Genomic DNA, 144,179 nt, shown 5'->3' on the forward strand with positions numbered 1-144,179 from the left:
TTAGTATTAAGGTGTAAATAGAGACCCAAAATTTTGAGTACATTACTACCTTCTACACGGGACACTACATACTTAAAAGAAAAACGTAATATTTTTAGTTTCCCATATATTGATGAGTTTCGGTACATTTTAATTTTTTTGAGGTAGGTAACATATTTAGTTAATTAGTAATAAGGTGTAAATACAGACCCAAAATCTTGACTACATTACTACTTTCTACACGGTACACTATATACTTTAAAACAAAACGTAATATTTTTGAATTTCTCATATATTGATGAGTTCCGGTACATTTTAAACTTTTTTCAGGTAACGTATTTAGTTAATTAGTATTAAGGTGTAAATAGAGACCCAAAATTTTGGGTACATTAATACTTTCTACACGGGACACTACATACTTAAAAGAAAAACGTAATATTTTTGAGTTTCTCATATATTGATGAGTTTCGGTACATTTTAATTTTTTTTGAGGTAGGTAACATATTTAGTTAATTAGTATTAAGGTGTAAATACAGACCCAAAATCTTAAGTACATTACAATTTTCTACACGGTACACTATATACTTTTACAAAAACGGTAATATTTTTGAGTTTCTCATATATTGATGAGTTCCGGTACATTTAAAATTTTTTCAGGTAACGTATTTAGTAAATTAGTATTAAGGTGTAAATAGAGACCCAAAATTTTGAGTACATTACTACCTTCTACACGGGACACTACATACTTAAAAGAAAAACGTAATATTTTTAGTTTCTCATATATTGATGAGTTTCGGTACATTTTAATTTTTTTTAAATAGGTAACATATTTAGTTAATTAGTAATAAGGTGGAAATAGAGACCCAAAATCTTGAGTACATTACTACTTTCTACACGGTACACTATATACTTTAAAACAAAACATAATATTTTTGAGTTTCTCATATACATATTGATGGGTTCCGGTACATTTTAAACTTTTTTCAGGTACCGTATTTAGGTAATTAGTAATAAGGTGGAAATAGAGACCCAAAATCTTGAGTACATTACTACTTTCTACACGGTACACTATATACTTTAAAACAAAACGTAATATTTTTGAGTTTCTCATATATTGATGAGTTCCGGTACATTTTAAAATTTTTTCAGGTAACGTATTTAGTTAATTAGTATTAAGGTGTAAATAGAGACCCACAATTTTGAGTACATTACTACTTTCTACACGGGACACTACATACTTAAAAGAAAAACGTAATATTTTGGAGTTTCTCATATATTGATGAGTTTCGGTACATTTTAATTTTTTTGAGGTAGGTAACATATTTAGTCAATTAGTATTAAGGTGTAAATACAGACCCAAAATCTTGAGTACATTACTATTTTCTACACGGTACACTATATACTTTTACAAAAACGGTAATATTTTTGAGTTTCTCATATATTGATGAGTTCCGGTACATTTTAAACTTTTTTCAGGTAACGTATTTAGGTAATTAGTATTAAGGTGTAAATAGAGACCCAACATCTTGAGTACATACATTACTATTTTCTATATGGTACGCTACATACTTTTTAAAAACGGTAATATTTTTAAGTTTCTCATATTTTGGTGAGTTCCGGTACATTTGAATTTTTTTCAGGTAACGTATTTAGTTATTTTAGAATTAAGGTGTAAATACAGACCCAAAATCTTGAGTACATTACTAGTTTCTACACGGTACACGATATACTTAAAAAAAAGTAATATTTTTGAGTTTCTCATATATTGATGAGTTCCGGTACATTTTAAACTTTTTTCAGGTAACGTATTTAGTTAATTAGTATTAAGTTGTAAATAGAGCCCAAAATCTTGAGTACATTACTACTTTCTACACGGTACACAATATACTTAAAAAAACGTAATCTTTTGAGTTTCTCATATATTGATGAGTTCCGGTACATTTAAAATTTTTTCAGGTAACGTATTTAGTAAATTAGTATTAAGGTGTAAATAGAGACCCAAAATTTTGAGTACATTACTACCTTCTACACGGGACACTACATACTTAAAAGAAAAACGTAATATTTGTAGTTTCTCATATATTGATGAGTTTCGGTACATTTTAATTTTTTTTAAATAGGTAACATATTTAGTTAATTAGTAATAAGGTGGAAATAGAGACCCAAAATCTTGAGTACATTACTACTTTCTACACGGTACACTATATACTTTAAAACAAAACGTAATATTTTTGAGTTTTTCATATATTGATGAGTTCCGGTACATTTTAAAATTTTTTCAGGTAACGTATTTAGTTAATTAGTATTAAGGTGTAAATAGAGACCCAAAATTTTGAGTACATTACTACTTTCTACACGGGACACTACATACTTAAAAGAAAAACGTAATATTTTTGAGTTTCTCATATATTGATGAGTTTCGGTACATTTTAATTTTTTTGAGGTAGGTAACATATTTAGTCAATTAGTATTAAGGTGTAAATACAGACACAAAATCTTGAGTACATTACTATTTTCTACACGGTACACTATATACTTTTACAAAAACGGTAATATTTTTGAGTTTCTCATATATTGATGAGTTCCGGTACATTTTAAACTTTTTTCAGGTAACGTATTTAGGTAATTAGTATTAAGGTGTAAATAGAGACCCAACATCTTGAGTACATACATTACTATTTTCTATATGGTACGCTACATACTTTTTAAAAACGGTAATATTTTTAAGTTTCTCATATTTTGGTGAGTTCCGGTACATTTTAATTTTTTTCAGGTAACGTATTTAGTTAATTAGAATTAAGGTGTAAATACAGACCCAAAATCTTGAGTACATTACTAGTTTCTACACGGTACACGATATACTTAAAAAAAAGTAATATTTTTGAGTTTCTCATATATTGATGAGTTCCGGTACATTTTAAACTTTTTTCAGGTAACGTATTTAGTTAATTAGTATTAAGTTGTAAATAGAGCCCAAAATCTTGAGTACATTACTACTTTCTACACGGTACACAATATACTTAAAAAAACGTAATCTTTTGAGTTTCTCATATATTGATGAGTTCCGGTACATTTTAAACTTTTTTCAGGTAACGTATTTAGTTAATTAGTATCAAGGTGTAAATAGAGTCCAAAATCTTGAGTATATTACTACTTTCTACGCGGTACACTATATACTTAAGAAAAACGTAATATTTTTGAGTTTCTCAGATATTGATGAGTTCCGGTACATTTTAATTTTTTTCAGGTAGTTAACATATTTAGTCAATTAGTATTAAGGTGTAAATACAGACCCAAAATCTTGAGTACATTACTATTTTCTACACGGTACACTATATACTTAAAAAAACGGTAATATTTTTGAGTTTATCATGTATTGATGAGTTCCGGTACAATTTAAACTTTGTTCAGGTAACTTATTTAGTTAATTAGTATTAAGGTGTAAATAGAGACCCGACACCTTGAGTACATTACTATTTTCTATATGGTACGCTATATACTTTTTAAAAAACGGTATTATTTAGAGCTTCTCATATTTTGGTGAGTTCCGGTACATTTGATTTTTTTTTTCAGGTAACGTATTTAGTTAATTAGTATTAAGGTATAAATACATACTCAAAATCTTGAATACATTACTACTTTCTACACGGTACACTATATACTTAAAAAAAACGTAATAATTTTGAGTTTCTCGTATGTTGATGAGTTCTGGCATATTTTAATTTTTTTCTGGTAACATATTTAGTTAATTAATAGAGAGCGGATTTTCGGTCAATTTGTAAAAATCAGAGTTGTAATCGGGAACTCGTGATATAACTAAAAAGAGGTTACCACTTTTTTCTAAAGAAAAATTAATTGGGGTTTTTTGGAGTGACTAAATTACGATTTTGTCAGATTTAAAATCCAAAATAGTGGATTCGGTATGGTGCGTGGACTGCTTATTAGAAATTTATAGCCACTTTACACGATGCAAGTAATTGCGCAATTAATTGCACAATTTCTTGCGCAAGAATTGAGGGCCATAACCACCCCTTGTGGGGTTAGATAGTTGTTTTACTAATAAAAATTGAGGCCCATAACCACCCCTTATGGGGTTAGATTGTTTAATATTTAGAGACCGGTTACCTGTTTACTTATCTTTATGTCTATGAAAATCGCATTGAAGACTGTCAACTTATCTTTCGTGCAAAGTGCATTCGTATTTAACGAAAGGATAACAGTAAACTCAGACAAAAGGGCGTGTAGAAATTACCGCAAATACTGCAGTACGTTGAAATTGGCCATACCGCATATTCATCGATGAGTCAGTTTTTGACCGCTAGGACGAAAGCGGTTTAGTTGTTGGTGACGTATTCAAGTGTGATATAGGTATTATAAATATGGCTGAATCTAGCACACAACTTAGAGTACCTATTGCAATAACAGTGAAGAAGTAGATAACTAGTAACCCGTAATTTAAATATAATGGTACTCATATATACTATGTTAACAATACATTGCTTATTTAACGAAAAGTAATATTGTGGATTATGGGGTCGCGAGAAACAGAGTTTAATTAAGACTCGATGGAACATTCGGAAGTTAGTGAAAAAATGATCGTCAGATTTGTAGCAGAGTGAGGATAGACAGGTGAAGTTTATATAACCGTGATAAATACAAAGCAGTTCCCATTCCCATCTTTATGTTTCATTCACAGGTTAACCTGAAATAACCGGACGATATCCGTTCTCTATAAACTAATTAACGAGGAATTTGTTTTAAACTTTATAAAGATAAGTATTTATTTTTCTCATCAATCAGTTTCTCGATAACACTACTATTTATCGATTAGAATTTGATGGAAGATTGTATATGGCAAATTTTTTCGAACGAATTTTTGTTATGTAGGTACTTAGTTCTGTTGTGCAAGGTACATACTTATGAAATATGTACAACTTCAATGATGTCATTACTCTTATTCCTTATTACCACCAGTCGTTAACGAAAAAAAAACAAAGTCAGCGATAGACTCTGTCGGTAAATGTTCGCCACCTATAATGTGTAAAACTTCAATGATGTCGTTACTCTCTTACTCCTTATTACCACCAGTTATTAACCTTCCGATGACCAACCTTTTTTTGTTACACGGATGACCAAGAGGGGGAAAAATGACCACAGGTCAAAAATGTCAAAAATGACAATTAACAAAAAATAAAGTTTTTTTTTTAAATTTTTAATTTTGTTTGGCATCCAGTCACAAAATAAGTATTAGTGTCATGTGTAGCGTGTATGTTGAGTAAGTGTCTTGTTACTTTGCAAAGTCGACGCCATTAGCGTAACACTACTTGTAATTACACATAATAGACGCTATTTTATTAAACATCAACTTCAGAATATATTTTTTATTCGTAAAATATAGGGATTTTTTTTTATTTCAAAATATGAGGAAATGTGGATATCTAGAATGATATTAAAGTCAAATAAAAAAATAATGAGTTAAAAATTAAAAATACTTTTGAATTTATTAAACAAAAACATACGCTGGGGTCACAATTTCCCCCGCTTGGTCATCCGAAGGTTAAGGAAAAAAGCAAAGTCAACGATAGACTCTGTAGATAATAAATGTTCGCCAAATGTTTGTGAATCACAGGTCTAAGCTAAGCAAAAAGAACTGACCCTGAACTAATCACCATACATACGTTTATGTTCTATTGATCGCTTCCATGACACAATTTTTAATTTAATGAATGATTCAAAATATTTTCGTTAATTCGAATTTATTTCAGTAATCAACTCGATTCCCGTACTTTCGAATAGGAACCGAAATCTTCAATATGTAGGTGCCAATTTTTAATTTGTACATAATAGACCTTCCTTTACAAATAGTTGAAAATAACTAATCTTATAATATCTACGTAAACCACTAGCGGCAAAATTTTCGGGGCCGAATGTCCCGGTAGTCGTGTATATATCCATATATTTAAAATGTCTTGCAAGTCAAAACACTTTTATATGATTGATAAATAATTAACGGCAATAGCGTTGCCAGGCTCAGTTGAAGGAAAATCAGTATGGGTGTGGTCTGAAGTGCAGGTTGATAGAGAAGTCATTTTTTAGTCACCTAAATAAGTATGTGTTTGCTGAAGCACCACATTTGTTAAAACTCGTATTAATTTGGATGCTAATTATAGAACTGCAGTTCCCGCGGTTTCTAATTACCGTCCATACAGGGTGTAGGTGTACTATTTCATAGGGACAGTATTGGTATCTTGTAAAGTAGGGGAATTTTTTTAGTGGGTAGTTACTTCTTGAGCTAGCTGTACATGCAGGCGATAATTTTTCGTAACTGATAGTGATTTATCAACGATTCAAATATTAACCATTTCTTGGGCGATGCGATTTTATGAATGTCTGAAAGTGTTTTTAGTACCTATTATTGATTAAAAGTTTGGTTCAAGAAACTTTTTAGTAAAAGAGAATGTCAGTAGTTGTTATGTTGAAAAAGTAACTATTCGTTACAAAGTACTCGGTACTTACGAATACTGAAAGTAACGATTACTATACAGAGAGGCAAACCGTTACTTTGATACTTTGATTATTCTGATTACTTCGTTATTTCGTACCAATCGTATAAAAGCGAGCAACGACGACGACTATTGTAGTTTTTATATCGGAATACCTATACAAAATACCTACCTACTGAGAAATACGATTCTCGATATGATTACCGGTACTCAAATACAAAAGTAACAAAAGTAATTATAGTAATCAAAGTGACGAATACTGTACATGATTACTTTATACAAAAGTAACGATTTGTAACGAATACTCGAAAGTAACTATATTCAACATCACTAGTCAGTAGACTATACAAATTGGTGTCATTGGAATCTTTGATTTTATGGTTTGGTTATTAATATTAAAAATACTTGAAAACGTCTCGTAGGACATTTATTTTATTTATTTCTTTTACCTACCTTCCAGGTTCGTATTTAAAAAACGAATGTCGATGGTGGTCCTGAAAGTACGAAACATTGTATTATAAAACTAAACACGTATAAATGTAGTATTTCTCAAGTGTTTTTTTTTTAATATTTTGTGAAATAAAGGAGTTAGGACAAACATTAGAAAACGGGACTTTTTAATTATTTTTAAATATTAAATACGGATCTGGTTTCCTTAATGCTGATTTAGCAAATTTATTTTTCTACGAGCCTGCAAAAATGTCTACTTTCTCGCACGCGTTTTAGTTTAGAAAGTTTCACTTTTTCGCACGCGTTTTACTTTTCCGCACGCGTGTAAATATTTTAATATGGCCTTAAAATAATTATAATACATGCAATAAACTAATATTTAGATATTATTTACTATTTTATTTCAAATGTATCTTATTGTGTTCCTGTTTTAATGAAATTAACGCGACAATTCGATGAAATAAAATTATTTTGACTTAATATTCGAAAGTCAAATCGGTAGACAATAACAGTCGTTTTGGATCATCGTCATGGAAAGCAAGATCGTCGCCATGCTAACTAGTTATATTGAAAGTTTGGTTTTGACAACCTTGTCAAAGAATTCATTTGTGTATGTATTTTCGTAATAATTAAATTAATTGATTAAGATCTGGGTATTTTTTAAAGACTTATAGAAAAAATACTATTCCTAACTCTTGCAGAAAGTCTCTTTTCCGCACTCGACTGCTTGCCGAACTCCCGCTTCGCGTCTTTCGGCAAACTGCAGTCGCGTCCGGAAAAGTATGACTTTCTGCACTTGTTAGGAAAATAACTATTGTTTCATAAATACGCAACTTTTTCCCGATTTCAACATTTCCCTATCTTTTCTACTTTACGAGGTACCAATACTCTCCCTATGAAATAGTATACACTATACACCCTGTATACCTGTGGCTTATATTGCAGTAGTAATAAACAGTATTTATGTTACTAATAAGTACTATTGACCTAGTCGTTTCATGTTTCAGTATATTGATTGTGTTGTACTTTGTATATTATATAATTAATTTTTTTACAAATTTTATTTAAACATCTTACATAGGTTCATTGCAATGAACCTATCCAATATGATATCGTATAGGTTGGGTGCTGCTAGCACCACTAAGGATAGTGGGCCCCACGACGGACGGTCGAGTTATATACGCCCTCCGACAGTTATAATAAACTAAAATGTGTTAACTGTTGTAACATAAATCAAGCAGAGCCTGTGGTTTTGATGATTCGAATTTTTCAAATTTAGTTTTTACATATTTTATGACCATAGTATCAAAAAGGAACATGAGCTGTAAGCCTTCAGTATCAATTAAACTAGCATAGATTATAGGTTAAGTTAGAGTATCGTTATCGTATATGTTCATTAAACCTAATAAGTAAATGGTATTCACAATATAGGCATTATCAAGTTTATTCTCTTCTCCTCTAGCTACAAATAAAGTCGTCAAGATTAGTTAAAACGAAACTTGAAACATGTAACTGTCAAGGATGCTAGAACTCGAAATTATAATTTTAAGTATTGGGTATAAAGGAGAATTTTAAATGTGAACAGAAAATGAATTTTTTTCTTACATTTATAACTTATATGAGCTCATAAAAATAAGTATCCTACTAGATTGATGACTATTTTTGCGAGATCCTTAAAACTGATTTGTACCGGAAGCAGGCATTATACATAAATTGATTTCCGGGACAGTCCTGGAAGTCATCATTAGACGTATAGGAATTCCGGCCAGACCCGGAATTCAGCAAATGTCCCTGAAGTCATCGTTAGGTCGCTTAGAATGTCCCGGGACCCATCGCTTGACATATATATATATATATATATATATATATATATATATATATATATATATATATATATATATATATATATATATATATATATATATATATATATATATATATATATATATATATATATATATATATATATATTTTGAAGTTATTCTTTTTTAGGCGCGATTGAGAGTAAAATTTCATAATACTGCGCGCATGCGCACACAGACAGTATGGCGTTTAGTTGCTAAATCTTTCTAGTTATATATAAATGTATAAATATATCAGTGCAAGAAAAGGTGTGAAAAGAATATATTAGTGTTTTTAGTAAATACACACACCGGCAAAATTAGCCGAACACCTTAAAAATGGGACATCTTTGACCTCTCGAATTTCCTAAACGTATTGTCCGATTTGAGTGATTCTTTCAGTATGTTATAGCCTTATTATTTATGAATACCAATGTAGTAACACTGTTGCTAGATAAGTAAATGTCATTTTATACCGGGTGTAAAAATGATACTGTGTTTTTTCCCTATAGTTTGGAACACTATGTGGAATGTTATAGCATAGATAAAATATTAAATTTAAAACTCAATTATAGCCTTAGATTTTTTTAACATTTTCTTTTTGATTCATTTGCTTATGTTGAAAAATAAAAAAGTTATGTGCTTTAACAACTAGCCATGTTGGGGTAGAATGTAGAATTTTTTACCATACTGATATTGTTTAAAAACATTATTATTATTGATATAAATGTTAATAAATTTTATTTTTTGTTATAAGAATCAAAGGTAAATATGATTATGCGAATGAAGCCTTAGGTTTCGCAGTCAATATCCCAACCACACAGACACAGACACACACAACTAGCCATGTTTTTGATCAATAAATCCTCATAGTAGGGGAGGAAAGTACTTAAGCGTTATTGGGATATATTGGATTGTGAAGAGTGGGTGCCAAAACCAAAAAACTTAAGTTAAGTTTTCCATAAAGTGTGGGGTTCTTCATTTTTTAATTTAATTTTCCATTTCCAGCAATCGGTTTATCCCATTATAGCGCCATCATCTATCCATATAATTGGAAAAAATGTTGCGAATAAAATTTGTTTATTTTTACGTCAAGAATCCAAATCTGCAATAAAAATTGAGGGCTCCTATTTAAGATTTTAAAGTAATCCCCACGCCACCTCCGTGGGAGGGTCGTGTTTGGTGCCATTCGATAGATTTTTGAAAAATATTGAATACGTGTATTGTACCCTGTTAATGTACCTCTACCATAATATTGGTTCTTAATACAGGAGAGTTCGTTAAGGGAGGTCCGAAAAAAAATCTATCAGAAAAATTCGAAATCGTCAGATTAAGATAAGGTAAGTTAAGTACATGCAAGATAGTGTATTTTTACATTTAGTCAGATCGAAAAACTAAAAAATACGTGTTCAATATTTTTCAAAAGTCTATCGAATGATATCAAAAACGAACTCACACGGAAAGGGGTGAGAAGTAAATTAAAAATTTTAAATAAGAACCCTGCGATATATCGCCAAATGAACATCAGATCGAAAACCTGCAAAATACACGTATTCAATATTTTTTAAAAATCTATCGAATGGCACCAAACACGAGCCCCCACGGAGGTTGGGTGGGGGATTAATTTAAAATCTTAAATACGGGTCCCCAATTTTTATTGCAGATTTGAATTCTTTACGTAAAATTAAGCAACTTTTATTCGACACATTTTTTCGAATTATGGATAGATTGCGCTATAATCGGAAAAAAACGATTGTTTTAAATGGACCATTAAATTAAAAAAATGAAAAATCCCCCACTTTATGGAAAACCTATCTTAACCCCTTTCTTGTTTTAGCACATACTCTTCACAACTCAGTAGGTCCCATAACGCTCAAGTAACTGCAAATTTATCATACTTTCCTCCCCTACTATGAGGATTTATTGATGAAAAACATGGATAGTTGTTAACGCACATAACTTTTTTATTATCTCACAAAAGTAAAAGAATCAAAAAGAAAAATGTTAAAAAAGCCTAACTCTACAACTAAGTTTTAATTTAAATATTTTACGTATGCTAGAATATTCCACAGGGTGTTCCAAACTTTAAGAAAAAACACACTATGATTCGTACACCCGGTATAAAATTATATTTACCTGTCTAGCAACAATATTATTACAACAATATTCTTAAATAATAAGGCTATAACATACTAAAAGAATCACTTAAATCGGACCACTGGTTTAGGAAATTCGAGTCCTCAAACATGTCCCATTTTTAACGTGTGCGGCTAATTTTGCCGGTGTGTGTATATTTATTATAATTTTTGTGTCTTTGGTTTTGCCTTCCTCAGGAATAAGATGAGTATTATTAAAACATTTTATTGTATATTTATTTATACTTCACACCTTGTCTGTTTGTTACTGTGAATTGTCATTAGGTACGTCCGAACCGATACAGACACAGCTGTCGTAGCGTGTTTGGGATAGCATTTGGTCAGAGATCGAGAGGTCTTGAGTTCGAATCCAGTGCAATCCTATACTTTTTTTTTATTTTTTTGAAAGCGGTAAGCAAAAAATTAGTTTGGTGTTTAAAAAAAATTAAAACAAACTGTTTAAAGCATATTTGTGTTTAAGAAATCATAAAATAGAAATATAACTTCTTACGTGCGTACAAAGTACACACATATTCTTTTTTATTCATACAATTTATTATGATTTTAACATTCATATAATATTATTAATCAGTTTTTGACCTTTTTCCCCACTATAAAACTTATAACCCTAAGCATATAGAAAAGGCCCAAGAAGTTGTTTGAGGACAAATTCGCCGGTTCAGAAGAAGAATGACGCAACCGCAAAATTCTTAAGAAGAGCAAAAAACGATTTTTGATTTCACAATCATAAAATATATTCAAAATTAGGCATTCACCACACCGTGGTCAGGATCTCGACCTTTAACCCGCCAGTGGTCGCTATATGAGATTTTCTCTCACGGTTTCAGAAAATTGCACAGAATTTTTTTTCTGGGAAATCATACGCTCTGTAGTTCGTTCTAGTCTCCTAACTATCCTCCCTCGACAGTCTAATAGACTCGTCCGCTTAGATAGTCACTCAGTTTACCTAATATCACCCAATTGTTGAGTCAGCCCGCTTCAAGTGAGACATTCTCTCATCAAGCGACCACCCGCGTTACAAACTGTACATAAAAATTAATTTTATTTTGGCACTTAAAACCTGAAATAGTGTAAAAAAAATTGTAATTATTGTCATCAACCAATTTTTCCAGAGCATTCTTGTTATATTTGTGTGCTGTGATGTAAATTATCAAGATACGGAGATTGATTAATATTTGTTTAATTCCGATTATTTCTTTTTATTTTATTATATTATTATCTATATTTTGTTATATTATTTATTTCTTATTATTAGTTAATAAAAAAAGTTTAAAAGCTGTTTTAAAAATTTTATTTTGTAAAAAAAGGCAAAATTTGGATATGTGAGAGAAAATCTCACGCGCGACCACTCGCGTAACAATCTACCTAGCGACCAATGCCGGGTTAAGCGATTTTTGGGGTGTGCCGCTTGTCTATGAAGTTACATAACTTTTTTCTTATTGTATATTTTGACTTAAAGTTTAAAAGAAAACTATTTTATGAATTATATTTTATTTTTGTGTTGGTTAAAATTATAAACCAAAAAGTGTGTCACTTAACTTTTTAAGTACGCATGAAACTAACGAAATATGATGACAAAATGTTTAAAAATTAACAAGTCCTTTTTGAATGTGTTTAAACATTTTGGACAAATTTCATTGTTATCTACGTACTTTAGAGATGACACAGTAAAATTTTCAAAAGGAAATACAGCGACCAAAGATACATAGAGGTAAATTTGAAAAATCATCAAATTGATTTTTGGCATTTTTGTATAAAATTTGATTTTTGAACATGTTCCGCCAACTCTAGATAAAAATAAATTTTATATTCGGATTCAGCGACCTCGAAAACATATAAATAGATCAAAATTGGTCATTTACCTTAAATTTGATTTTCCTGGTCGGCATAACGGTTAATGCCGCTCGCCTAATATATGGATAGAAAAATATTGTTTTTATTGTATTCCTATGAGAATTCGAGAATCTGGTCAAGTTTGGAGCGCTGTAAAACCTAGATAATAAATAAAAGTAAAACAACTTTATAGTGAAAATTGTTCATTGAAAAATCCTCTACCAAATCGCTATGATGTTATTTTATTGTGAAATGAACGGAAAAAAAGTTATAACCTCCAAAAGTAAACTTCTTACAAAATTTTCTCTTATTTTTGTTTATCACTTTTTTGTTGGTCACTTGACGATAAAAAGGAATGATATACAATTGTAGAAAATTTAATTTGCTACATTTTATGTGTAATTAAATTTTCTGTAGGATTGCTAGTTTAGGAGATACAGCGCGAAAGCCCTTTGCACCCCTTTTCCAATATGGCGGCAGGGGGACAAGGGTGACGACCCCAAAAACTTGAACTTAAGCTTCTACTGAACCCACCTACACACTAAAAAAATAAAATTGACTCCTCTAAGAAATGCAACCCCAAATGTAACATTTCAATGGACTATTTTCAATGTTTATATATTTGTTTATTTATATTTAGATATGGATTACGAGAAGGAGAAGCAAAGATTATTAAAATTATTTGAGGAACTATTGACTGACGAGGAAACGTATGAAGAAGATGATGAACAAAGTAACTTTTGATTAAAATAATATAATGTTGACTCAAACGCATATCTACAAAATTATATAACCATATATTCATTAAATAATATAACTGCACACAATTTTGCAAAAAATTTTTTTAAATATTGCTGACCCATATTTTTGGACCCGGTCTTCTGCACCGTGTGCGAGTATTCGATCACAAAAAATTGGCGCGAGTAACGGAAAGTTAAAATAAGAAACTTTACAGCAACGATCTTAAATTTATATCAAAAGAAGTTCAACATAATGCTCTCTAAAGGCACATTCTTTTAACTATATATATTTGCAGATAAAGGCAACGCCAAAAGATAAACTGCTTAGAGCAGTTTTCCCATGGAAATTTCAACTTAAACCGGAAACCTGTTTTCTCTGTATAAAGTATAGTTTACCGAATATCCTTACGCCATTTTCTCTCTGCGCTATATCGCGAAAGTTGTAATTATGCAACTTTCAAAAGCCTTTTAAGACGAAGTCAGGTCATGTCGTTACAGTTATAACTTTTTGACAACAATGTTCGTTTCAGAACGTTTCAAGTTTCGCGTACAATTGTGTGAGAAGTTTTAGGTTGTGCTAGTGTGTAAATTTAGTTGTTATTATGTCACGAAAGTCATTTGGAAACTCCTATGGATTTTAATAGAGTTCATCTCTCTTAAAGTGTATGTATACTTCATTTGTAAAAGGTTGTCGTACACTTGCGAACAACTATAATACTTTACCGTCTTAAGCGACAACTACTATATAATTTACTTACACTCGAAGATTGCAATTATCTACATTTTGAGGTATGAAAACGTTTCATTAAAGATTTTCGAAATAACATTTAAAGTAAAAAACGATTTTTTGGTTTTTTTTAAATATAAAATGAATTTTTCTATGGATGCTATACAATGTGCAACTTCTCTCACTACTTACATACATTCAAAACGAACAATTCCTCATGCAGTGAGACAAGTCGGCCATTGCAGAGAGACATATTTTTCTCACGGGTTCTCCTACGGTTTTCCATATACGATTGCCGTTTCCATGGTAACGTGCACAATACAAACACAATAATTAATGTTGTCAAATAAAATGTGTTGAAGCAAAACTTACCAGGAATTACCTTTCAAAACTGTTCGAAAATAACAACTGTTAATTAGAATTTTAAATATATAACGTAATATGTACATAAATTTTAAGAATATTAAATACCTACATGTGTATATATTTTATTTCAACTTATGCCTATAATATACCTAAAAGCACCTAAATTATTTAATTTTGAAGAACTCTTGACAAAACTGCATCCATAGAAAAAGTACTGTGTACAACACATGAGAAAATGACATAATTCTCCCTCGTTTGATTTGCGGCACTAGCCTCGTGCCTCGGCTCGTGCCAGCAAACTTCGGCGCTCGCGAGAAATATGTCTTTTTCTCACTTGTTGTACAATATACTATTATCTCCATCTACGTGATCGCTATGTAAATTAAGTAGCTTGGCTGTCATGCTACCTGTTCCAAGCCAGGTTAAAGCAAGAGTTGAAGGAGTAACAACCTCATAAAAAAAATTGCTCAGCTGGCGTAGCTGATGGTACCATGTACCTAAAGGCCACTTTTCCGAGATGTAGGTAAGGACCATGACCGCGACGAAGGCTGATAAAAACAGAAATCGAAACGGCGGATTCGGCGGAAGTGGCAGTCCAAAGCTTTTTAGGACCAGACTAAATAGATAAGGGAGATCACCCCGACAGATAAATCCTTCTCCTTATGACCAAGAGTCGCTAAGCCAGAGACCTAATATATATACTTACAAAACACCTAATCGCTATATACCCCAGAATGGAAAAGTCTCGAATGTTGGACTGACTACGCAAAAGACGACTATGGCCACGAGATAATATTGTGAATATTGGTACTTGGCATATAAAACGGTGGCAAAATATAATAGAAGAGATAATTAAGGAATTGGAACAAATTAATTTTCAATTTCTGTTAACTCTCCTTCAACCATTCCTTTTCAAGGGTTGCTGTTCTTTACCCTTCGTTGCCAATCATTCTTGTTCATCATGTCTTCTTCATTTAAATTGTTCTCTCTCTGCTCCGCAGTACTTTTATCTTGTCCTCGGTTATCCATTACTTTTTGTCTCTCAACTTCTCCTATTTTTTGTCTTTCGTACTTCACATTTCTACGTCTACTACGACCAAACAATTGCAGTCTTTATTTTAAAACCTTTTTTGAGACTGTAGTACACCAACGCAGAGCTCACCACACGCTTGCATATTTTTCTTTTTAGACCTTCACCAATTTATCGATTACAGAGTATTAAACTCATTCTCTTCCAATTAACCCAACTAACCGGTGTGTTAGCTAGTACCGGTGTGTTAGTTAATCGGATAGCACAGCTCGGTACGGTATATAGCTCAGTATATGAACGGGAAATTCGGCGATACTGTGTAATTTTCAGGGGCAACTCCGAATTGCATGAAATTTTGGATCTAGGTTCTACTTACCCTCCACTTCAAAGTTGAAATTATGCCGTTGGTTGCTTTTACTTGGGGGGTCACAGTCACCCCTTCTCGGGGGTGAAAAGACATACGTTCAAGATAAGACCGGAAATGGATAAATTGACTGATTTTAAGCAACTTTTGTTCTATAGAGTTTTTTACGTAGGTCAATACTTTTCGAGTTATTTGTCATTGAAAATGTTGATTTTTCGACAAAAAAACTACGTTTTCAGACTGTTTTTCGTAAATAACTCAAAAAGTAAATATTTTATCGAAAAAAATATCCTTGGCAAAAGTGTAGCCTATAAAAAAACCCAAAAAATGGTGTATCAGTAAAGTCTATCAATCAAATAAAAACAAAGTTGTAGCTCGTGAAAAATACGTTCTTATTCGTCTAATTCCAAATCGAATATTTCAAGGTGAAATCACCGAAAAATTAAGCACTTTTCGGGAAAAACCCGTTTAAACTTTTTTAAAGTGTTTATAAAAAGCTTTGTTTTATGTAATTGTTAACAAAAGTTTTAGCATTAAAAATAAGCGAGTTACGCTCAAAATAAAGTTGGCTCTCTTTTTTTTTGTAAAAAATCATGAAAATCTCGCCGTGTTTAGCTCGCCAAATGAAATTAATCGCTACCGATTTACAAACAATTTACTTACCTATCTATTTTTTATATGATCTGTCAGTCTCACCGGTTTAAAAAGTTTATTTTTAAAAGGGTTATAATTGAGAAAGCTTGAATGGGTCACTATCACGAGTGTATGCAAATTTTTGAACAGCCATATCTTAACCAATTTTTGTCTTACGGAGAAACAAAATGAAACCAGCATATTTATAATAGCAAAACCTACATTTTTTTACTCTTTAAGATTTTTCTTATCACTAATACTTTTTAAGTTATTTCAAAAAAATGAAATTTTTCAAAAACTTTTTGAAAATTTTTTTTTACTATAAAACCAAATGTTTTCAAAAATAAGCACTTCAAACCAATCAAACTTACAGATCATGTAAACAATACATATACAGTTAAAATAGATGGTAAATCCAAACGATTAATTTCATTTAGGGTGCTAAATAGAGGGAGGTTTTCACGATTTTTTTTACCAAAAAAAAAAGGAGTCAACTTTTTTTTTCAGTGTAACTCGTTTATTTTTGATGCTGTAAACTTTTGTAAAAAACAAATAATAAGCTTTTTTTCGATACTTTAAAAATGTTAATAAGGTTTTCCCGAAAAACGCTTCTTACTTCGGTGATTTCGCGTTGAATTATTCGATTTGGAATTAGACGAATAAGAACGTATTTTTCATGAGCTACAACTTTGCTTCTACTCAATTTGTGGACTTTACTGGGACACCATTTTTTTCGTTTTTTTATAGGCTACACTTTTGTTAAAAATATTTTTTTCGATAAAATATTTACTTTTTGAGTTATTTGGGGAAAACGGTCTGAAAACGTAGTTTTTTTGTCGAAAAATCAACATTTTAAATCGCGAATAACTCGAAAAGTATTGACTTACGTAAAAAACTTTATAGAACAAAAGGTGCTTAAAATAAGTCAATTTATCCATTTCCGGCCTTATTTTAAACACGCGTTTTTCACCCTTCGAGAAGGGGTAAATGTCACCCCCCAAGTAAAAGCAACCAACGGCACAAATTCAACTTTAAAGTGGAGGGTAAGTAGAACCTAAATCCAGATTTTCATGCAATTCGGAGTTACCCCTGGAAATTACACTCCAAAACGGTCATTTATTGGGCTAATAGGTTATTTGCTTGAGTTGCAAATTGAACGAAAATAAATAAACTAACTTTTGCGCCCAAAAACGAAAAGATGCCTCATGTGGGGTTATAGAACTTACAACGAGGAAAGATTATAATTGGTCTTGTGGAGAAAGTAATGTTCTCAGAGGGACATAGCTCTAGAGCTAGGCTTAATACAGGGCGTTATGTTTAAAACTTTTGCTAGGTAACAGGAACTAGAAAAGCTCAAAAATAAAGCAAGGGAAAGTCGCCAAAAGTAATAGCGGCTCTCCACGATCGTTTAATTGTCCAATCAGCTGGAAGACACCCAACCATTTCTCACCTGTTGCTCCAAAGGCAGCTTTTGGAAGCTACAGCTGTAACTGTTTCAGTTGAAACGATAAGAAGAAGAGTTATAACCAAGAAGTATACAGCAGGAGACAGTTATGGATTCCCGAGTTATCCAGGCAGCACAAGATTGATCACCTAAATTGGTGTCTTCACCACCAAAACTGGAACATTGGGAATTGACAAAATGTGCTATTTTCAAAAAAAGTCAGGACTCATGTAAAATCAGATGACCCACGAAATCGTGTACTTAGAGGTCGAGAAAGACAAGCAAGAACGAAAACTGGCAGATCTGTTCACAGATATAGAAGGGGAAGCGTAATGTTCTGGAGAGGAATTGTGATCCGTAAAAAAACTCCTTTACTTTTCATACAATCAACGTTAACTGCTCACAGATATGTTGATAACCTGTAGTCAGGCTCTGGAGAGGTGCCACAGGAGAAAATTTAATTTTATTGCATGATATTTTTGCATGACAATGAACCTCCACATACCATTAGAGTGACTACAGACATCATTGAAGCAGAAGGTATCCCTTGTTTGGAGTGGCCTGCTTACTCACTCGAGCATAATCCTATATAGTATTTGTGGGATATGCTTGAAAGAAAAATTAGAGCTCGCCGGGATAATCCACAAAACACCCCACGGCTAATACAAGCTGCTTTAAAAGGATAGGCCACCTACCACAACAAAATGTTGATAAATTTGAACATGAGCGTGCCCACGCAAACTGAAGCTTGCATAAGGACTAGAGGTGATAACACTGACTACCACAAAATACAAAAAAACAAATAAAAACAATTTAAACATTATTCGTTTTGCATTGAAATTTTGTATGCTATTGACTTTAAAACAACTACTTCCAATTTGTTCGTTAAATACTTTATTATTTTATTTAATTTTTATCTATTGTTTGACTTCGTGTGTTCGTTTTATAAATTCGCACGAAATAGTAAGGAATATCAGATGATTCCATATAGTCTAGGCGCCAAATAGAGATCACCGTGTCATTTTCAATTCTGATGGACAAACTCAACGGTTTCTTATAGATTTTTGGCTGCTGATTACGAATTTCGAGGGGGGATTTCGATCCGAGTGGTCAAAAAATTGTTATAAACAATATAATTGTTTATAAATTGTTTATAATGCTCTGGCTCAAAAACTAAAAGAAATAGAAAAAAATATTTCAAATAAAATTTGTTCCTTAATAAAAAATGAAGAAATAACCTTTTACTAAACTTAAATCTGATAATCAGAACTCAAGATATTGTCAAATTAGTGCACAATGCAAATTGCAAATTAGAAAAAGAAAATAATCGTTTTCGTTTTGATTCAATTCGAGTCTCTTGCCATCCTCTGACACGGTGTTTCTGGATCTTTATCCTTTATCAAAGAGGCTATTGCAAGTAGACTGAATTGAATCAACTCGAGACGAAGAAGAACTGCATCTATTAAAATATCTGCAGTATATTGTGGTTAGACTGTCCTCTAACGGGGAATGACAAAATAAATAAAATAAATTTCGACCACGAGTCAGGATTCTGTTAACCGAGATACTATAGTATCAAGCGGCGCCGCTAGGAGGAGCTTCTCCAACAATGCGTCTCAGAATACTTTAAGAACACTTGGTCATTTTGTACTCTAAACCGAGTAAAGCATGAAAAAGAAAAAGAAAATAATCGTTTTCGTTTTGATTCAATTCGAGTCTCTTGCCATCCTCTGACACGGTGTTTCTGGATCTTTATCCTTTATCAAAGAGGCTATTGCAAGTAGACTGAATTGAATCAACTCGAGACGAAGAAGAACTGCATCTATTAAAATATCTGCAGTATATTGTGGTTAGACTGTCCTCTAACGGGGAATGACAAAATAAATAAAATAAATTTCGACCACGAGTCAGGATTCTGTTAACCGAGATACTATAGTATCAAGCGGCGCCGCTAGGAGGAGCTTCTCCAACAATGCGTCTCAGAATACTTTAAGAACACTTGGTCATTTTGTACTCTAAACCGAGTAAAGCATGAAAAAGAAAAAGAAAATAATCGTTTTCGTTTTGATTCAAATCGAGTCTCTTGCCATCCTCTGACACGGTGTTTCTGGATCTTTATCCTTTATCAAAGAGGCTATTGCAAGTAGACTGAATTGAATCAACTCGAGACGAAGAAGAACTGCATCTATTAAAATATCTGCAGTATATTGTGGTTAGACTGTCCTCTAACGGGGAATGACAAAATAAATAAAATAAATTTCGACCACGAGTCAGGATTCTGTTAACCGAGATACTATAGTATCAAGCGGCGCCGCTAGGAGGAGCTTCTCCAACAATGCGTCTCAGAATACTTTAAGAACACTTGGTCATTTTGTACTCTAAACCGAGTAAAGCATGAAAAAGAAAAAGAAAATAATCGTTTTCGTTTTGATTCAATTCGAGTCTCTTGCCATCCTCCTAGCTCCTCCTAGCGGCGCCGCTTGATACTATAATATCTCGGTTAACAGAATCCTGACTCGTGGTCGAAATTTATTTTATTTATTTTGTCATTCCCCGTTAGAGGACAGTCTAACCACAATATACTGCAGATATTTTAATAGATGCAGTTCTTCTTCGTCTCGAGTTGATTCAATTCAGTCTACTTGCAATAGCCTCTTTGATAAAGGATAAAGATCCAGAAACACCGTGTCAGAGGATGGCAAGAGACTCGAATTGAATCAAAACGAAAACGATTATTTTCTTTTTCTTTTTCATGCTTTACTCGGTTTAGAGTACAAAATGACCAAGTGTTCTTAAAGTATTCTGAGACGCATTGTTGGAGAAGCTCCTCCTAGCGGCGCCGCTTGATACTATAGTATCTCGGTTAACAGAATCCTGACTCGTGGTCGAAATTTATTTTATTTATTTTGTCATTCCCCGTTAGAGGACAGTCTAACCACAATATACTGCAGATATTTTAATAGATGCAGTTCTTCTTCGTCTCGAGTTGATTCAATTCAGTCTACTTGCAATAGCCTCTTTGATAAAGGATAAAGATCCAGAAACACCGTGTCAGAGGATGGCAAGAGACTCGAATTGAATCAAAACAAAAACGATTATTTTCTTTTTCTTTTTCATGCTTTACTCGGTTTAGAGTACAAAATGACCAAGTGTTTTTAAAGTATTCTGAGACGCATTGTTGGAGAAGCTCCTCCTAGCGGCGCCGCTTGATACTATAGTATCTCGGTTAACGGAATCCTGACTCGTGGTCGAAATTTATTTTATTTATTTTGTCATTCCCCGTTAGAGGACAGTCTAACCACAATATACTGCAGATATTTTAATAGATGCAGTTCTTCTTCGTCTCGAGTTGATTCAATTCAGTCTACTTGCAATAGCCTCTTTGATAAAGGATAAAGATCCAGAAACACCGTGTCAGAGGATGGCAAGAGACTCGAATTGAATCAAAACGAAAACGATTATTTTCTTTTTCTTTTTCATGCTTTACTCGGTTTAGAGTACAAAATGACCAAGTGTTCTTAAAGTATTCTGAGACGCATTGTTGGAGAAGCTCCTTCTAGCGGCGCCGCTTGATACTATAGTATCTCGGTTAACAGAATCCTGACTCGTGGTCGAAATTTATTTTATTTAAATTGCAAATTGCAAAATAAGTATTTTTCGAAGCTTTATCGATCGTAACTCGGCTTCTACGCATACAAATGAGCCTTATAAGGTGTCCTTTTAAAGCTTAATTAAGAGGCTTCCAAACAAAATTTGCTAAATTATTTGATCTTCATTTGTTTTAAAGTTATACCCGTTTGAAGTTATAATTTTCTCAAAAAAATTGTACATTAATTTGTTTATAAAGGTTTCAAGCAAACTTGAGCTATAAACATTTATACTTTAATTAACAATAATGATAAAACAACTCAAAAGGAATAATTTGAGCTTACGAAAATGTTCGTGAGTTTATTTTTGGCTAAGATGTCGATATTTTAATGGCGCGCTATGAGGCGCAAGATTGGCTTACAGTCAAGTAAGTATGTATTCTTCGACGCTTTATCGATCGTAACTCGGCTTCTACGCAAGCAAATGAGCCAATATGTGATATCCATATAAAAATGGAACGAGTTCTTTTGCAGTATCATCATTGCATATAAAACGAGCATTTATGATGTGGCGGCATACACACAATTGACGGGCCTTGATGATGCTGTAAAAGAACTAGATCCACTTTATATGGATATAATATAGACAATTAGACTCTGAAGCCTCAAAAAGTTTTAGTTTTACTGCCTACAAGAACAGACTTGTACCACCATGTAACTGTTAAAATAAGAAAAAGAACTTATGCAGATATAAAAAAACTGATATTCCCTGTATATCTCTATGCAGATTTGCAGATGCATGAAAAAAAATGTTTGTAAAAATAGTATTAATAAATAATATCAACTTACTTTTTAGTTATACTTCTGAACTATTAGTTTTTAATGTTTTTTTCTCATTTAGTGCAAAAAATAGAAGACAAAGTAAATAGAATGAAAGGTGATACGAGGTACATTATGATGATTTAATTATAAGAATTATATGATAAAATTTTATTAGGATCTTCAAAAATGGAAAATGAAGATAACGTATGTATACATAGAAATTATAATTTGCATCGAGAAGTTAGCGCGTGAACCTTTACGCGGTGAGCCGATCTTGCGCCTCATAGCGCGCGCCATTAAAATATCGACATCTTGGCCAAAAATAAACTTATGAACATTTTCGTAACGTCAAATTGTTCCTTTTGAGTTTTTCTATCATTATTGTTCATTAAAGTATAAACGTTTATAGTTCAAATTTGCTTGAAACCCTTATAAACAAATTAATGTACAATATTTTTAAGAAAATTGTAATTTCAAACGAGTATAACTTTAAAACAGATGAAGATTAAGTAATTTAGCAAACTTTGTTTGGAAGCCTGTTAATTAAGCTTTAAAACGACACCTTATAAGACTCATGTGCATGCGCAGAAGCTGAGTTAGATCGATAAAGCTTCGAAAAATACTTATTTTGCAATTTGCAATTTGCATTATGCACTAATTTTACAATATCTTGAGTTCTAATTGTTAGATTTACGTTTAGTAAACGGTGTTTTCTTCATTTTTTATTAAGGAACAAATTTTATTTAAAACATTTTTTTTCAACTCTTTTAGTTTATGAGCCAGAGCCTTAAAAACAATTTATAAACAATTAAATTGTTTATAACAATTTTTTGACCACTCGGATCGAAATCCCCCCTCGAAATTCGTAATCAGCAGCCAAAAATCCATAAGAAACCGTTGAGTTTGTCCATCAGAATTGAATATGACACGGTGACCCCTCTGGCGCCTAGACTAATATAAGTTAGGGTGTGTGTACATAGTCTTGTGGAATCCATTATCTTTAAACGCAAATAACTTAAAAACTACTTACTTTATCGCAATGAGACAACAGGAGATATTTATCTAGAAAGTAACAAGGAATCAAAAAACATGCTGAAATAATTATTACGGCAGTGGCGTAGATTGTGAGGGGGAAAAAGGGGCGAAAATGAAGTATATATCCCTACGGCACGCCTCTAGTAACAGTAAAGTGTGTAAACTGTGTGTCAAGTTTGTGTCAAAAAATATTAAAAGGTGCTTTAACAATGGGCTAAAATCATTATAGAACATTTGTAGTAAAACACTCTGTATCCCGGCAAGGAAGAATAAGTGTTTTGAGTTAAATCTTCGTATTTTGTTCAAAGGTTTCTCCAGTTGCGATATGGACAATTATTATTGTGACACCCTGTATTATTGATATATTTACTAATTCAGTTACTTAACTGAGTATCGAGTGACAAATACCTAAATATTTATCAGCTACATAGTCCAACAATGAAGTTGTGACAGGTAAATAAATTTTTTATTAATTTTACTCAACGATGTTAAATATTACATAATACCCTAAACCAAGCATTTGAGCAATTTATGCACCGCCATTATCACTCACACCTGCCATCCACAACGTTCGTTAAAAGCTAGAAGCCTCTCTTCCTTCCGTACAAATAGCACTATGTAATTAGCATACAACACTATTGCTTTATTACCCTCTATTTACAGTTTATTTAACTGACCTTTTAACTATGTACAGATTTTCACGGCATTTCCATTAGCAAAGTAAAACACCGATACTATGAAACTTGACATCTGAAACAGGATGTTGTTGCGATCCATTATCCTAAAAGCCTAAAATGATAGAATATTACACAAAGCTGCACTTTGCTGTGCGGGATATTGGAGGCATTGCCCCTTCGAAGATGCACATCAAACCAACGGTATACAAATAGGTTAAATATGTATGAGATACAAATCTTTTACTCGTATCGACAGGATTTTTGCTTTTTACACGGTTCCCTTTGAGAAATGTCTGAGGATTTCAGAGAAAACTTGTTTTGTACCTATTGTGGCATTTTCCCTTTTATGAGGACTCAAACCGCTGCGAACCTTGTGAATATAGACTTAATCTTTAGATTTTGTTATAAGTTCTAAGCTGTGAGAGGGAATTTAAATATATTTGTTTGTATAAGAAATGAAATCCTCAATATACGTACTTCCTTTCTAATCTATATAGTCTGGGCTGATTATCGGAGAATAGGCCATTTTTGGGAAAAGTTATTTACCAGCAATTTTATTGCTGGAATCGAATCTTATGATTGTATATATTAATAACATAGTTATGCAAAGTCCGCAGTGTGCTACTGTTTTTATAAAAAAAATGGCGCCCGAAAATAGCGTTTTTTTCAATTTTTGCTCTATAACTCCAAAGATTTTAACTTTACACCAAAAAACACTCAACTAAAAATTCACCGCAATTAAATTTTGCATAGAGACGTGCTTTTTCCGATTTACTTCGACGAAAACTTTCCCCGGAAAAAGCGGGTTTTTCCAACAAAATCTTTAATTTCAACTAAAATTTTAGATAAGTGATTGTTAATCAATAATTAAATAATTTGGTAGTGTAAAATCTCTTTTTGTATAGATTATAATTCCAGAAGCCGATGAAAACTACATGAACAGTTTAGCAACAATCGAATTGTAAATTAAAAATTTACGGTCACTATAATAACGACAATAATTATGATACATAAGAATATCTATGATTTTTTCATAAAAAGACACTATACCTATCTAATGTACTTTACAGAATTGAAATTGGACTATTTAAGCGGCCTCAGGAATATTTTGAAATTATAAAGAATTTTTTGGCTTATAAACAAGTAGAGTATCTCGGGAAATATTAAACTAAATTAAATCGTAAAAACGGTATCCGAAAAACAGCGGCAGGACGCTTCTTTTAAATGAAAAAACGTTTAATTATGATGAGTAGTTCCTGAGATACAACCGGTCAAAGTAGACTGGAATTTACGGCAAAGATATACACAATAGGATCATATTTTCTAAACCATCACCTTTTTATTTTTGTCCTCTTTCTCCACACCAATTTTCATATCATCAAAGTACTCATATCATATATTATTATAATAAAAACTATCGATAATACGTGTGAAAATTGCCAAAAATAGCAAAACTCCAATAAAAATTAGGTTGGAGAAAATGTAACCTTCAAAGTTCAAAATCGGTATACGTTAAAAAAAATGCATTTTCTCTGCTTCCCATGTCGCTGTTAACGCATTATTAAATGTCAGACTTGCTTTTGTTTCGTTATAATAAATTAATTTATTTATTATAACACAAAATTTTAATTTGTTTAAATAAAAATTGGTTAAATAATTATACAGCTTTCAAATGAGAATATTTATGTTTTTAACTTTAAAAGGTACACTAGTAGTAAGTTTATCTAAAAAAAAGCCTACAACTGGAAATAATATGTAGCTTTCTGTTCTTATAAATAAATTAATCTATTATAACAAAACAAAAGCAAGTTTGACATTTAATAATGCGTTAGTTCGATGACTCTACTCGAGCTATTAGGGCACAAAAACAGAATGAAGGAAAGTGCTCCATGGGAAGCCGAGAAAATGCATTTTTTTAACGTATACCGATTTTGAACTTTGAGGATTACATTTTCTCCAACCTAATTTTTGATTGGAATTTTGCTATTTTTGGCAATTTTCACACGTATTAAGGATAGTTTTTATTATAATAATATACGTTATGAGTATTTTAAAGATATACAAATTGGTGTGGAGAAAGAGGACAAAAATAAAAAGGTGATGGTTTGAAAATTATGATCCTATTGTTTATATCTTTGTCGTAAAATTCGTTCAATTTTCACCGATTGTATCTCAGGAACCACTCGTCATAATTAAACGTTTTTTCTTTTACGAGAAGCGTCCTGCCGCTGATTTTCGACTAACGTTTTTACAATTTAATTTAGTGAGGCCGCTTAAATAGTTCAATTTCAATTCTGTAAAGTACATTAGATAGGTATAGTGTCTTTTTATGAAAAATTTATAGTTATTCTTATGCATCATACTTATGGTCGTTATTATAGCGACCGTAAATTTTTAATTAACCATTCAATTGTTGGTAAACTGTTTATTCGATTTCCATCGGCTTCTGGAATTATAATCTATACGAAAAAGGTTTTTACGTTACCAAGTTATTTAATTATTGATTAACAATAACTTATCTAAAATTTTAGTTGAAAATTAAAGATTTTGTTGGAAAAACCGGCTTTTTCCGGGGAAAGTTTTCGTCGAAGTGAATCGGAAAAAACTCGTCTCTATGCAGAATTTAATTCCGGTAAATTTTTTATTTAAGTGTTTTTGGCGTAAATTTAAAATCTTTGGAGTTAAAGAGCAAAAATTGAAAAAAAAAACGATTTTCGGGCGCCATTTTGTTTATAAAAAAAGTAGCGCATTATCTGCGGACTTTGCATACCTATAACCTCGTCCAATTTACTTACCGTTGCACGTCATCCGCGCCATAGCCTGTGACATGATACCAACACGAAATATCTAGGCGGTAGGTGTGTTCCCCTTTAGAATCATGTTGATTCTAAAAAGGAACACACCCACCGCCTAAATATTTCGTGTTGGTATCGTGTCACAGGCTATGGCGCGGATGACGTGCAACGGTAAGTAAATTGGACGAGGTAATATTATTAATACGTACAAAAATAAGATTCGATTCCAGCAATAAAATTGCTGGTAAATAACTTTTCCTTGTACTTTGCTAATTAGCCCAGAGTAATAAAAATTATCCATTATACAGGGTGCCCAGAAACTCTACCGACAAACGAAGACAGGAGATTCCTTAGATAATTTTAAGATAATTCAGCCCAATTCAGCTAGTCCGAAAATGCTTCTTAAGGGAGCTATAACTCTTTGAAGATGGCGTCATGAAATTAGTTTTTCTTAAATACCTCTAGAACGCTTCTATTTAGAAAATTGGTATGCATATTTACTTTTCAGAGATGAATCGATTCCATCCATTGCAAATTTCTCGCGTCATAGGCGTCCGTTTTGGGTAGAGCAACGGGTATTTTATCGCATAACTTTTTTATCCTTAACTTTTATGCATTTCTGACACCGGATTATTAAATTGTGAGGTATTCTAGTAGTTAAAGGTACTCTTGTTTTAAGTCAGTAGGACACACCGTTTTCTAGAAAAATCGATTTGAATGTTTTTCGTTTTTGGAATTTGAAAAAAAATTGAAAGAACTTTTCAACAAAAAACGAAGTATTTTACCAACATAAAGTAAGAGTAACTTTTAGTACTCGAATACCTCATAATTTAATAATCTAATGTCAAAAATGCTCAAAAATTCAAGACAAGAAAGGTATGCTATAAAATAACAGTTGACCTACCCAAAACGGACGCCTATGACCAGTACTAGAAATTCGCAATTAATGAAATCGATTTATCTCTGGAATAGAAATAAATATACCAGTTTTCGTCTTTCTAAACAGTTGTTTTTTTATTTTTTTTTTAATTCATAAAGCGAAAAATTTTCAAATCGATTTTTCTAGAAAACGGTGTGTCCTACCGATTTAAAACAAGAGTACCTTTAAGTACTAGAATACTTCACAATTTAAAAATCCAGTGTCAGAAATGCATAAAAGTTAAAGATAAAAAAGTTATGCGATAAAATAACCGTTGCTCTACCTAAAACGGACGCCTATGATCGGTGCTAGAAATTTACAATAGATGGATTAGATTTATATCTTAAAGATATAAATACTCGCACTAATACTCGAAAAACTAATTACAAGACGCCATCTTCAAAGAGCTCTAGCTCCCTTAGGAAGCATTTTCGGACTAAGTGAATTGGGTTAAATTATCTTAAAATTATCTGAAGAATCTCCTGTCTTCGTTTGTCGGTAGAGTTTCTGGACACCCTGTATACACATAGATAATGTTTATTGACAATTTTTGCATAGAAATACAAATAACACACACAATACAATAGAAATACAACAGTTATTTTTAGATCCACAAAAATGTAGTCGAATATTTATTTTACTAACTAGTGCGGAAAGTGATACTTTCACGCACGAGACTGCCGTTGACTGACTGCGGGGACGACCCTTTCCGCATGAGTTGAAAACAATATTTTTTCTAAGGCCGTACGTTTGGAAAAAAGTCACAAAAAATAGCCATAAAAATATCAATTTTTATTTAGAAGGGAAAATACACAAATTAATTCTTTGACAATGTTGTCAAAACCAAACTTTCAATATAATGGGTTACCACGACGATGATATTGGTTTGCATGACGACCATTCAAAACCATTGTAATTGATGTCTACTGATCTGACTTTTAAATATTATGTCAAAATAATTTTATTTCAACGAATTATCAGTAGTAAGTGCACAAGAGCTCTAAAGTTTATTGAATTTTTCCCGAGTGACACTTTGAGAGTTTTAATTTCACTCGCCTTCGGCTCGTGAAATTATGTCAAAGTGTCACGAGGGCAAAAATTCTATATTAATTTTAGAGATCGAGTGCAATTTGTTGCGATTATTCCATGAATAAAACGGTTCAAAACCAAAATTTTATTGTAATTTATTTATGTAAGTACACAAAGTAAGTAAAACACACAGTTGATATAAAATATTTTACGGTTGAAAGTCATTACTTTTATAACTTTTAAAACATTAATTGTCATTAATGTCACTGAATGTATTTTTTCGTAGCAACGAAGGGCATCTGACGTAATATACTTGACGACGGGATATTATCAAAAATTATCACCTTAATTTTCATTTCTGTAGCTTTCTATTGGTCAGAATCCCCTATGAATGAAATAATCGCGCTAATTTCATTAAAACATGAACACAATAAGATAAATTTGATATAAATTAGTAAATAAAATCTAAATATTGGCTTATTGCATATATTAAAATATGTTATAATGCCATATTACAAGGTATTTTACTTTCCCGCACGCCGTACGAGAAAATTTACTTTCACGCATGCATTCGGAAACGAAACTCGTGCGTGAAAGAGGCTCTTTTAGCACGGCCGCAGAAAAAGAAATATGTATAAACTATTAAATTATTATCTTTTAAGAACACGAAAACATAATTTCTGGATGCGATGCACTTTTCTTAAATTCTTCAAAAATAAGTTGTCCTAACTTAACAAGGGTCCCTATGTTTGTCAAATCCTATTTGACAAGAATAAAGAAACCGCTAAACGCCGTAAACATGAGTGGCGCATACGATATTGTAGATATTATACACGAGGTAGATACACGATCTGAGATTAAGGAGCTCGCCGTAGCCAACTCGGCTGGTTCTCTGGTCGATTCTCACACACAGATTTTGGGAACTTCTTGTTCTTTTTATTTGTTTTATTTGTCTAAAGACCAGCTGGAAATCCAGCATCTGCAAGGAATAATATTTGCTAGGGATAAGGAGAGGATGATAGGTAATTAAAACACTGTTTATAAATAAACAAAAAATAGGTATATTGAAGAGTTGAATTAATCGAAGAATAAATGAGAGATAGCAGATTGATATTATAAGTTTAAATTACCAGTAAATGAGACAGTTTATCACGCATAAAGTTGTTGATAGAACAGCGAACCGTTTCCACGTAATGGCAACACCGCGAACTTAACGAGAGGTAAATGAATAAGATGTACATAGGAATATCTTTGTACTTACAGTTGATACAGCTAATATTGTTTTACTATTTTGCACTATCACTAACTGCCTAGTTGATAATGTCACAGGCATTAATTATGTTGTTATACTTGAGGTGAAAATAGACAAAAACAGTCAATGCGGTGTGTATTCGACGATGGTTGAAAACAGACTCGTGGTTGGTAGTTGGACAACTTTGAGTTTTTCGTTGTTTGGCGGGAAAAGATAGTTGGCGGGTATACGGGTAAAAAACTAGTTTTGAAGGGACAGGTACAAGTTTCTAATATGTTGAAATATTGAAAATATTTGTTCACTGACTAAGTACTTTTCCACTTTCAAAAATGTATGTATACTGTCCTAAAAAACCTTAAAATTATTTTAAAACCTGAAAATTGTTCTAAAACATAATATCTAGAAGGCGTTGTAAACTGTTGATAACAGTGTAATGGCAGTTAGAAGTCAGGACACCAATGAAGTTCTACTTTTATCAAATTGCCACTAACCATATACAGTAGAACTCCGATTATCCGGGTGCGGATTATCCGTGCTGCGGATTATCCGTGCTATGATTTTCTATTAGTCAAGTTGCGGTTTTGAGGTTTTATAAAAATAACGTCATCGTAAATCACTTGATGGAAACTCTATATGACGAAAGAGAGACTCATAATGAAGGATTTATTTTTTTCTGCTATTTTTAATGGTAGGTACATATGTATGTGTATACATACATATTGGTCCTGTCTCCAGTGGGGGTATAACGGCCTCCTTAATTCAGATGGAATTACCCAAGTTTTTTTATGTACTTTGACCCGTAGAACACGAATATTTTGGGTAACAGTCGATCCGGATGTCGACAAGATTTTTATAAACAAAGAGCTTGAGGAATCACATAACAGCAATTTTTCGAAAAACAAAAAATTTTTTTATATTTTTTGGGTCATTTTAAGTAAAAAATGTTTTTAAAAGTTTTTTCGTAGGATGCATAGTTTTCGACATAAACGCGGTTAAACTTTAAAAAAATCGAAAAATTGCAATTTTTGAACACTGAATAACTTTTGATTGAAAAATAAAATAGCAATCCTGCTTACCGCGTTTGAAAGTTTAAGTCAAATTCTATCGGCTTTAATTACTTTCATTGCTAAAAATTAATTGTTTTATTGTTAAACAAAGCTATAAACACATAGTGATTAAATGATGTTTTCAATGCATTTCGCATTTGAAATAGAACGAGTAGGCGCGCATACAGACAATTTCTACGTAGATTACGTACATTAAAATGCATGCATTGGGCACGGGAAACACTATGTGTTTATGGCATTGTTTAACAAATAAAAACTTAATTTTTAGCAATGCAAATAATCAAAATCGATAGAATTTGACATGAACTTTCAAATGCAGTAAGGAGAATTGCTATTTTATTTTTTATTCAAAAGTTATTCCGGTTCAAAATTGCAATATTTTGATTTTTTGAAAGTTCAACCCCGTTTATCTCGAAAACTATACATCCTACGAAAAAACTTAGACCATTTTTTGCTGAGAATCACCCAAGAAAATGTTTTGTTTGCGAAAAATCTCTGTTATGTAATTCCTCAAATTCTTTGTTTATAACAATTTTATCGACATCCGGATCAACTGTTACCCAAAAATTCGTGTTCTACGGGTCAAAATACATAAAAAAAACTTGAATAAGTCCATCTGAATTAAGGAGGCCGTTGTACCCCCCTGGCGACAGGACTATATGTATTATACATAAGAAATACATGTTCGGATTATCCGTGCTTTTCAATTATCCGTGCCAACGTCCGGTCCCGAGGAGCACGGATAATCGGAGTTCTACTGTACATGAAACTTCAAAATAAAACAAAAAACCGGCAACAAAATGTTTTCTTCATTACCCTGAATCTATAGTATTTTACCGCTATACTATTTTCGCAGTAGCTATACTATTTTAATAAGGGAGGGGTTGATTTGGCTGATCAAATACTTAATGAGACTGTCATTATTTTCTCCCATAACTCTGAAAATATCGACCGACCGAAAAAAATTGTAATGGTAAAAATTATATAAAATCACATTTTAAAAAATTTTAGGTCTTATACTTTTTGTCACTAAGTTGAAAATGGCGGAGATATTGAGCAAAATCGGTGCCCGTTTAAAATCAAAATGACGGCTAACGCAACGGCGGAATTCAGTCGAGATTTTAAATTTACACTACTATTGACTCTCCCTAAAAATTATTCTTCTTCTCCTTCAGCTTGTTTGCATCCACTCCTGGACAAAGCCCTCCCCATGAGCTCTCCCCTCTTCTCTGTCTTGTGCTATTTGGTGCCAGTTTCTCCCTACTTTGGCTTTGATTTATTTTATTTAGCGTATGGCTACATCACAGGTTCATATATATATATACATATATATATATAAATTACAAACAACAGTAAATACAAAAATATTCTACAAACAAACATCTAGATTATAAATATATTCGATTGACTCTTTTGTAGCAACCAGGAAATCCGAAGGGTTGCCGTTATAGGATCTAATCGGGCATTCCTCTACCATGTGTTTTACTGTTTGCCTTTCGGCGCCGCAGTCGCAATTTGGTGATACTTTTAGTAATTTTCTTCGGTTTTTTACCAAGACCAAGGATTCATAACAATCGTCCGAAGTACATGAAACCTTGCAGGATCAGTAAGTATTTTTCCCCATCTGAAAAGTGAGTCGGAACATCTGCCACAGTTCGTCCTTATTCTATTGAGTGTGGTCCAAATTCGTCTCGGTTGGTTGAAGCCCTCAGGTTTGCTTGTAATACATGGCATGTTCCAGTTAGCTGGTGCAGAGTTATTCTCCCATTGTTCTCTCCACCGTTCAGTTACATTAAAGTTTTGATCTACTAGCCTTTTTGCTGTTTTTAGAGGCGGGTGTCTTGAACGGAGCCTATTTATGTCTCTGGCGGAAGTTCCGACATGGGAGCGGAGCTCAGGATCAGTATTGATTTTTGTAAATTCTCTGACAAGGGCATGTTCCCGGCGGATGGGTGGTGGAGCTATATGACTCAAAGCTGGTAACCAGTAAGTGGGCGTGGCCTTGATTGTGCCCGATATAGTTCGCATGGCTTGGTTGAGTTGGACATCAACACGGTGAGTATGTGGACTGTTTATCCATACTGGTGCACAGTATTCCGCTACGGGGTATACCAGTCCTAATGCTGTCGATCTAAGTGTGGGTGCTGAGGAGCCCCATGTAGTGCCGCAGAGCTTTTGCAGGATGTTGTTACGAGTTCGGAGTTTTGCAGCAGTCTTAGTAAGATGCTCTTTAAAGTTTAGCGTTCTGTCAAGTGTAACACCTAAGTATTTTGGGTGTTTATTATAGTTAAGGAGTCTGTCCTAAAAATGGATTTGAGGTTGATAGTTGGCCATCTTGTTGTTCAAATGGAAGCAGGACACTTCTGTCTTAGTTGGATTGGGTTGCAATCTCCATTTGCGGAAATAATTCCCTAGGGCATTTAAATCGTTTTTTAGAATGCGTTCAGTGACCTTGAATTCTTTATGACTTGCGGCAAGCGTCCAGTCGTCTGCGTATCCAAACTTTTTTGATGTGGTTTCTGGCATGTCTGCAATGTAGAGGCTGAAAAGCATGGGAGCCAGCACGGATCCTTGTGGTAGTCCATTATTCAGTTTTCTTTGGGTACTAGTCTTGTCTCCCAATATAACTTTAAAACATCTGTTGGATAGCATGGCGTTAATAACCTCAGTGGTCTTTCTGCATCGGATTATTCGCATTAATTTATATATTGCCCCTTGTCGCCACACAGTGTCGTAAGCAGCAGATAGATCGATGAAGACAGCGGTTGTTTTTAATTGCTTTTGAAAGTTTGATTCCACATAATTGGTCAGGGCGAGTACCTGGTCTGTGCAGCTGCGGTTTGGCCGAAATCCTGCCTGTTCCACTGGTAAATGTTGGAATATGGTTTTGCTGATTCTATTATACAACAGTCTTTCGAACAATTTGTACACCATACTTAAGAGTGCGATGGGGCGGTAGTTTTTCGGTGAATTATTACTTTTCCCTGGTTTTAAAATGGCGACGATTTTTGCATTTTTGAGTTGGTGGGGGACGTTTCCCGTTTGAAGGATGTCAGAAAAGAATTTTGCGAGCCATTGCCTAGTGAATCTGCCGCTATGTTTGAGGAACTCAGCGTGAATGGCGTCGAAACCCGGCGCTTTTCCTGTTTTCATTTCATTTAGGGCTTGCGATATTTCTTCACGCGTAAATGGGTTGGAATATTCTGTTGAGTGTGCAAGACTAGATTTTATGGTTTTGAGGCCTTTTTTTACTTTAATTGTATGTAAACGATTTTGAGGTGCCCTAGAGGTTGACACTATGTGCGTAGCTATTTGGTCTGGAGTTACTAGGTTGGTTTGGCGAGCGGGTGGGTTGCTACTTCCGAGTTTCCGCAGTAAGGACCCAGCTTGTCGACTTGACTTCTGAAAGTCTAGGTTTTCTACTGTCTGGGTCCATTTTTCACGCCTGGCAGTATCAATGCTGTGGAGTAGTTCGTCTGCAATCTCCTGCTTTCCATCTTCGCAATATTCTTCATACAGTTTTTCGCTCTGTTCCGTCCAACCAGGGATATATTCTTTGCGGTATCCTCTAGGGATTGTCGCTTTTGCTGAGGTGATTATTGCTCCTGTTAGTTTCCCGTAGTTCTGGCCCTTTGGTGGAATCCATCCTAGGCATTTGTCAAGGTTACTGGTGAAAGCAGACCAGTTAGCTTTCTCGAAGTTCCATCTGGGGCGTGGGAACGATCTTATAATCGGAATGCTGATACCGATCTTGATTAGGACGGGGCGATGTTGACTATGTGGAAAGTCGGGCATAACCCTTCGTGATGCTGCTAGCGGTTGGCCTTTGTTGTCAATGGTAACAAAACAGAGATCAGGGTTATATTCTCTCCTCCAGGCCGCAGATCTGAAAGTGCCTCTATCTTTGGCGTCGAATAGAAGGTGGGCACCATGTTCCTCTGCCCATTCCACAAGGGACGTGCCATTTCTGTCAGTGTCTGAGTATTTCCACATCTCATGGTGGCTGTTGAAATCCCCTACGTATATGGCTGGGTGTTCATAGGGATTAAGAACTTGGACAGGCCAGGTAATAGCAGGAGGTTTGTATATGTTAGCTATTATGACATTGCCTATTTTCACAGTTACCTCGTGGATGTTGTTCTCGGTAGAAGTGGCGATTAATGCTGCATTTTCTATGTTTGAACGGACATATATTGCCACTCCGTAAGCTCTATCGTAGGTAGCGCCCAAAAGATCATAGCCGGGGATTTTTCCTCTTGAGCTTAGTTGACCTTTGTTTTCGTTTGGCTTTGATGTCGTCTAGCCTTCGTTTTTGTGGTCTTCCTCTACTACGACTGTGTTCGCGAGGACTCTAATGTACAATGTTTCTCGTCCACCTTTCGTTGTTTTGCCTTGCCACGTGTCCTACCCTTCTTCTTCTTAAAGTTCTTTCTCCTATCGGAGGTAGGATATCATAATGGCTATGGTCACTTTGTTGGCTGCTGCTCTGAACAGTTGTAATGAACTACAGTTAAATCGTTGTCTAAGGTTCCTCAGCCAGGAGATGCGTCTTCTTCCTATGCTTCTTCTTCCTTGGATCCTTCCTTGCATAATTATTCTCAGCATCTCGTATTTTTCTCCTCTGGTAATGTGGCCCAAATATTCCAGTTTTTTAGTTTTTATACTCTTCATAATTTCTATCTCCTTATTTAAACGTCGCGTAGCACTTCAACATTGGTAATCCTTTGAACCCACTGAATTTTCAATATTCTTCTATAACACCATATTTCGAACGCTTCTATTCTTCTTATGTGTTGTCTTTTCAATGTCCAAGCTTCCATTCCGTATAGCAATATAGAAAATATGTAGCATCTTAGAGCCCTCAATCTGAGAGGCAACTGAAGGTCTTTGTTTGTAAGCAGTGTCTTCATTTTTATAAATGCTTGCCTTGCAGTTTCAAATCATTCTCTCAAATAGTATTTATTATTAACAAAATATTGTCATTTTCATTTTAAACCGTTTAATTATTTCCAGTAATCGTTATTTCTAAATATTTTCTTCCGAAGCAAAGTTATTTATCAAGCCATTAATTTTTTTGTAATTTTAAAACGTTTAACTTTGCCAGTTTCAATAAGAGTGTCTTTTTCGTTATCGGCTAACACTTACCCTCAATTAATTTCTTTTACTTTCATAAATACCATGCTGGTGAATTTCTGGTTGATTTCTATAATATCCGCCAAGTAGGTAGAAGTAACTACAGGCCTAATTGGCACCCAGGAGGGCGTGGCCCTAGCCTAAACACGTCCGTTTTGGCTCAGAATTTAGTATGTCCCCCAGGTAAGTAAACACGTGAATATCAGAATGATACCAGATACGTGAACCACTTCCTCGAGACAGTCACCCCTGGGTTCGACGAACTGTTAATTGGTTCCGGAGGCAACCACCATACATCAAGTTTCCACCTGATGCCTCCCGAAGAAGATCTGGAGCTGTAGATAACCTACAAGAGCACCAGCAGAATCCTTCACACTACAAGCTAAGTCTTTAATTGAATCTTATATTTCCCTGTCAGCAGAGACAGTTTTTTTATATAAAGTAACTTCACGATGATTATAATGTAGATCGTGAATTATAACCAATGAAATGAGAGAATAAAGCATTTATACCGAAATACTTTCCTTTTTACTGATAGTGTACCATATGCCTGGAGAATTGGAGAATGCAGAGGAGTAGAATACAAGAACCCACATAAAGTTTCATGCTCGCAGTGTTGTTGTTGGTGATGTTTTGTCGAATTTGTTTCTTGGTCCAATGTTGGCATTTGGAGAGGAGTTCGATATATCATTGTCAATATGAACACGACAATCTGGAATCAATCCTTGCGTTATTCATTCCGTCTAATACGGCCCAGAGTTCTATGGAATCGAATGCCTTATCGAGAGGTTCATTGTATTCGTTACACTTTTCGATAAGTATCCTTATTGTCTGTATAGGTGTTCTATGGTACTATAACCTTTGCCGAATCCTGCTTGTTTAATAGGTTGGTAACTATCGAATTTATTTGATAGTCTGTTGGTAACTATCCTGGTAAGCAATTTGTATGGATGTGGTAACAGGCTTATTAGTCTGTAATTTTCGAGTTTGTGTTTAAAGATTAGAAAAATTAAAAGATTTTTCCCTAAAGATTAGAAAAATAAAATTTGGGGCAGCTCGGCATGCAAGGTATGCTTATTATTCGTCTAACTCGACTGAAACGTTTTCTACGTCTAACCCGTTGTCTACGGAAATTGGTGTAAGGAAAAAAGTTGGGCGTCTCGTCAAAATGAAGCTGCTCACGAAAAATTAGCTTGTTAGTAGTAAATGGTGAAAATAGGCCTGGGATCCTGACTATAAAATATTTTAATAGTAAAAATTTTGAATTGTTAATTATGTCTTGATAATCAATATCCCTTTCTTTTGGACAACACCATTTTTAGTAAGACTAAATAAGGTAGGTGTTATTGCTATTTGCGATTTGTTATTTGCTTATATTTGTGTGTTTCTTTTGAGAGTTCTCTTTGTCTATCTGAGAAAAGACAAAGTGTCGTCTTTTTTGGCAAATTGTTTCTGTCTTGTTCTTTTAATCCAACATTTCTAGTTTAGCTCTATTTACTAATATCTCCCTTTTTTACCCATTTAATTCTACATACATAGTGTAACCAACTAGCCCGAAAAATCCGGGACATGACCCGAATTACGAGGTTGTGTCCCGGCGTCCCGGACAAGGCTTCCGGGCCATCCGAATTTTCAACGTTTTGGTAAAATTCTATTTTGAAATTTTGAATACCTTATTTTTGTAAGAACTCACATCAAATTTAATTTGATGAAACGAAGAAAAGTCGACAATTTCTAGAGTGTGATACTAATACCATTCTAATACCTATTACCGCATCCAAAACCGATGCATTTTATATGGTGGTATGATAGGTCTACGAAAACTCAAACTCTGGACATTTTCCCGTTTCTGTATTTTAATTTTCATCTTCCGAAAAGACGATTCAAAAACATGAATATAAAATAATGATAATTATATTTTTATATTAACCTAAGGTCCTATTTACATGTAAATCCAACATCAGTTGATTTTCTAATTTTTTCGAAAGCATCAGTTGATTTTAAGTCGAAACGTCAAAAACTAACAAAAATATAATTATCAGTAGTAATTGCACAAGAGCTCTAAAATTCTATATTACTTTTAGAGATCGAGTGCAATTTGTTGCGATTATTTCATGAATAAAACTGTTAAAAACCAAAATTTTATTGTAATTTATTTATGTAAGTACAAATTAGTGCAATTAAACACACAGTTGTTGTAAATATTTTACGGTTGAAAGTCATCACTTTTATAATTTTTAAAACATTAATTGCCATTTATGTCAATGAATTTATTTTTTCATAGCAACGAAGGGCATCTGACGTAATATACTTGACCACGGGAAATTATCAAAAATTATCAATTTAATTTAGATTTCTGTAGTTCTCTATTGGTCAGAATCTCCTATGAATGAAATAATCATTACAACCCATCCCATCAAAAAAATTTTTGTTGACATAAAAATATTAAACAATCAATAAAATGATATTAAAGTTCTATATTAAAAAAAAAGTCCCGGATTTTAGGTATTTTTTTTAGCCTTGTCCCGAATTCGACTGACTTGGAGTTGGTAACACTATACATACAGCGTGGGCCAAAAAAAAAACAGTCCACCTCGATATTTGGCAGTATTTATTAGATTTTAAGAAAATGACGAAACAGGTCGATTTTTGATCTAAGAGGAATATATTTTTGCGGTACATACATTGGTCATTTGTCAACCCCCTTCCTTCGACTTCCCCCACCCCTTATTTTCAAATAGGAAATAGGGGTCGTGTGCTAGCTCATTAAAAGGGTACTCTATTCTCTATTCAGATTTCCCTTGCTTTTTCTTTCTCAGTAATATAAACATTAATATAATTATTTAAACATTGTGTCCAAGAAAAAATATATTTTAATTAAATTAATTGACACAAAAAGAAGAATGTATGTAATTTATTTAATTCCCATTACAGAGCAACTATTTTCAAAAAGAAGAGAACATAATGCCAGTAACTCTAGAAGAAGTAATAAAAGAAATAAAGTATAATTAAACCCGAGAAAATCTCCTGGTTTTGATTTATTAACAGGGCAAATATTAAAACAGCTCCCAAGAAAAGCAAATGTCAAGTTGACCTATTTAATTAATGCTGCGATCAGATTAAAATATGTTCCTTCATTGTGGAAAATGGCGGAAATAGTAATGATACCAAAACCAGGCAAACCATCACATATAACCTCCTCCTATAGACCTATATCACTGCTACCCACAATGTCTAAATTATTTGAAAAACTTCTGCTCAGAAGATTGCAACGAATTATAGTAAACCAAAAATTAATTCCAAATCACCAGTTTGACTTTAGGCAGAAACACTCAACTATAGACCAACTCCACAGAGTCACCGATAATATAGAAGATGCACTAGAGGAAAGAAAAGTTTGTTCATCTTTATACTTAAATGTTGCCCAGGCATTTGACAGAGTTTGACATAAAGAACTGTTTCATAAATTAGAGACTATTCTTCCAAAATCATACACAGACATAATTAAATCGTTATGATAGATATTTCAGAATCAAGCAAGATGATGCTTATTCTGAACTTCAAGAAATAAAAGCCGGAGTCCCCCAGGGTAGCGTATTGGGCCCGGTCCTATATCTCCTTTATACATGTGATCTACCGGAATTCGATGTCTACTGTTTAGCTACCTTTGCCGACGACACCGCCATATTAGCAGTAGTTAAAGATAACGTAGAAACAGCCAATAAACTACAAAATGCGATGAGCAAATTCCAAAAATGAACTAAGACGTGGAAGATTACATTGAATGAAAGAAAATCAGTACATGTTGATTTCACTAATAAAAAAATTCTCTACGCACCAATAAAAATTATTGAACAAGACATTCCTCATGCCAACACAGCCAAATACCTGGGCTTAACCCTAGACACGAAGCTTCGCTGGAAAACACATGTAAAGAAAAAGAAAGAAAAATTAAATATCAAATATTAAAAATTGTACTGGCTACTGGGAAGATGCTCAGGGTTGTCAACGTATAACTAGTAAGATGCTAATCTACAAACAATTTATAAAACCAGTATGCCAGTATGGACGTATCGTATCCAAATGTGGGGATGTACAAAAAAGACGAACTTAAAAATAATACAAACTTTTCAAAACAAAATATTAAGGGATATAGTTAACACACCCTGGTACATCCGTAATGACGATCTCCACAGGGATCTACGAATGGAGCCCGTCGACCAATAAATCAGAAAACACGCAGAAAGTCATGAAAAAAGACTTCTTCTCCACGAAAATATTGAGGCCATCCAGCTCCTGGACAACTCAAACCAGAAAAGAAGACTGACGAGCACCAAATCTTACGAGTTGGTGTAGTGTGCGACAAAGCTAATAGCATTGCGCGACTAGTGTGCAAGCAGCTTTTTGATGTATGCGTGATAAAGTGAAAAGCAGCGCTTTGTGTGATAGTGCGCAAGCAAAAAGTGCCCCAGTAATAATAAAGACAACTAAGAAGACATCAAAGGGTGACTCTTATATACATAGTAAGTTGTTAGTAAGATAGGATAAATAAAAAGTTACTCATTGGTCAAAGGCCAGATTGTAGCACTTGGCAAAAAAATTTATTTAATTCAAAATACATTCTACTGCTGTTACACAACAAAAAAAATGTTTTTTGATAAATAAACATTGCTTTTCGCTTAATTTCAATGTTCAAGCTGCACCCATCTGCCTCTTGGTAGGTTGAATATTCAATTAAAGCGAAAAAAAAATATTTATTTGTCAAATAAACATCTTTCCCTGTTTTCTTTCAGTAGTATTTTGAGTTAAATAAATTGCATATATTCTTCTTTTTGTGTCAATTAATTTAATTCAAAATAATGTTTCTTGGACACCCTGTATGAATAATTATGTTAATGTTAATATTACTAAATTTTTTTAAACATCCTTTATTTACTGCAATCTGTTTTTACAATAAAAAAACAATAAGCAATAGGTTTATCACATTAACATAGTGGAAATCCATCCAGTGATGAAAATTCTTTGCGATACATTTTTGATAAAAATATCTGAGATCTAAATAACAATTTACAAAGACATATTTTACGAACGTATAAAAAAAACATCAATAGTTAAAATACACACACATTAAATTATATAGTCTACGTTTCAGTAATTACAGGTACAGTATTACTAAATAGAGAATTGAATAACCTTTCAAATGAGGTAGCACGCCTCCCCTATTCCCGATTTAAAAATAAGGGGTGGGAGAGATAGAAGGGAGGTGGTTGCTAAAATGACAGATGTATGTACCGTAAAAATGTGTCCCCTTTAGATCAAAAATCGACCTGTTTCTTTATTTGATTAAAATATAATAAATACTGCCAAATATCGAGGTGGACTGTTTTCTTTGGCCCACTCTGTATATCTATTGCTGAGTGAGTAAGAAAGCACCATCACATATCTTCCAGTTCTGAGCAAGGCGTCTGCGTTCATCTGAGTGTTAAGATTCTGTGTGCTACAGTGGTCAAAGGGATAAAGATGTTAAGGTAAAGAATTATCTATACGTATATATCTACAGTATAAATACGGCAAAATGTATCAAAAACGAATGGAAAAAATACGTGCTTTCCAAAAAATATTGTCTGAATAATCTACGATCTATGATGACCTGAAAAAAACCTGATGACGCTTACTGTTCGAAACGAAATCGAAAGATGGAGGAATAGGTAATATATATACTCAACTCGTAATAAAAACCGTTATCGAAAAAAATAAACTTATTTTTAAATATATTCTGCCATGTATTTTTGTACTCCACAAAGCTGTGTATAATTTAATACAACGAGTCAACGACAATAGCTTCAATTAAAATCCTTGAATCATCGTCAATCAAGATCAAGCATTCAGCCCTTTGAAAGTTAGAACGCCAGTTAAAACTTTAACGAAACAACGAAATGACATCGGCCCAAAGCGATCGAAAATTCATTTATCCTTTCTAACTTATGACAAATTTAATTATGTTTAACATAAAGAACAAGCGCCACGCTCTCTTGCTGCTTGTTAAGCAAGATTTCGAGAATTACCAATTACGCGGTGATGCCAGATTCTAAATTTAATCATCTTTTGAATTAGTTTTCATTATGTATTTACACAATGATAACGAACTTGATGCACAGTGAACGTGCCTTTTAGTAAACTATGGTAGGAAACTTATTTATTCGTGTATTTATGTATATACAGTGATGAGCGCGCTAATAACCGGCAAAATAACGCAAAACGATGGAAAACATAATACATTGCGAAACAAAAAGAGATGAAACTAGTGGAGATGAAAATTATCGTTATAAACGTATCAATTAACATTACATTACATAGTTTTTCACCTTTAGACGTATCAGAGGATTATGACAACTGTCACTGTGACAGTAGAATTTTATAAAATACTCCCGTCACAGACGTCTAAAAGTGGGAAACTTTGTAGTGTAATGTTAATTTATAGGTTTGTACCGATAGTTTCCACCACTAATAGTTTTATCTCTCTTTACTTCGCAATGTATTATGTTTTTCATCTTTTGCGTTATTCTGCCGGTTATTAGCGCGCTCATCACTGTATTCAGTATGGTGCAAATGAAAGGAATAAATTAATTATTTCGTAAACCGGCGACTTTAAGAAAAAATCCCAAAACAGGTTTATTTTTATTTTTAAATTATAACATTTTGGCATATAGGTCATACTAGTGACGTCATCCATCTGGGCGGGATGACGTAATCAATTATTTTTTAAATGAGAATAGGGGTCGTGTGCTAGCTTATTTTAAAGGTTATTCAATTATCTATTTAGTTATGTAAAAATTTACATAATTATTTACACAGGGTGTCCAAAAAATTAAATTTTTTGACAAAAAAAAAGAAGAATTTATGTAATTGGTTTAATTCAAAATACATTTTATTATTGTCAGAAATCAGAAAAAAATGTTTATATTACAAATAAACATTGCTTTTCTCTTAAAATAAAAGGCCAATCTTCCAAGATGCAAGTGGTTGGCGGGAGCTGGCATTAACATTGAATTTAATCGAAAAGCAATGTTTATTTGTGAAATAAACATATTTTTTTTTTGTTTTTGGGCAACAGCAAAATGTATTTTGAATTAAATAAATTACATACTGTTATGATCTGCTTTCTATTACTTTTATATTAATTATTATTTATTTGATCAATTATTTAATTAACGCAAATCATACATAAAAAAATAATAAGAAAAAAATCTCAGGGTGCCTTTTTGTCAAAAAAAATTTTAATTAAATTTTATAGTAGATTTATTTATAATCACAACCATTGTTTGGTTCTGGGGCTATTTTGCAAGTATTCAAATTCACTGATGATGGACCGATAGGTTTGAAAACGTTCTGATGAACTCATTTTGTTGAATCCATTGGGATGATAAAAATTTTTAGTAAATATACCTTTTACATAGAAGTGGTTTTTACTTCATGTTCCAGTTTGTTTAATTAAATTCTCTTAGGTTATACTTATCCTTTCTCGTGGCTTCAGTATCTCTTAGTTGATCCTTATCGGGATAAAATAGGAAAAGGAAATAAATAGAAAAATCATAAATAAACACATACAAATACCTTTATATTAAAAGCAATGCTCTGTAAATTTATCAATCATAATTTTAATCGGTTTCTCATTGGTAAAATCATCTACAAATTTTAAATTAAATCCACTTCTTTTATCATTATTTCCTGCTAATTTAATAAATTCCTTCGGGTGAAAAAAATTCCTGTTTGTTCCTTTGTGTTTAGTGAACGCGTTCGTGAAAAGACGCTTGCTGTTATTCTTCGCTTCTTCTTCCGTCGCTTTGTCTCTCATCCTCATATTCACCTATTTGCGTATTGTTTACCGCTCTTCTATTTTCTCTTGGTCTGTCGGACCCGTATCGGTTTCCACGATTTTCCTGTTCATTCCTTCTATTATCATTTCTGTCTTCTTGATATGTGCGGGTGTTATTTCTATTCTGGTTTTCTCGATATCTGTCTTTGTTCCATTGCCGATTTCTTTGTTCATAGTTTCCTCTTCCGTTGTCTCTATTTTCGTTTTCTCTCCTATCTCTTCTTGTATAATCTCTCTTAAAGTTTTGTCTTCTATCTCTATAGTCTTGATTTTCGCGTTGTCTATAATTTTCTTGCGATCTTCTTATTTCTCTTTCTCTCATTTTTGTTTCTCGTATTTGTAAGAATTGGCACAAACTGTCGATATCTTTGTAGTTTTATAAAGTTATGTGATCTTCTAAGGTATCTTCAAAATGTCTGGCTATCAGTTCTACTAACTGGTCGGACGAATAATTGTACTGTAGGTGTTTTGCATTGTTGTATAATTGTAGTGCATATGTTTTTCTGAAATACCCATTCTATCACGGTACCTCCCATTTTGCAACTCCTTGTTTATTTCTATCTGTTGTATTTTTCCCCAGAAATAATTCAGGAACTTTTGTTCGAATTTATGCCAATTGTCCAATTCTTCTTCTTTTCTATCAAACCATAAACTCGCCTCATCTTTAAGATGGTTCCTTATCGTTTCTTTGGCTGTTTCTAAGTTACCGATGGATCGTACTTTCTTTTTTAAATTATTTATGAAAATTACTGGGTGTAATTTTTTTACATCCCCGCCAAATCTTATTTTTACATCCACTGTACTATGGAGAATCGTTTCCCTTCTTTCTCCAGAATTTTGTTGATTTCTGATATCATCAATTAGTTTTTCATTTTCTGTTATTCTTTTTTCCATTCCTTCTCTGTCTACTTGAATAGCATTTTCCAACTTATTTTCCAAATTTTCTAGTTCCTTCTTCTGGCAATTTGTTAACTCCTCCATTTTATTTTAAATTTTCATTTCTTGTTCTTTTATGTGATCTTTCATTCTCATTTCTTGTTCTTTTATCTCGTTTTTCATTGTTGTTTAAACAACCTTTTATTTCATTTTCATACTTTTCTATGCGTTCCTCTATTTTCTTATTGTTCTTTTTTATTGCTTGTTTTGTTTCCTGTTGATTGTCATCCATTTTTTGACCCGTTTTTTGTTATGTTTCATCTATGGCTCGTTTTGTTTCTTCTTGATTTTTATCCATTTTTTGTGACTGGAGTTGCATCAGTTGTAATAATTTATCTATTCCTGATAATTCCTGTTTTTTTGATGCCATGATTGTTGTTTCGAAAATGTCTTCTTGTTCTATGTTCTTCTTGTTCCAAATGTTCTTCTTGTTTTTTGTTTTCTTTGCTTTTGCTTCTGGTGGTCGGCATGTAGTTAAAATTTTCTCCCCGCCTGATACGAAATTCGAAAATACCTCGTATGCTATAGAGACGAAAATTTTTCTCTCCCCAAATATAATCAATTTATCACACAAATTTACAAATTTATCAAAATTCAAATCAATCAAAAATAAAATAAATATGTAAAATTGTGCCTAGATAAAAAAATAACTCAAACAAAATATTTCATAAATTGTAAATATATCAACTTTTTCCGACGGGCAAATAAATTTTCGTTCACCTGTTTTTCCGTTTCCTATCCTTTCAAATTCAAAACCAGAGATACTTTAATGCCTAACGTTGGTTCGCCATGTTGTTATGATCTGCTTTCTATTACTTTTATATTAATTATTATTTACTTGATCAATTATTTAATTAACGCAAATCATACATAAAAATTAAGAAAGAATCTCAGGGTACCTTTTTATTATATAAAAAAAAAACATGTCTAAATTATCTTATGTTATACTTATCTTCTCTCGTGGTTTCAGTATCTCTTAGTTGATCCTTATCTGGATAAAATAGAAAAAGGAAATAAATAGAAAAATCATAAATAAAAACATACAATTACCTTTATTATCAAAAGCAATGTTCTGTAAATTTATCTATTAAATTCTGTGGGCATAACTGTCCAAAAGAAACTTTTGCCATATAAATTAATCTAATTCAAACAAATATTTATCGCTTTGTTCTTGATACCATTAATAAACCCAGCTAAACAAACAAATTTGGTATTCGCAAAATTACTTATACTTCCTATTAAATTTTTGAAATGTTTTTGAAATTAACTTCTGATTATAAAAAGTCTATCACATAGGTTATTGACTGACCTTTTGATTCACACACAATGATGTCTCCTCTTGACCCAAACAGCTCCTCCTTGTTGATTATGTTAGGCTACCAATCAAAGCCCTCTCCGTTCTCAGCAAACAATCCAGCAGGGTACCAGCAACTATTTCTCCAAAACACAAGCCAGGCTTCCTTTGACCAGGACTCGTTCAATAAACTCCAAATCTCTTTCCTCTCTTTCTCTCAGCAATAATCTCCTGAGATCCAAGTATCTTTTTTAGTTGGTGTCACAAATAATTTTAATAACGATACTTCTTGTAACTTACTCTCTTGGACTTTACAGAATCAAAGAGGTATTTCTTCTCGATTTGATTTGTCTCTCGTTCCACTTTTCAGCTACTCTCACTTATCAAACACAACCACTAGTACTTGCTTCCGAACTACTCACGAAAACTTTTGACTGCTCCTCTCGGCTGCCGGTAATACAATAAATTTTTTCTTGTACAAACTGTCTCAACATTCAAACAAAACTTTCCCCATTCCAACTTGCCAAGCCAATCAGAAACATTTCTCTCTCCACTCTTCCTCTGTTTCATTCGAAAAATCCAGTCATTCTATCAAACAATACTTCTTCTCAAAACTTATGACTTTTCGTAAATTACCTAAATATTTATATCACTAAACAAACATATTTAAAATTCCAATTCTCTTTACCTCTATTTTTCTAAAAACTAATAATTACTTCTACCTGTTATTTGACCTTTCCCGTAATAAACAATCGGTTTAAAATAATAATCCTAAATAACTTTTACTTTACTTTTATTTACAAAAACGTTTTTAATATTCTTCATGGAAAATTCATTAAGGAGAAACCACCTTGCGTTGAAAGCTAACTTCTAATTAATATTTACAAATCAATATACAGGGTGTATCAAATTTATGTGCCCGCGTTATATTAAAAAATTAAAATTTTTATTCTATCTTTGATTGATAAATTGAAATACAATAATACATACTTCTTTTTTTGTCAAATAAATTAATTTAAAAATTTTTTTGGACACCCTGTACAAGCAAATATATAAATGTTTATATTACTAAATAGAGATTTAAATGACCTTTCAAATGAGGTAGCACACGACTCCTATTCCCATTTAAAAAAAATCATCGATTACGTCATCACATTTAGATGGATGACGTCACTAGTATGACATATATACCAAAATATCATAATTTAAAAATAAAAATCGACCTGTTTCGGAATTTATTCCTTTCATTTGCACCATACTGTATATAAAATAGCACTAAAGGTCTTAGAGGCACATGGCTTGAAACGTTTGTTTTTATTATATTATATTATTAACGATATTATCGGGCTTGATATATGATTTTTCTCTACTACTTCCTGTTATTCATTTTTCTTTTCTGGCCTTCTGGCCTCATTATTTCCATATCTTTATCAATCTCTTCCTTCCATCTATTCTTCAGTCTTCCTTTTCTCTTTCTTGGGGCTATAGCGTAGTTGAGTACCCTTTTTGGAGCCCTTTTTTTTGGCATCTTTTCTAGGTGACTTCGCCATCTAAGTTTCTGTGCCTTTATCACTCCTACTACGTTACTTTAGTGGTATAATTCCTTTACCTCATCATTTGACCTTCTGATCCATATTCTTTGTGCATGTCCTTTATAATTTCTCCTTATTATATCTTCCTCGAGATTTTCTTTTCTCAGATCTCCAGAAAATTATGTTCATTTTTTGTCATTGTCCATGTCTCACTGTATTGTGTTTCTATTGGCTGTATAGTTGTTTTTTATAACTGTTTTTTTTTTCATTTCTTTATAAAAACTTGCTTTTTAACATTATCTTAAGCGCATGTACACTTTTATTGCCTGCTATTATTCTAGCTTCTATTTCTGCTTTACTGTTCGGTTTACATAATGTTATTGATCCTAGGTACGTAAATATTTCTACCATTTCGAATTCGTATGATTTTCCTTCTTGTAGATTTACATTAAACTTTTTTTTATTTCTGAACTGGTCATCTGTCCATTCCATACCTTTTGCTTTCGTTTAGTTTATGTATAGCTTTATTTTCTTCGTTGCTTTTACGATTCTCTTGCCTTGTCTTTTCCTCTTGCCAGCAATACTACATCATCCACAAATGCAAAACTTGTATTGTAAAAAAAGTATTTTTTGATGTTAGAGTTCTTATCTATTCATTTTCGTTCTCGCATTATTTTTTCTGGGAATTTGCCTGTTTTTTGAATCGCTTATCACGAATATCATGATGACGATAGTCTCCGATCATTGAAAATAAATTTGTCCATTCGACCCTACGCGGTGATGCCAGATTATCAATTTATTTATCTTTAGAATTAGTCTTCATTGTATCTTTACACAATGATAACGAACTTAATGAACAGTGAACGTGATTTTTAGTAAACCATGGTAGTAGACTTATTTTGTTGTCAGTAGTTTACTGATAAATACACACAACCAAACTTGTATGGAATCATCTGTTGTTTCTCATTATTTCAAGCAAATTAAACAAACAGCATCTTTCTATTTTTCTTTATCCCCTTCCTGTTACACTATAAGGGTGTCGGACTTGTTCTTTTTTTTTTTTTTTTTTCTTGACTCGCTCTACAACTCGGGGTGAGTCTTTGCCTCATGAATAGGGATGGCGGCTTTTGACAAAACACCGGTTTTCGGTTATACCGGTTTTTTTTTTGGCTTACGGTTTAACCTGGCGGTTATAACCGGCCAAAGAACCGGTTTTTCCAGAAAACGGTTTTTGGTTTTTTTATTCCAATAGGTTACAATGTTACATTTACAATGCACTTTAGAAAGAACACCAATATCAATATAACTAAAACACAATTTTTAATAAAACCATTTTATTCTATTAATTATTATATTTATTTATTATTTTATTATTATATATTTATTGATTATTATTAAATATAGTATAGCGTAAGATTAATATATACATATGGCAATAACATACAATTTAACCCAACCGTTTCAACTTTCTCAGACTCTTTTAAATGAGATTTAAAAAAAATATTATAAACATAAATAATTTACTTAAAAATAAATTGGATAATGCAATTTATCTTTAATTTTTACTATATACCATCAAAAAAAATTTATCATGTATTTCTTTTAACACGTTTGTATAGGGCCTTCCATCGATTGCCATTTGTTTTGAGCTTCTGTCATGTGTCACATAATATTAATATATCTACGTCAGACGTTTTGGTTTGTATCATTGGTATTACCAATAACGTATGACTTAGATATATTAATATTATGTGACACATGAGAGCAGCTCGAAACAAATAACTGTGAATGAAAAGCCCTATGTTTGTATAATAGGTACATTTTAACTCATTTAACACTTCCTGTATATGGGTGTATCGTTTTGAAAACGTAGGGAAATCCTTGGATATTCGTATTCGTAATCGGTAATTCGATAGTCATAGTCAGAACATTATTTTTGGTAATCAGAAAATATCATTCACCCACTTTCAATGTCAAGAGTTAAGTGTAAAAAATAGATGATGTTTGCGTCTACTTCAACCAGATCACTTCTTATGTAAATATTATGATTACAAATACCTTTTCAACGAAATATTATAATAAAACTTAATTATTGTTTCTGGCTGATGTGAGTTTGCACTTTCAGTTTGCTTCTGTATTTATAAAATAAAATTTGAATTATGGTTTTGTTTGGAATAATTACTTGAGAATAATAGTTATGATTGGGATCCAAATAATACCTGACCTAATCCTAATCACCGTAAAAACCCAATAACCGGTTTTTGCTTAAAAAAGAAAAAACCGGTTATAACCGGGGCAAAAAACAACCGGTAAAACCGGTTATTGCGAAGTAAAAAAGACGGTTTTAGGTTAAAACCTGTAGGTTTTTCCCATCCCTACTCATAAACTATATCCCTACCATCTTCTACGACCTTGCGCTTCCATTTCCCATTGTTGTACCCAATTCCACCCGTCTCTTGTATTCTTTTTTATTTCCTGCCATTATTTTCAATTTTTCGAGTGATTTTCGATTAACTGCTCCCGCCTGTACTACTTGCTGTATTCTGCCTCTTTTCCTTTTTACAACGTTTTTGCTTTAGGGACTATTCTTTGTAATTCTGTTGGGTTGCATTCACATCAGATTCCTATACCAGTTCATTTCTCTATTTGCTGTTTTATTCATTATTGGTTCTTGGTCGGCCATTCTCCTAATACCGCGTCCGCATTGGTAAATTTTTCATGCGCATTTAACTAATGGTTCGTCGCAAGAGTTTGCGTCGCAAATTTTTACCAGTAAGGACGCGGTGCTCAAATCATTTGATCTTCTCTCGAAAACGATAACCAATGGAGAGTGTGTGTTGTGTGCGTCGAAAATTCTTGCATTCGATTTATGCGACGAACACGTCCACGCTAACACGACTTCGAGCACGTAAATATTTGCGACGAACAGCTGGTATGCACGAAAAACCAATGCAGACGCAGCATAATAATCTCATTGCTTAATTTATCCCATATTGTCTTTCCAACTCTCCTTCTTAGGTTCTCATCTCGATTGAATATAACCTCCTCTTATATTTTTCCAGAATTGTCCAGTTTTCACTTGAATAGAGTACAGTCGGTATCACTATCTGAGTTTTTACATTTTACCTTTATTTCAATATCTTCGTTATCTTCTTTGGCGCTGATTTCACTATCTTCAACTTTTTCCTTGTTTATTCCCTTTTAGTTGTTCTATTTATTCTCCCCACATATCCATTGAATTCTGCATTTTATTATAAGAATCTGCTATTAGTAGGTACTATGTCGTCTGCATTGATTAAGGTATCTATTGTTACCGGTTGTAATCTATGGTATCCTATTATTGTCTGTAGTTGGTTGGTTATTACTCTAACTCTAGTATTTCTTATCAATTTGTTTATTATTACTAGAAATAGTAAAGGGCTCATACTATCTTCTTGTTTTATACCTCTCTTCCAATTAAACTTCCGATCTTTTCCTTGTTATTTGTACTCTTTCTTTTACCTCTTTGTAACTACTTTTTATAATTTTTATCAATTTATTTGCTACATTTATTTTCCTCAAGCATTTTCTTGTAATTTGTCTTTCTACCATATCAAATGCTGCTCTTAAGTCTATGAATGCTAATACTAGTTTTCCGCTCGTACTATGGAAACCTCTCAGGGAAATAGAATATAATTTCCTCCATGTTTTAATATCAAAGGATACTGGATATGAGACTCCAGTGTATAGGAAACTAACACACACCAACCGATATCTAAATTGAGATATCTAAATTACCAATCAAATCACAATATTAATATTAAAAAAGGAATCAATAAATAATAATACGATAGAGCCAAAATTACTTGTTTTAACGAATAGTCATTTTTAGAACAAAATAAATTTTTAACATCTCCGTTTTATTAAAAAAATTATTATTTTTTGTCGTTTATAAATAATTTATTTATTTATTTATTTATTTATTTATTTATAAAAATCCAAACAGGTCCTAAAACCTTTTTACATGGACAGTTATAATCATAAATTTTATATAACAAATATAACTAATATATACAGTCATTAGAACAACTATTGATAGGCAGATATAGAAGACTTTAACACAAAAACAGCTAGACTAATGATATCTATTATCCATCTACTAGTTTAAAGTGCTCTTGCACTATATGTCTATAGCAACCAACTGACATTGTAAAATCAATGTTTTTTACTAAATTTATATTGTTCGCCAGTTTCAACATGGCCTCTAGAGGAGAGCAAAGAGATGTTCTTATTTTTCCAAACAACAACTGATATCTCGTTGCTTTTCGAGGAACATTAAATGGTATCCGCATTCGTAAATCAATTGTACCTGACATATTATTAATTATTTTATATAAAATCATTGCCATTACAAAATTGCGCCTACTAGTCAAAGACAAAACTTCAAATTCTTCCCTTAGCATGGTTGATCTTATGGTTCCATAATCAGGCCATCGATGATGTTTTTTGAAATACAAATAACGAAGAAACTTATTTTGAACTTTTTCTGGTGCCTCTAAATGTACTTGAGGTTGTTGTCCCCAAATAATGGAACCAAATTCTAATATTGGTCTAACTAAAGTATTATATAATATTTTTATACCCTTAATACTAGTAAAATCGCAAGTTTGTCGACATATAAAACCCAGCATACGGTTCGCTCGGTTTGCAGCTTTACCAATATGTGTAGCAAATGACAGTTGATTATTATAAATCAAACCCAAATCCTTGACCTCACTGGTCCTTTTTAAAACATTCAGTCCTATTAAATAATCAAATACTATTGGTTCTCTTTTACGGTAATAGACATAACGTAGCACTTATTTATATTGAATTTGATCTTATTATTTTCACCCCATAATAAAATGTTCTCAATATCCCTTTGAATCATTACGCAATCCCTAACAGTTTGAATTATTTTGAATAACTTAAAATCATCTGCAAATAATAAGTAATCTGAATACTGGATGACGTTTGCTAAATCATTTATAAACATTAAGAACAAAAGTGGTCCAAGATTAGACCCTTGTGGTACTCCCGAGTTAGCCTTAAATTTACCAGAAGTATTTCCATTGTGTTTTACAACAAAACTCCTATTCTGCAAATAACTTTTAAATAACTTTATTAGATTATCAGATAAGCCAAATTTACATAACTTTCTTAAAAGAACATCGTGTTTTACTTTATCAAAGGCTTTTTCGAAATCCGTATAAACTACATCCAATTGCAATTGTTTTTCTAACGCATTGTTTGCAGACTCGGTGAATGAAATAAAACTTGTGTTTATCGAGCGACCCGACATAAAACCATGTTGATGATCATTAATACTATTTTTGACGTGATTATATACATGAGCATGCAATATTTTTGTTCGAAAACTTTTGACGGAGCACACATAATAGCGACTCCTCTATAATTTTCAATATATCTTTTGTTACCCGCCTTAAATATTGGAGTAATTGAAGATAGTTTCCATTTTTCTGGAAATTTTGAATAAGTTATTATTAGATTAAAAATATGTAATAATGGTAACTTTAACCACTCTTGGCATGCCTTTAAAATATACGGGGGGATGCCATCTATACCGGCAGCTTTCTTTGGTTTCAGCTTTTTGACTGCATTATCATAATCTACGCTTGTTATTGATGGTAAATTCAAATTATTGTTATTACTAATAATATTTGTAAAATTAGTGTTATAGCTATAAATGTCGGTAGAATAAACAGATTCAAAATATATCGCAAACTCATTAGCAGTATCACTCTGATTTATTTCTTTACCCCCAAAATAAAATATTTCTGTTTGATTAGACTTAGAATTCTTATTATTAATGAAATTCCAGAAATTGTTAAACTCATTTTCTATATTTTCCTCAATTTGCCGTATATATTTCCTGTGCTCTATGTTAATTAATGATTTCAGTTTTTTCTGGTCTCTATAAATTGATTGTTAAAATAAATTGAAACATGTCTTAACTTTCTAAAATTATTTTTTTGTTTGAGCAACTTTTTGATATCAGGCATAAACCATTTCGGAAAATTAGAATAATTCTTGTAAATATTATATTGTGGTACAGATCCTTCAAATATATTAAGTACTTTTGAGTAAAAGATATCTAAAGCTTTATCTACCTCTATTTCCTCTGTTACAGCTTCCCACGTCATATTTCTCATCAAATCACACATCAAATCAAAATTTGCTTTTTTAAAATTAAATCCATTACCAACTAACTTATCTGTTTGTCTAAAACTTGATACTGTAAATGAAAGTTGAATTTCCAGAGATGGATGTAATCTATCTTCCTTTACTAACGGTAATTGCTCTTGACATACCTTACAACTATTTATATTATCTGCAGATGCTACTACTTGATCTAAAGTTTTGTCCTGCCAGTTTTTTACATTGTTGTAAAGCAAAAATGAATTAAAATTTAAAAACTCAATCATACTTTTAAACTTAGCACTTCCATTAGTAAAATCTAGATTTTCGGTTCCTTTAATTTCTGCAATATTGAAGTCGCCAAAAATAAACGTGTTATTAATATCAGTAATATGTGTTTGTAACAATTCGAAGCAATTCGCATAGTCATGTAATTTACAATCTGGTGGAATATACACTCCAATTTATTTTATACTTAATTTGTTATTAATTTTTAAATCCGCAACCAAAATTTCAAAAGATGAACAATGTTGTGTTACTTTTAAAATCTTATGCTCCTTTTTTATTACCATTAATACTCCTCCTCCCTTAGTTTTGCCAGAAATCTCCTGGTTTCTGTCAGATCTCAATAAGTTAAATACATTTATATCAATTAGTTCTCCATCAACCATATCCTCCCGAAGCCATGTTTCTACAGCTACTACTACATCATAATTACCTTCCAAGCAATTTTTATAGAATTCCGCAGTTTTCGTGTTCAGTCCCCTACAATTCTGAAAGTTTATGTGAATCCCTGTCATGAATTGAGTTGTCCCCTGATATCAAATCCTAATCATATTATATTTATAATTTAATATATATTTTTTTACACCTATTTTATTTCTACTATACCGTAGTAAATTCTTTTCATAAATTTTTGACAAACCAAATACCTTAAAACAATAATTGAAATAATTTAAAACATCCAGTTTTTCTATAAGTAACTCATTAACAACATCAATATTTTTATCCTCTAATACACTACAAACCAAAATCAACGAATTTAAGTTCCAAATTAATATATCTAAATTACTATCAACAAAACTTATCAGTCACTAATATACACATTACAGAAACTTTGAGTATAAAGTAGCCCACACACGTTAATTGTCAAGATCCGATTCGCAAGTAATCACTTTAATTTCATCATTCTTCTTTATAAATACTCTACCATCGGAACTCCATGCCTCAGTCTTCCCGAACTTACTCCTTGCCTTCTTCAATAATGAATACCTATGTTTCGTTAGATCTTCATTCACAAATATTTTTGTTTCTCTTAATTGTCTTCTAGCACTTAGAATTTCCTTTTTCTTCAAATAAGAACTAAAGTCTACCACCACTGTTCTCGATTTATTAGTTTGCAAGTTTAATTTACCTTGTCTGTATAAATTAGAAATTTCGCTGGAATTGCATTTTATTTTCAATGTGTTGTTTATAATATTTATGACAACGGACATCAAATTTTCATTATTAGTTTCATTAATGCCATCAAAACGCAGGGTCCTTTTCTTTTGAAGTGCCTCTATGTCATCAATTGTTTTTGCTATGTTGCTAATTTCTGTTGTGTGTGTTTCTATGTTTGTTTTCATATTTAATATTTGTTGTGATACATCATTAAGTGTATCCTGAACTGCATCAAATTTTTTCTCCAAATCATCAAATCTTTTCTCCAAATTATCTAAATTCTGGTCCAGTTTTGTCATAAACTTTTGACATACTTTTGATATTATGACTTCTAAACTGTTTTCGTCCAAAGAAGCACCACTTGATAAGATTCCGCTTCTAGTTTTTGTTGCCATTATACGTGTATGGATCCCTTTAGCAGTTATTAATTTAATATTCACCAATAGACTGTATTACTGTAATTGCTCAAATTTCTCTATTAATTAGTATATTTCTAACTTACTTGGACCTTCACTAAGTACTGCAACATCAGTTGTCACCACTCAACAAAGATGAGAACTTTATTACTGAAACGAATTACTACTTATTTTAAAAATTTCGGGAGCACTCATATATACGACTATTCACAACGAATGACCATGACTTTAATGGGCCGAGTGACCATGACAATAATAGGTCTGGATCCCGCGTATGAAAAAAAAGTTGATTAATAGCAAGCTGAAAATTTGTTAATAGCTTAAGGGTGTCTAGTCGGATAAACTTTGATATATGGGAAAACTGTAACAGGGGCAGTTTTAATTGTGGAACAGGTTAAAAATTTGGAACGGTCAAACCACGAAAACGGCACATTTATTTTGTCCGACAGAACAGACTTAAACTCTCCGAACAGAGATTAAACTCTCATGCAAAAATCAGACTTTTTATCACCTGTCATAATTCCTGTCATTTGACATATTCTACATGTTCCACTCATTAAAACGCCCATTTGGTGATAGATAGCAGTCTGATTTTTGCATGAGAATTTAATCTCTGTTCGGAGAGTTTAAGTCTGTTCTGTCGGACAAAATACATGTGCCGGTTTCGTGTTCTGATCGTTCCAAATTTTTAACCTGTTCCACAATTAAAACTTCCCCTGTTCCAGTGTTCCCATATATCAAAGTTTGTCCAACTAGACACTGTTAAGCTATTAACAAATTTTCAGCTTGCTATTAATCAACTTTTTTTTATACGCCGGATCCAGGTCTATAAGGAATTTTCAAGAATGGACCGAATGTATCTAATGGAACAGAACAACTTAGAATGGGATCCTACAGCATTCACAAGAAATAATACGAGAAAAATAACAATACCATACATAAATAGATTTTCCAAAAAACTTAAAACGGTAGGAAATCAATTTAATATTTCAACAACATCCAAAACAACAAAGACATTGAGAACTATTTAATGTGTATTATGTTAATAGCATAGAGGATATAGTTAACAGTATGGAATTACAAGATTCTTGGGTTAACGTTAATAGTAATTTATATATGCCCTTTACAAAATTTAAATTAATAGCACTTTCTGACCTAAGACACACCATTAACTCTCTTGATAGTAAGTACAATCCACAAGACATTCTTTGTAGTAAAATAATTAAAGAAGTATTTGAAACCATAGGTCATGTTATTTTAAATTTAATTAATACTTTCCTAGATGGTGGCATTGTTCCATCTGACTTAAAAATAAGTACAGTTGTTCCTATCCCTAAAGTGACAAATACTATTAAGTCGAGCGAATTTAGACCTATCAACATGTTACCGGCTTTGGAGAAAGTATTGGAAACGGTTGTATACGAGCAAATTGTTGATCACATAGATTTGAACCATATTTTAATTAATCATCAAGCTGGTATTCGTAAGAATCATTCACGTGAATCTCAATATGTAAATTTAAATAAGAAATAGATAGAAATAATTATACAGTTGCAGTTTTTCTAGATCTTAAACGAGCGTTTGAAACGATTGATAGATACATTTTATTGGATAAGCTAAAAACCTATGGCACTAATGGAGCTGTTCTGAATTGGCTAAGGAACTTCTTAACTGACAGAAAGCAAAGAGTAAAAATCTCTGATGTATTATCCGAAACTATCAGTAATAACGTTGGTGTACCGCAGGGTAGTGTACTTGGACCATTGCTTTTTATATTATATTTAAATGATATAAATTTGTTTGTGAACTGTGAATTTATTAACCTTTTCGCTGATGATACCCTTTTGGCTTGTAGCGATAGTTCTATTGAAGGGGCGGTTGACAAAATGAATCACGTTTTATGTTCAGTGTCTAAATACTTAAAACTTAATAAAATTAAATTAAACGTAAGTAAGACAAAAGCCATGATAATTACATCTAAATTTAAGTAAGGAGTCTTAATACTAACAATATAATGTTAAACATTGATGGGGAACCAATTGAACTAGTGACACAAATTAAATAGAGGAAATAAAAAATGTAGTATAGTCAGTCAGCTGTTTCTACTAGGCCAACAATGGATTGGTGATACCTATACCATGAAAAAAATTTTTTTGTGTTTGTGTAACGTGTAGTGTGGCCGTTTTTCTATTTTTACTGTTTGGGGTTGTACGGAGGACATATCATATCCAACCAAAATTTATTTTCACAAGATGCAAATGTTAACACCTCAATTTTGTAGCGGTACTTTTTTTAGCAATTGACCATTAGCTCCGATGATGACGTTTATGTCGAAAGCGCTCAGCTAAAGAAATAAATTATTTACACACTTTGATATACTACATTTTTTATTTCCTCTATTCATTCAAGTGTGTACAAACTTATCAGTCTTTCAATTATTTTTTACAAATTAAATATCTTGGTTTTCAATTAGATAATACTCTATCATTCGACAGGCATCTCGAGTATACGTGTAAAAACTAGCAAAAAATTGTATTTCTTTACAAGAATTTCTAAGAATTTGTCACTTCAGTCAAGGATCACTGTATATAAATCGATAATCCAACCTCATTTTGATTTTTGTGCATCCATCTTATATCTTTTAAATCTTAACCAACTAGCCAAATTACAAAAATTACAGAATCGTGGAATGAGGATCATTTTACGTACAAGTAGATTGACACCTGTCACATTGATGTTGAATACTTTGCAGTGGTTTTCGGTATCGCAACGTCTTTTTTATTTGACCATGATATTGATTTTTAGAATTGTACATGGATTGGCACCTAAATATTTTCTCGGTCTTGTTAGTTACAATTCAGATATTCACCCTTATTTTACGAGAAATTCTAATAATATTTAGCTAAAACTAAACTTAATAGTGAACAAGAAAGAATAAAGAATATTGTAAAAAAAATGAATAACCATTTTCAATTTCGTTGCAAAACGAAAATACAGCCGAACCATATTCTAGTCCAATCAGAGAGTGCAGCAAGCAACTCTACCGGTTTCGAAACTTATTAATCTCTCATCAGGAGGCACATATGCTGCTCTTCCTGATCCAATCATAACAAACCCTAGCGTGCAGTATCGGATTGCAACGAACGAAATGACATAGATGCCCTAGCGGCAACTGCTAGCAAAAAGAATAAGTTTTCACTCTAATGGCATATAAAACAACATAATGCTATTCTACATCCCACCAGAATGAAAACAATGGGAAGCTTCTCTAGTTACACCTCCAAGGCTTCTACAATTTGCAAGCCAAACTTAGTCTTTTTAAAGAATATTGTATTTATAAAATGCCTTGTCAATGCGAACATGTTTTGTTTAGGGGAAACGTCAAGACCATTAAACGTTCGAATAAGTCACCATGTCTTATATTAAAAATAGAGAATTTTATAGATTTCAAATATGTAAACACGCATGTGGCAATGAATATAGAGTTCAGTGAAAAGATTAAAGTATATTCCTGAAAGAAACCAATGTGAAACCCAAAGGCGGATCCAGGACCGATTTTCGGTGGGGGGCATGGTAATTTTTTTTTTTTTTTAGTAGGGTACTGGGGGACTGCAGGAAAATTTTTAAAAATTAGGTCTAAAACGGTGAGTTTTAAGGCAATTTTCACACACTTTTGAGTACCATAAAGACATTCAAAATTTATTCGCTATTAAATTATTATTAAAGTCAGTATCGAATCCTACATATTTCTTTGGATCCAAGTGCAGTTTTTTCAACAAGTATAGTACTACTTTTCCCAAGGCTTCTTCTGTCAGGCGTAGTTCTTCTCCTCTTTCTTTATTTTCACTAAGTATTTTTATGTTCTCATAAGCGTCAATGAACTTGACAAAGTCTTCACGAATGTTGTTATTGTGTATGTATCTCAAATTTAGAGAAAGCTGTTCCACGTGGGATACGTCGGTCGTTTCGTCAAATATGACAGAGTAACAATTTGAACTTTGAACCTGATTCATTATTTGTTCAATTATTTCTTCACCACAATATGTGTATGTTGCTCGGGAAGATGCTGTGAGGGGTGTAACTCGAGTTGCGAAGTTATTCCTTAACAGTTCCCTCAAATTTCCCTCATTGATAGGTCCAGCATTTTCGTCCAGAAGCAGAAGGTCATCATAACGATATCCTCCTAGAGGATTATTTTGTCGACCTAAGAACACTATAGACTCTAATATTGGTCGTAGTCTTTCTCCTATTTTCTTGTATCTGTTTAGTCCTCTGAGAGTATAGCGGGTTAATGACTGACATTTGCGGGTTGAGATAACTATGTAGCAAATCCAGCACAACCTGAACGCAATCCTTGTGGTATGATGTTTTTTTCATGAGTTTGTATGGGCACTCCGTCTGTGCCCATGAGTTTGGCGAAAGATGAAGGTTTCGTGACAAGGCTTTGGGCTGTCATTCCTTTATGGTAACACATTTTTTTTTCTTTTTCATTCTTCGTGTGTACAGCATATAGAAATTGATATCATTGTGTTTGCTGCCAAGGTCGTTCTAACAATTTGCACTTTGTAAAATTATCAACATTTTGATTTACAAAACATCCTATATGGCATTCTTGAAGCTTCAGTTACCGCTTTTGTTCAATTCTAGTCCAGAAGAAATTATCCTTTGTTTTGTACATATAATATGTTTGAAACTAAAATCATTTAAACTGCAAATATTTAAATTTATATATTTTTTAATTCTCGGAGTGGACCATGGCCCCCATGGCCCCCTTTCTGGATCCGCCCTTGGTGAAACCATGCTAAATGAAACCAATTGTGTCACAAATTCCTTGGCAAAATGCAATAGGATGTCGTTATCCATATTAAAATGAATTCATATAAAAGAAAAACCACGATTAGTAAGTCAATAACATATTAAGGATGTATCATTTATGTTTTAAAATAACATACAAATAAAATCAGAGTTGGGTGTTAGTTTTGACAGTTAACTAAATGTAAGAACAAATACATATCATATCGGGATAGTATCATGTGGTTTTTTCTTGGGTTTGCCTCGTGATTTAATATGGGATCGCTAACACGAGAATTTTACTCTAATCATTGTGTGTGGTTGTCTTTTTAAAGACACATTGCATGCTATGATTTTTTCTGAGGGATCTTCTTAAGTTAAAGTTCATTTCACGTAGTCGAAAGAACTATCTTTCAATAAAGTCGTCCCAGGAATGTAGCCCATAAATATTGGTAATATTATCTTAATTAATTTGATAACAATTTCCGAAGTATAAATCGAATCGTCAAATAAATTTAATTTCGTACCTACATTTGGCTTATTCCTAATTAAAATAATAAATTACATCAATGGATATTACAAATAAAACGTAAATGCGCTCTTTTGTTTGCTGTTATTTATTGTTATTTTAATATTCTCTGGTTTGGTTCTTAGTTTCCTCGTTCAAGCCATTATATGCAAATACGTTACTGCCTAGTTATCTTCAATTATGATAAAGTAAGAACACTTATAGGTCCATATTTATACTCCATTATGTAAATACCGTCTCGTCTCTGCAAACAACTCGCAGTTCTTCATAAATATCATCTTGGCGCGTTATTCAGCAATTACTCTGTATAAGTACTCAACTTCATTAGTTAGTTTCTGTCGGTTATTGTCTACGGTAGCGGCAAATTTAATCATCGCAGATTTTCTACAGCGCCGTTATGTGATCTCTAATCAAGCCAACTTAGATTCTAATGAAGCTCTTCATCGCTCGTTCTCGAAGCTCTAGGTTCGGGATCCCCGGATTTCTAATATTAAATCAGATAGTTATTGGCAAAATATTAAGCAGAAAGGGTCGTTTTCGTTCAAATTAAAGTTCTTTCGATCTTTAACGTCTAGGGATTTTGCGTTGCCAGTTTAAAGTTAAGTAAAAAGGAAGGTATGGCAAGAGAGTATAGAGACGTAAAACTGAGGATTTTTAAATTGTTTAGCTTTATTGCTAATAAGAAACTTAAAATTTGTGTACAAAATTTACTCTTTTGTTTTAATAAATGGCAAAAGTACCAAAAATCGTCCCCTCAAATTTTTGTTAAATATCACCGCTGTTACGGTGAATGGGCTCTTGAAGTAGCTTGCTGAAAGAAATATTTTCCTCCTAGCAAACGCAACTAAAACCAAATTATTTATAATTATAAAAAATCCACCAGCCACCTTATTTAATTGAAAAAATTATAGCGGAAAATGATACATTAACGTTCCGTCTGCCACCTAGTCATCCGCCGCTAAATTCTATTGAAAAATTATATGCATTAGTAAAAAATGAAGTTGCTGCCTGCAACGTAATTTCTAAATGGAAATGAATGCCAATTAATCGAGCAAAAATTTAGTAAAGTTAGTAAATTAGACAATACCTATGTAGAAATTATTATTCTGGACAGAGAGTCAGCCTTAATTATAAGCTAAGGAGAGGATACAATGGCCAGTGAAAGTAAATATGAGGATTCCACTTGAATAGATAATTTTGAACATTTTTTTACCAACAACGAAATATTCATATAGAATGTATAAACGTATAAAACTCTCAATAAATATTTCTAGGAGATGTAATATTATATTAATTAAGTCCTATAAACAATAATCTTCAATTACTCCAAATTATTTTTCTCAGATAGTCTAGTCGCAATCTAGGGCGTCCCGTGGGAAATTCTAGCTCACCGTGATATGATGGTGGTATCATAGGTTTTTTGGGTCGCTAAATCCAATAGAAGTGGTCTGGAAGCCCAAATATTGCCCGTTTAATTGTTATTAAAAAATTATGGTAAAATTAGGTGTTTTCCAGATCTTATTACTCTTAGAAGCCCTCTAAAGAAATTGATGGTGTTAATATCTTCTCTGGTGTATTTTTGGTCACTGAATCTAATGCGACTAGTCGCGATTACTCAAAATATACTTTTATTTTGTTAATAACAAAGTAATTGATTATTCGCAGAAAAGGTCGAAATAATGCGCTATCTACATCAAGTTTGTAGTCTTTTTCGTAGTATTTTTATACGCTAAATCGATTGCCACTACTCGTGATAGCTCTTAAATAAACCACTTTCCGACTTTGTTATTAATAAATTATTCCAAAAATAACTATTTGTATTACGTGTACTCATGGTTTTTGCTGTGAATTTACAAAAAAAAACTTCTTGGATTGATATGAAATTTGAAATACACATAGCTAACATGTCAAATAAAACGAGTGATATTGTGACGATGTGTGCTTTTACTCTGGGGATAAGTTTCACCCCTTCTGAGGAGTAAAAAAAAGATACCTTTAAAATAAGTCCGGAAGTAGATAAACTGATTAAATCTAAGCAACTTTTGTTCTATAGAATATTTTCACTAAGTCAATACTTTTCGAGTTATTTGCGAGTGAATAATATGTTCATTTTTCAACAAACAAACCACGTTTTTAGACGGTTCTTCGCAAATATATCAAAAAGTAAGTATTTATCGAAAGAATATTCATAATAAAAATATAGCATATAAAAAAATGGTGTATGTGTAAGGTCTTTAGACCCAGTATAGCTAATAAAAATTGGATTTTATTCGTCAAATTCCAAATCGAATATTTCAACGTGAAATATTCAAAAAAATAAGCAAATTTTGGGGGAAAACTCATTAGAAGCAGTTTTTAAAAATGGTTTATTTTTGTTTTTTAAAAAAGTTTCTAGCATCAAAAGTAAGCAAGTTACGCTCAAAATGAAATTCGCCCCTTTTTTGTGGAATATTTATTTATTTTTTTTAAATCAGAAATAAAGCATTTTTCAAAAACTTTAAAAAAGTTGTAATAAGTTTTCCTCAAAACGTGCTTCATTTTTGGGTTATTTTATGTTGAAATATTAGATATGGAATTTAGTATTTGGAATGTTGTATATTAGTTCAGAGAAATAAGGAAAAAAAATATCTTGTTGGTGACACATCCCCCTCCAGGCTGAAACCAAATTTTTCGAGTAATACGGTCATCTATAATAATAACCTATATGTTTCCTGCAGCCGATTTTGATGATATACATATTTATAAACAAATGAAGATCAAAAAACGGTAAATTTTCGCTTTTTTCGTCTCTTACTAAAAAATTGGGCATTTTAAACAAATTTGAGAGTAATAAACTCATAAACCGTATAAAAAACTTCAATATGGCGTTCGCTGAATATGTCTATCCTTATTGGTTACTTAGAAAATTGCCAAATAAATCATAAATTTTGAGTTTTTATAAATATTCATAACTTATGTAAAAATTAACTTAGAACCTTCTTATTACATTAAATGCTGAGACTTATGATGCTTAAATTACACCCTAAATTCCAAAGCAATTGGTCAAATAGTTTAAAAGTTATTTAATTTGTTTATCCAAAATTAATTTTTTTTGCAACACTGTAAGTCAGAAAATGATGAAGTTACAGTAATATTTTGGATAGTTTATGAAAGAAGAAAATTTACAGTATTAATTTAATTTAAAAAAAAATGACAAAAAATAATTATGGATATTGCAAAATAATTTTGCAAAAACATGTGAAATAAAAAAATGGGGGGGCTAACTTTGTCCCTAAATGTCCTAGAAAAGTTGTTTTTCTTTCTAAATGTGTATAAAAATTCAGTCTTTCTAAATATGAAAAAATAATTTTTCTACGGTAACGGTTAAAAAGTTATTCTAATTGTTTATAAGTAAGCAAAAAATGGACATGTTTTTGCAAAATAATTGTACACTGTTTAAAATTATTTTTTGTCATTTATTTTTAATTAAGGTAATAGTATAAATGTTCTTCTTTCATAAACTGTCCGAAGTATTATTGTAACCTCATAATTTTCTGACTTATAGTGTTGCAAAAAAAATGAATTTGGGAAAAATAAATTAAAAAACTTTTAAACTATTTGACCAATTGCTTTGAAATTTAAAATATAATTTAAGTACAAGAAGTTTCGGCATTCCGCGTAATAAGAAGATTATAAGTTAATTTTTACCTAAGTTACGAATATTTATAAAAACTCAATATTTATGATTTATTTTGCAATTTTCTAAGCAACCAATAAGGTTGGACATATTCAGCGAATGCCATATTGAAGTTTTTTATACGATTTATGAGTTTCTTACTCTCAAATTTGTTTAAAGTGCTTAACTTTTTGGTCCGACGCCCTGAAGGGCACTAAGGATTATGAGAAAGAAGAAGAAGAACTTTTTGGTAATAGACGAAAAAAGCGATAATTTACCGTTTTTCGATCTTCATTTGTTTATAACTATGTATATCATCAAAATCGGCTGCAGGAAACATATAGGTTAATAATATAGATGTCCATACTACTCAAAAAATTTAGTTTCGGCCTGGAGGGGGATGTGTCACGAGAAAAACCTTATTTCTCTGGACTATATGATCTGTACGTTTCATCGATTAAACGTGCTAATTTTTGAAAAAGTTTGGTTGTAAAGTAAAATTTTTAAAATTTTTAATTTTGAAAAAATGTTTCTTCGATATAACTTACTAATAACTCTAACATTATTAGTAATACATACTAAAAATCTCAAACAATAAAAAAAGTCGGCTTTGCTTTTGTGAATATATTGTGTTTTTTTGTTTTTCTGTAAGATAAGGAGTGGCTGAGATTTGGTGTTTCTAAATTTGCACACACTCGTGATTGGTGACTCGTTCAAGCCCTTTCAACTACAGCCCTTTTAAAAATAGGTACTTTGAACGGATGAAACTTACAGATCATATAAACAATATATTATACACCAGTAAAGCAACTTATGAAGTGGTAACGATTAAGTTAATTTGAGATGATAATTAGGGGGTGATTTTCCCGATTTTTTTACCAAAAAAGGAACCAACTTTATTTTGATCGTAACTTGTTTACTTTTGATGATAGATTTTTTTTTATAAAACAAAAATACAGCTTCTTTTAAACACTTTAAAAAAGTTGTAATAAATTTTATTCAAAGAGTGCTTCATTTTTTGGTTATTCCACGTTAAAATATTTGATTCGGAAGTTGACGAATATGAACCTATTTTTCATTAGCTATAACTCTGCTTATATTAGGTCTAGAGATCTAATACATACACCTTTGTTTCACCTTTTTACAAGTTATAGTTGTTTTGCTAAGAAAATTTTTTTCGAAAAAAAACTTTTGAGTTATTTGCGAAAAACCGTTAAAAACGTGGGTATTTTGTTGAAAAATGAACTATTCACTCGCAAATCACTCGAAAAGTATTACCTGGTGAAAAAGCTCCGTGTAACAAAAGTTGTTTAAAATTAGTCAGTTTATCTATTTTCGGACTTATTTTGGACGTATATTTTTTCACCCCGAGAAGGGGGAAAAAATATAATAAATTGCTCACCCTCGAGCGAAAGCACAATCACCACAATATAACTTTTTTTCTTTGACTTGTCAGCTATGTGTATGCAAAATTTCATGTAAATCCAACCGGTTCTTTAAAATTTATAGGTTTTGCAATATTTTACCGTTAGTGAACGTACTATACGTAATATACTAAAAAATGGCGGTACAGAGCTCAGTTTGAGAAAAATGTCAGTGTGTGGAAATTACTCTATAATTAAATAAAATATTACAAAAACGAGTCTGTACCGCCACTAAGAAGTTTAAGAAGAACAAAAAAAATATGCTTTCTTCAAATAAACTTTTTTATCCCATGCTTAGATTTTGTGTCACATTGAAACTACTAAAATCGATTATCTATTACAAGAAATCGAACATGACTGACTGATTTGGCAACATTTACCGCGTCTATTAGTATATTATTATCACAATATTGTGCCTTCGTCTTTGATACTGTCAAAGTGACTTTGACAGTGTCAGAGTAGTAGTGAGAGCCGACTTAGGCCCGCTTGCTCATTTGGAGTTCAACTCAAGTTCAGCGCTATCACCGAGTTCAAGGCATGAAGTGCGTACCACAGTACAATAATCGAACTGGGTTATGGCGCTGAACTTGAGTAGAACTAGGAATAAGCAAGCGGGCCTTAATGTTGTCAAAGTTCCGCAGAACTTTCTAAAACGGCGCAGCTACTATTTCTCCAACTAATATTGATGACGCACTGAAGTAGCCTCTTAATATATGATCACAATATACATAAAAATATGAATAATGATTTTTTCGTTTCTACAGTTCGTTATTTTTTTGAAGACTAAATTTTATCTTTACTAACTTTTTTATTTAATGCTTACGTAAACGTTTAACCTGAGCAAAAACATTAAAATTAAAATAAATTAAATATATGTGTAAGATGGTTAAATAATAATTATTGATCACTTGCTCTTATGATTATTTTTAACAACTGCTTTTATTTACAGTCAGATACAAAATTGTAAACTTAGCTCGTTATCTATGTTTTGCCTATTGTGAGTGAGTGTACCTGCTTGTTCGATGGATTATTTCTCGTATGATATCTAATGTTTTATTCATATCCAGACGGGTCCCAGGAGGACAGGTATATTATAGATGACAATAGGAATATTACTTGTAAATTTTACTTTACTTTTAGATAAAGACATGATTTATTAACATAGACATAATATGAGCGAGGGGTTGAATGTGCAAAGACTCATTTTCTGTTTGACGACAAATAAATATACATGGAGTGCTCGAAGATATTGATCGATAATAGACTACCTACATAATAGCAACTGAAAATTTTCAAACATCTAAAAATATGAAAGATTACAATGTTTGAAATCAGACATAAATGATATATGGAATAATTTAAGAAATCATATATATTAAAAAAGCATCTCTTGACATCCTACGAAAACAAATAAATAGGAAATAGGAAAGGATTTCAATAAAAAATGTCGCAATTAAAAAGAAATATGTGTGGTACAAGTGTTTCAAAATAAGACAAGAGACAACAACGAAATATAGAGGGAATCTCGAACTAAAGGAAAACAAAGAGGATGTCAAAACAAACACATCAGAAGTAATAGGAAAAGTTTATAAGGTAATTAACAATTATTTACATAGAAGATACCGCCTTAATATTTTAGAGGTGGTGTTGATTAGCAGTGCTACAAACACGCTAAACTACTTTTCCGTTAAAGTTCGGGTTCTCAATTTGCCTAATTAGGCCAGGGTAATAAGGCAAAAATATACCCTGTTCGTGATACTTCAACAGCCAGGGTACTGAAGCATTTTTTCGTCAGGTAATATCTACAAGAATAAATTGTAGCTATTTCCAGCGTAGGATCTGGCGGCCATTTTTATTTATAAACAATTTAATGTAAAAAAACGGTCTTTTTTCCATTTTTTTAAATCAATTGAAAACAGTGAAGCTTATGGTTTTTTTAGTACAAACATCTTCGAGATCATGGAGAAGGCTTTAAAATGGCGTATTACAAAGTTTGATATACTCATTTATTGTTAATATAATTGCGAAAAAAGTTCGAAATTGTAAAAAAAATAAGTTTGCTACAACTATTGTAAAAATGTGTGTACAGATTTGAAATTTTTGTCAAATTAGGGTTCTCCGGTGCTCAATATGTGACAATAATTTCAAAGCTATTCATTCAATTGATTAAATTTTATTAAAATTTTTTATCCCACAGAGCTTTTTTCTTGTACTTTAAGTGCTTTTTAACATAAATAAAAAAAAATGATGTTAGAACCATTCCGCAGGTGTCAAACGAAAGAACATAAGCAAAATTTTCAAATTGGTTTAAAAAAAAGTGAATAAAAATGCATTTATTAGTAATAAATAAGTATGCAAAAATATCCTCAATTTTTCCTTATAAACTTCCTGAATAACTTCTTTCAAAAAAATCTATTTTTTACCGTGTTTTAGGTACGTACATAACTACCAAATAATAAATAATATTATGTATACGCTGTGAGCTCGTACGTAGAGGGGATATTTACAAATTCGCGAGCGCCAGTAGTGACAAGTCTGTAAACATTTACCGGAAATTTGACATAAATATCAAAGTGATTAATTTAAAATTAAAATTAAAAACATTAATTATAAAAAATATTCGTTGGTCAAAGCTGTGGTATATATTTTTAACTTAAATATACTTACGTTTTAAATACTGAATTTAAGTTTTTTTTAATGTTCCGTAATATGTAATTATAAATCAATCTATCAATCTTAGCGCCATCTACACGATAATTGTGAAAGTATCCGAATTAAGAAATTCATATTTTATCAATAGAACGTCAAAATGATTAGCGAAATTTTAAGAAGAATCGATTACAATTTGATTAATTTTTTGCGGTGTAAATATTAAGCGATAACAATTATTACGCTCTGAGCTTCGCTGGTGTCGCTCCTAGCGGACTACTAATTCAACTTTCACCGGAAATTTTTAAATTTATTATTTAATTGTTATCGCTTAATATTTACAACGAAAAAAAGTAATTAAATTGTAATCGATTTTTTTAAGATTTTGCTAATCATTTTGACGTTCTATTGATAAAATATGAATTTCTTACTTCGGATACTTTCACAATTATCGTGTAGATGGCGCTAAGATTAATAGATAAATTTATAATTACATATTACGGAACATTAAAGAAACTTAAATTCAGTATTTAAAACGTAAGTATATTTAAGGTAAAAATATATACCACAGCTTTGACCAACTAATATTTTTTATAATTAATGTTTTTAATTTTAATTTTAAATTAATCACTTTGACATTTATGTCAAATTTCCGGTAAACGTTTACAGACTTGTCACTACTGGCGCTCGCGAATTTGTAAATATCTCCTCTACGTACGAGCTCACAGCGTATATAATAATTGATAAAATAATTCTAATAAATATATGTAATTTATTATACATAAAAAAATAAAAACTTTATAAGGAAAAGTTGACGATACTTTTGCATAATTATTTAATACTAATAAATGCATTTCTATTTACTTTTTTTTAAACCAGTTTGAAAATTTAGCTGATGCTCTTTTGTTTGACACCTGTAGAATGGTTTTTACGTCATTTTTTTCTGACTTATGTTATTGCAAAAAAATCTCTCTGGGATAAACAATTTGAATAAAATTTAAACAATTGAATGAATTTCAAAGCTGTACACTAATTTTTACAATAGCTATTGCGAAATTAATTTTTTTGCCATTTCGACCTTTTTTCGCAATTATATTAACAGAGTATATCAAACTTTTTAATACGCCATTTTAGAGCTTTTTTCCATCTGCCTCTTGGCAGCTTGAACATTGAAATTAAGCGAAAAAAATGTTTATTTATCAAAAAACATTGTTTTCTGTTTTGTCACAGCAGTAGAATGTATTTTGAATTAAATAAATTACATACATTCTTCTTTTTGTGTCAATTAATTTAATTAAAAAATTTTTTTCTACGACACCCTGTATAAATAATTATATTTATATTACTGAATAGAGAATTGAATAAGCTTTCAAGTAAAGTAGCACACGAGCCCTATTCCCTATTTAAAAATAAGGGGTAGGGGAAGTGGAAAGGAGGAAGTTGACATATGACAGATGTATGTACCGTAAAAATGTGTCCCCCTTAGATTAAAAATCGACAGGTTTCGTCATTTTCTTAAAATCTAATAAATACTGCCAAATATCGGGATGGACTCTTTTCTTTGGCCCACTTTGTATATTATTAGTAATAATATAAATCATAATGTTTTACTTACGTTTCCTCTCATTTCCAATTAAGTGTCACTTACCTAAAACAAAATATGTTGATTAGTATTTGCAATAAAGCAAATTTATGAAATATGCAGTGTTAAAGTTTTGGATGAAAATGTCAAAATGTCTCCACTAGGTATTAGTTAAGCAAAAGATACTGTCAAAATGTTTGCTGATCGATTTTTAAACTTAGTTTTGCTAATCAAAAGGGAAAAGAGAATATTCTCTTTTAGGTCGGAATGAAAAATTTTTGGTAACAATCTATAATCTGAGCTTTTTACAATTTTAAAAGCAAACAGACCGGTAAATAGCGAACTTGGGAGAATCTACGAAAATAAGATCTACCTCTCCGCTTATCTAGATAAAAATCCAAGAGAATTCGGCTTCCTTGTTACTCAAATCTGATTAACCCTTAAACGCAAAAGGGTGGGTAAAAAATGTCCACCTAATGCGTATTCCCTTGTAACATATTTATTACCTGTTTAAAAATTTTATAAAAATTATTTATTGTTAAAAAGACAGCCATTTATAATAATAATAATAATATGTTTATTAGTTTTCATGTACATGTATCTGTATAAGAATTTTACAATAATTATGTTATTTACACATAAAACAATAAACATCTGGCACTATCCGTTAAAACCAAAAATGGTCGAGCACGGGAATAGTGTGTATATCGTGTAATACATTAAAAATATAGTTAAGTACTGTTACATACAATATAACTAATTAATAAATTTTAATTACATCTACATTAAAATTATACTTCAATTTGTACAACGTATTTATGTTATTATTTTTTATTTATTTATTCTTTTATTCTGATGATGAAAACTATACCCACCTCAATGTTATGACACTCATGTAATGAACATAATATTCATTAAACCATACAAAATGATAATAGTTCTTTAATCCATTAAATTTTGCACATAGCCGCGATCTAAATTAAGAATATATTTTTTAAATATTGATTTAACCATCACTGGTGAGTTGAGAGTAGTTATATATATTTTATACATCTCAGGTAAGGAATTAAATATTTTTGGAGCTTGATAAAGGATGTACTTATGTCCTAATTTTTTTTGCTACTTTCAGTTTTAACATTTTTATTTGTTTTATTACGGGTTTCATAGGGGTGGCATAGTTTATGAAGTATATGTTTTTTGTTACAGATATATAGTAATATTGAATACATATATAGTTTCCTTGCATCCATTACTTTTGCTTCAACAAATAGAAGATGACTTGAGTATGTGCGTTTTTATGTAATATTATTTTTAGTATTCTCTTTTGTAGTATGTCAACTTTTTTTAAGTATGTTTTTAATACACCACCCCAGCCAAGTATTCCGTATCTAATTCTGGACTCAACAAGTGAGTGATCTAGTATTTTTAAGTACTTTACATCGATTTTGATTTTATATATTTAAATTTAGAAACTATAGCTCTCAAACATTTTATTAGTTCGTTTATATGCTTATCCCACCTTAGATGTGAGTCGATAATTATACCTAGGTATTTTATAGTATTGGATATTTTAATCGTTATGCTACGCTCCATGTTATTGATGCTTATATGATTAAAAGATGGTAGTGATACTTTATTACTACAAAATGGAATAACAAACGTTTTTTCGAAGTTAATTGTCAACCCTTTATAACTGAACCATTGAATTATTTTAAACATATCTACTTCAATTTTATGTTTTAAATCTTTCCAAGTGTCTGCACTATACAAAATAGCAGTATCATCAGCAAAACTGTTTATTTTTCCTTCGGTGTTTATGTTGTATAAGTCATTGACATGAACGTTAAATAGTAATGGACCTAAAACTGTACCTTGAGGTACACCAGATTTAAGGATGAGTTGATCACTATAAGTGTTATTTACCTTCACTATTTGTTGCCTTTTATTTAAATAACTTTGAATTAACTTATGTGTAATTCCGCGCACTCCGCATGCTTCCAATGCTTCCAGCAGATGTGGATGGCTTACCGTATCAAACGCTTTCGCTAAATCCAGAATTACACAAGCTGTGGGTTTATTTTTGTCAACTCTATCATATATGTCATTAACAAGTCCTGTAATTGCGTCACTTGTAGAAATACCTTCTCGAAAACCAAATTGTGAAGTTGAAATAATATTATGCTTATTGAAAAAAGTTGTTAGTCGAGTTTTAAGTGACTTCTCAAATATTTTTGTTAAGGTTGTTATTAGTGAAATTGTTCTATAATTTGAAGGATTACGTTTATCACCCTTCTTAAGAATAGGAGTTATAACAGTTTGCTTAAACTTGTCCGGGCACACTCCAGTTTGAAATATTAGATTTATTAATTCAACTAATGGTTTTTTAATTTTTCTATTTATATTTATCACTGTTTCAGCGGTTATTTTGTCAATTCTCGGAGATTTCTTTTCTTTAGGTTTTTTATAATGTTTTCTATTTCACTTTCTGAGACCGGTGTCAAATATCGAATGTTTATTTGGTTCTACCGATATTTTTGAAAATAAAAGTAGCATCTTGAGTTAAATATGGGTGGCCGTAAAAAGTACACCCTTGCTAAAACTTGTTACTAAAGGTTTCTCTTTAATTTCTCGTTGGTAGGAAGATAATCCATATACTTATCGACGTATAATTACATAATCTACATAATTATCCACCAATGAGGAAGCTGAAAGAAGAATGTGGAGAAAATCGACAAATCTGAATTACTGGCTTTTACTGGTATGTTAATTTTGATTGAATTAAGGTTTGTAAATTGTTTATATTAATATTTTGTAAGACGCTGTGTTTATTAAGCATAATATTCTTAAGTTTAATCCATTTCCAACAACTCTCAATAAATATATTAGCTATTTTCGAAGTGGACATTTTTACCCAACCTTGGGCGTACATGGAACCTAAAAAAGGTTGGGCGTTTAAGGGTTAACCTTCGGATGACCAAGGGGGTAAATTTGGATTCCAGCGTATGTTTTTCTTTACTAAATTCAAAAGTATTTTTAATTTTTAACTCATTCTTTTTTTATTTGATATTAATATCATTCTAAATTTCCTCCGATTTTGAAATAAAAAAAATTTCCTTTATTTTACGAATAAAAAATATATTCTGAAGTTGATGTTTAGTAAAATATCGTCTATTATGTGGAATTCCAAGTAGTTTTACACTGCGCGTTCTCAAAATCTATTTTTAAACTGTGGTGCCTGTTATGTAGGAATCATGACATTCCTGTCTGCTACAGTTACATTATTATTATTTCCTGGCGTATATTATTGTAGTTTCTTAGTATTTTGTGTACATACAGTCGGAAAAATGAAAGAATACCCATGAACGAACATATAAAACACGCTGTATTTTCCTGTCACCGTATCACAAAGAAAATTGTCCAGTGCAAGTACATGTAACAATAATTATTACATGTACTTGCACTGGAAAATTTTCGTTGTGACTCGGTGACAGGAAAATACAGCGTGTTTTATATGTTCGTTCATGGGTATTCTTTCATTTTTCCTACTGTATAAGATATGGCCCGCAAATGTCTTACTGGGGCTGAGTTACAGGAAATTGTTACTGCTAGCGATTTTTATGATGCTGTAGAAGATGAAATAGTATCAGAAAACGAGGATGTATAGTTATATGAAGATTTAAATGCTGAAAACATTCATTTCAGGTCATTTTTGACCTGGGGTCATTTTTTACTCCCGTTGGGCATCCGTGCAACAAAAAAAGGTTGGTCAACCGAAGGTTAAAATAAAATAAGGAAAGACAGGTTTAGATATAATTCGACTATATAATTTAGTTCGAAGCTAACTAAATCTGGCTGTCTACTAAGCAAAATAATAAACAATTATTTGCCGCTGGACTTATTAGCGATATCTAGTTAAACAACACGAATAAAGATAATTATCTTTTAGGATTGAATACAGAATTCTTGAACTAATCTATAATATCAGTTTTTACAATGTTGAAAGCAAACAGACAGCCATCTGATGACTCTAAAAGTTAGCAGAACAAAGTCAGCAGAACACAGTTATTCTTATACCATAATTAAGTGTAAATTAAATGCAAATTTAATGTTCCAAGAAAAAATGTATTGCTCTTCTTCTTTCAAAGTTACCGCATGTTCTGCTAACTTGATAATCAAGCTAGCAGATCAGTAGTTAAAAATTGATAAATCATTTATAATTGAATGCCAAAATATTATCTGAATATCTGAATTAAATGCAAATTTAATGTTCCAAGGAAAAATGTATTGCTCTTCTTCTTTAAAAGTTGGTGCATGTTCTGCTAACTTGATAATCAGCTGGCAGGATAGTAGTTCAAAAATTTGATAAATAATTTATAATTGAATGCCAAAGTATTCTCTAAATTAAACGCAAATTTAATGTTCCAAGAAAAAATTTATTGCTCTTCTTTTTTAAAAGTTGTCGCAGGTTCTGCTATCTTAATAAGCAAGCTAGCAGAACAGTAGTTCAAAAATTGGTAAATCATTTATAATTAAATGCCAAAGTATTCTCTGAATTAAATGCAAATTTAATGTTCCAAGAAAAAATGTATTGCTCTTCTTCTTTAAAAGTTATCGCATATTCTGCTAACTTGATAATCAAGCTGGCAGAACATGCCATAACTTTTAAAGAAGAACAGCAATAATTTTTTTCTTAGAACATTAAATTTGCATTTAATTCAGAGAATATTTGGCATTCAATTATAAATGATTTACCAATTTTTTAACTACTGTTCTGCTAGCTTGATTATCAAGTTAGCAGAACATGCGATAACTTTTAAAGAAGAAGAGCAATAAATTTTTTCTTGAAATACTAAATTTGCATTTAATTCAGAGAATACTTTGGCATTCAATTATAAAGAATTTTTTCAATTTTTGAACTACTGTTCTGCTATCTTGATTATCAAGTTAGCAGAACATGCCATAACTTTTAAAAGAAAAGATCAATCAATTTTTTTTAGAACACTAAATTTGCATTTAATTTACACTTAATTATGGTATAAGAATAACTGTGTTCTGCTGACTTTGTTCTGCTAACTTGATGGACGTGAGACGTGAATTAAGGTCTGTGTCAGTCAACATGACACGTACTACTTCTGTTTTGTTCTAGCAGGGAAGCCATGTTGCTCTTCAAGTATAAATATCTGGTAACATCGACCTAGTGTCATTTTATACATGTAAATTTTAATTAAAAACCATGTATTATTGATCCCTTAATTTCAACTAGTGGGCTTGTTCAATTACTACACAGAATGTCACTGACGATGATCTGATTAGATCGAAGACGTTCTGATGATTTTTGTTCCATTTCGATTACTGTTTTAAAGTGTTAATATATTTTAAACCTTTATACAAATCGAATCTTTTACTTCTATGCAGGATTTATAACTATGGTATACAGCCAACCCCTGGAACCTTTCCTTCAATTTTTATACAGTATGTCCCTGTAAGTTGTATCCATATGGAAAACTTTTTACTCTAAATTTTACGAAAAAAGTTTTTTTTAATAAAAAGTTCTGCATGGTCCAAAACCCAAGATTAAACCATCAGATATCAAATTTTATGAATGTTATACGTGGTATGTCAAAAAGTTTGAATTTCACTCAAGAGTAAAGTAGCTTTATTTTGCACAATATTGAAAATTGCTATTATAAAAAGTTGTTTGGAAATAAAACTATATTCTAATATGCAATTACAGTCAGGGGCGTAGCTACCGCCGTATCAGCCGTATCAATTATACGGGGCCCCCGACATACAGGGGTCCCAACGCGGCATGTAACAAAATTCCATTTACAAAAATTGAACAAAGTATTCTACAATTATTTCACTAATAAAACGCTTTGCAACAGTGTATGTTGCTTGGATATCAACATTTTGGTGTGGTGGATTCTTTATCTATACCTATATAAATCATATTATTATTATCTATTGTATAATGTATCTTTGAATATTTGACCGTATCTATTGTTTCGGTATATTTTCGTATAATCTGTTCTTTATCTATAATTGCATTTATGTATATCTACACTTCTCCAAGAAATTAACGCACCACCTTAAAAATTGGCCATTTTTAATGTCTCATATTTCCTAAACGTGTTTTCCATTTTAAGAAATTTTTTTAATATGTTATAGTCGTATTCTTGAACAATATCGTTGTAATAATATTGTTGCTGAACAGGTAAATTGTCTTTGTGTACCCACTGTATACCAATCAAACTGTGATTTTTCTCAAAGTTCGCGTCATCCTGTGCAATATTATAGCATTTTTTATAAAATATGAAATTAAAACCCAACTATAGCCTCATGTTTTCTTAACATTCTGTTTTTCGACTCATTCGCTTACGTTGGATAATAAAAAAGTTAGGTAATACTTTAACAACTAGCCTCATTTTTCAACAATACAGGGTGTTTTTAAATAATCATGGCAAACTTTAAGGGTTAATTCTCCATGAAAAAATAATGACAGTTTGCTTTATAAACGTATGTCCGAGATAGGGAGTTGAGATTTGTATTACAAACTTACGATCTATTTATTGCTCTAAAACCGGTTGACATATGTAAATGAAATTTGATGGGTTTTAACAGGTAGTTATTCGGCATTTTTTAATATAAAATTAAGAATTTTATGTTCACCATTGTGCACAAAAGGGTCATATTACCCGTAAGGCGCAATAACTACCTCTTACAACACACCAAATTTTATTTGCATATTTTAACCAGTTTTAGGGCAATAAATAAATCGTCAGACTGTAAGAAAGATTTTTACGCCCCCTATCTATAATAGGAGACGAAGCATTTGCAGACATCGGTACGTTAATTAAGCAAACGCAAACTGTTATTATTTTTTCATGCAGAATTACCCCTTAGAGTTTGCCATATTTATTTAAAAACACCCTGTATTGACGAAGAACAAGGCTAGTTATTAAAGTACCTAACTTTTTTATTATCCAACATAAGAATGAATGAATCAAAATCGAATGAATAAAAAAACAGAATGTTAAAAAAACATGAGGCTATAATAGCCTAATAAAATAAAAAAATCAAAATGTAATTCCGTACAGATTGGAACTAAATTTTTATCAAAGTTTAGGTGAATACAAAAGATATTTTCAAGAAAGTATCCAAATCATATAAGGGGATCATTGTTTAAATAATTAAAAAGGGTCATTTTTGCATAATATTTACTTTTTTCACTGCTGCGGTAATTCACGCTTTTATGTAGGCCTTTACGATATTTTTTGCAAAGTTGAAGAATAACGTTTTACTTAAGATTTACTAAATTAAACTTGACCCCTATTTATTTATATTTAAAGGGCTTGTAGTAATATAACTCCAAGAAAAAAAGAAGAAGAGAAAACGACAAAAAAATGTGTTAGTTAGTGAAAAATTCCCAGGAATCCGGTTATCGAAACGGCATTTAAAAATGTTTAATCCCAGCGACGTTATTCATAAAAGAAATAATAAAGAAATTAGAATAATAATTTTTAAATGCCATTTTAGAGGGAAGTTTAATTCAAATTTGAATTTTTCAATATACTTGTTGAAAATCTACATAAAAATAAAAATAATGAGACCTTATACAGGAGTATATTCTTTTGGCAACAACCGCGTTTTTGCAATTGAAAATATAGTAAGATTTGATAAACAAATTCAATATTAAGCAATAAATTATTTTGTATTGGTAAATTATAAGTATAAATTATATGTATTGGTAAAATAGCGCAGCTTCTCCTATAAAACAAAATATTTTATAGTGCTTATTTAAATCGCAAATAATATTTTTTTGCAAATTTGTTTTTAAAGATTTATATACAGTCATGTATTTAAATAAATAGGGGATCAAATTTAATTTAGTAAGTCTTAGGTGAAAGATTTATCCTTCAGCTTTGCACAAAAATATTCTACTAAACGTCATCATTAAAACGTGAATTACCTCAGCAGTTAAAAAAGTAAATATTGTACAAAAATGACCTTTTTGAATTATTTACGCAATGATCCCTTTATGTCATATGGATACATTCTTGAAAATATCTTTTGAACTCACCTAAACTTTGATATCAAATTTGTTCCAACCTGTACGAATATACATTTTGATTTACATGTAGTGTAATTTTATTTTATTATAGACTATAATTTTGTAGTTGGGTTTGATTTCAGTATTTTATAACTGCTAAAATATTACACAGGGTAACGCAAACTTTGAGAGAAAAAATCACAGTTTGATTGGTACACCCGGTATACAATGACAAGTTATCTGTCTAGCAACAATATTATTACAGCATTATTGTTAAAGAATGAGACCATAACACATTAAAAAAATCACTTAAATCGAAGAACAGGTTTAAGAAATTCGAGACATCAAAAATGACCAATTTTTAAGGTGGTAAGTTAAGTTCTTGGAGAAGTGTATTTGCCCGCCGCTCGCCGCTATACCATAAGAACAGAGCTTCTTTGTTTAAGCTCATTTTCAATGTCTATTCATCCTTGGATTGAAAAAACTGAACCTATTTTCAAATAATGAGTCTCGACAATTCAAATCTATTTTTGACTTTGGTTTATTAGGTTTATTATTGTTATTATCTATATGTGCGTGTTATACGCAGAACTTATTAGTTCCTACGGTTGTATTATGTAATGTGCAATTTATTTAAATTTTGCAATATATTGTTTTGTTTTATTCCATTATCTTTCATTTTGCACTAATATTGACGATTTATGTAATTTCAGTAAACTGTATTTATTCTTGTTTTTTTTTCCGACTTTTTGTAAGCTTTGCCCATATAATTGTAAAATTTTCAGTGACAATGTGTCTATTTCTTTTAACATATTTCTATTATATTCAAGCGTTTTTGCTTCTTTTGTAGCGGGGGAAAAGGGCCCCGCGACAAACTTTGATGTGGGGCCCCCGTAGGGCTAGCTACGCCACTGATTACAGTATTAAAAATTATGGATAACTAACATTATTTTCAGTTGTTTCAATTCTGATAGCTCTTGTATTATTAATTGTATAAAAAAGAATGATTCTAAATGAAAAGTTTTGGATGGTCTAGAACCTAAAATACAACCAACTTATATCAAATTTTATCAATTTTATACGAGTTATGTCAAAAAATATAAAAGATCAAAAGTAAAGTACCTTTATACAGTTGGGTCCGGGAATCTTTACCCGTGCGTCATCATTTAAAGCATACGAAATAAGTCGATGATAAGTCGGAAATTGAAATTTACTAAACGCCACAGCAAGTCACTTACTGACACTTGCTGTTACTCAATATGTAATTACATATTGAAACTTAGTTTTTAATTCTAAATAAATTTTCATAATAACAATTTTCGATATTGTGAAAAATAAACGTATTTTACTCTTGAGCGAAATTCATACTTTTTGACATTCCTCCTATAAAATTGATACAATTTGACATAAGATGTTGTATTTTGGACCATGCAGAATGTTTTATTGGGAATCAGTTTTTTTCGTAAAATTAATAATAAAAGAGTTATCTGAATTGAAATAACTGAAAATAATGTTGGTTATCCATAATTTTTCAAAAAAAATGTTTTTAATTAGAAGGATGTAATTGCATACTAGAATATAGTTTTTAATTCCAAATAACTTTTCATAATAGCAATTTTCAATATTGTGAAAAATAAAACTACTTTACTCTTAAGCAAAATTCAAAATTTTTGACATACCTCGTATAATATTCAGAAAATTTGATACTTGATGGTTAAATCTTAGGTTTTGGACCATGCAGAGCTTTTTATGAAGAATAACTTTTTTTCGTAAAATTAATAATAAACAAGTTTTCCATATGGATAAAACTTACAGAGACTTACTGTACATGATGTTAATGAATGGTTCAGTTTTTTTAATTATTTAATAATCATTTTTACTAAAACTGATCTCAGTTCGAATGGACACCTTTGTGTTCTTCTTTTACAATCCCTATTATATATACGTCTCCTACCTAACAACTAATGGCTTTACAAGGTTTCATAAAAACTATTTATTTTATACTATATGTGATATAATTTAATAAAAATACGGAGTGCACTTTTCAAAAGGATTAAATATATTATATGTAAAATTTCCAGCTTAATGCACTATCGCACCCGAGGGAACTAATTAAAGAGAAACTCTGCAAAAATAATTAATTATTTTGCTTATTCGGACCTGCCGAACGTAATGCATCAGTCAACAAAATATCAGTTATTAACTTTTAATAGGGACTTCCAATTGCACCAAATTCAATTTTACTTGTTAGGATAGCTGCTGCTTCTTCACTACTGAGAATCGTGCTGATTTCATCTATTACAGTCAACTCCAGTTTTGGAAGTAATTAGTCTTCGTAAATTATTTTCATTCTATACTGAGAACCTATGCCAAAATAACGGACGGAAGACTTCTCCGGCGTAAGTTTTCTTGATTCTGGTCAGCAATATTCTGTAAATTCATAATATCAGTAATGCTTTTTGGTCTCGAGATTTCATAACAATAAGTTTTTACGGGATGAGGGAGTTAGCCTCATGCCTAACCCCCTTTTCGGAGGACTATTTCTCCCTTCCTCGTCAGCCCTGACCCCACCTTCCACTGTGGTTGGTTACCCAGTCTCCAGTAGAGTTGCTCAGATTTCCGGGGTTCACCCGTGTAATCCGGATCACACTTCTCGGAGGTGAGGATAGGAATTGGGTAGGGGGGGCTAGAGGTGTTATCTGGAAGCAACAACTTATGATGCGCATCACTACCCCATTTAAACCCCCTCTAACGTTCTTGTTCTTCTTCGAGTAACGTGCCTAAATTTTTGGCGTGGGTAATTTCCATGACAATTTGCCCTTACTGTTCTTGACCTTGCGCGACATGAACCAATTTATCTGTTGATCAGCTAGTCCACTGAAGAAGGTTTCGGGGTCATGGATATGTCTTCCTCTTTTCTCAATTCCTCTTTTCCCCTCGGTTTTTGCGTTGAGTATTAACTGTAGTATCCAGTATCTGCCATCTCTCATTATATGCTCCAGATATTCAAATTTTCTCTTTCTTATCTTATCATCTTCGTAGAGTTACCTTCGCATTGACCTATTCTGTGTAAGACTTCTAATGATATTTTGAGTATTCTAAAATATTACCACATCTGGAACATTTCTGTTTATCATGTTAACCTTCATGATCGAGGTTTCACATCAATATATTAATACAGGATACACATAAAATACATAAAAGTTTTTAATCTAACAGCACATAAAATAATATCAAAAATATTACTCTACATCCCTTCTTCTTCTTTAAGTACCGTGCCCAAATTTTTAGGCGTAGGTAGCTTCCATAACAATTTGCCGATATCGTTCTCGATCTTGTGCGGCATGTAACAATTGATCTGCTGATAAGCCAGTCCATTGACGAAGGTTTCGGAGCCATGAATATTTCTTTCGACCAATTCCTCTTTTTCCGTCGATCTTTCCATTGAGTATTAACTGCAGCATCCTGTATCTGCTACCTCTCATTATATGCCCCAGATATTCAAGTTTTCTCTTTTTTATCATCTTCATTAAGTCATCTTCGCCTTGACCTACTCTGTTTAAGACTTCTCTGTTTGAAATGCGTTGAACCCAAGATATTCTGAGCATTCTACGATACGACCACATCTCAAAGGCTTCTAATTTGTTCATCATGTTAACCTTCATGATCCAGGTTACTCTACATCCCACCAGATTGAAATCAATGGGAACCTTCTCTGGTTACACCTCCGAGGTCTCTAAAATTTGCAAGCCATGACGGATGCTGAGACTAACGAAGATGAGGGAATTTTACAATTTTTAATTCACGTCCCATCTGCTCAGCGCGGTAAAGTTCCAACGAGAATGGTTCCTTTCGTACTCCAATCAGAGTAAACATGTAAATCAAAAATGAATAACCATTTTCGATTTCGTTGCAACACGAAACTACAGCCGCATCATATTATAGTTCAATCAGAGAGTACAGCAAGCACCTCTACCGGTTTCTAAAGTTATTAGTCTCTTATTAGGAGGCACATATGCTGCTCTCTCTGACCCAACCAGGAAAAATCCCGGCGTGCAACTGTTACCGGGCAACCCGGGCTGTTACGTATTGCAACGAACGAAATGATGAGCCCCTGATGAGAGACTAATGTTTCGAAACCGGTAGAGGTGCTTGCTGCACTCTCTGATTGAACTAGAATATGATGCGGCTGTAGTTTCGTGTTGCAACGAAATTGAAAATAGTTATTCATTTTTGAGATACACATAAAATTTTAGGAACAACTTGGTTCCAGGTTATAATTTCAGCTGAAGATCTAAGTTTCATAACTGCGCCTCTTGCAATTTATATAATTTTTAATATTTTAATTTTTTCATCATGATTTAGTATCTCGTTTATACAAAATCCTACGTATTTAAAATGGTTATTTTTTATAATAGGCTCATTGTTGACAATTAGTTGCATAGGGAAAACGTCTTGATTACTAACCACTAGTAACTTTGTCTTTGACATATTTATGCCAAGTCTATTATTGGAGCATTCTTTAGTTATTCCATCTATAAGGATGTAAAGATCTTTGATAATTTAAGCCATCATTGCCATTGCTGTCTCATCCATATATCTGATGTTGTTAATAGTTTTTCTCCCAATTATAACTTCACGTTGCCTATCTAAGATTTCATTGAGCTCGAAGCACATTTGCGTGTTTTAAAGTTGCGTGCGCGCTGCGAGCAAGTTGCTTGTTTTCAATCCAATTTCCCGTCAACACACTTTTGAGCGGTTTTTCGGGGTTAATACACGCTAGAAATAAACAGCTGTGTATCTATGTTGAAATCCGTCGCGTGGTCAATGTATACTCACTGATTGCTAAGCACAGACTGCCAAACAGCATGACTTGTTTTCAAGCCGCATGCACGTGGCGGCATAGCAGAAACTGGCGTGCTCTCGGTCCACACGGCTTGCAAGTCACTTGCAAGCAGCTTGTACACCGCGGCTCAACTCGAGTGTGAAGTGAATAAATTCAACTCAAGTATCCGTTTCTTAATTATGAAAGAGATTTCTTTTTGTTTTCCCAATCGGCGCAACACCTCTATATTGGTGGTGTGAGTCGTCCAGGATATTTTGAGGATACGACAATATACTCACATTTCGAATGGCTCCAGCTTCCTCATTAATGTTTCCGTTCATGCCCACGCATCTGCGCCATACAGCAAGACTGGAAATACATAGCATTTTAGCAGCCGTAATTTTAGTGGGAGAGATATGTGGGAATGGATGAATATATTTCTCTTGTTGTTAAATGTTGCTCTGGACTTTTCAATTCTAGATCGTATTTCGGTTGTTTGATCCCATTTCGAGTTGACGACTATTCCAAGGTATATACAGTGTGCGCCAAAGGAAACGGTCCACTTCGATATTTGGCAGTATTTATTAGATTTTAAGGAAATAAAGAAACAGGTCGGTTTTTGATCTAAGGGGGACACATTTTGACGGTACATACATCTGTCATTTCTCAACCCTCTCTATTCCACTTTTCCCACCACTTATTTTTAAATAGGTAATATAAGTCGTGTGCTAGCTCATTTAAAATGTTATTCAATTATCTATTCAGTAATATTAACACATCCCTGACGCACACCTTTTCTGATATCAATGCTCTCTGTGGACGTATTGCCGACTTTAACCCTGGCTGTCTGATTCCAGTAAAGCCTTGTCACAATTCGGATGTCCTTATCATCAATTCCTATGTTTTGTAGAATTTCAATTAGTTGGTCATGTCTTACATTGTCAAAGGCCTTCGAGTAATCTACAGCACATGTAGATATCCTTGTTCATATCTCTACAACTCTGTACTAAGGAAGAAAAAACACTGCCTCTCTTGTGCCCAAAGCGCTCCTAAAACCAAATTGTGACTCGTTGATTTCTGCTTCACACTTGTAGATTCTGTTATACAGTAAGAGCCACCGTACTAGACACATGAATAGGTACCTAATTGCTATGCTTATGGGCCAATCCGGTCCGTTCTCAGACATGACTTTCATCCCTGTCATGTTACTGTCAAGAAACTATTCAAAATAATGGTTATTCGATAAAAAAAATACATTAGTTGAGATAGACAAGGCGAAAACGGCGGGTTCGTTAGAAAATATTCCCATGAGATTTTTTTTGCATAATCACATTCGTGAGACATCCCAGAATAAGGTTCAAGAAGTCGCCCACGTGAAAAGTGGTCAAATTTTTTTTAACAATTTTTTTTAATAAAATTGCAAAAATCAATATTTTTGGCCCGTTCAAATTTTTGTTAGGTGTTTTGGACCATTCTGGACAAAAAAAGGTCTCCTGTAATTTTTCTCCGAAGTTGATCGTTTTCGAGTTATAAACAATTTAAAATTGAAAAAAAAAAACGAAAAATGGCGATTTTCAAGGCTTAATAAATTGGTTAAAAGTTATTATTATGATAATCAGAAAGTGACTAAATCAAAGTTTAAAGCCCCCCTACAAGATCCTGAAGAGATTTTTGTCATAATTTTATTACTAAGCTGTTAATTATAAGTAATAATAATGAGCGCCAGCACGTATTAGGCGGCCGTCTCTGGTGAATGCAAGAGAGATGCCATTCCGGCAGTCCAATGGGGCATCTTACTCGCACTCACATTTACAGCCGCGTCAATACGCTCTTACGGCTTATTTTTAATAATTAAAAATAACAGCTCAGTGATAAATTCATGTCACAAATTTCTTTAAGATCATGTAGGGGGCCTTTAAACTTTGATTTAGTCACTTTCTGACTTTCATGATAATAATTTTTAACCGAGTTATCAAGTCCTTAAAATGGCCATTTTTGCGTATTTTAAATTGCTTATGAGGGATGGGAAAAACCTGCCGGTTTTAACCTAAAACCGGTTTTTTTACTTCGCAATAACCGGTTTTACCGGTTGTTTTTTTGGCCCGGTTATAACCGTTTTTTTTTTAAGCAAAAACCGGTTATTAGGTTTTACGATGATTAGATTAGGTTAGGTATTATTTTGGAAATCAATCATAATTATTATTCTCAAGTAATTATTCCGAACAAAACCATAGTTCAAATTTTATTTTATAAATACAGAAGCAAACTGAAAGTGCAAACTCACATAAGCCAGAAACAATTAAGTTTTATTATAATATTTCGTTGAAAAGGTATTTGTAATCATAATATTTACATAAGAAGTGATCTGGTTGAAGTAGACGCAAACATCATCTATTTTTCACACTTGACTCTTGACATTGAAAGTGGGTGAATAACTTTTTTTGATTACCAAAAATAATGTTCTGACTATGAATATCGAATTACCGATTACGAATACGAATCTCCAAGGATTTCCCTACGTTTTCAAAACGATACATCCATACAGGAAGTATTAAATAAGTTAAAATGTACCTATTATACAAATATACAAACGTGTTAAAAGAAGTACATGAGAACTTTTTTTTGATGGTAGTAAAAATAAAACATAAATTGCATTATCCAATTTATTTTTAAGTAAAATATTTATGTTGATATTATTTTTTTTAAATCCCATTTGAAAGAGTCTGGGAAATGTTTTATAAGTTGAAATGGTTGGGTTAAATTGTATATTATGTATATATTAATCTTACGCTATATTATATTTAATAATAATCAATAAATATATCATAATAATAAAATAATAAATAAATAAAATAATTAATAGAATACAATGGTTATATTAAAAATTGTGTTTTGTTAATATTGATATTGATGTTCTTTCGATAGTACTAATTTTGATCATATTGATATCGAGTATCGAGTCGAGTGGAGTATCGCAAACCAAAGTGCATTGTAAATGTAACATTGTAACCTATTGGATTAAAAAAACCGAAAACCGGTTTTTTGGCCGGTTATAACCGCCAGGTTAAACCGTAAGCAAAAAAACCGGTATAACCGAAAACCGGTGTTTTGTCAAAAGCCGGCATCCCTATTTATAACTCGAAAACCATCAACTTTAGTGAAAAATTACAAGAGACCTTTTTTGTCCAGAATGGTCTAGAAAACCTAAAAAATTGTCCAGACCAGAAACAGTAATTATTGCAATTTGATTAAAGAAAAATGGTTAAAAAAATGTGGACCACTTTTCTCGTGGGCGACTTCTTGAACCTTATTCTGGGGTGTATTACAAATGTGATTATGCAAAAAAATTTCATGTCAATATTTTTTCCAACGCACCCGCCGTTTTCGCCTAGTCTAATAGTATTTTTACTGTATTTTAAAATAATTTTATTCACACACCAAGAATATTACAATACTTTAAAACTTTAACAAAATGACAACTATTAAAGTCAAAATTAGATCTGCTGTATTCAATACAGCTGATCTATTATTTGTCAACTTTCTATTGTTAATATTCAGTTTCTATGACATTTTTTGACGTTCTAAACGTCACTAGACATAAAAAATATTGCAAAAAGTGAAGGGTCCAGGACTGTTTTAGCTCAATGTTCCTATGTATCTAGGACGGTGGCTCGTACTGTATATGATTTGGTGAAGACTTTGGTGATATGATACAATTATGATAAAATTAATTTAATAAAAATACCGAGTGCACTTTTAAAACTATTTGAATCTATATGTTAAACCTCCAGCATAATGCACTATCGCTCCAGAGGGAACTGATTAAAGAGTAACTCTGCAAAAATAATTAATTACTTGGTTTATTCGGACCTACCGAACGTAATGCATCAGTCAACAAAATATCAGTTATTAACTTTTAATAGGGACTTCCAATTACACCAAATTCAATTTTGCTTGTTAGGCTCGCTGTTGTTCCGTGTTTGGGAAAAAGTGTTAGAGTTTTTGATTGATGAAAACATTTATGATGCTTATGACTGGCTGTGACAGTTTTAATCAGTTCATTGAGTACGTAATGAAAAAACAGATAGCTCTGAATTTATTATTGTGAAATTTTTGGTCGCTGGATAAACTGCAAAAATAGTAACACAATATCTATGCCAGGATTATTGTCACAAAATTTTTTTCTGATAAATACGTCTATTTTATTAAATGTTAAAAAATGAAATAAGTTATGTAAGTATTCGGTCCTGGAAGTCGAAAAGTGAATACCCTTTAAAAATTAGTTCCCGTACAAATCAAAAAGCAGTATAAACAAATAATAAAGTATTAAAGACCAAACAAATAGTTAAAGTTAAAGGAAAGTGCAGTGTAAGACACAACGCAAAAGACTTCAAATAAATTTAAGTAAGTGCATGCCTTTGATTAATAATTACAATTCATAAAATCAAAAATTTAGTAATATTTTAGTACACTTCTTTTTATTCTTCTTCTCCAGCCTGTTTACATCCACTATGGACAACGGCCTCCCCATGAGTTCTCCATTCGTCTGTGTTTTGTGCTATTTGGCGCCAGTCTCTCCCCATTTATGCTTTGATGTCATCTGGCCATCGTTTTTATGGTCTTCCTCTACTACGACTATGCTCGCGTGATCTACAATGTACAATGGTTCTCGTCCACCTTTCGTTGTTTTTCCGGGCCACCTGTCCCACCCAGTTCTCAATCTATTGTCTGACAATTCTGTAAGCGCTATGGCCCCTATTCCACAGGTCATAATTGGTAAAATACAACTGTTGAATACCCTTTCCTTTAGAAATCCACGAGGAAAAATTTCCTGTAGTTGGCTGTATACCATTACAAAAACATAAAATCCTTTATAAAAGGTATATTTGTTAAAATCCCTATACAGGGCTACATCAAAGACAGAACTAGTTTTCGATCGGTTGACCGATCATCATCAGTGCAATCCTAAAATGTGTACAACCAGATAAAATGATGCAAAGTATTTAAAATGTTGACTAAGGTTATAAGAAGTTATAGGTTATACTCACTTAGAATCTACATGCAAGCCACCAAAGTAAAAATAACAGGGTAAAAACCCTTTACAATTGATCCGTCATCGGAACATATGACAAAGATGTGAATTATAACATGGATGATTAAGATATCCAATGTTTTTCGCCCGAGGTACCAATGAGCTCTATCTGACAAGTTCACATCATGACTGTATGGAAGCAAGTGATTTTGATAACGGAAATTCTGAATGGTGACATGACAGGAATGACAGTTCCACAGGAAGTTATAATTTCCCTGTTGTTTTGTGGTATTTATTGTAAAATTTGTTAAATTAATAACAATAAAAACAGTCGTTCCCACTGTGGTAGATAGTCTGTAAAAATGGAAATAGACTTGATGTAAATGTTAAAATATTGTAATAGAGGAAGTAGGCAAACCACATTACACATAATACAGAAAACTTAATAAACATTATCAAACCCTTTATATGTGATATCTAGGGCTTATAAAAGCAGTTGTGTGTTTATTTAAAAGTTATCAATTATATTAGAATAATTGGAAGTTGTTATAGTATGTGGAAGTACCATAAAAATCACTGTGTGGTTGACAAAGGTGTAGAACTGTTTTCTGATCTGGGAGGGATATATAATACAAGCTAAGATACATGCCACCATTTCTCAAGATCCCTGCATATCGCCTGGAACTCTAAGGGTTCGACAAAACAGACCAATATATGAGATAGCTAACATAGGGGAGAGGGGTGGTGTTATAAATTTATGAGAATATAATTAAAATGTAACATGAACGGGACCCAGAAAGAGTATAATTCCCCATATAATCATACTGCAACTAAATTTAATAGTCTCACTACTCTTTCTGGGTCCCGTTCATGTTACATTTTAATTATAATCTCATAAACCTCTAACACCAACCCTCTCCCCTATGTTTAACTATATCATATACTGGTCTGTTTTGTCGAACCCTTAGAGTTCCAGGCGATATGCAGGGATCTTGAGAAATGGTGGCATGTATCTTAGCTTGTATTATATATCACTCCCAGATCAGAAAACAGTTCTACACCTTTGTCACCCACACAGTGATTTTTATGGTACTTCCACATACTATAACAACTTCCAATTATTCTAATATAATTGATAACTTTTAAATAAACACACAACTGCTTTTCTAAGCCCTAGATATCACATATAAAGGGTTTGATAATGTTTATTAAGTTTTCTGTATTATGTGTAATGTGGTTTGCCTACTTCCTCCATTACAATATTTTAACATTTACATCAAGTCTATTTCCATTTTTACAGACTATCTACCACAGTGGGAACTACTGTTTTTATTGTTATTAATTTAACAAATTTTACAATAAATACCACAAAACAACAGGGAAATTATAACTTCCTATGGAACTGTCATTCCTGTCATGTCACCATTCAGAATTTTCGTTATCAAAATCACTTGCTTCCATACAGTCATGATGAACTTGTCAGATAGAGCTCATTGGTACCTCGGGCGAAAAACATTGGATATCTTAATCATCCATGTTATAATTCACATCTTTGTCATATGTTCCGATGACGGGTCAATTGTAAAGGGTTTTTACCCTATTATTTTTACTTTGGTGGCTTGCATGTAGATTCTAAGTGAGTATAACCTATAACTTTTTGTAACCTTAGTCAACATTTTAAATACTTTGCATCATTTTATCTGATTGTACACATTTTAGGATTGCACTGATGATGATCGGTCAACCGATCGAAAACTAGTTCTGTCTTTGATGTAGCCCTGTATAGGGATTTTAACAAATATACCTTTTATAAAGGATTTTATGCTTTCCTTTAGATTTATTAGTATGTATCATTTTGTTTTTCAACACACCAGTGAGTCTTCCTACTGCTGTCCATGCTGCTTTATTATACTTTAGCACACTATGTATGCTACTTTAACGTATTATCAAAAACCAATTCAAATAAATCAATAAATAACTGAACGAGAATAGTAAGTATTAATAACGGAAGTGGATAGCCGATTAGTATAGTTAAACATAAGAGTCAGGGAAGGGTTTGGGAAATTTAATCAGGTGGGAGGAAATAAAAGTTGGTAGGTGATGTGTTTTCTGAATAATACATATAGTAAATAATAATAATATTAAATAATAACGTATTAATCAAGCAAATAAGAATAAAAAAATTGCACTAAAATAGCAATTCCGCCAGTGGCGTAGAATTTGGGAAGTGTCAACCATCCAAGTTCCCCTGTCGCACGCCTCTGGTAGTAGCCAGAAACGTTTGTTTAACATAATTTAGTAGAATGTGCAGTACCTGCACCACTTACCAAATTCCGTGTTGTTGTCCCATGCCTGTCAGGAAATATTCAAAAATAAATAAAATAAAATTTTAACTTTAACACCCGGTATTTCGGTTATTATCAACTATTGTACTAAGGTAAGTTAGCTTAAATGGACCTATTTTAAACTTAGGAATCTAAGGTTGAGATATGGCTTACTCTTTTCCAATCACCCTGTATATATGTCTTTTGAAAAAGCCTAATATGCTAATAATATGCTAATAACAAGATATTATCTTCTTTACAGATAGTCTTAGAATTTTTTACAGTACACCATTTTAAAGTAATAAAAATAAGCTGTATGTTGATTGCACCACAATAAGACATAATATGTTATATACCTAAATATACAATAAAAAAGTTATAATGAGAAATTTAAAAATAAATAATAAAACATATTAAAAATCATTAAAAGTATGAAATTTTGAAAAACCATATCTTGCATAAAAATAGTCATACAGCCTTATTCAGTAGACCGTTTTAAAGGTAATTGACTTTTCTTCCTACTAAATGTAACACTGCATATACCTAAATCTGTGTAGAAAAGTTACAGAACAATAAAATTGGAAAGAAATCCTTTGTAAAAGGTATAAAATTTTTTTATTAAAAATCCCTTAAAAGGGCTACATCACAACAAAACGTTTTCGATTTTTATAAAAAATCATCATCAGTGTTCGATAAACTGGATGCTAGCTGAGCCACAAAAGAAAAATATCTGGGTAAAAACCCTTTACATATAATATAGATGCCTTAAAAGTGCATACTTCGATAAAAAGGCCTGTGATGGTCACATGGCAAACAGGATAATGCCCTAAGGTAAGGTATACAGGTTTCCCAACACGTGGGATCCAGGATTTTCTTTTGTGGCTCAGCTAGCATCCAGTTTATCGAACATTGATGATGATTTTTTATAAAAATCGAAAACGTTTTGTTGTGATGTAGCCCTTTTAAGGGATTTTTAATAAAAAAATTTTATACCTTTTACAAAGGATTTCTTTCCAATTTTGTGATTGATGGTATACAGCCAACTACAGGAAAACCTTTTCTTTTCCTTGTGGATTTTTTAATTTTACAGAACAATGTTTGCGGAATAATGGGGAAAATGGCTCAAAAATGGAGTGTGCGGTGAACTTTCAAAATAAATCATATTTCAGAAACTAAATCTTAGAGACTTTTACTAAACGTCATTTTAAGGAGGAAGGATGAAAATATTTTTTTTTTCACTGCAGCAATGATTATACCTAGGAAGAACAGCACAAAGAAGAGATCTATATAACAGCATACATGTCCGTCGAAAATCCCTCTTTTAAAGAAACCCGAAAGGCCTTAAATAAGCTGAAAAATCACAAAGCGCCGGGTACGGACGAGATACCAGCAGAATTTCTGAAATATGGTGGAGAAACACTACATCGCCAAATCCACCAATTAATAACACAGATATGATTAGAAGAAAGGATACCAGAAAGTTGGAAGGAAAACATATTAGTGCCCAACCACAAAAAAGGGGACAAAACAAAATGCGCGAATTACAGAGGAATTTCACTCTTAAACACGACATATAAAATCTTCTCAAACATCATTCTTAGTAGACTAGCCCCTTATGCTGAAAATGTCCTAGGAGAATATCAAGCCGGTTTCACGGCAAACAGATCCACAATAGATCAACTATTCACGCTGAGACAGCTTCTACAAAAGGGACGGGAGTATAACAGACCCATACACAATCTCTTCATAGACTTTCGACAGGCATATGGCAACGTAGAAAAAAGCCAAGTATGGAATGCCATGGCGGAGTTCCCAATACCAAAGAAACTCATTCGGATGACTAAAGTCTCTATGGCGGGTGGAATATCAAAAGTACGTGTAAATAATAAACTGTCTGATAGCTTCGAAATTAACAGTGGACTCAAACAGGGTGATGCTTTATCTCCACTACATTTTAACCTTGTATTAGAGAAAGCCATGAGATCGGCTGAAATAAAAACAGAACTGCTATCGGTTCAAGGTCCCAAGTTATTACTAGCATAGGCAGATGACATTGATCTCGTTGGAGACTCCATCCTATCCACAAAAGCCATTTTCAACTAGGTGGAAGGAGCAACAAGCGAAGTAGGGCTGAGGATTAATGAAGAGAAGACGAAATATATGTGTATAAATAGAATGACACGAAGAGACAGGATAGGACAAAATGTGACGGTCAACACCTTCAATTTCGAAAGAGTAGAACGCTTTAAGTATCTGGGGGCCGTAATCACAGCTGACAACGATGTTACTGAAGAAATTAAAGACAGAATCCAATCAGCAAATCACTGTCTATTCGCACTGGATAAGCTTATAAAATAAAAAAATCTTACAAGAATTTCCAAGATCAAAATCTATAAATCCATCGTCAGACCTGTACTAACATATGGTTGCGAAACGTGGACCATGACCAAATCAAATGAATAAAAGCTCAGACGTTTGAACGAAAAATACTTAGAAAAATTTTCGGACCTCACCACGACATCAACACAAACCAGTATAGGATCAGAACCAGCTTCGAATTAAAAGAACTCTACAATGACACCGATATTGTCCAAGAAATTAAGGTACTAGTAAACTTTAGAAGACCAAAAATAAGCAATTTTTCAAGATTTTTTTTCTCGGAATCTTCATTAAAAATGAACATAAAACTTTTTACATACTAATATCTAGCTCCCAGAGAATACAAAATATATATCTTATTCCATTTATGCACGTACACTAATATTGTAGAGAGCGCCAAAATCGAGGCCTCGAAAGAAGGCAGTTCCGATGGCGGACAGTTAATCTCAGGATTGGGATCTCTGAAACAAAAAAATCGTATAGCATTTGAAAAAGAAAGGTTTCTTACGTGGAAATTTATCACCTTTAGTGAAAAATTCCGCAAAAAAAGATTTTAGGGAAATTTGAAGGAATTTTGTGAAGAAATCGCCCGTTTTTCTTCAGTTTTTCATGGTTAAAAAATATTTATTTTTTATTTTTTGGTGAAATTGTGGTAAATTGTAACGTCAAAAACCGTCCTTTTTCAAATTCAGTACACTTTTTTTATTTCAGATATCCCAATCCTGAGATTAACTGTCCGCCATCATTTTTCGAGGCCTCGACTTTTGCGCCCCCTACAATATTAGTGTACGTGTATAAATGAAAAAACATATATTTTTGTACTCTCTAAGAGTTAGTTATTAGTATGTAAAAAGTTTTATGTTCATTTTTAATGGAGGTTCCGAGAAAAAAATTCTTAAAAAAAATGATTACTTTTGGTCTTCTAAAGCGTACTAGTACCTTAAATCACAGCGACTAAGATGGGCAGGCCACGTGCACAGACTTCATAACGAGTGACTTGTAAAACTGGTATGGGAGGAGATTCCTGCAGGCAAAAACCACTTGGACGTCCCAGAATGCGATGGAGAGATAACATCCAAGCAGATCTCCGAAAAATGAACATCTATTTGACCCTAGGTTGATGGAAGACCAAACAAATTGGAAGAAAGTTGTACAGTCAGCCAAGACCCACCCAGGGTTGTAGCGCTACGTGATGATGATGAATGACTATACCTATATTCCCGTGGAAGAAAGTTATGGGGCAAAAAACAAAATTGCTATCTGTCGTGTTTTTTCTTGCTTATCTTTTGAATATATTTTTGAAGAAAAAAAATTCTATATTCTATTTTCTATCACGAAAACATTAGCCGATGATGAAAAAATAAAGCTACAAAAATTTTTTTTGATAATTAAGAAAACGTTAATTTTATAATTGTCTAAAAATATATCCCATTCCCGATCACTATTCTAAATCAATGGCCGCAATAAAGAAACCCTTTACATTAATAAAAGTCAATTACATGTTCAATTATAAGAAAGTTTATTACGTTTCAGTAACATACAACCTCATATAGAGCAAAGGACCATCATAAACGACCCTACTCTTTCGGCATAATAAATCGATCATAAACTGAGTCAAAAGTCCATGAAAGGAAACCCTTTACCCAATTTCCCTTTTTCTAATCACAATTTGATATTATATCAAATTGAAATGACCTCTAGGGTAACATCAATCAGTGTAATGGACCATTCCGGAGGAAATGATCAATAAGGAAAAGGCCAAACAAAGCCCTTAAATATCAATACCCGGGGGCCCTGAAAGATGACCCTTTAACTTCGGAATATTTGTAGGAATCAAAATAGGAATTTAGTGTAAAAGAATGAATAGCTGGTATAAAAAATAATAGAAGTAATTTAATTTGTCAAAAACTTAAAATAGGTAATATTAAAATATATGTAGTTTAAAACTTTAATATTCTGAAGTTATTTCTTTGTGGCATTGATGTAATTTACTATGCTAACTGGGAAATAAGCCACAATTTAGTTTAAAAAATGATTTTATTGACGTTTCGACTTCCACCTCAGACGTCGTAGTCAAATACAAAATATTACTAAATTAAACAAAAATGTTGTTTAGTAAAAAAAATTCTCCTAATAATTTAATTTAATCTGACCCATTCATATCGGACATTCAGACATATATTATACATTTTAAAGTAGAAGACTTTAAAATGATATTGCCAATATTTATGAGTTGCGTTCCTGGGAAGACTTTATTGAAAGATAGTTCATTAGATTACATGAAATCAACTTTAACTCAAGAATATCCGTCACAAGAAATTTATAGCAAATGATTTGCCCTTTTGATTTTTCCTTCTGAGCTAAGCCACTCGTCATTTTTGTCTTAAATCTCTTCTCTCCTATTTTCCCCATATTTCGTCATTCTTTTCTTCAAAAATCTGTATACCCAGATTATCGAGGTTTCAATTGGCCAATGAAAAAATATGGGGAAAATAGGAGAGAAGAAATTTAAGACAAAAATGACGAGTGGCTTAGCTCAGAAGGAAAAATCAAAAGGGCAGAGAGACACTAAATCTCAAGTGAGTATTCGGGCTAGCTTCAATACACCGAATATTGGCTTTAGAGATATAAAAGAAAAGATTTGATAATGAAATGATAGTAACTAGGAAGAAAATGAGACCTGTTAATACAAAAACTTAATACAACTAGGTAAGACCACTGGAGAGAGATCGAGATAAAAGGGACGATAAAGAGAGAAGAAAATTGGCGCCAACTCGGACAGCTCAACTTCTGGGGCACAATATTTGAAAGCTCACTCTACTTAACTGTAGCGAAAAAGAAAAAACTAAGTTTTGGGCCCAGAATTTGAACAGCTCGAGATTTTTGAAGTAACGAACAACAGGAACTAAATGACACTGGTTACGACCACCTGAAATACAAAATACTAAATACTAATCTTGTTTTGCTATGTAATATACTGGTAATATAGACTGAAATAAAACACCAACCTTAATACTTACAAATATATTAATAATAAATATGTTATATATATTACAAGTTACGTATAACTCTCTAAACACAATAATAGTGGTAGGGGGTGAAGTAAAGGTCAAACAGGATCAAAAAGTCGCTACCAAGCAAATATCCCCTACACACTGCGCTAAGCAAAGGTATTAAGCACAAAATCAAATTGAAAAGTCCGTTAGAATAGCACAAAGTCCTTACAACTAAAAGTTAGTAATATTCCCTAAATTAAACTAGCCTAGAGTAAAATACACGACAAGAACGCTACGGTTGCCAAAAATTAAGTATTTCACCTAGCAAAAATACTAATAATTATATAATGAGTTATATAAATGAGTTGACTCTTTATATCATATTTATACAAACAAACCTACCAGACATATTCCCTATTTAAAATCCGCGACAAAATTTTACCCCGATTCCCTATTAAATTTTAAGCTACAATTATTTATAATTATTATTAAAAAAGACCTGATTTTATTTATTTAAACAAACTATTAATTATATTGAACCAAAAAAAAAACAACGACCTAAAACCCTATCTATTAATAAATATGTACCTAGTTTATCTGATTGTATGCATACAATAAGTTTAAACTGCAAGCAACTATAGATTACCCAAAATATGTAAATAATAAAAGTAAACAACTTATCTTTAACCACAGTCCCTATTTAAAAATGTTGAAGTCCCTAGGAAAGTCCCTTTTGGCACGGCAAAAACTAGTGGACTGCTGTGGTGATAAATCCAATCCTGGATGTTGTGAAATAGGTAATAGTATATCCAATCAAAAGCAGTAAACTCTAGGGGTAACCAATACCCGAGTTGCTAACAGTTACTGGTACATAATTAAATGATGTATTTTTTTCCAATTTACATAGAGTGACTAAGTGGCTATGTGACTAAGTGACGGAATCTAAAATAAAGTTTATTAAATTTAGTTAATACGTATTTCAATAACGGTAGCAGCACATATTGAACAGGCCCAAACAAAAACATCAAATACTAGTTTAGATATCTTGTCATGTCAAAATTTCTGAAGCTAATTTCAATGACATGAACTTGCGCGTCGAATGAACATGCGCAGAAGACAGAAGGCTGTATGATATTCGTTAAAAGCTTTTTATAAATATTACCTTATAAAAAAATTAAAGAAAAAGCCTAATGATAGCACATGAAATAAATTGGAATTTAAAGTTGACAATAAAAACTTGGTCTTGACTGACTGTTCCATTGCAAATGACAACCACATGCACTGGTGACAGTAAAATTCTCATGCTAGTGATTCCTTAGTAAATCACGAGGAAACACCAGGAAAAAACCTCAAGATGCTATCCCGACATTGTAATTATTTGGTCTTACATTCACAGGCCTGGATACCGCGTATCAAAAAAGTGGAATAATAGCAAATTGAAAATTTTAAATATCTTAACGGTGTCTAGTCGGACAAACGTTGATGAAGTGGAACACTGGAACAGGGGAAGTTTTAATTGTGGAAGAGGTTACAGGTTTCGGACGTCAAACTACGAAAACGGCCCATGTATTTTGTCGGACAGAACTTCTAATTTAATTGTTACCCTTTCATTAAACTCGGATAAAAATTATTATATAATATATATTAATATTATATATAATATAATTATTATTTTATATAATGTATTTTTCGGACAAAAATTTTTTCATATATTATATAAAGTTTGCTATTGAATAAACTTAAAAACAAACTGCTAGTTTTCACAATCACAGCTTTCACAATCACTAGTTTTCACTTGTCAGGATGACACATTCCACAATTTAAACTTCCCCTGATCAAGTGTTCCCATACATCAAAGTTTGTCCGACTAGACACCGTTAAGCTATTAACAAATTTTAAGCTTTTTTTTGGAGGTCGTCTGACATATGTCTCCGATGGCACTGCAGCCTCATGGGCTTATTGTGCCAACCATCCTACCTTTCATGTCACCCAATCCACAAGCTTGGTTCCACGTACCAAATTGTACATCCCTAGCATGGGTTGGGTGGCATATTCTGCTGGACATAATTTTGGTTGTCCATAAATAGCCTGCCTCTTGTGATCCAAACCTCACACTCGTACAGTACATGATATGCTGTTTCAGTTCCCCTATTGCACAGTCTTCAGTTAAGGTTCCCTTCGTACAGCCCAATTCTATTCAGGTGTCCTTTCAGGGCACAGTGACCCATGAGAAGACCTGTAATTATGCGGAGATGACTCCTATGTAATTTTATTAGTTCCTCCGCTCTCCGTTTTGAGGGTTCCCTTATTAAGGGCCTCCCGTGTCGCTGATCAGGTACGTTCCCCCAGTATTCTTTGTGTTTGTTTTTGACCCATTCCCTGACTTGTCCCCTAATTATTGTTTTAGGTAGTCCTAGAGGAGGTTCTGGGCCAAAATATAAAGTTGATGAACCGTTCCTTGCCAGCTCATCTGCTTTCTCATTACCGTCTATCCCGGTGTGTCCTGGCACCCAGAATAGAGTTACACTATTTCTTTCGGCCAGTTCTTCCAGTTCTTGCCGGCATTCCCATACCAGCCTTGACGTCATTTTCGGGCTCATTAGTGCCTTCAGTGATGCTTGGCTGTCTGTGAGTATATTGATCCGTCTATTTTCATAGGCCCTTAAGTTGTTCATTATGACACACTGCAGATTTGCGTACATTTCTGCTTGAAACACAGTTGTGTATGTTCCTAGTGAGAAACTGAGTCCTACATTCTCTGTTTCACTAAAAATACCGGCTCCAGTGCCTTCATCGGTTTTTGATCCATCCGTATACCAGATCGTTCCCCTGATTTTGCTACTGATGCTGTCCCACTCCCTTCGGTCATTGATTTCTATTCCGAAGTTCCTATTAAATGTGTATTTTGGTACCATGTGGTCAGTGTACGTATCAGATATACTTATCCCACCTTGGTTCCAAACCTGATTATGCCCAAGGTTCTCGTATTTATCCCTTGGATTTCCTTGCAGCCTGTATGCTCCCATCCTGGCTTCCCCTTTGATAAATATATCAAGAGGGGGTAGGTCTAACAGGGTTTCCAGTGCCGCCGTCGGTGTTGTTTTTATTGCTCCCTTTATTCCCAAGCATGCAAGTCTTTGTATCCTGCTTATCTTGTTTATAGCGGTTCTTTGCTGCATCGTTGTCCACCATACCAAGGATGCATATGTTATCATGGGTCTCACTATCGTTGTATATGTCCAGTACGCCATTTTCGGACAGAGTCCCCATGTTTTTCCATGTGTGCGTCTGGTCAGCATTAATATCGCCTCCGCTCTTCTAATTACTCTTTCAAGCTGTCGGTTCCAGGTAAGTTCTGGGTCCAGTATAACCCCTAGATACTTTACCTCTTTAGACAGCTCCAATTGTTAACCATTAAGGATCAGATGCCCTAAGTCCTCCAGCTTCCTTCTTCTGGTGAACGCAATTGTAACTGTTTTGAAAGGACTGACTCTCAGCCCTTCTTCCTTAGTCACTTTAATGACAATATTAAGGGCCTACTGCATGCGTTCCCTTACTATGTTTTGTAATTTTCATGGCCGTTCAATTCCAGGGACTCAAGCAAATCGTCCATGACAAGGTTCCATATTAGCGGGGACAGAACACCTCCCTGCGGACACCCTCGTCGGACCTGGGCGATAATGCTCTCCCCTAGAATGGACGTATATACAATTTTCAGCTTGCTATTAATCAACTTTTTTTGTACGAGGGAACCAGGTCTATCAGTTTACTCTCAAACAACTTGTAACGAAATGAGGAAGTGATGTGGCAGAATAGATATAGCTTTTAAAGGGGCAGTTACTTAGTTATGGAAGTTTCCTCAAACTAAGCTAGCTGGATATTTAAGAGACTAAACAGTAGGGCTCAGGGGAGGATCAGGCCGTATTTTCACGCCCGAAATAAGACGGTACCTAATGAAGTACTGGAGTGTTACGAAACTAAATTAAAATAAGGAAAGAAATGAAAGGAACTACTGACCGAGAAGATATTATGGAGAATTTATAAGGGCGCCAGGGAAGAATTGAATATATTCTTCTCCACGTGACCTATATTGCTGTACCTAACTAATACTATTAAAATGGTAGGATAATAAAACATATAAGTATGTACAACCAACAAATTTAATGAAAAAAACCTATAACCCCTATATACAATTTTATACAAACTAGCTAACCTACCGGACGTACTAGGCTAGTGCGCTCCTGTCGATAACGCAGGTTTTACAATATGAAAATATGTAAGAAATTAATTCTATCCAACAGTGTGTACAACTTATGATTAAGGAAGGATACACGATTGGCCGACAATCCCGTATCTAATCGGAGGTGACAATGCCTAACCGATGAAATAAATTTTATTAAATAGGTTATGAAATAAGGTTCTAAACCCCCGAATATTGTGCACAACACTCTTACAACAAGATGGTTTACAACCTTCAAACTATTGTAAACAAATGATAGGAACAGTGGAAAGATTAAATGTATCGAATATTGAATGTTATTAGGTTAATTATATTTTTAAGAAAAATGAAGATAAATTATTATTAACAGTTATTGACAAAAAGAGTAAAATTTAAAGGTATTATTAAATAAATTGACATGCAAATTCTACTTATAAAACCTGTCGCTTCTACACAAGTGAAGGTGTGTTTCTCATCCAACCTCCTTCGAGGGTGATGATCGGAAGAGACCCAAGTACAGTATTTTCCCGGCTTTCCCAACCTTAGGGGTGGAGGGTATTTGTCTCGACGAGGATGTACTTCCTAGTACCGGAAACTCAACAAAAATTCCATGCCCATATCCAACAAAATTGACCCAAAATTCCCAACTTATTATTTTTCCATTTAAAAGAATAAATTAATGACTACTTGGACTCTATCTTCTTCTCCAATGACCGGTGATGCTGTAAAAAGCAACGAAACTCCTCTCCTATACTTCACCAAAACCAAAAAAAAAACACAACTTCTAACTTATATTCAGCATTCACATAAAACCAAATTTTAACACAAATTCTATTCTAGATAGAATAACCGGCCATTGGAGATTGGAGATGTTATTTCTACCAAATCCTTCGAAAGAGTGAATTTCAAATTTTCAAGTCTTTCACTTCTGTCAACCACGTTCGGCGGAAAATCCTTGACAGATTGTAAACTTAACAATTCCAAAGTAACCAGATATTCCATCAAGTCGCACCGAAAATCAACGCAACACTTTAAACTACTCGTTGCATAGTTGGTTGTATACCTAGTTCCTATCAGAATAAATATTTTAGTAACGATTAGAACGCTTATCGTTACAAACTCTGATTTTATATGCACGTTATTTAAATTATAAATAATATTAATAATACACAGATATACAGGGTGAGGCAGATAAAGGGCCTATTAGAAATATCTCTAAAACTAAAGGTAAGAGAATTATAAAAATTGGAATACAAGGGTTTTGAGGTATGAACTATTGAATGAAATTATTCTGGACTCTTTGCTACTTCCGGTTATACCGGAAGTTGATTGTAACTTCATTTTTTTAAATGGGACACCCTATATATTTTTACTTTTTTGGATTCTTCTTGATTTGTGCTTTCTTAAAATATAAGGTTTTATAATATTATACAGGGTAGTTTAAAAGATAATTACGTTTCCTTATTAATTTCGTAGCAATATTCACACCCGGTGGAATTGTAATAGTTTGAAATAATAAACTCTATTTATGTTCAAATGATTTTCAATATAGTCTACTATTGTTAAAAATTATTGGTACAGTTAAATTTTTCATTTTAGTATACAGGGTTGGTCGAAACTCGGAATGACTATTTTCTGAGTTTTCTTAAATGAAACACCCTGTATTTTAGTATTGTAATAAAATGTTATTTTATGGTACTTTTTAATTTCTTAAACATTCCCTATACCAAACTGCTTTAGTTTGTGAGTTATTGGTGATTAAAACCAAACATTAATTGCAACACAAAATACGTGAAATTTTATTGGGTTGGCCGTGAAAATATTCAATCACAAATCATTTTTTGGAAATAAATACATATTAATCTAGACTGATACTTAAAATTGCCAATAATGGTTGAGCTATCAAAATACTTACGTAGTTATGATTGTTGGTGCCATTAACAATTAAGTACAAATTAAAGCAGTTAGGTATAAGGAATACTTAAGAAGTAAGAAAGTACCATAAAATTTCATTTCATTACAATACTAAAATATAGGGTGTTCCATTTAAGAAAACTCAGAAAATACTCATTCCGAGTTTCGACCCACCCTGTCCACTAAAATTAAAAATTTAGCTATATTAATAATTCCTAACAATAGCAGACTATATTAAAAATCGTTTGAACATAAATAGAGATTTTGATCTCAAACTGCTACAATTCTACAGGGTGTGAAATTTGCTACGAAATGAATAAAAAAACGTAATTATCTTTTAAACTACCCTGTATAATACTACAAATACTACAAACCTCATATTTTAAGAAAGAAGAAATCAAGGAGAATCCAAAAATTTAAAAATATACAGGGTGTTTTATTTAAAAAAAACAAAGTTATAAGCAACTTCCGGTATAACCGGAAGTACCAAATAGATGAAAATATTTTCATTAAATAGATCAGTCTTCAAAACCCCTTCATTCCAATTTTCATGATTCTGTTGCCTTTAGTTCTCGAGATATTTCTAATAGGCCCTTTATCTACCTCACCCTATATAAATAATATTAAAATATAAATTATATACTATCCTCGATATGTTATTGACTTGCTAATCGTGGTATTTTATTTCTATTGACTTCCTCGTTTAGTATGCCAGCCACCTGTGTGGTGGCAGATTGAATATTTAATTTAAACGATAAGCAATTTTGTCAAATAAGCATTATTTTTCTATTTTATGAAAGCAGTAAAATGTATTTTGAGTTAAATAAATTACATAAATTCTTCTTTTTGCGTCAATTTATAGTAGTTGTTATGTAATGTTATATATACATAGTTATGTCAGTTCATATTTTTTTTTCTCTGATTCTAGCTTTGGTTTAGAACTAGAACCTTTAGCCACGTAATTGTATAACTTATCACTAAGTCAAGGGAGTAATGTGTAGTGTGTGTGTTGAGTAAGTGTCTTGTTGCTTTGCAAAGTCGACGTCAGTTCATATTTAATAGTAGTCAAAATATAATTATCGAAATGTCCTAATTATCAGAGTACAAGTACGGTATCACCAAGGTAACCAGGGACTTTGGAAATTTAGCACAATTGTTAAAAAGTATGGATTGTTACATTACCAAGTCCAACTTGATGATGGCCATTGTCAAAAACGTCACATTGACCAAATTCGTAAAACCATGGTACCTAAAAAGAATCTAACCTTTGTAAACGAACCAGAAGTAATTCATTATCAGCCACAGTATCAAGAACCCCCTGCATCTTCTGTCGTCTATCCAACGTTCAGTTTCTATAGTTTATTTAAATCCAAACCATATCAACGAAAATGTAGATCCAATGATAGAATATGATCATCCTGATAATGAACTGGTACCCATTAATGAACCTGTTGCTGAAGAACGTAATGCTTTTCCACAGTTAAGAAGTTCTGAACCAGTTCGACTTCTTAATTCAAGATTTTAGATTTAGGTATTTAATACTTTTGTACTTTTTAAGTTCAAAATAGCGTGGGAGACTATAATATCGTCCTCTATTTATAGTAGTTTTTATGTAATGTCATATATAGTTATATCCAAAATATCCTAATTATTTCATCTGAAGATACAATAATAATGATGGTAATGTTTATATTACTGAATAGAAAATTGGATAATTTTTCAAAGGCCCCCTATTGCTATTTAAAAAATCAATAATTACGTCACCACGCTCAAACGGATGGCGTACTATTAAAGATCATAATTTAAAAATAAAAATCGACCTGTCTCGGGATTTTTCTCCAAAGTGGCCTTTTCTGAAAAAAAAATAATTTATTCCGTAATTTTGAACCTCTCTGTATACATACTTTTAATATTGGAAATATCACAAAGAAAAAATTCTTGTAACTGGCTGTATACCACAAATCACAAAAAATAAAAACCTTATCTTGTAAAAGGTATATTTAACATCTCTAAAAAGGGTTATAAAATAATAAAACCTTTTCGGAATCAATATTCCATCATCACTGTTATCACCTAAACTAAGTATAACTCTTTAAGTAAAGCAAACGTGGGGTTAAATTTTGACTAGGTCAACAACGTTAATAGACAGTTATACTTATAGTCTAGAAAATTATTCTAATTCGAATTTTTTGCACAATCTTACTCAAAAAGGACCCCTTTTAACAAATTTGCATGTTGCCAGGACCAAAAGTTGGTCAAAAATTTTTAACGTTTTTTTTTTGTTTTTTTCCTAAAATTATTTTTTTTCATGGAACAAAGTTTTTTTTAGGTTTTTTGGATCATTCCAAACAGAAAAGGTATTTAGTGACTTTTCTCTAAAGTTGATAGTTTTTGACATATAAGCGATTAAAAATTAAAAAACTGCGAAATCGGCCATTTTTAACCCTCAAAAACTATATGAAAAACTGAAAATTTGAATGTTGCCAAGGTAGGTAGATCTTCTTTAAACATCGATTGATAAAATCCCGAAGAGTTTTTTGCAATACAATATTCAAAACTCCTTTGTTTTTTAATTGCTAATCAAGTCTGCGCGACACTATTTTCCACCGTTGCATTTACGTCGCAAACCGTCGACTTTAAGGAAGAATACTAAAACAGGTCGATTTTTATTTTTAAGTTATGATATTGTGGCATATATGGTATACTAGTGACGTCATCCAACTGGGCGCGATAACGTAATCGATGATTTTTTTAAATGAGAATAGGGGTCGTGTGCTAGCTCATTTGAAAGGTTCTTCAATTCTCTATCCAGTAATATAAACATTTACATAATTATTTATACAGGGTGTCCAAAAATTTTTTATTAAATTAAATTATTTGACAAAAAAAGAAGAATGTATAAATAATTATGTAAATGTTTATATTATTGAATAGAGAATTGAAGAACCTTTCAAATGAGCTAGCACACGACCCCTATTCTCATTTAAAAAAATCATCGATTACGTCATCACGCCCAGATGGATGACGTCACTAGTATACCATATATGCCACAATATTACAACTTAAAAATAAAAATCGACCTGTTTCGGGATTTTTCCCTAAAGTCGACAGTTTACGAAATAACGAATTTATTCCTTGCATTTACACCGTACTGTATACACATGCAACGGTGAAAAATAGTGTCGCGCAGACTGGATTAGCAATTAAAAAACAAAGAAGTTTTGTATATTGTATTGCAAAAAACTCTTTGAGATTGTATCAATCGATGTTTAAAGAATATCTTCCTACCTTGGCAACATTCAAATTTTCAGTTTTTCATATAGTTTTTGAGGGTTAAAAATGGCCGATTTCGCAATTTTTCAATTTTTAATCGCTTATATGTCAAAAACTATCAACTTTAGAGAAAAGTCATTAAGACCTTTTCTGTTTGGATTGATCCAAAAAACCTAAAAAAAAAAACTTTGTTTCATGCAAAAAAAAATAATTTTAGGAAAAAAAACGTTTAAAAAATTTCTGACCAACTTTTGGTCTTGGCAACATGCAAATTTGTTAAAAGGGGTCCTTTTTGAGTAAGATTGTGCAAAAAATCTGAATTAGAATAATTTTCCTAGCGGATGCGCAGTGGCTTTCTGGACTATTACAGCTTTACAGGTTTAAACCACCAAAATATACGGGTAAAAACCCTGGAGTTATTTTAAAATGTTAAGGTTACATTATATTCTCAGATTTTTAAAGGATGTTAATAATATTTCCAGATTAATCCCTGGCATCACATGACATCAACCATATTGGTTGGAATATTTGAGGGTAGACCTTACATGGCAGAGTTAAGGTGACAACTGAAACTAATTGGCTTTCTGAACGGTGATCACTAGGCTGTCAATGTACCTTGACAAACTGTAATAATATGTATAGTTAGTTCGGCCAAAGAATTTAGATTTTATGTTAATATTTAAAAAAATAACAGTGGTGAGCAAACATTTGTTGGGATTAAAATTAATCTACCGTAAATAAGCAGGATGGATAAATATACTGACTATACGATCAAACAAGAGCGAATTAATATTTTGGTTGAGGGTAGGCAATTATATCGACTGTGTACCTGCATAATGTCCTATATGATTTTGGACAACTTTTCAGGGGAGAGTAAAAACTATTTTATTTTGCAGTCTGGCTTTGCAATTTCCTGCATGAGATACTCTCTTCTTCATGACAGTCAGGACCGATTGCTTGTTGCTAGGCAGTTAGGACCTAATGAAAGAGTTAAAATTAGCGCCAAATTAAATGATTGGTTATTCGTTACTGTATTACAATAATGTATTTTAGTGGTTAGGTTCCAATGCCGCGAAAAACGAAAAATGAGAAAAATGTCAGATAGGACATTATGCATGTACACAGTCGATATCGTAGGTGTTGTGTATGTATATGTATGATATTATATTGAGCTAATAATCTTAGACAATAAAAAGGCCATATATAATTTAACCTCACGTTTGCTTTACTTGCAGAGTTATACTTATTTTAGGTGTTAACACTGATGATAAAATATTGATTCCGAAAACGTGTTGTTGTGATATAACCCTTTTTATGGATTTTCAATATAGCTTTTACAAGATTTTTTTGTTTTTAATATTGGCTTGATTATTATTGTTTGATACATTTGATGTATTAGTAAATTATAGTAATATATTTGATATATTAATATTTTTTGATACTTTTCACCAGGACCTGAAGATGTTGTACATAGTATAGGCAGCAAAATCCGTCGTTCGATTTCAATAAATTTATTGTAAAAACGTCTTTTATTTCATTACTTATTTAATAATAAAAATTTTCATCGGCAAAAAATTAATTAATTTGATATCTAATTTCTGCATCATTTCGTTATCAATCTTAACTCAAACCTAAATTTGCCATTCCCCGTTTTACCCTCAATCTATCGTTTTGAATTTCACAAGTGCTGTTGGATGTTAATTGTACGAAAAATTCGGATCAAAGCGGCCTAAGCATTTTAAAGTATGAAAATATGTGTCGCATTATAATTTTTGTAAAAACTTAACAAATCAACCCCTATATGGTTGAAAGCACCCACAAGCCAGATAATAATATAAAATTCGGGATCTATACTCAGTTTTACCATAAATCGTGTTTCGCATTATATTTTTTAAAAAAATTTTAACCTATCAACCCCTATAGGCTTGAAACCGCCCCGAACACAGTCAATCATACACAAATCTGAACATATTTTTAGTTTTACCAAAAAAAAACAGGTGGCATAATATTCTTCGGAAAATTTAACAAATTAACCCCCCTATGGTCAAACTACACCGATGCGAGTCAAGAATTTAAAATTCAGAATTTATATTTAGTTTTAGTATAAAAACTTGTGTCGCACTATATTTAGAAAAAATGAAAAAATCAATCCGAAAAACTTGAAAACATTTCGAATCCGTTCAATAATATAAAATTCGGGATATATTTTTATATTTTTTTGGAAAAATTTAACAAATCAACCGCTATAGGTTTGAAACCACCCCGAAGCCAGTTAAGAATAAAAAATTCGTAATCTAAATTTAGTTTTGGTATATAAATATGTGTGGTACTATAGTTTTTTCTAAAAAACTGAACAACACAACCCCAAAGGGTTGAGACCACCCCAATCCCAGTCAGTAATATAAAATTTGGGATCTATACTTTAAATCACCCTGAAAACAGTCAAATTCTAGAACATTCGGAATCTGTATTTAGGTTACTAAGAAAGTTAAAAGAAGTATATACGTATTATATATTACTGCATACCGGAAGGTTGCTAGATGTGTCTCGATTTTTCGAATGACGCCAAAAAGGATTTCGGGTCCGTGAAAAACACGATACCGAGCGATGAGAAGTATTCACTTCAGAAATTATTAAAAGTATACATCTACAAAAATATAACGAATTTTTGCGATCACTATTAAGCGCAAATTGAAGCGACTACACCACCAACGATACTATTTTTTCGATCGAATTTTGTTGACGAAATGTCAATAAAAAATTTATATAGAATTTAAGATTTAGTTCCAACAAAATATTCTGATCTGACAAAAAAAACAGATCAACTATTCTAAATGTCGTACGTTTCCTCCGTAGGGAGGAAAAGTACTTTTACTGTCTAGGGAGTAAAAGTAAAAGTTACGTCATGTTTTGCCATTGATTAACCTTCCAATGACCAACCTTTTTTTGTTACACGGATGACCAAGGGTTGGGAAAATGACCCCAGGTCAAAAATGTCAAAAATGACAATTAACAAAAAAATGAAGTTTTTTTTCTTTTTTTTTTATGGCATAGACTTTATGTCATTCAGCCAGTCACAACATGAGTATTATTGTCATGTGTAGTGTGTATGTTGAGTAAGTGTCTTGTTTCTTTGCAAAGTCGACGTCATTAGCGTAAAACTACTTGGAATTACACATAATAGACGGTATTTTACTAAACATCAATTCAGAATACATTTTTACTTCGTAAAATATAGGGATTTTTTTTATTTCAAAATATGAGGATATCTAGAATGATATTAGAGTCAAATAAAAAAATAATGAGGTAAAAATTGAAAATACTTTTGAATTTATTAAATAAAAACATACGCTCGGGTCACAATTTCCCCCGCTTGATCATCCGAAGGTTAAATAACTTGTTGCCGCCCTATACAATATTCTATTTTCTATTACGTAAATAATAATACATTTTAACGTTTATTTATAGAACACCCTGTATTTTGCAGAATGATAAAAACAGTAAATTGTTATTTTGATTTAACAATGTTTTCATTAATAATTTGAAAATTGACAGTTATAGCTACTGTACGTACACCTACTTGTTAGTTTTATTTCTCTAATTTTTGTTAGTTTTGTTAGTTGCATAAATAAATTATTTAACAATGAAAAAATGACTTGCCATTTGAGTAAGGTGGAAAAATGTATAACACGGGAGTAAAGTGCCTTTTCCTCCCTTGAATTATTACTGTAGTAAACTTTATTCTCGGGAGGAAAAGTAGCACTTTGCTCCCTTGTTATAGAAATAGCTATTATTAACGTTTAGACTCTCAAATCGGATGTCGTTGTCAAAATACAAAATATTACTCTTATTAATATTAACTCTTTTTTTTTGTTAATTTGTGGCTTATTTCCCATTTACAATAGTTGATTACAAAAATACCACAATAAAATAGCTTCAAAACAACATAAAAAAACAGATACAGCAAAGAAACTATTATTATTGTTATGATTCACAACCATTTCGCCCTGAGATATACTTGATAAAATATTACTTCATGAATTTATATGACAATAATATAATACGACAAGATTTAATAGAACGGTTTTATTGTTACTGCGGCGATGTTTACAGATTTGCTAAGTAAAATTTTACAAAATGATTACCTAACAAAAATATCCCGAATGGAGGGAGAAACCAAATTTCTAGTACCTAAAACTATATTATACTTTCAACTTGGGATAAACCCCCTATCGCGCACCAAACAATTCTTAAAAAATGTTCTTATCAGAACATAGTATATTACATAAAGATTATGTAACTAAGCAACGGAAACCACTTACAACAATATCCAGATTATTTCGTCCTTATGGTACATTTTATAGTCATTTCTAAAGATAAATTTAGAATGGTCAGATTTCACCATAAATATTTAAAACTGATAAATATTTTATTCTTTTGAGGGGATTTTAGGGAAATTAAAATTTAAAGCTACTAAAAAGTACACAAATAAACTTCAAAATAATATAATTAAAATTAAATAATAAAATTAATTAAATTATACGGTGACGGAATAGCAGTTTTGGAACAACAATAAAAATCTTCATCGGCAAAAAACTCATTAATTTGATATCTAATTTCTGCACCATTTCGTTATCAATCTTAACTCAACCCTAAAGTTCCCATCCCCGGTTTTACCCTCAATCTGTCGTTTTCATTTCACAAGTGGTGTTGGATGTTAATTGTACGAAAAATTCGGATCAGACCGGCCTAATCAATTTGAACGACAGAAAACGATCAAAGCGACCGAGAAAAAAAACGAAAATCTAATTGAAACATGGAATTCTTACAGATTTTTAAATTTCCAGAGCAGAAATCTTTAATGTTTTCAAGAGTGAGTCAGGAAAAATATATTTTTAATATTTTAATAATTAATAAATGGAAATTCAGATTTTCGTATCATTTGTACAACTATCAATAATGTTAAAAGCCATCTCCGTTCAATGTGGTTGCAAGATATGTAATACTATCAGGCTATTCAGAAAGCACGTTATTTTTGGAAGAGAAAAAATAATAAGTACAGGAAAAAAAATGTTATATTATATACATTTGAAAGAGACACTCAAATACTATTTTTCTACATAATCTCCCAACAAATTCAGGCACTAATCAGAGCGGTGAACTCATAGCTTTGAAATACCATTGTCATAAAACTCTGCCGCGTGAGACTTCAACAAGGTGTTGAATAAGTCGCCGCCGCCTACGAAAAGTATAACTCCGAAAAGTGCCGTTAAGAGTAGAACGTTCAATACGCCGAGAAAAATATTATTTTCGATTATTAGATTGTGAAAATTATAATCCCTAATAAAGTGTTAGCGAAAAATTTATTTTTTGAAGGGTATCGGCAAAAAACACCATTTGTGTTTGTGGGTCCACGAAAATTATAATTAGTAAAAAGTTCTCAGAAATAATTATTTTCGTCGGAAGAAACAGAAACAGAAAGGGAAATAATTGTTTTCGTCGGCATCTATTATGAACCAAATCTTTTCATTATATATTTTGGGAGTTATAGTCTTCGCAGACACGCACATAAAAAAAATTGTAATCGCCAATACTTATCCAAGAGTTACTATTTTCACTGAAAATATATTAGGAATCACATTAATCATAGGTAGGTACCAGCGATTTCATCTATACTTAATATATAAATAATTATAAAGATTTCAATATTCAAAAATAAAACGGGATAATTCCCTAAGGTTGGCTGTATACCATCTAGTTAACCCTTTAACGCTCTTTGGTAGCTATATATACCATAAGCTGTTACCGCTTATTTTGTCATCAAAGTTGCGGTGAAAACAATCCTTATAGGCGCAGTCGATACACTGAATGCTTGCTGGTAGGTGTGAATACTGAAAACCTGTATGCGGCGTGGTAACGACGTGCTCTTCACAAAACTGGTATGATAAGCTACCAGCGCGCCTTTCTGCAACAGTCTATGTTAAAAATCGTTCAATTTTGTTTTTGTTTTTTGCACAAGTGTCCTTTGGAATAAATTACTTGGACAAAATATGAAGGTAAGTGTCAAGTGTACTTTTTTTATTATTTTTAAATAGCAGATAATTCTTTAAAAGCACTGGAATAGTTACTGCAAGAATAAATATGTTTTATGAGAATTCTAACCCCAAAATTCATTATTGTTATTTATCTCGGCGTACAAACAATTTTATTTAAAGTCTCAGGTTTAAATTACTATGTACCATTTTAGTTTTTATTAAATTGGTGGATTCTGCATCTGAGACTCTTCAATTTGTTAATTTTTATTTATTAGTTTTGAAACTTATGCCAGTTATTAAACAGTATTGTGGCAACAAATTTCTATAAAAATCTTGTTGTTTGACATTAGCGATAGGAAAATATTTGTAATCATTTTGAGGATTGTATCAAATAAGAGGTTATTTTTTCACGTGCTAAACCAACAATATCTCGAGATCGTAGTTTACGCACAATACTAAATTTTTTACGGATACATTAAAGCAAAGTTTAGTATTTATTTGCTAGACAAGGTTCTATGAGACTTTTAATTATTTATTAGGCCTATTTGTCATTCCACTTTTACTAGTACATTATTTAGGTTTGGTTAGATTTTTCCAGTACATTATTCCTATGTTTTTTTAGATGTCCAGAAATCGACCGCTTACAGAAGCTGAACTCCAGTATATAGTAGGCCATCTAAATGATGAAGAGTATTGTGTTTCCGAATTTGATGGCGATGAGGATGGTGATGACAATTTCCCTGAGACAAGCTCAATTTCCAGAACTCCGTCACAATCCACGACTACTAGTATCGACAGGCAGCCTACATGTTCCAGTACTTCAGTACAGTTTTGAAAAGGGTGCGCCAATGTACTCTTACAAGAAAGACAAAAATAATTCCAGCGGAAACGAAGATTTTGGTGATTTGGATCAAGATCCTAACTTTGATCCAGATGACGGATTTGGTTTCAAAGACAACAAGTTGACTAGGTAATTTCCTAAAAACATTTTTTTCTGATGAAGACGACGAGCATGAACAACTGTTAACATTACCTCAAGCATCAAATTCCCTAATTCCTGCCGATAAAGGTGAGAATGCGGAACAAGCTCCTGTTCCTTCAAATCAATCTTTTGTGTGGTCCAAGAAAAACGACCCCAATCTTCTTTTCGAATCATTTGATTTTACTAAGTCTTTAATCGTCAATGTTGACATTAATTCGAGAAGCCAATCGACAAAGAATCGAACCTCTACTCTACCCAGAAGAATTCAATACCACTGATGCAGAAACTACTGGAAAAGAAAACTTTTGCTTGTGGCACTGTGAGGCAAACAAGAAAATATTTTCCAAAACAAATATTAAGTGTTGATAAAGAGCTTTCCCAAAATCAGTCAGATTCGGTAAGTTCTGGGGAAATATCTGTTTAAAAGTGGAAAGATTGAGGTGTAAAATGTGTTAGTGTTGTCAGCAATCTACATAATTTTCAACAAAACACTCAGGTTTTGAGAACAAACAAAACCGGAAATAAAGCTATGTACCATGTCCTCAGGCAATAGCGGATTAAAACAAATACATGGGTGGAGTAGATATATTCGATCAATATCATGCTCCATCGCATGGAGTAGTTAGCATACTACCTTTTAGATGCAGCAATAGTAATCAGCTATATTTTATATAAGGAGACTCTGAAAAAAAAACTCAAGTGCTAAGCCTATGACTGCATTACGGTTCCTAGCATTACATTGAATTAGCTGATAATTTGATTAGCACTTTTACTTTCAGAAAAAAGTCTGGACCTCCATCAGACTCAACTTTGAATGCTGGTTCACACTTACCCAACAAGGGAACTTATAGGCGCTGTGCCCTTTGTGCTTCATCTAAAAAGAAACAAACGCGTAGCAATTTGATTTGTCAAGTTTTTAACGTTGCTCTATGCAAAGACTGCTTTACACCCTGCCATAGTAGATAGACAGTTCTTAGATAATAAATTTAAAATATTCCTCTATTTAGTTTTTTTATATTTTCAAAATAAAGTATTTTTTTTTAAATTTTGTAATTATTTTTACCGGTCGCCATATATACCATTGCCCACTAAGTATTAGTTGTTTGTCAAAATGCACACTGGTAGCTATATATACCACCCTTTCCAGCCCTTCTGGTACAAAAAATTTTTTTAAACATTTTTTGTATTACTAATGATGCATAATGAACTACTTTTACTATTCAAAATTATAGTTTTACAAAAACAATAGTTCTGCCCGTTAAAGGGTTAAATAAAATTTAACGTGAAGTAAAACACTCCCTGGTGTAGTTGGTATATTTTAATAAAATTTGAAATTTTTAGAAATCCAAAAGGATTTCGTTCAAAACGTTTTCGGACTTATCAGTCCATCATCAGTGAACTTCCCGTCCTTGCAAAATAGCCACAATGCCAAACACTGGGTAAGTTACATGTTCCAACTACATAGTAAAAAGTATAAAATAGTTTTAACTATTTAGAATGGGAATAAGCCACAATATTATTAAAAAATGATTTTTATTAACGTTTCGACGCCCAAATCGGGTGCCGTTGTCAAAATACAAAATACTATTAATATAAACAAAAATGTTGTTGCTTAGTAAAAAATTCTTCTAATAATTTATTTAATTTGACTCATTTATATCGGCAATTCAGATACATATGATACATTTTAAAGTAGAAGACTTTAAAATGATATTGCCAATATTTATGAGTTGCGTTCCTGGGAGAGATTCAGTGGAGAGATTCAACTATAGTCCTGAAAGAAACAGATAGTAAAAAGAGAAAAATCAAAGAAGCGGCTCTAATTATGCTAAACGAAACCAATTGTGTCGCAAATTCCTCGGTGGAATGCAGTAGGATGTGGATACCCATACTGAAAGAGGAAGTCAATAGAAAGAAAATACCACAATTAGTAAGTCAATAGTCGAGTTAGTACATATTTTATATTTTAGTATTACTTATATACCCATGTATTATTGATATTATTTATAATTTAAACAAAATTATAGTAAAGTCAGAATTTGGTATTAATTTTGAGAGTAAATTAAATGTAAGACCAAATACTTACGATGTCGGGATAGTATCACGAGGTTTTTCCTGGTTTTCCCTCGTGATTTACTATGAGATCTCTAACGCGAGAATTTTAATGTCACCGTTGCATGTGGTTGTCTTTTTAAAGACAGATTACATGCTATGATTTTTTTGTGACGGATATTCTTGAGTTGGGGTTGATTTCATGTAATCGAATGAACTATCTTTCAGTAAAGTCGTCCCAGGAACGCAACTCATAAATATTGGCAATATCATTTTAAAGTCTTCTACTTTAAAATGTATCATATGTATCTGAATTGCCGATATAAATGAGTCAAATTAAATAAATTATTAGAAGAATTTTTTACTAGGCAACAACATTTTTGTTTACATTAATAGTATTTTGTATTTTGACAACGGCACCCGATTTGGGCGTCGAAACGTTAATAAAAATCATTTTTTTTTAATAATATTGTGGCTTATTCCCATTCTAAATAGTTAAAATTGTAAAAATGCCACAAGAAAATAGCTTCAGAACAACATAAAATAGTTTGCTTTAAAGTGGATGCCAATGGATTATTTTAGCAACATGATGCTTTACTGCTTTACGTTAAAATATTTTTTGTTATTAGGTTAAAAATATTTTAACGTAAAGCAGTCTGTTGACAGACTAAACGTAGCTCAATTTTTAACATACCCTGTAATTTTTAAAGCGAATACTTCTTATCGCTACCCAAGATAATAATGATAATTAATAAACATAAAATGATGATGAATATTATAGACTAAAATGCAAAAGGTAATCTTCTTTTATTCGTCCCAAACCAGTAGTTTTATTTTTACAAAATCATAATAATTAAAATTAAGTAATTAAACATAAATTATAAGAAAATAATGAAAATTTAAATAATGAAGACCTGTATATTTAACACATTAGATCAAACAAAGTGACAAAATTGGCTATACAAAGTGACTAATTCGACATAGTTGCCATGTATATACCCATAACATTCGACAGTTTTATGTCCCTATATACCAACGATTTAACATGAATGTGATTTATTGCTTGAGAAATGTCATATATCCAGTCCCACAAAACGGATTCATCAAATCTATATATCTGCAGACAAAATCAGCCTAACTGATTTGCGATATCTAATGAAAGGTCGTACGAAGCTGATTTTGTTTAATATAGCATGATATCACGGCTATACTTTAGTGATGAGCATACATAAAATTTCAATAGAATATAACGCGTTATAAGAAGTAACTAGTAACTTATATCGCAAGTGTCACGTGCCGTTGTTTATTGTCTTTCGTTTTTGAAATCTACATGTATATACGGAGAATAAAAAAAATTGAAGGGAGTCATAAAAAATTTTAGGGTGTCAAAAGAAATTTGGGTATCAGCAAAATAGAAAGGAGTCACAAAAAATAGGTGGGGTTATAAAAAAATTGGAGGGAGATGCGATAAAATAGGAGAAAGTAAAAAAATAAGTGCAGTAAATTTATGGAGTAATTGAATGTATTCCCCGTCGCATGGCGACAGTAAAATCAACAGTAAATAAATAAATAAATATATTTTAATAAAGTATTAAGCCATCATTATCGCTTGTGCAATATAATTAGTACGTTCAATCAATATTATATTACGAGTAGTGCTGGACAAATAATAGTACATTATATACCGCGGGACTGAAGTAGTACATTTAATCCTGAAGGTAAAGTTTATGGCCCGACCGCAGGGAGGGCCATAATTTACCTGAAGGATTAAATGTACTTCAGTCGCAAGGTATATACGATACTTTTCGTACTTCCGGTATGATTTTATTAATTATTTCAATAATTTCAATCAGTTTTTTCTCTCTTCAACTCATTTAATAAACTGTCTTTAAAATAAGTTACCATAGTAACATTGCGTTGTGACAGTTATAATTTAGAAACATTGTCATTACTAGTGTCATTGTAAAGAAACATTGTTATTGATAATTATTGGTATCATGAGTGAAGAAGGTGTATCTGATATTGATAAAAGAGCAGCCGAAGTAGGTGAAGAATTGTTACCACCGAAATCTAGAAAACTATACGAGCAGCAGTACGATGCTTTTAAAAAGTGGTGCCGCTTAAAAAATGTGAGACAACCTACTGAAAATGCGCTGTTAGTCTACTTCGATGATAAATCAAAAGCGGTTTGTGCCTCAACTCTCTGGGCACATTACTCAATGCTGAAATCGGTTATTAACATTAGAGAAGATATTGATATAAGTAAATTTCCAAAATTATTAGCTTTTTTGAAGAGAAGAAATGAGGGATTTAAGCCAAAGAAGTCAAGAATTCTCACGTCTGAGCAGGTAGATCAGTTCTTACGGGAGGCTCCGGATGATAAATATTTAATGCTTAAGGTAAACTCGTCAGTTACCTGCTGCATTAACCCAGGAAAGACTGGTCAATATGACGAACTGTCACAATATTAATTTGAATATTAACGTTAATTACCATTCTAATTAATTATATTTTTCAATAAAATATCCCTTAAATTCGTTTGTTTGTGATTTAATCGTTCCGGGAGTTTCGTCAATATTTAATCCCGGAGGGATTAAATGTGACACTTTAGTACCTGTCACAAGGGAGTGAAGTTGTCACTTTAGGCCCGGAAGTACGAAAATGTCCTTATTTTGTGTATACACCGAGAGAAAAAAAATCTTGACATAAAGAAACTTTATTAATATTTAAGAACGATGGACTTGGCGTATTGCGTAAGAAATATATCTTTGTATGTAAGATACAATTTTCTAAAATATTTCAAATAAATTTTAATATACCCAAAGAAATATGTCTTAAATATGATTAAACTATCACTTTCTTGCAAACTTTTAACACATTTATCAGAAAGAAATTACACTTGATGTTAAATTGATTTTATTAGTCATAAGAATATATTTTCTTGACATTACAAAACTATTCTTTCTAAGCAAGAATATTTCCTAGTAAGGAATATTGTTATCTTACCATTATTAATTAATGTCTTTAATGTTAAGAAATATATTTCGCAGATATAATCGTATATTTAGAATTAAGTTACATTTATTGAAAATGAAGTATTACATACGTCGAAATAAATCATTGTGTTAAAGTAAAATCATTGTTTATTAATAAAAACAAGGTATAAAATATTATTATTACATGCAAATATTTTCCTCACTCTTAAACCACTGGCTTCTATAAAACAATAACGGGATGGAGTGACAAATTCAACTTTCTTAATTGTTCCTTTTCTTTTGTTAGTAGCACTTTATATATCAGCAATTAACTAAAACAAAACTGTTACCTAGAAGAGTAAACTTACCTTTATCAAAAAATGTTTATATAGATATAGTTATTTTGATAAATTTAGGAAATACAAAAAAAACAAATACACGGGCTCACATAAACCCTATTCACTTTTTAAGAACGGTATAAGAACGGTAGCTATCAGTAAAACAGTCTACAATCCAAAAACATTTCTTGGAATTTCAACAAATAATAATCAATTATATCTAGTTCAAACATGGCTTTATTTATCCTACCATCTTGGTTATTTTTTTACTTTTTGTATATGAAATACTAATTATTTCTGTATAATATTAAGTCACACAATAGACATTGTTTAGCTTAAACAAGAGGAAAAATACAAACAATGAAAAACTTTGAAGCAGACATATATATTGTAATTTTATTTATCTATATAATCTAAAAGAGACAGCAAACCTAATCATTAAGAAATTTTATTACAGGAAAGTGTTATTAGTTTACATCTCCTATTAATTTATTCGCAGTTTTCGGCAATAAAATTTCTTAACCAATAAGATGTTTCTTTTAGACTAACTAATTCCTTTATGACAAATAAATGAACTGAAAACATCCTCAGCATAGCACACGTCATGTTTGATATAACGTTGAATTGTAGGATTGTATATAGAAGACGATTCATTCAAGAAATCTATTATAGTTAATACATAGGTATACACATTTTTATAAAGGTACTTACAGGTACACCTGTATAAAGCTCTACCATTTATGGAAGCCCCCTCTTGGTTAATAGTTCCTTTCAATATTGTTCTGAAGCTATTATATTATATTATTCTCTCTGAGGTGGAAGTCGAAACGTCCATAAAATCATTTTTTAAGTTAAAGTGTGGCTTACTTTCCAGTTAGAATACGATCCTTTCTTTCAGAGTTTTCCATCATTATAGATACACCTACAATGCGTATAAAGATACTATTATGTTTTTTTTAGAACTACATATTCGGATATGCAACAATATTATTATTACATCTTAAATTACTCAATTTACTTTTATTTAATACCTATGTACGTACCTTAAAAAAACCAACAAATCCAAAATCCGTCTATGAAAATTAACTAATGCCACGCCATCTTGCCAAACACTGATGATTAAATCACAAATAGTGAATAATGGTTACTGAGCATTTCTTTTGTGGAAGAAAATCTCTTTGCAAGTAACATTTCGGCATTAATGATAAAGTTTTTATTTAATAACCACAGTTACTACAGAGGGTATTTCTGAAGAATTATTTCTTGTGATTTAAAAGATTTATTTGATTGCAAGAAAATTTCTTGTTGACAAATATAGATATGGATTAACTTAACATGTATTTCTTATACTGCAAAATATTTGTAGTTTTCAATTTAAGAAACAAAAACTTTAGGATAAGAAAATGAAATGTAACCACTAATGCATTTCTTAGTATTGAAGAAATTATCTGTAAGAAATTATTGAGTTGTGTTTAAAAAACTCGTTTCTTTATATGTGAACCGGTATGTTTAAATTAATATATTTTAACTTTTTAAAGATAGCTCAAAGAAATCAGTGTTTCAGGAGAAAAGAAATTGTTCCTTCGGTGTACAAATTTATTAATAACACCAATTATTTAGTGCGTAGAAATGATTTAATTATGTTGTTTAATTAAAATCTGCAAATAATGTGTTCAACAAAACCAGCTAATTATAATATTCCTGTTTTTTGAAGTGGTTTTTATATATAAACAACATTTAAACAAAGCGATTCATGGTTAAATAAATATTCATCATGGTTAAATTAATGAAGCTTAAAATAGGACAAAACCTCACAATTTTTACAGAATGGATCGATTTGCTTGAAAATTTGAGAATAAGTAGTGGATAGTCCAAGGATCAAAATATATATCATGCCGAAAGGCACTTTTACCATGGGGGTGGTTGCTACCCCAAAACGGGAGTGGAAATTTTTTATTATATTTTAATCGCAAAAGTTAGTAAAAACGTTCATTCTAATTCTAAGCAAAAAATGTTCTATACATGTTTTTGATAAAATTGATTTATTCGCTATCGAAAGTGTTAGTTCTATATCGAAAAATCAATGTTTTTAATAAGTTTTCTGCTAATAATTCCAAAAGTTTTCGTTTTATCAAAACAACTTTACTTAACAAAAATGTACCTTTTGAAAAAATAAACAAAACTGTTTTTTTTTAATTTTCTTTAAGACCAATAGTAATCGAGCGATACTTTACTATATGGCTCTTCTTCGTCCAATGCTAAATATTGTAGTTTCGAAGTCATAAGACGGGAAGTCTACGCATTTTTCGAGGACAACTTGTTCAAACTAATTTAAAGTACTTAAAAATATCTATCACCAGAAATTCAAAAAAAAAGTCTCTAGCTCAAAAATTAAGTGAATTATAATGAAAAAAATCTCAGTGCCTATTTTTTTCAGCGAAAAAGTGATCGCAAGCAACCCACTAATTATCACCCTAATTAAAATTAGTCATTATCTATTTGGTCTTTTTTACTTATGTATTATTAATAGGTTCTAGAAGTTTGACCAGTTTAGAATGATTAGTTTAAAAAAATGGAGTTCAAAGCGAATAATAAATTTCTGTAGTTTGGATAAAATGGCCTTTTCTTCAGAATGGCAAGATTAGCATCAGAGATACGAAAAAATGTTTAAATATAAAATTGTAGCTTATTTAATTCCCAAGAATCTAGTTTGCAAAAAATTTTTTACAGGAAAAATTGAGTGAGCTATTGACAATTAAAATGTGTAATAACTTGCGAAAACCGCCTTTACCAACCCTTTCAAAGTCACCTCTTTTTGTGACTAAGGATTTTAAAAACATTTAATATTAATAGGCTTATAGACTTTGTACACAGAATAAATAACCACACAGAAGCGAATCTGACTGTCGTTTCCATTGATTTTGTTGGGACCGAAATATTTGACCTTGTGTACCAGTTACAGAATAGAAATTTATGTTCTAAGGAATAGACCATTCCAGGTAATATTTTTGACAATTAGTTATTAATTAAATATAAAATATAAAAGTTAACTATAAAATATTAAATAAAACATATTATATAAATATAAAATTTAACTATAAACAACTGTCACGTCAGTCGCAAAAGTGAGGTTGCACCAGAGACACATGCGCAATTATGTTACCGTTTTCGGCAGGAGTTTCGCTTCTGTGTGGTTGTTTATTCTGTGCTTTGTATAATCCTACAAAATTGTCTTTTACGAAACTCTCTAAGATAAAAAATAAAAAAGTTACTGTTAAAAATTCAATATATTTTTTTGAAAAAAAAAAAGGAGAAATCCAATTGGAAGCATAATAATGTAAGTTAGCCGTGTCTTTGGTCATTACTCTTATTCATTCTTATTTATATATGTATTATTAATAGATTCTAGAAGTTTAACTGGCTTAGAATGATTAGGTTTTAAAAAATTGGATTTAAAAGCGAATAACGAATTTTTGTAGTTAGGTAAAAAATGCCATTTTCTTCAGAATAGGAAGATTAGCATCAGAGATACGAAAAAATGTTTCAAAATAAAATTGTAGGTTATTTAATTCCCAAGAACTTGGTTTGAAAAAATTATTTTTTCTACGGCAAAAATTGAGTAAATGAGTATGTATATCGAAAACCATTGAATTTTTCTATACAAAACTAACACTTTCGATAGCGAATAAATCGAAAACTATTAATTTTCTCGTAAAACTATTAAAACCTCGTAAGGCGGTGCGGTGCTGCACCCAGACCTCGTTTTTCTCACATATCTTTTTTAATATATTTTTTTATTTTTGTCCATTTTTTTATTCGCATTAAATTCAATTCTAAAGGCATTCCACCCATAACAGCGTTTAAATCTCCTTGCTTTTACGTGCTTTTTTGGAAAAATTAGTGTAGGGTGCAAATGATGGAAATTTCATATTATCCTGAATTGGACGTTTCCGATGTTCGACCTGGATCTAACAGAGCTACGGGACAAGGTCGGTGTTACTTATGTCAGAGAAAAAAGACTGAAAATTCCGGTATAACTGTATTATGTCTAATAAAAATTTTGTGTTGCTTACTCTGTGAAAAATTTCGTGTATTTGTCCTGCAATGATAATAATTTTTTTTTAAGAAAGGAGTACTTGCACACTGCACCGTTGTTTACGTAAGAATCTAAGCACCGCCTTACGAGGGTTAAAATAAAATGGATAACAAAATGTGACGTAACAAGTCTCCTCTTTTGAATTTACAACAGAGTAAATACTTAAAAAAAACTTTCTGGAAAACCTTCAGTTAAGCTCACTTTGATCGACACATTTGTTCTATTAAAATCCCCTTTTTGGAATATAAGGTCTTTCCTATTTTGATAAATGTTAACACGTCTCTGTTTTCGTTTCATACTTCTCAAAACTTTGTCATTTATGATGTAATTCATTCAAGATATTCTACTATACGTCGGTATATTTGAAGGCTTAAATGTGATTCATTGTACCTAGGATTGACTGTCTAAGACTTTATTCCATATAACAAGGTAGAGTATCCGCAGCACTTGAGAAATCTGAACTATTTTCATAAGTAATTTTCATAAAAGTCCAGGAGATTACGTAGATACCTGGCACCAGTTACCTCGTACAGCATAGCCGAGGCAATATTCGTGTTCAGTGACCTCAAAAACCTTGGGATAACAAGTTTCAACGATTTTCGTAATTAATTTCCATATAACTCCAGGTGACGACGTATATACCGCGCACCAGGTACCTCTTACATCTTCCCCGACCCGATATTCGTGTTCAGCGACATCAAAAACTACTAAGTATGGAAATGAAACTCATTTCCATCAGTATTTTTCGAGTTGTGATTTTTTATTTTTTTAGCACTTTGAGATGTACTTTGGAAAAGACATTTTAGGCCTACAACCATGCAATTTTCATTTGTCCCTCATGCCTCAATTGTTCAAGAATTTTCCTGAAGCTCTCCCTAATCTAATGCACAACGTTTCATAACAATCTGTCTTAGTGCTGTTTCACATTATAATAATTTAAACGTGCGAGGGTTATAACGCACGACGACATTCCAGTGGTGGCTCATGTAATCATATGGAGCCTTTCACACTAGACGGTGGTTGGAACGTTCGGTGAACTCATCGTGTCTATCTATGCCGTCCCGCGCTTAGCGCAGTTTCACATTATAAGAATTTTGACCGTGTGATGGTTAAAATCTACATAGTGGCACGAGCAATCATATGGAATATTTCTCCCTTCACCGCTTGAAACGTTCGGAGAAGGGCGAGCCACTATGTAAATTTCAACCATCGTACGGTCAAAATTCGTATAATGTGAAACAGCACTTACAACAACAGACGGCAGGCGTGTGCCGTCTTTACGCAACAAATAATATAGCGGACTTAATGCATCCTTTCATATGATACTGTCGTTCAGTAGCACGAAGGTAGTTCCATTGGTTGTTTGGTACATTATTTTCATTTACACTTTGTGGATGTTTGAAGTAGGTGCATATATTTTATATTGTGATGTCTCAGATTGATAGCGAAATATTAATACCATTAATTGAAGCGAGACATATTATTTTGGCCAAAACAATAGAAATATATAAAGATAGAAACTTGACGAGAAATGCTTGGAATGGTGTATGCCGTAGTGCACTTAACAGTGAATTTGACGAATTAGGTGACAAATAAATAAACAAATATAATGAGTACGGCAAAATTATTTATATGTTACTGATAACAATAATAATTAAAACCGCCAAGTATATTATAATAAACTGTATCTACTCTATGTCATATTATGTATAAGTTTTTAGTTTGTGAAAACTGTCATTATAGATAGCAGTGCGTGTAGGGTTTAAAGTGTGCGTGAAGTAACAATGTATTTTAAATGGGATTTACTTTTTCGCACACTTTCAATAGGTTTTTTGGCACACTTTCATATAATCAAATATCCTTAACTTTCGCGTTGTCATGGTGATGACAATATGAGCAATGACTTACAACAAAATTTTTGACAGTTTTGTGGTTTGAAATTAGTTAGGATTTTTAAATGTCAAGGTTCTAAAAATTGTAGAATAGAAATGAATTCCAGTGACGAAGAGTTACAGTTTTTTTATTTGTTTATCGTGGTTAAAATATTGTATGAATCTGTGCGTGAAGCACTTTTTGCGAACTTACGCGATGTATAGCACTCGCTCCGTTGTCGCTCGTGTTCTAAAAATCGCGTGCGTTCGCAAAAAGCATACTTCGCGAACTGTTTCATAAATAACTATTATTTTACATATGTAGTTGCAATTAACGTTGAGTGTAGAGGGTGTTCCATTAATATGTGTGAATAAAAAATTATATAAATCGTATCTTTTTGCGTTAACAGGATGGACCGAATGAAGTCGTTTCCTCTTTTTTCTCTTTATTTAACCGTAAAGTAACCACAACGCTATAATTTGATTTCGCTCCGTATAATATAAACTATACCTCTTATTCTACGAAATTATATTTATTTTTATAGGGTAGACGACTGGGTGAATACTGGGATAGGGCGGCGGTCACGTCTTGTGTGAAATTATCTAAGAACAACATTTAAAACGAGGGGAACAACATTTAAAAATAAGTGGAGGACAGAGGGTCTTTTAAATTCTGTACATAAAAAACATAGATTGTAATATTATTTTGAAGCTGTTTCCTTGTGGAATTTTTGTAATAAACTATTCTGAATGGGAAATAAGCCACAATTTAACTAAAAAAATAATTTAATTTTATTAACGTTTCGACGCCCAAATCGGATGTCAAAACGTTAATAAAATCATCTTCTTTGTTCAATTTTCCATTTAGAAAAGTTTATGACACATAATTTATTAGCTAATTAGATGCTTATTATTATTAGCTAATTATTAGCTAATTATTAAGATCCCACAAATAACTTAGTAGAACAACGATTATAAAAACAAATTAAGACTTTTAAATAAAAACATAAGAAAAAATAACTGACAAAATAGAAATTGCAAATGAATTAAATACACATTATAGTACATTAGGACAAAAGTATGGACAAAAGATACCCATTTGTAATAATACATATCAGCCACGTATTATGTACCCACCTCAGCCACAAAGTGTAAATAAAAATAATATACCAAACAACACAGCAAAATATATTCGTGCGACTCAATTCTTATTGTGTGAAAAGGACAGTGCGTCAAAACTACCGCACGAGAAAACCCTCGCACGTTCAAAATTCTTATAAGGTGAAACAGCCCTTAGTTTTAAAAAGTTAGAGGTTTAAGCGATTTTATTGCTTTATTTCCCCGCCTACTGGAGGTGGTAAAGGACTAGTTGATCATCGTTTGTTAGAAGTTGTTTCAAGGTCTACGTAATACAATCCAGAAAAAAAAATGATTTATTCTAAATATAAATTACTTTCTATCAAAACGTTTATTTCATATTATTTCCGTAGTTTTTCCGGACGATTTCAGTCTTTAAATGAGTATCTTCAAAAACTAAAACTTTCCAGGCGGTAGATATCATATAAAAAAATCATATAAAACTTTTCTGTCTCTCAGTATCAACGAAAATGTAATACTTCAGCGTTGTTGGTTCTCGCGCTTTTCCTTTGAAACTTTTAATGCGTTTGAAAGACGGAAAAGTTGTTGGGACGAGAGAATTAAACCTGCTCGGATATTTTAGAAAGAACTAGAAGTTGGCGTAAAAATTGCTATGAAAGTAATTTTTCTATTATATTAAGTATACTTTATATGATGCATGGTTGCCGGTTTGCGTTATAATGGAATATAATGAAATGGAAGCAGTAAGTGGTAAAAAGTCGAGTCGTAAGCTGAAGGTTTGCTGTAACGCTCTATTCTATTAGTGGTCTACTTGTTCAAGTATCGTCTCTCTTGAAATCGCTACAAAAATAATATAATACATACTAGCTCACAGTTAAAAAGCAATAGAAAAATATTTTAACTGTTTATTATACGAAGAATTCGCAGCTTTGATTCCCTAAAAAACCAATCGAATTATATCCAAACAAGGGCCCTAAGTTGTTCTTCTTCGTCTTCTTTTACTATCCTGCATTAACAAGTAAGAAAACACAAGAGTTATCTTCTTACAGACCGATAAGTCTACTGCCTTTCCTTTCCAAGGTTTTTGAGAAGTTATCTTAAAACCAGATAAAAAGTTATCTTATACCAAGTAAATTGCTGAAGTCGACGTTTATTGCTTTACCGAAGAAAACAAAATCCGTATCCTGCAGTGATTTCCGAACCATCAGCTTAATGAGCACATATTTTAAAATTATTTCTAAAAATTATACATCAAAGGATATATAGACTGTGCGAAGAGAAAATCAGCCGTACAGTGTTTGGTTTTCGGAATGCATTGGGTACTAGAGAGGCTCTCTTTAGTACACAAGTGCTATTTCAACGATGTAGAGACGTAAATTGCGATATTTATGCATGCTTCATTGATTACCATAAAGCGTTAGGTACAGTAAAGCACGACAAGCTGATTTAGATACTAACCAATATTGGAATAAACACCTGTGATTTAAGAATTATCAGCAATCTGTACTGGAATCAAACATCAACTATCCGGACAGAGGTGGGAGAATCAGACGATATCAAAATCAAACGTGGGGTCCGTCAGGGATGTATATTATCACCACTGCTGTTTAACATCTACTCTGAGCAAATCTTTCAAGAAGCAATGAATGATGTTGAAACCGGAATTCGAATTAACGGAGACTGTATAAATAACATAAGATACGCAGACGACACGGTGGCATTCGCTGACAGTTGTGAAGTCTTCCAGGAGTTAATGAACAGAATCGCGGAGGTCAGTCAGAGATACGGACTTTCACTAAACACTAAGAAAACAAAATGTATGATTATCTCTAAGAACAAACAGCAATTTGGACGAATCAGTGTGAACGGTAAACAAATAGAAAGAGTAAAAGCATACACCTACCTTGGTACGAATGTCAATGAAAACTGGGACCATTCCATAGAAATTAAATGTAGGTTAGAGAAAGCAAGATCTGCCTTTCAAAAAATGAGTTATTCAAATGTCATGATTTATCATTGCCCATAAAAGTCTGGTTACTGCGATGTTATATCTTTCATATACTGTTGTAAGGAGTTGAGTCGTGGACTCTCACAGACGCCACCTGCAAGAAAATTGAGGCTCTTGAGATGTGGCTTTATCGTCGAATCCTGAAGGATCTTATACCGACCACATTTCTAATGAGCGTTTTGCTGAGAATGCAAAAAAGAAAAAGAGCTGTTAACTACAATAAAAGCAGCCAAAATCGAATACCTCGGTCACATCATGAGAATCAGCGAATGATATGGACTACTGCAACTAATCTTGCAAGGAGAAGTGGAGCGAAAACGAGGACCAGGAAGGCGAAGGATTTCCTCGCTGAAGAATCTACGCACATGGTTCAACACAACAACCACAAGTCTTTTTAGAGCAGCAGTGTGCAAAGTACAGATTGTTATGATTGTCACCAATATCCGAAACGGATAGCCACTACAAGAAGAAGATCTTAAAACTCAGAGACTGAGATGGCTAGGACACATAGAGAGAAGTAAAAACGACCTACTAATTAGGGTAAAATATACTAAAAACTACATTAGACGAAAATAAGATAATTCCAGATCACTAATTCGGGTGCCACAATAAACGCGGGACAATAGAGCAAGTTCATGGAGTGGTAAATTAAATCAATAAGGACCTGCCTAGTAAATCATATCTTTCAGCAGCTTTCCTAGATATATCTTAGGCTTTCGACAAAGTGCTACTACCCGATACACACTATCAAATTCTAAAATCATACCTGACAAATAGGCACTTCCACATAAAACAGGGAAGTGAATACACAGAGTTGTATCCAATAAATTCAGAAGATCCTCAAAGTAGCGTGCTTGGACGATCCTGTGACTATTGTATACTGCAGACGTGCCATCAACACGAACTACCACTTCCCACACCGATCCAATATCAAACTCTAAAACACACGTGACGTTTACCCTCCGCAAAAAAACGTGCCCTTCTGTTCAGTTTATTAATTGTCAACTTCCACAATCTGATTGCGCCACATACCTCGGCATGTAACTGTATCGAGAACTGACTTGGACAAAACACACATTCACTAAGCGCAAGCAACTTGGACTCAAAATAAGAAACATTATCATCAAACCACAAAATATTATTATACAAAACAATATTGAAATCTGTGTATCTACGGCATCCAGTTGTAGGAAACTGATAGCAACTCCAGCATATCCATCTTGCAGAAGTTTCAAAATAAAGTACGGCGAGCTATGGTTGATGCTCCCTACTGCGTCAGTAATGAAATAATTCATCACAATATTCTTTTAGAATTCATCAAAGAAGTCATACATTGAAGTCATCATGATGGACTGATTAGTCCGAAAACCTTTGTTTGTGATATATGTGTGATGTACCCAATTTGAGTCCAACTTGGATATTTTTTAAAAATTTTAAATAAATTATACACCACTTACAAGGGAAGATTTTTACTTCTTTAATAATTTTTATTATTGTATACAGTCAATGAGATGGATTCATTCCTTTTTATATTAATTTATTATAAGTCATACTTTTAGGGTCAAATACAGTGAAAGATTGTCAGTGCACACAACTAAAGCTGCCCGTTTAGCTGCCTAACTAATACCCCAGGCTGTGGGTGAAAAAACGTGATATAATTCAGGAATTTTTGAAACCTATCAGGTGTTGTAAAGGACGATGCCAGGAATAACTTCTACTAAAATGTAACCAAAAATATTGTGCGCTTTTTTTTTCTATTGCGATTTTCATTATTATTAAATTTGCAATTTTTAATGATTTTTAATTTTGCAGCTTAAGATATTGATTTTAGAGAAAAAAATTTTAATAGAAAGCTGTAGCAAATTAAAAAACCTACAATTTGAGCTACGGTAAGTTTAATTTCGTTAATTGGTTATTGCAAAACAGCCTGGGAAAAGTCCAAAATGGCCGTTTTTTACAATTGCATTATTTATTGTACAAATATTTTTTTTTATTTTTTAAAGCTTTAAAATGAAAATCTTTCAATTCTAAACATAAAAAAATTGTAAAGCCAGATTAACGAATTTGTTGCTTAGATATTATAAATTGTTTATCCCAAGAGGTCAAATGTCGAAGGCTATAACTTTTGAAAAAAAAAATCGTAGAGAGTTGGTGTAGCATCCAATCTCCTTCTAAAGAGTTATATTTTCATATTCTGATGTAAATAAATGCGTAAAACATTTTTAAACCTCTAATTTTTGAGTTTGAAAATAAGGGGGCAAATTTCGTTAAAAACATTTAGAGCTGAACCGGCCCTGTACATCCTATGAGTTTTTAACTTACAGATTATTGTTGCTGAAGATGAAACGAAGATTTATAAAAAAATAAAAAATTTCTACGACCAACTGAAGCCGAGATAATTTTTGGGTTTGAAAATAAGGGGGCATTTTTCGTTAAAAACATTAGAGCTGAAGCGGCCCTGTACATTCTATGAGTTTCTAACTTACAGATTATTGTTGCTGAAGACGAAACGAAGATTTATAAAAAATAAAATTTTTCTACAACTAACTGAAGCCGAGATAATTGTTTTTTTTTTTTCTTAAATCGTAGTGCCTTTATTTATAACAAAGAAAGACTTATTATCTTAAAATAAAAACTATTATAAAATATAATTACATTTAATTATTAAAAATTATTTTTTAAATCGGTGCTTTTGCAAGCGGCCGAATTTTGCAAATCGCCCCTCGCTTCAAGTCCGCGCGCTCGGAAATTTTTTACGTAGCTTGTATTAAATTTTGACAGAAAACAATTTAATAATATTACCATTATAATATACAGTCTATTTACCACTGTATTTGTTTTTCTTGATAAACTTTTATATGTGAAATCCAAAAAGAATAGTCACTACAAGAAGAAAAAGTTTTATTTGTATATTATAGTAAGAAGTAACATTATTATTATTATATTTATATAACAATGAAAAAATTAAAAATATAGTTATATTTCATATATAATATGTATCATTTTTGTAATACTATTTCTTCAGAAATAAAATTTCACATATAAAAGTTTATCAAGAACAACAAATACAGTGGTAAATAGACTGTATATTATAATGGTAATTATTAAATTATTGTTTTCTGTCAAAATTTAATACAAGTTACGTAAAAACTTTCCGACCGCGCGGATTTGAAGCGAGCCGGGCGATTTGCAAAATTCGGCCGCTCGCAAAAGCACCGATTTTAAAAATAGTTTTTATTAATTAAATGTAATTATATTTTATAATAATTTTTATTTTAAGATAAATAAGTCTTTCTTTAGTCAATGACTGTAAAATAATTTCTTAATTGTTATAAATAAAGGCACTACGACTTAAAAAAATAACAATTATCTCGGCTTCAGTTGGTTGTAGAAAATTTTTATTTTTTTATAAATCTTCGTTTTGTCTTCAGCAACAATAATCTGTAAGTTAGAAACTCATAGGATGTACAGGGCCGCTTCAGCTCGAAATGTTTTTAACGAAATTTGCCCCCTTATTTTTAAACCCAAAAATTATCTCGGCTTCAGTTGGTCGTAGAAATTTTTAATTTTTTCATAAATCTTCGTTTCATCTTCGGCAACAGTAATCTGTAAGTTAAAAACTCATAGGATGTACAGGGCCGCTTCAGCTCTAAATGTTTTTAACGAAATTTGCCCCCTTATTTTCAAACCCAAAAATTAGAGGTTTAAAAAGGTTTTACGCATTTATTTACATCAGAATATGAAATATAACTCTTCAGAAGGAGATTAGATGTTTCACCAACTCTCTACGATTTTTTTTTTCAAAAAGATATAGCCTTCGAGATTTGACCTCTTGGGATAAACAATTTATAATATCTAAGCAACAAATTCGTTAATCTGGCTTTACAATTTTTTTAAGTTTGGAATTGAAAGATCTTCATTTTAAAGCTTTAAAAAATAAAAAAAAATTATTCGTACAATAAATATTGTAATTGTAAAAAACGGCAATTTTGGACCTTTCGCAGGCTGTTTTGCAATAACCAATTAACGAAATTAAACTTACCATACCTCAGATTGTAGGTTTTTTAATTTAAGACAACTTTCTATTAAAAAGTTTTTTTCTAAAATCAATATCCTAAGCTGCAAAATTAAAATCATTAAAAATTGCAAATTTAACAAATGAAAATCGCAATAAAAAAAGCGCACAATATTTTTGGTTACATTTTAGTAGAAGTTATTCCTGGCATCGCCCTTTACAACACCTGATAGGTTTCAAAAATTCCTGAATTATATCCTGAAATCGACCTCTTTTTCACCCACAGCCTGGGGTATAAGGCTACGACCAGACAAGGGACAATTTATGGCGCTGTAAGAGCAGTAAAATGAAGCGGGAAAAATAGGTCCTATCCTATGTTGCTATGTTGGTGCGCGATATTTTACAGCTCAGTCTGGCCATCCACTAGACTCACCGTGGGACCCATGTTCGCGCTTCATTTTACTGCTCTTACAGCGCCGTAAATTATGGCTTGTCTGACCGTAGCCTTAACGTTTACGATGCCAATGAAGTCGTAGAATGTCGTAGGTTAAAACGCCTACTGTTATCCGACTTATATATAGCAAACTGTCATTATTTTTTCATGTAGAATTTCCCCTTAAAGTTTTTCATACTTATTTACTAACACCCTTTAAACTGCGAATTTTTTTATTGCTCTAAGACCGTTTGAGCTCTGGAAATTAAATTTGGTGAGTTTTAAGAGGTAGTTATTGCGCATTTTTTGATATACAAATAACAATTTTGTATTCATCATTGGCGCGCCTACGGTTAATGGTCTGAATTTTTTTAAAGAAAAAAATAGTACGCCACTGGGGTATTTCAAATTAAAAATTATTTTTGTATTCCACGTTTAATTTATGAAAAAGACCTTCCTTGTATTTTTTTTCATATGGTGCACCGTTTTTATGCGGAAAATTACCTCCTTTAAAGGTAAAAGAGCAATTTTATATTCACCATTGACGCGCGTACGGGTAATGGCCTGAATTTAAAAAAAAAAGTACGCCATTGAGATATGTCAAATGAAAAATCATTTTTAAATTCCTCGTTCAGTTTACGACAAAAAATCGTTTTTGTCTTTTTTCATATAAGGCGCCGTTTTTATGCGAAAAAATTAAAACATCTTAACGTTTACAAAGTATTTGAAATAAGTTTCTATGCATACATATATGGAACCTACCTCGAATAATTTGTAAGCGTTAAGATGTTTTATTTTTTGTATAAAAACGGCGCCGCATCCAAAAAAAATACAAGAATGATTTTTTGTCTTAAATTGAACGAGGAATTCAAAAATGATTTTTAATTTGACGTATCTCAGTGGGGTACTATTTTTTTTCTTTAAAAAATCAGACCATTACCTGTACGTGCGCCAATGGTGAATATAAAATTATTCTGTCACCTTTAATGGAGGTAATTTTGAACATTTGTTGTAGCTTTGCACCTAGTTAAAATCTGTTTAGTAATATTTTCTGTTATTGTTTTACTTTGGTATTATTATATTGGAGGGTTCTTGATCATGTATTAAGAAATGAAAAATACGGGCAAAGATGTTTTGTACGCGCAAAAAAATACAAGAAAGGTCCTTTTTCATAAATAAAACGTGGAATACAAAAATAATTTTTAATTTGAAATGTCTCAAATGGCGTACCATTCTTTTCTTAAAAAAAATCAGACCAATACCCGTAGGCGCGCCAATGATGAATACAAAATTGTTATTTGTCAAAAATGCGCAATAACTACCTCTTAAAACTCACCAAATGTAATTTTCACATCTCAACCGTCTTAGAGCAATAACAAAATTGGCAGTTTAAAATAAAAATTTCAACACCCTGTATCTCGGAAACGAAGCATTTGCGGACATACGTTTATAGAGAAAACTGCCATTATTTTTTCATGTAGAATTACCCCTTAAAGTTTGTCATACTTCTTTACTAACACCATATAATATATTACACAGAGTTTAGTTTAGTTTATAAATTTACACAAACAATGTTTAACTTATATGTAGGTTTACTTAACTTTAAAAGAGATTATTCATTGAAATGATGCCTACTCTACATGTCATCACCTTCATTGTCAGAAAAAAGTAAATTGCCTACAAAAAGTATCAACGAAAATGTAATACTTCAGCGTTGTTGTTTCTCGACCTTTTCCTTTGAAACTTTTAACTCTGTATTAGAATACACAATGATAACGATTAAGATGGGTAAACTGAGACACGTTGGTGAAATATTTTCCTAAGCGACGCGTCGCCCGTTTGGTATTTTCATACCTGGGTAAACGGTTTACTTGTATCGTTATCGACCCTAATTTAATTTTTCTCCGTTAGAGGTATTTGTAAACATACTCCGGTATAAATATTTAATTATTTATACCGACCAGTTGGTGCGAGATTTGGTTCAAATTAGTTTTCTTGTAAAGCCTCTTTGATAACGGGTGAACTTAGAAACACGTGTCAGGGGATGGCAAGGGACTCGATTTGAGTCAAAACAAAATCGTTTATTTTTATTTTGATATAAATATTAGCCAAAATTTTTTGATAGTCTTGGATAAAGTATAGTACATATTCTACTCGCATATAGTGACTGTTATGCACTTAAAGAGTTTATTTGAAAAAAGCACTTGTCGAAAAATTACAATTTTGGCAAATCAAGGAAAACTTCCCAGACATATAAGTTGTTTTTATACAACTATCCAAATGTTCTATGTAGTTTACCAGGGCCGTAACTAGCATTGTGACAACTGGGGCAGTGCTTCGGGGCCCCGATCAAGGGGAGCCCCCGTTTGGTTGGCCGTGCATAGATTTTAACGAGGGAAATAAAAATATGTGTTTTAAAAGCCGACATGTGTTGTTTTTTAGATAAACGCTTCACTTGTATGATTTATGTCACTAGCTTACTGCTCGTATCATAAAATTCATACGCGTAAATAGGGGTAAATATAATACACAACTATTATACTATGCTTGTTGAATAATTTACTATTATATTATCGTATAGATGTAATAGCCCATGTCACAATATTTTAAATAAAATGCCTGTGTCTGAATCTAAATATAGCGCACAAAGTATTATTACTTATTCATTCCAACCGAAGCATTTTCTTTCATCCCGCTCACGTACCGCATATTCTTCATAAAGATAATTCCACGGAATAGCCAACGACCAATTAAGAGATTCTCGCCTAAATTTGCAAGTTAATTTAGGACTTTAACCGGCATTAGGATCCTTATTTTCCAAATTTGCCTCCAAGTTGGTCCATATTTTAAGGATTAGTTACCTAGAAACACTCAAAGGATGCGCTGTCTTGGGCGAGTTTGCATCCGAGATTAGCTGTTTGGTGTGGAGTTAGCTGTTTCAAGTTTTTATGTGGAAAACTCGATTTTAAGTTTCAATTTTGGGCATTATTTTCAAACAAAGCGTTAGAAATAACGTCAATGTACGGGATGTTAAAAGATTGTTACCTGATGCATATAAATTTTTAAACAGACGATTAATATAAATCGCTATAATCTCGTTCGAACTTTCGAACCAAAAACAAGTATATAATCTAACAATAAAACATTGAAAAACTTTTGTGTTGAATTGTTTTTTGCGAAGAAAGACACCAAACACGACCCCTCACTTAACCTCTTTGAAGTAGGATGGGGGGTATCTTTAAAATGTTAAATATAAACTCCCACTTTTTATTGCAGATTTGGATTCCTTACGTAAAAGTAAGTAACTTTTATTCGAGACATGTTTTCGAAATTGTGAATAGATGGCGCTATAATCGGAAAAAACGACTTATGGTGATATTATAGGTAAACTATTATAGTACGTACAGTTGGAAAAATGAAAGAATACCCATGAACGATCACATCAATCACTTATTTTGTATAGGGCTTTTCATCGACTGTCATTTGTTTCGAGCTTCTGTCATGTGTCACATAATATTAATATATCTACGCCATACGTCTTTGGTTTGTATCATTGGTATATAGCGATAACGTGTGACGTAGATATATTAATATTATGTGACACATGACAGAAGCTCGAAACAAATGACTGTGAATGAAAAGCCCTATTTGCTGTCTTTTTCTATAACTAACAAATGTTTGCTATTGAAAAAGACAGCAAATACAAAGTAAATGATTGATATGATCGTTCATGGGTATTCTTTCATTTTTCCGACTGTATAATTACATGCTTCGTTGACAACCAAAAGGTATTTGATTGTGTAAGCTAGATAAATCTGTGGTCCATTTTAATAGAAATGGACACATAAATGCACCTGGTGACACTTATTAAAAAGCTGTACCAGTCCAATATAGCAACAGTACGACTAGATCAAAAGTTCTCAAACCAGTTCAAGACCGAGAGAGGTGTTAGACAAGGATGCGTGTTGTCACCTGACTTATTGAACATTTATGGTGAACATGTCATGAGGATGGTTTTAGAAGGATGGGCCGGAGGAGTAACAGTAGCTGGTAGGAAAATATCCAATTTAAGATTTGCTGATGACACTACACTTAAAGCAGCAAATGCTCAAGAAATGTTTGATCTCCTGCGAAGAGTTGAGTACGGAAACAATAAAGTTGGTCTGAATATCAATAAAGCTAAGACAAAATAGTGGTGGTCGACAGATTCCATAATATTCAATTGACTAACATGTTACAGGAATACCAGATAGTGAACAGCTTTGTCTATATTGGGTCTAGTATAAATAACTGTAACTGATGGTAACTGTGAAGCAGAAGTTCGGAGACGTATTGATATGGCAAAAATACGATGAGTTGCCTAACTAAAGTTTGGAAAGACAGACCTATCTCTCAAAATATCAAGATGAGACTGGTGAATGCCCTTGTATTCTCAATATTTCCATATGGGGCAGAGACTTGAGATATGGTGCTGGAGAAGAATGCTGCGTATACCCTGGACAGCTTATGGGAGAATCTTTTCCATTCTAAACCAACTCGAGATTAAAAAAAGGCTGTCCACAATATATCTGCAACGAATTCTGCAATTCTTCGGTCACGTGGTTCGCATAGGTGACGATAGAATAAAAATATGCTTTATTGTCACTGAAATTTTTTACAATTTTATGGACAAAGCTTACATACAGCCAAAAGAAAAATAATATCAACAACAAATAAGAAATAAAAATTACAATTTACTAAAATTAGATAAATCGTCAATACACAGCAAATATGATATAAAACCAAAGACAAAAACAATTAATTGCAAAATTTATATAAATTGCAAATTGAACATACTTACAACAAATAAAATAAAACATTAGGAATTGACAGTTTAAGCTACTGCGTATGAAACCCAATTTTCTTAGTTACTCATTAAGAAATTCTTCTATTGAATAATATAGTCTTCTAGATAGATAGGCTTTTGTCATTTTACGGAACTTTGGGAAAGATATTGCAGATTTAAGTTGTAAAGGGAGATGGTTGTAAAGTTTTTTTGCGGAATATAATATAGATTTCTTTACTAACTCAGTGGATGAGATCGGTAAATAAATATCAATGATTGAATTTCTGGTGGAGTAAATATGACTGGGCCTTGCTGGAAAGACATGAAGGTGTTGACGAATTAAACAAACCGTTTCTAGAATATATAAAGATGGAAGTGTTAAAATTCCGTGATTTCTGAAGTAACTTCTGCAATGTGTAGATCTTCTGAGGCCAAACAGATATCTTATTGCTCTTTATGCAATTTAAAAATAACATCAAATTAAGCAGCTGTACTAGAACCCCAATAAGGAAGACCATATCTAAGATGAGACTCGAACGAAAAATATGTTATTTTAGAAGATGCTAAATTGAGTTCCCTTGAGACAGATATTATTGCATAGCAAGCTGAGGCGAGTTTCTTACTTAACGAATCGATATGAAGGGATCATTTGAGGTTGTTGTCTAAAATAATACCAAGAAATTTTACAGAATCAACGGTACTGATCTGGCTGTTATTAAGAGGCAAAGTTGAAGAGGATACCAGATCCCTTTATAGGATAATGCTACTGATTTATCTATATTAAAAGAAAGTAAATTAGAGTCAGACCAGGTCTTTATCGTCAGTAGATCCGAAGTTATAGTTTCATGAAGAGATGCAATAGTTAAGTTGCTCCAAGTGAGACTGGTATCATCAGCAAAAAGAAAAATTTTCCCATCGATTTTTAAATTAATGATGTCATTTATAAAGACAAGGAACAGAAGAGAATCCAATACTAAACCTTGCGGTACTCCACATACAATGTTTTTGATACTAGAGTCAGTATCATTTGCTCTAACTAGTTGTTTCCTATTAATCAAGTAGGATTGGAACCAATTCAAAGAAATACCTATAATTCCATAGAAATTTAGTTTTTTAATCAAGATGTGATTTACACAATCAAAAGTTTTGGCATAGTCACAGAAAACAGTGGAAGTATAAAGATTATTGTTTAGTGCTTGATATACCTCATGTAGTAGAGAAAACATGGCATCAGTGGTACATTTATTAGTCAAAAAGCCGAACTTATTTTGAGATAAATGTTGTTATCAACTGAATCTGCGAAGCTCTTAGAGCAGTTGAAGATAGAGACCAATGGAAAAAAAATTTGTTAGGAATATTGGAAGAAATCACGATCTTCAGTAATGAGGAAACCAAAAGAGAAATAGGTAAATTATAGAAATGTGCTAATATCTCGAGTAATGCACTTCCAAATGAAAAACCAGAAAATACGTGTTTAATATGTTTCAAGAACCTATCGAATAACACCAAAGATGACTTTCCACTCCACCCACTTAAGGTGGGGTAACTTTAAAATCTTAAATAAGAACCCCCATTTTTGTAGCAAATTTGGATTACTCATAAAAAAGTAAGTAACATTTATTCGAAACATTTTTTAGAATTGTTAACAGGTCGTGTTATAATCGGAAACATACGATTTATTAGCGTCAGCTAACAGCAATTAAAAAAACATGTTTTGAATAAATGTTCCATCCATCCAATGGCACTACGGCCCAAATCGAGCCTTGACCTTCTTCAACAAGCTTCTCCAATTATTTCGATTTACCGCTGTTATTTTCCATGAACGCGTTCCCAGGAAGTTCCTGGCATCCTCATCGACTTCGTTTTCCCATCTCTTTTTAGGCCTTCCAACAGATCTTTTTCCCTGCATTCTTGCATTTAGCAATTTTCTGGGGATTCTATTCTCATGCATGCGGACCACGTGCCCTGCCCACAGTAATCTCTGCAGTTTAGTGTATTGTGCTAGAGTTGGTTCGCTATATTGCTCGTATATTTCTCTACTATACCTAATTCGCCAGTTGTTATTTTCACTTATTGGGCCCAGTATCCTACGTAATATTTTTCTTTCAAACACATCTAATGCATTGGCAGATTTCTGTGTCACCACCCATGTTTTACAGCCATAACTTACTGTGGACTTGATTATTGTTTTATAGACCCGGAGTTTTGTTTTCCGGCCGAATAAATGTTACTTATTCTTTAATTAGGAACCCAAAACTGCAATAAAAACGGGGGTTCCTATTTAAGATTTTAGAGTTATCCCCTACCCCACCTCCAGAATGTGGAGTGTTTGGTGTCATCCTAGAGGTTTTTGAAAAGTATTAAAAAAGCGTAATACGTTTTTCATTTGGAAACGTATTTCTCGAGATATTAGAGCGTTTCTATAATTTACCTATGGTATCACGGTAAATCATTTTTTCGATTATAGCGCCATCTATGCACAATTCGAAACGATCTCGCGAATAAAATTTGCTTACTTTTACGTAATGAATCCAAATATGTAATAAGAACTGGGTGTTTTTATTTAAGATTTTATAGTTACCCCGTCCCTCGTCCAAGGGGGTGGAGTGGGGGTCGTGTTTGGTGTCATTTGATAAATTTTTGAAAAATATTAAACACGTATTTTTCAGTTTTTCAATTCGATGATCATTTCGCGAAATATTCGACCGTTCTGCTTCTTTTAGGACACACCAATATAAAAAATTTAATTTTAATAGTAAGTATACTTTTTAATTTACTGATACCTAAACTATAAAGATTGCGCACGTATATGAGGGTCCTAGTAACAAAGTCGGCAATCTTCATCATTTTGACTTTTGAGTAAAGCGCAAAATAATGATATGCCTTTATTTTAGGTGATATCGAAACAGCTATAGTTTAATTTGTAAGACAATGGCAAATGACAGAGAATAGTGAAGAAATTTTACCTAAATTAGGTTTTTACTTTAAATTGAAAAAAAATAATGGAGAATGCCCGTTTTGATAATAAAAGGTGTATATTGCCGGTTTTGATACTAAAATTTGGCAAGAAAATAAAAGGTTTTTATGTTACCTACCTTGGAGAGTTTTACAGATATTTTTATTTGTGATAGCTCATAAAAATAAAACAGCAACATTTTGTTTTAAAAATTACAATGAAGACTCCAGCCGACTCCTAGTGGTATATCACATGGTCGCTGCGCGGATTCTCATTGGTCAAAGAAGGACATTGCCGACTTTGATTCTGACCGTTCATGGAGATTGCCGTGTTTGATTATTAGGCTAAATTTATATGCTAAATATTTTATAGGCGGATAAGTCCGTTTTTGATTGTAATTCACTTTATTTTTCTATAGTGTTTTAAAATACGAATAATTTGATGTAACTAACTAAATTTTGGTAAAAAGTGGAGATTGCCGACTTTGTTACTAGGACCCTCATATGTAAAATCTGCGATTGCAAAATTTTGATAGCTATCACTAATAAAAAAAAGTTAATTATATTTCAAGTTATCTTTTATTATCGACCGAAACCTCATTTCGAGAAAGATAATAAAATCTTGGATATTCCCAAGCTAACTGTATGTAAAGGAAAAAAGTATCATTGCAAAGAAGAAACTTTTCTAACTGAGTTGTCCGAAACCCGATCTCTATAACTTGAACTTTTTATTACTAGGGTCATAAAGTGTCACAAATCGAAAAAGTTTAAATTGCCACAGCAACCGGCGAAATATTTTTAACCGCAGTCCTAGCCGAATATGATGAAATTAGTTGTATATTCTTTTTAAATGACTATTGCCAGAAAAGTTTAAATTATCATGACCATGAATTTGTTTCAGTTTTGGACGTTCAAAATAATTAAAATCCCAGTTTTCCGAAGTAGTTCAAGTAATGAAGCTTGAAATAAGACAAAACCTCGCAATTTTTACAGAATGAATCGATTTGCTTGAAAATTTGAGAATTAGTAGTGGATAGTCCAAGGATCAAAATCTATACGATGTTGAAAGGCGCTTTTACCATGGGGTGGTTGCCATCCCATCTCGGTGGTGGAAATTTTTTATTGTATTTTGACCGCAAAAGTTGGTAAAAACATTCATTCTAAGAAAAAATATTTTATACATTTTTTTGATAAAATTAATAATTTTCTATTTATTCGCTATCAAAAGTGTTAGTTATAAGGGTGTTTGGTAAAGAATGGGCCATAGCTTAACCTCAGATTCCTGAGGTTAAAACAGGCCGATTTAAGCTAACTTACCTTAGTACAAAGTTTATAATAACTGAGATACTTGTCAAAGTTAAACTTTTTTTTTATTTATAATTGAATATTTCCTGACAATAGATATGAACACGAAACTTGGTATGTGAAGGTTTTTTGGGACGACAAAACTAAATTTCTAACCAAAAATTATGTGGTGCTCAGAGGGCGCCACATCCCAGATAGCACAAGTACGTTTTATGGACATCCAATGGACGTACATCTGTGTACATTGGAACGTCCAATGGACGTCCCGCTAAGGTACAATGGACATCCGATGGACGTCCAACGAATGTCCAGAGTTCACAAAATTGGACGTCCATGGAACGTCCGCTACAAACGTACATTGTACGTTGTATTGAAGCTTTCAGTGTACACCTTATGTACATTCAATGTACGTCTTATGGACATTTGTAGGACACTTTTCAGAAAGAAATCTAGTATCCATAATTTTGTGAATACATAGCAAAAAGCCTTTATAGGAAATAGTTCCTTATAATACTAAACTAATACTTAAAAATATTACACAAAAGACCTTTTTATTTCTCTTTACTATAACTTCATTATAATATATACTTTATTATAGGAACTAGGAACTTCATTAATGCACTTGCACGATAAACAGAAAACACAAATATATCGCAGGATGTATTTTCATAAAGACGAGATTCAGATAATGACGCCCTAGGAAGCATGCACATTAAAAGAGGTTTAATCTCTGTTCTGTTTCTGTTCCAAACTATTTTTAGAGTCAGTACCGTTGTTGTATATTACAAGCCCGTTTGCCATTCTGTGAATTATCATAAATAAACCATCCTTCAATATTCCACAACAACTAACAGCGATAATCCCCTAAAAGTACCTGCCTAATACTACCTTTCACGACCGATAGCGCGAAGAGCGACAACGTTGTCAAGAAGATTCTCATTTAGTTTGTATTGGGACTTAATATAATAGTCGCGTTTTGTGTAAAATATTCATGGACCACAAATGGATGTCCAATGTACGTTGAAATCAAACGTCCAATGGACGTCCCGTAATGTACGTACATAGTACAACCAGTTTTGGTCCATGGACGTTTGGACTTTAAATGTACGTTATATGGACGTACATCGGACGTTGTGTGCTATATGGGATACGCCTTTCAGCACTCAATACGTTCAAAATTTTTTATCCGTCACTCAGTATAATTTTGACATTTAAATTTTTATTTCCCTATTAGTTTTACTTAAAAAAGGTATATTTCTTTCATCTCCCTAAACTCAACCGTTTTCGAGATAAACGCATTTTGAATCTACGGTGCAACATAATTTTTAGCAAAATATCATTGTATTTACACCAGAAAAATAACTTAAAACCATAAAATTATCCAAAAATGTATCGCAAATTTCTTCAAATGAAATTTGCGATGCAATTACATAAATTTGAGAACTGGCACAATTATTATAGTTTTAAGTTATTTTTCGGGTGTGACTACAATGATATTATGCTAAAAATGATGGTGTATCGCAGATTTAAAATGCATTTATCTCGAAAACGGTTGAGTTTAGGGAGATAAAAAAAGTATACCTTTTTTAAGTAAAGATAATAGAAGAATAAAAACTTTAATGTCAAAATTATACAGAATGAAGGATAAAAAAATTGAAGGTAATAAATGAGTGCTGAAAGGCGTATGTGGCGCCCTCTGTGCAACACATAATTTTTGGTAGCAAATTTAGTTTTCTGGACCCATAAAACTCCCACATACGAAATTTCATGTTGTTATCTTATACCTGTCAGGAAATATTCAATAATAAATAAAAAAAAGTTTAACTTTGACACCCTGTATCTCGTTATTATAAACTTTGTACTAAGGTAAGTTAGCTTAAATCGGCCTATTTAACCTCAGGAACCTGAGGTTAAGCTATGGCTTATTCTTTACCAAACACCCTGTATATCGAAAAAATCAATGTTTTTAATCAATTTTCTGATAATAACTCAAAGGCCGTCCGCACATGGGGCGACGCTCGAACTACTAGACTCGATTCCAGTCGCGTAAGGCCGTCCGCACATGGGTCGATCGAAGACACGTCTCGAAGTTCGCGCGTCTTGCTTGTCTTGTACGAACCCTGCGGCACAAGCGATTGTTCTCCGCACACTAGTCGATTCAGTTTGCTCACACCTTCCAACCAGGAAGAACGCATTTTTTATATATCAACCAAAACGACTATTTCGATCTATGAAAAGTACGGTATTGTTACATTTTTAGTATAATTTGAATACAGTGAGCATAATACTAAGGACATTTTTCTACTTCCCCAACGAATTTTATATTAAACACCTAGAAACAGAAGTTCAATGTTTTCAGATTTTTATATTACAAACAATAGGGAGTTTTTGTGCACACAAATACGTAAACGTAACGCATCTTTTTGACATATACGCTTGCGCATTAATGGTTGAACTCCCGTATCGCGATACGTATTACCTAAGGTTACGGGCTGGTACGTTAGGTTCATACGCATCCCTATCGAGCCGAAAGTCACCGAATGCACACGAGGATCTTGCCCGATTACCTAGCAAATGAACATTTCATCAGCGTACTATTCGTTTATAAACATTTTAAGGTTATATTGGTTATTGGTTTAGTCTATTTGAGTAAAATTATTCTGTTTGTAATTGGAAATTGGAACTTCATAATAGATTTAAAATTTTATTGTTTTTAAGTTGTCTGTTAATAAAGCAAAACAAACAAATCTTGTATTAATTTAAGAAATACAGTGATCACCACAATTAATAACTAGATAAACAAATGACCTAGTTTCAGTAAAATTTTCAAATAAATATTACCACACTATTTACATTATACCTACTGGAATTCTGATGTAGGGATACAATAATTTACAACTAAAAAGTAGGTATAAACAAAAATAAAAAAATTTTAACCTAAGGAAAAATAATATTTTTATATTTAAATAGAAGCAATTAAAACCATACAATTTCATTATTCATTTATCTTTTTTTACATTTGTATATTAATTGTATATTGTGTGAACATTGTTTTATTTTTTTGAATGTCAATGGAATTTAAAAGTGACTTTACGATTTGCTTTACGTTACGTTAAGGCAGTTACAAAAAACTACCTATTTTAACATTCATCCTCTACGACAAGTTAGTTGCTTTACGTATACGGAGATGCGTACGTTACGTAGCAACAAAAACTCCCTAAAATATTTCCTCAAAGTTAGTACGTAGTACTACAATCAACGAACATAACATGCACCGATCTTTAAATAAAAGTAAAATTTCATTCAGCGCAAAAAAAAACAACAAAAAACGAAGGAAACAAATAAAATAAACTACCTATTATGACTGGAAACGTGCGTTTCACTCGAACTTTCTCGTGCACTACGGATCGCAAGCGACGAGAGTCGTACAAGACGAGGAGATTTGCAATCCTAAACGCTCCGTGTACGGAGCTCAATGTCACAACGAAGGAAC

This window comes from Diabrotica virgifera, chromosome 2, assembly GCF_917563875.1.
Source record: "Diabrotica virgifera virgifera chromosome 2, PGI_DIABVI_V3a".
NCBI classification, from domain to species: Eukaryota; Metazoa; Arthropoda; class Insecta; order Coleoptera; family Chrysomelidae; genus Diabrotica; species Diabrotica virgifera.